This window comes from Hyla sarda, chromosome 2 (genome assembly GCF_029499605.1).
Source record: "Hyla sarda isolate aHylSar1 chromosome 2, aHylSar1.hap1, whole genome shotgun sequence".
NCBI lineage: Eukaryota > Metazoa > Chordata > Amphibia > Anura > Hylidae > Hyla > Hyla sarda.
In genome coordinates this window covers 288647307-288791485 of record NC_079190.1, presented here as the reverse complement: position 1 = coordinate 288791485, position 144179 = coordinate 288647307, and the positions used below count along the sequence as shown (strand labels likewise).

Genomic DNA, 144179 nt, shown 5'->3' with positions numbered 1-144179 from the left:
CATTAAAAGCGAAGCGTCAGGTCACTCCAGTGAGGTGTCTGTGTCCGGGCTGAGTGGGGCGGGTCACAGTGAGCGGACCGCACAACCAAGATGACAGCACTGACAGCCGGAGAACCCACTGAGCACCACCCCGGCCACAGCAAATCTTATATACGCCGCATAGCTCCACGCTGATTGGACGAGAGAGCTGTCAGTTATCTGCCCCTTTTCCGTAGTAAGCTGTGATTGGAGCAGAGACATAGTGTCGCTATATGCCCGCCCAGCCTGCCCTAAATCTGAAGCTCACTATAATTGGACAACTGCCAGCGACGCTTCGATCTCATTAGCTGACGCTCAAGCCCCTCCCTCTAGAAAGGAATCCTGCTTTTGATTGGTTGTAAAAAATGCCAATTCTTTTAAAGGGACTAGCGCTTGACATTTCAACCGGCGTGGTAGAGAACGAGCTCAGAGAAAGGAATGAAGTCCTGAGGGTGACTCCGCAGCCATGACAGCCAGACATCGGCCTGTATGATGGGCCCACCTAGAGGAAGACTTACCCATTCTGCCTCATTTTGTACCAGAATACTAGATACATACATACATTGGCCCAGATTTATCAAACATTGTTAGGGAAAAAGTGGAGAGATTTTTCCACAGCAACCAATCACAGTTCAGCTTTCACTTTACCAGAGCTAGTTAGCTGAGCTGTGATTGGTTGCTGTGGAAAAATCTCTCCACTTTTCCCCTCACAATGTTTGATAAATCTGGGCCATTCCATCTGATCTGTTATGTGTTTTGTCCAGGCATGCTGGGAGTTGTAGTTTTGCAACATCTGGAGGGCCACAGTTTGGAGACCACTGTTCTAAAGTACCAGAATTGAAGAGTGAAAATGTACCTCACCGTATGGTAATCAGCTACAAGTAGTCTTTGGGGTGTATGACATCTTCATATAGTCACAGAGCTAGAAGCTGTATACACTCCCACTCTGGTGTGACTGCTCTCATACTCACCGAAATCTCACTCCGGCTCAGAAGCCGCGCTATCCCTGGATTGTGCAGGGGCAGCAGACGTTGGCATTGCCGGGACTGTCAATCACACTTGTGTGATAGTGAATACAGTGGGGATCAAAAGTTTGGGCACCCCAGGTAAAAATTTGTATTAATGTGCATAAAGAAGCCAAGGAAAGATGGAAAAATCTCCAAAAGGCATCAAATTACAGATTAGACATTCTTATAATATGTCAACAAAAGTTAGATTTTATTTCCATCATTTACACTTTCAAAATAACAGAAAAACATAAAACAAAAAAATGGCATCAGCAAAAGTTTGGGCACCCTGCAGAGTTAATATCTTGTACTGCCCCCTTGGGCAAGTATCACAGCTTGTAAATTCTTTTTGTAGCCAGCCAAGAGTCTTTCACTTCTTGTTTGAGGTATCTTTGCCCATTCTTCCTTACAAAAGTCTTCCACTTCTTTGAGATTTCTGGGCTGTCTGTCACGCACTGCTTTTAAGGTCTATCCATAGATTTTCAATTATGTTGAGGTAGGAGATTGTGAAGGCCATGGCAAAACCTTCAGTTTACGCCTCTTGATGTAATCCCCCGTGGATTTGGAGGCGTGTTTAGGATCATTATCCATTTGTAGAAACCATCCTCTCTTTAACTTCAGCTTTTTCACAGATAGCATCAAGTTAGGATCCAAAATTTGCTGAAATTTTATTGAATCAATTTTTCCTTCTACTCGTGAGATGTTCCCTGTGCCACTGACTGCAATAAAACCCGAAAGCATGATTGATCCACCCCCATGCTTAACAGTTGGACAGAGGTTCTTTTCATTAAATTCTGTTCCCCTTCTCCAAACGTACCTTTCCTCATTCCAGCCAAAAAGTTAAATTTTAACCTCATCGGTCCACAGAACTTGTTTCCAAAATGCATCAGGCTTGTCTATATGTTCATTTGCAAAGTTCAAACACTGAGGTTTTCTTCTGATGACTCTTCCATGAAGACCATATTTGTACAAGTATCTTTTTTATAGTGGAATAGTGTACCACAACTCCAGTGTCTGCCAGATCTTTCTACAGGGATTGTTCAGTCAAACGTGGGATGTGAATAGTTTTTCTCACAATCCTGTGAGCTGTTCTGTCTGATATTTTTCTTGGTCTTCCAGATCTTGCTTTAACTTCCACTGTTCCTGATGACTGCCATTTCTTAATTACATTCCGAACAGAGGATATTGACATCTGAAAACATTTTGCTATCTTCTTATAGCCTTCTCCAGCTTTGAGCGTCAACTATTTTCAGTTTCAGATTTCTAGACAACTGCTTAGAAGAACCCATGGTGCTGATTGTTGGGGCAAGGTCAGATGAGTCAGGGCATTTAAAATCTTTGAGATTGACATCACCTGGTCTTCCCAGATGATGATTTAGAACAATCCATGACACTGGCAGGTCTCAGCTTTGCAAAGGGGGCAGTGCATGCTATAAATTCTGCAGGGTGCCCAAACGTTTGCAGGCGCCATTTTATTTATTTTCTGTTATTTTGAAAGTGTAAATGATGGAAATAAAATCTAACTTGTTGACATATTATAAGAATGTCTAAGCTGTAATTTGATGCCTTTTGTAGATTTTTCCATCTTTCCTTGGCTTTTTTATGCACATTAATGCAAATTTTTACCTGGGGTGCACAAACTTTTGATTCCCCCTGTACATGAAGATGTGGTATGCACCATTGACTACTTTATGGTCTATTCACATGTACAGTATTCTGCACAGATTGGATGCACAGGTTTTCTGGTGCAGATTTAAATGTAAACTGACTGAACATCGCTTCAAATGCTGTGCATTAAAGGGGTTCTCCCTTGTTTATACTGTTTTTTGTTATTAGGTTTGTGTGTTATGTGTGTATAAGTATGTGTTTTTTTATGTGTGTTGTGATTATGTATATATGTATTTTCTTACCTTTTGTGAAGATCCGTAAGCTGGCCCCTCTTTCTTCAAGCGGCTTGCTGTGTACCTCGGCCTCCGCCATGTTGTGTTCGGTAAGTGGGATGTCGGGGGGGGGGGGGGTGTTCTTGCTTCTGTCCTTCCTATCTTCTGATGTCAGAGGCAAATCTTTTCTTCCTGTTTCTTCCGTGGCTCAGCGACGAATCTGCAGCCTCTTCCGGCGCATGCGCAGGTAGTTTTTTATTTATTTAAAAAAAAAAATTTTTACCAATAGTTTTTTGTCTAATTGACAAACTGTCTGCGCATGCGCGAGTACGCAAGCGCTACGCTAACAGCGTAGCGTACGTTAGGTCTACGCTAATAGCGTAGCTTTGCGCAAGCGCAGACAGTTTAAAAAATAAAAACTACCTGCGCATGCGCCGGAAGAGGCCGCAGATTCGTCGCTGAGCCACGGAAGAAACAGGAAGAAAAGATTTGCCTCTGACATCAGAAGATAGGAAGGACAGAAGCAAGAACACCCCCCCCCCCCCCCCCCGACATCCCACTTACCGAACACAACATGGCGGAGGCCGAGGTACACAGCAAGCCACTGGAAGAAAAAGGGGCCAGCTTCCGGATCTTCACAAAAGGTAAGAAAATATATAATCACAACACACATAAAAAACACATACATATACACACATAAAATACAAACATAACAAAAAACAGTATAAACAAGGGAGAACCTCTTTAATGCACAGCATTTGAAGCGATGTTCAGTCATTTAGTTTACATTTAAATCTGCACCAGAAAACCCCTTTAAATCTGCGCAGAATCCTGTATGTATTAATAGACCCTTAAAATTCATTTTTGACGCTCAGGAGGACATTAGGACATTAGTATATCAGAAAACTGATATACTCTCTCTATGACATTTTGACAAAAGTTATATAGGGGGAGATTTATCAAAAACTGCAGAGGAAGAGTGGTGCAGTTGCCCATGGCAACCAATCAGATTGCTTCTTTCATTTTTAAAGAGATCTGTAAAAAAAAAATAAAATAAAAAAAAAAAAATTTGGCAGAACTACTGATAGAGGTTCCAAACACAGTCTCTGCTAGTATTGTGGACAGGTCCTTAGGCTAAGGTAAGGCGACCAATAGGTTGCACAAGGAACATGTCTAGCAAGATGCCTCAAATCCATCATATAGCGTGTCCCAGTTGGGGACACCGCCTGTCTGGTCTAGATTAATGCTAAGTAATAGTAAATCTGCCCACTATACAGTGAAATTTCTCCACCACTTTCAGAAGACCACCCCCTTATCCAGACCAGAATTCCAGTAGCAGATTTTCAAGTTGCATCATAGAGTATAAATACTGACTTCTTTTCTTTTAGAAGAGCACCCCCCCTAGAAGATCACTTCTTAAAGTAGTTTATTGTAAGGCTGAGAGCCGTGTAAGGTCTGCAGGGTCACTGTAAAGTTCAGTAAGTTTATTGGGTTCCCCACTTTTCTCCACATCAGTCTCCACATCAGTCTCTTTAGGCTGTTGGAGATCACACAAAAAAGCTGTATAGCCCCCAGGTTTTACACTGAAATCAAGGTAGTGACAGACTAGTCTATACTACATACTTGTGATATACAAGTATACCATAATACATTTTGGAAATTCAGTGAGTTTTTTTTTTTGGAGGATATCCACTTGCAGTTTCCCAGTACATTTATGTTTTGGCTTAATGTATGTCAACCTGATTCAAAACTGTATTGATACTATGCTTTCTAATAATGTTTCATTGCTATTTTATTGCTGTACCATGTGCTTGGCAGAAAGTGAAGAGTTAATTTCATGTACATAAAAGAGGGGGGGGGAATTATTAAAAATGTATACCTAAAAAAAAAAAAAAAAAAGGCAGGTTTTTCTGTAGGTTTTGGCGAAAAAAATTATCATACATTCTCCCATAGTATTGTTTTAGGTCTTCTCAGCTGCCATCTACTGGTGATAATGAGTAGAGTTCAAGAACACTGGAGACGTTTGTAGAATTTTCTAGCAAAAGGGAGGAATTGATGTAACTGGTCTTTAAATAACAGTTTTTCTGGAACATAATGGCCCAATCTGAATTTATCAATGTGACTGTAACCAAAACTGTCTAAACCATAACAACCAATCACAGATCAGAGTCGGTAACATCCAGAGCTAGGGTTAGACTAGGTTTCCATACAGGTTTTTTTCGGTCGTTTTTTTTTGGGGGGGGGGCACTGCCACTGCAGATTTTGAGCCAAAGCCAGAAATGTATTGAAAAGGAATGGGAGATATAAAGATAGGGCTTATACTTCTCCTTCTTACTGGATCCTTGTCTGACTTTGGCTCAAAAAATGCAGTGGCAGGGAAAAAAAAAGCACCAGAAAAAAAAAACCTGTGTAAAAACCTAGCCTTACAGAGATCTACTAGGACTTCAACTTCAGTCATTGTACACGCTTAACCCTGTAGGCTGAGAGTTGTAGTTGCTAAAGAAGGAGATCCTTTAGCCAGGGGTGAGGTGGCTTCTTGGACTTTTTTTCTTGCACTGAGAGAACAGCAGCCACTGCACCCCTGGCTAAAGGATCTCCTTATTTAGCAACTAGAACTCTCAACCTGTAGAGGTAAGTGTGTCCAAGGACCCCTTAGGTTTATGCTAGTACCTAAGTTGGCCTTTAGTCAGGAACAGTACTTCATAACTGTCAGACCACCTAAATGGAGTCGCCAGGAACCATCTGGGGGGGAATCATCCTTCAAAGTAGCATAGGATCAGGGATAACACTAGAATCGATACTACTATACTGCATTTGACATGGGTTAACACTGCCAGAAATAGTGCTGGGCGGTATGACCAAAAATGTGTATCGCCATATTTTTGTAAGTTACGGCGGTTCCACGATATTTAACGTTATCCCCCCCCCCCAATCATATGTGACCCGCGAGCGCTCCTTCTCCCCCTCCCCAATGAATTATCAGTCGATGCGCTGTACTGTACTTTGTATTCCTGCGCCTCCTTCTTACGTTCCCCCGTTGCTCCAGTACCGGCCTCACAGTCCTCCGCTGCGTACGGCCGGCTCCTTACATGACAGTGCACTCAGCCTATCACCGGCCGGGACATCGCTGTGGCCGGTGATAGGCTGACGGCTCTGTGATGTTCCCATCCCCAGAAAGAGCATGAGCCATTACCGGAGCAATGGGGGAACGTAGGTGAAGGTGAGTGAAAGTTTGTTTTTTAATATTTGCAGCCTGGGCACAGGAATACATAGTACAGTACAGTGGCTGATAATTATTTGGGGGAGGGGGAAAAGGAGCGCTCGTGGGTCACATATGATTGGGGGATAGAGAAGGAGCACTCGCGGGTCACATATGATGGGGGGGGGTAGAGAAGGAGCGCTCACGGGTTACAAATGATTAGTTCCCCGATGTGGGGACAGTGTGCTGCAGCTGATAATTCATTCATTCGAGCCCAACCGGTATTGCGGTATGGGAAAAATTTATATCGTGCAGGAAAAAAATTTGTGAACCGGTATACCGCCCAGCAATAGCCAGCAACAACTGGAAACTGCAATGACTTTGAGAACTGTTTAAGCCTCTGTTCCTCCATCATGTGGAAGAAGTATTTCTTGTTTAGTAAATTAACCCTCTTTGCAATGCGACCCCTCGTGTCCCGATGTCTTGGCTTTTTCTGCACCCTGCTAACATCAAGGACATCCTGAAATGATACCAGCCAGGATACCATCACCAAGGTGTGCCCCGGTGATATTTTTCTACCAACACCTGTGCGAAGATCCTGCATCGACCCAATGTTGCATAGGACTTAGCCCCGTCTACCACAGGTAGGTCTCACTAGCCAAGCTGACACTCTCCTCTCACTCTGCACACTGTCTATTTTCACTGACATCCGCATTAGAAATCCATTCACACTCAAAACCTTTGATGTGGATTTGCATGTGGCCTTATAAGCGCCATTAAAATCCTTGCTGTACAGCATGAATTCGGCAGGAATAATAACTATGCAGAATAGTGATTATATGCTGCTGTTATTTTTTCACAGAACATGTGAATGGGAAACAAAGACCCTCAGTCACATGCATTGCCAGTAGAGTTGCAGTTTCTTCTGTCTAGTACTAGACAAGTTTCAGAAAAGCATAATTTGGGCACATTTTTGCATTCATTACATGGTTGCAAGTCCTGACCTTGGTTTAATGTTCTGAACTTAATGCAACATAGCTGTGAGTCTGATGACCAGAACTGAAACATGCCTTTGATAGCCTAGGAGAGAGTGGGAGAGCTTGTGGAGAACTACTCTCCTCCTCATCACAAGTACCCACTGGGTCTCCAATCACACTCGCACTTTACCCCAGGACTGCTGCATGTGGATATTCTTAACCAAAAATCATTTCTTCTCAGAATTACTTTTTTACTTTTGGAGCCGTAGAGACTTAGGGGGATATTTATAAAAACCTGTGCAGAGGAAAAGTTGCACATAGCGACCAATCAGATAGCTTCTTTCATTTTGCAGAGGCCTTGTAAAAAAGAAAAGAAGTGATTTGATTGGTTGCTATAGGTCAACTTTTCCTCTGCACGGGTTTTGATATATCTCCTCCTTTATGTGCAACCTTACAGGTTCTTTGCACATGGCTCTGCCGTGTGCATAAGGTCTAAGAATTATGAAAATATATTGCCCTGAAGCTCCTTGATTCAGGAAACTTTTACACATAGCCCTCAGTCTGGCTCAGGCTCGCTCACTCATGGGAAATCCAGGAAACATACCCCATATCCCTAAGTGAATGAGCGCTGCTTTCAGCTGTATGTGCATACAGGTTATAGCTGCCTGTCAGTGTAAGCTGCAGGAAGTGTCGCACCTGAGGCTGACAGGAGATTGGGACCTGAGCCCCCAAGTAGTGTAGGTACAATGATGCCACTAATCGGCGTATGCACTGTGGAGGAAGAAGGACGTGGCATATTTTCTGATCAGTGTTGTCTTCTTTACTTTTTTTATTTTTTTCCATCTGGCTCTGACCACCATGACAACCTCTTCCAGCCAAAACGTAATCTCTTCGGCATCTGCAGGACAAACACCTTAGACTCCACCTTTTTCCAGTGCTGTCCCCTCATCTACACAATCTCCCCATCTATAAGCCCCCAAACTGTAATAATGCCCTCCTTAGTGTCCTGCACAGTAAAAGGGTAGGTAGCTAAGTAGTGAGGTATCCAGTTATTTGTTAGCAGAACACCTGGCAATGCTCCCGGGAACAGAATGCAATGTGTACTGCGGTCACTAGGTAATGCACTTTCACATTCGTCGGACACTTGGTGGTGCTCACGCTAGTAAAGTTCAATAAAACACATATCCAAAAAGGTAGAAAGAAGAAGTGGTTCACTCACCAATCCGTTGCTGTGCTCTTTATTGAATAGAGTAGTTACATTGGCAATATACAGTCAGGTGGAACAGCAGGGCAAGAGGAGTAGCAGAACCCCGTCCGAAGCGACGGCGCCATTTCACGCCCCCTGGGCGTTTCTTCAGGCCCCGAATTGACATAATGCCGCAGGTAATGCCTTCTTATATGGACTACTCGTGCAGGTGTAATAACAGTTAAAACAATACAAAATGCAGATACACTATATAAAAACTATAAAAGGCCGAACCTGGAACTTCATTGAAAGGCTGCAAATTCATTTCTTTCATTGAAACCCAATGCCCCTGTGGCATCTAGCTCTGTTATCCAGCGGGCTTCCCTCTGGAGCAGAGTTCTATGTCTGTCCCCTCCCCTTTCATTGGTTTCAATCCTCTCTAATCCAGCAAATTTCATACATTTGTAGTCTCCTGCGTGCGCCTCTTTTATGTGTGTAATTAATCTTGGTACCCCTTTACCAGTTACAATCGATTGTGCATGTTCTCGGATTCTTTCGAACAGCCTTCTCTTTGTGTTTCCAACATAGAAGTATCCACAGGGACACAACAGGCAATACACCACAAACGTGGTCTTGCATGCTATTAACGGCTTCACCTCTATGTATTTGGGTCCTAGTTTAAACGTACATTTGTTCAGATTCAATGTGCACATAGCCAACGGTTGTCCGGGCATGCTGGGAGTAGTAGTTTTGCAACAGCTGGAGGCACCTTGGTTGGGAAACTGGTTTATGTAGAGGACAGGAGCTTCTTCAGGGTTTACAGTACACACAGGCCCTCATTTACAAAGACTGGAGTGTCGGTTAGGTTTTTATTTTTTTCCGTGTACTCGTCTTTTTTTTCCTTGAGATTTACTAATCTGTCGCCCAATTTCCCTTTCTTTCCGTCGCAGGTTTTTTTTCTGTCGCACAAAATGTTTTCTGTGCGACAGAAAAAAGTCTCTGCAAATACTGACTACATTAGTGCTTGTATTACTACCCCCATGATGGAACAGGGTCTGTTCCATGTTGGGGGTAGTAGTACAGGGGCTGAGGGATTGATCGCACCGGGTCTCACTTCTGAGACCCGATCCGATCAGATGTTATTAAGCAGAGGACCGGCGGCATGTTCCGATCCCCTGCAATGTACTGTAAACTTTCATTTTTAAATTCCCCACCAGAAGCCCTGAATGGCAGGGACCGAGGAGCCAATCAGGGCACCTGGCAGGGTTTTAATATAGAAGCGCTGTGGTGGGCAAAGATGTATAGAATCGCGGGGGGGGGGGGGGGGGAGTATATATCTGGCCCCTCCAGCGTTTCTATATATATTTCCTCCTGCTGCGCTATATCAAACTTAGTGGCCGCTGTGCTTAAATAAATGTACTGCCCCCCCAGCGCTATTATATATCTATACTGACCCCCGCTGTGCATATTTATATATATATACTGCCTCCCCAAGCTGCGCATATTAATCTTCATCTTCTCCCTCCCCTGGCTGCCAATGAATGAAAACTCTATTAGCGGGGGAGCGGAGGGCTGCTGCCCGCTCTCGCTGCTAAGAGTTTGTCATTCATAGCGGGCAGCAGCTGCATATCATGCTGTGGGGGTCAGACATATGGATATATGTCTGACCCTCACAGCATACATATACAAATGCCGGCTCACCGCTATGAATGACAAGTAAGCTATTGGCAGCAGCAGCGCAAGCCCCTGCTCCCTGCACTGCTTTACTTGTCATTCATAGCGGTGAGCCGGCATTTGTATATGTATGCTTTGAGGGTCAGACATATATCCATATGTCTGACCCCCACAGCATTATATGCAGCTGCTGCCCGCTATGAATGGCATACTCTTAGCAGGGAGAGCGGGCAGCAGCCCTCCGCTCCCCCGCTAATAGAGTTTTCATTCATTGGCAGCCAGGGGAGGGAGAAGATGAAGATTAATATGCGCAGCTTGGGGGAGGCAGTATATATATAAATATGCGCAGCTTGGGGAGGCAGTATATATATAAATATGCGCAGCGGGGGGTCAGTATATGCGCAGCGGGGGTCAGTATAGATATATAATGCGCTGGGGGGCAGTACATTTTATTCAAGCGCAATGGGCACTAAGTTTGATATAGCGCAGCAGGGGGAAATATATATAGAAACGCTGGAGGGGCCAGATATATACCCCCCCCCCCCCCCCCAGCAATTTAGGGAAGAAGGAGGAGCGATTTAGGGAAGAAGGAGGCGCTGACTAGGGAAGAAGGAGGAGCTGACATTGGACAGGTCAGTGCTGGTAACACATCATGTAATGTACTGAACTGGCTTAATGTAGAGATGGTACAAGGTAAGTTAAGTGATATAAATGTAAGCAAATCCCCAGGGCCGGGTGGACTACACCCAAGAGTTCTTAGAGAGGTAAGTTCAGTAATATCTGTACCCCTGTTCATGATATTTAGAGATTCTCTGGTGTCTGGTATTGTGCCAAGGGACTGGCGCAAGGCTAATGTGGTACCAATCTTCAAAAAGGGCTCTAGGTCTTCCCCAGGAAACTATAGACCGGTAAGTTTAACGTGCATTGTGGGTAAATTGTTTGAAGGACTTATAAGGGATTACATACAGGAATACATAGGGGATAATTGTATTATAAGTGATAGCCAGCATGGGTTTACTAAGGATAGAAGTTGTCAAACCAATCTAATTTGCTTTTATGAAGAGGTGAGTAGAATCCTTGAAAGAGGAATGGCTGTGGATATAGTGTTTCTGGATTTTGCTAAAGCGTTTGATACTGTCCCTCACAGACGTCTGACAGGTAAGTTAAGGTCCTTGGGCTTGGAAACTTTAGTTTGTAACTGGATTGAACACTGGCTCATGGATCGTACCCAGAGAGTGGTGGTCAATGATTCGTACTCTGATTGGTCCCCGGTAATTAGTGGTGTACCCCAAGGTTCAGTACTGGGCCCGCTGTTGTTTAATTTATTTATCAATGATATAGAGGATGGTATTAACAGCTCTGTTTCTATCTTTGCAGATGACACCAAGCTTTGTAGCACGGTACAGTCTATAGAGGATGTGCATAAGTTACAAGATGACTTGGACAGACTAAGTGTCTGGGCATCCACTTGGCAAATGAGGTTCAATGTGGATAAATGTAAAGTTTTGCATCTGGGTACTAATAACCTGCATGAGTCGTATGTCTTAGGGGGGATTAAACTGGCAGAGTCACTGGTAGAGAAGGATCTGGGTGTACTTGTAGACCACAGACTACAGAATAGCATGCAATGTCCGGCTGCTGCTTCCAAAGCCGGCAGGATATTGTCATGTATCAAAAGAGGCATGGACTCAAGGGACAGGGACATAATACTCCCCCTTTATAAAGCATTGGTACGGCCTCACCTGGAATATGCTGTTCAGTTTTGGTCGCCTGTACATAAATGGGACACTGTGGAGCTGGAAAGGGTGCAGAGACGCGCGACTAAACTAATATGGGGCATGGAACATCTTAGCTATGAGGAGCGATTAAAGGAGTTACAATTGTTTAGTCTTGAGAAGAGACGTTTAAGGGGGGATATGATAAACGTATATAAGTATATTAATGTCCCATACAAAAAATATGGAGAAAAACTGTTCCAGGTTAACCCCCCCCCCCCCCCCAAAGGACGAGGGGGCACTTCCTCCGTCTGGAGAAGAAAAAGTTTAGTCTCAAGGGGCGACACGCCTTCTTTACCATGAGAACTGTGAATTTATGGAACAGTCTACCTCAGGAACTGGTCACAGCAGGAAAAATTAACAGCTTTAAAACAGGATTAGATACATTCCTGGAACAAAATAACATTAATGCTTATGAAGAAATATAAAATCCCATCCCTTCCCCAATATCGCGCAACACCCCTACCCTTTAATTCCCTGGTTGAACTTGATGGACATATGTCTTTTTTCGACCGTACTAACTATGTAACTATGTAACTATGATTCTATACATCATTGCCCACCACAGCGCTTCTATATTAAAACCCTGCCAGGAGCCCTGATTGGCTCCTCGGTGGGGAATTTAAAAATGAAAGTTTACTGTACATTGCAGGGGATCGGAACATGCCGTCCGCTCCCCTGCTTAATAACTTTTGATCGGATCGGGTCTCTGAAGTGAAACCTGGTGTGATCAATCCCTCAGCCCCTGTACTACTACTACCCCCAACATGGAACAGACCCTGTTCCATGCTGGGGGTAGCAGGATTCACTCCGTTTTGAGTAATTTCCTGACAGCTCAGAGCTGTCGGGTTTCTGTGAAGCAAAACTCACAGGTTTTCCTGTGAGTTTTCTTCACACTCGGAGGGTTTTTTCTTTTTGTTGGGAACACACTCCTTTTGTCGGGAAAAATGCCCCTTTTGTGGCTTTTTTTTTTTTTTTCGGGTTGTGCGCCAGATTCTGGCGCAAATTCTGGCACAAATTCTGGCGCAAAACCCGACAAAAAGTGTCGGGATCCTGTTAGTAAATGAGGGCCACAGTGTCCCAAATGGAGCCACCCTTACTTGGTGTCCAAAGGAGCAGCTATCCCTGGCACAGGTAAGTAGTACAGAACTTGTAGTTCCTCCCTGTACTGTAGGGGTGCTACCAGACAGCCGGTCAGTGCATGCACTTCAGTAATACAGGGGTTTTACCAGTAAAATGCCCATTCTGATTGGTCGGTTTCTCCAGTTGTGAAATGTCTCACAGATCTGGACTGTCCTTAGCATTGTATGTTGAGTTTGGTTTCAAGTTACAATGGTCCAGAAAAAAAAACTTTGTATGTTAAATCTGGTTTCAAGTTACAATGGTCCAGAAAGGACCATTGTATGTTGAAACTATTGTATGTTGAGGCCATTGTAAGTTGAGGGATCACTGTATATGCATATATGAAATTTGTTCTTATAGGTGTGTGCATAAGGTGCAGTTTTTTAAATATTTGTTTCAACACATTACAGCAATTCACAACGCATCTTACTATTCACATTAGATTCAATTGTTAGTAACGTAAGAAATTTTGTTTTTCTCCTTTCATTTTTTGTGTTCCTAGAAATCCAAGTTCTCCATTCACAATTTCACAGCGCACCTTAGGGTTAGCATATAGCGTGACTTGATGGCGTGCAACATATTGTTTTTCTCTATACATATTCAAACACCTAACGCTTGTTGTATTCACATTAAATGCATTTTTTTCTTTTTACAAATACTTCATGCACAATAATCCGCCCCTGTGTTTCTTGGTATCTGAGTCTTTACTGGTAAGTGTCATAGTAAAAACATATATCTTATAGGAGTAAAGGGTCTAGTATAGAAGGATCAGCATAGATTTTAATATTTATATAAGCTCATCTATAGTGCTGCACAAAATGTATATTTTGCATAAAGGAAGAATTTTAAAGGATGTTTTGTGTGGCACTGATAATCCGAGTGCTTGAGCACTATAGATGAGCCTATATAAATATTAAAATCTAGGCTGATCCTTCTGTACCAGCCACTTTACTCTAATGAAATAAATGTTTTTCCTATGACACATAATTTTTTAAAGTAGTAAAATAAAGCAACACCTAGACAAATTGAGTATTGTTGTAATCGTATGGAACTACTGAATAAAGATAAAGGCCGCCATTCATCATTGTAGGTGTAAATTTTGTGCGGGTCACATTTTCTGAAATTTCTCTGTTCACATACACTAAAAAGCTAAGTTAAAGGGGTACTCCAAAGGATAGGGGATAAGATGCCTGATCACGGGGCTCCCGCCGCTGGGGACCCCCGTGATCTTGCACGCAGCACCCCGTTACAATCAGTCCCCGGAGCATGTTCGCTCTGGGTCTGTTTACTGGCGATCACAGGGGCCGGAGCACAGCTGTCACGCCCTCTCCCATAGGCTTGCATTGAGGGGGCGGAGCGTGACGTCACACGGGGCGGGGCCGTGACATCACAATGCTCCGGCCCCCGTGATCGCCAGTAATCAGACCCGGAGCGAACATACTCCGGGGACTGAATATAACGGGGTGCTGCGTGCAAGATCACGGGAGTCCCCAGAGGCGGGAGCCCCGCTATCAGGCATCCTATCCTTTGGATAGGGGATAAGATGTCTTAGCACCGGAGAACCCCTTTAAGTCTGGGCTGGTCTAGGTTTAGAGACTTTTCAGTAGCTTTCCATATCATGTGTATTGCCAAAATCAGTGGATTGCAACTCAAAATCAGCAGAAATGTGTAAACCAAAAGGCGCAAATAAACTCTGCTTGCGCCTTTTTTTGCACCTTTTCTAGACACAAAAAACAGTCTAAAGATTTATGATAAATGTTGACCAACATGTTTTAGAACAAGTACACTGCATAGAAATTGAAGCCCCCCAAATTAGCAAAATTTCAGGGGGTTTTATCAATTTCGCCCCGCAAAATTTTTTTTTGTTTTATCGCAGATTTTTTTTCTCGTTAAAATTAGTAATGTTATTACAAAGTACAATGGGTAGCGCAAAAAAACAAGTCCTCATATGAGTCTGTAGGTGAAAAATTGAAAGCGTATTGGCTATTAGAAGGTGAGGAGGGAAAAAATTAATACACAAAAATAAAAATCCCTGTGTCCTTAAAGGGGTACTCCTGTGGAAATCAACCGGTGCCAGAAAGTTGAATAGATTTGTTAATTACTTAGATTTAAAAAAATCTTAATCATTCCAGTACTTATCAGCTGCGGTATTCTCTAGAGGAGATTGAGCTGTTCTTTTCTCTCTGACCACAGTGCTCTCTACTGACACCTCTGTCCAAGTCAGAAACTGTCCTGTGGGAGCAAATCCCCATAGGATCTCCTGCTCAGGACAGTTCTTGACATGGACAGAGGTGTCAGCAGAGAGCACTGTGGTCGGACAGAAAAGAACCACACAACTTCCTCTGTAGTATACAACAGCTGATAAGTACTGGAAGGATTATAATTTTTTAAATAGAAGTAATTTACAAATCTGTTAAACTTTCTAGCACCAGTTGATATGAAATTTTTTTTCCCACTGGAGTACCCTATTAAGGGGCTAAAAGTAAAATATAAAGAAAAAAAAAGTTAAATAAATACTATAAGACAACCAACAAACAAGCAGCTCAAACTATGCCCTAGCCCTGCTACCCTATATACACCCCCTATATATTTATTACCGTAATGGAAAGGGGACATCATTTACCCCAGATATATATATATAACAAAGAGAAAAAAAAACATAAAAACAACAGTAAAATAAAGCCTGATGTATCATGGAAAAAATAGCCCAATCATTTTTAATATAACCGAATAAAAGGAACCCTTCAAATCTGCATGTACTGGTCTGGAAGTGGTTAATGTCCATGGATTTGAAATGCATATGCTTTTGGGGTGTCCTTAAGTAATATAGTGTGCATATCCATATACAGTGCCTCCAGAAGTAAAACACAAAAATATTACTATGTTTAGGATACAGGCATATTTACCAGATCATCAGTATTACATACCTCACTAACGTTATGCATTTAATTGTGCTTTTTATTGCCATTTTGATAGATTTCCAAAAAGACTATGTTCCCATACTGTTTTGTGGACTTCTTTTGAGAAACAGCAATTTCCCCACTGAATACTATTGAATGGAAAAATGCCTGTTAATTCACACGTAATTATTACAAACATAAAATGAAGTGCAAAGGACTTCCTTTGGGTCATAATCATTTGGTCAGAATTCATTTTTGGGACATTGTGCACATTTATTTTGTTGATTTGAAAGTTGCATGTTAGCTTTTGCTAATGGCTGAAAAAACATGTTTAAAAATATGATTTGCCTGTAAAAACTGACAGAGCCTCAAAATACTGTGGGTCAGGGACGTACCTACCATAGAGGCAGAGTACGCCAGGGCTATGGGGTCCAAAGGGCAGGGAAAAACTGGCAGCGTCCCCCCCCAATCCACCTGAAGCGGCATGCTTGTCCCAGATCCCCAAGCTGGCAAATACCACTTCAAGCTGTGGCCTAAACCAGAAGAGGAGCCTGTTCTCTGCCCTGGACAGGCAGTGGCATCACTTGTCATCACCACCAGCACCAGGGTGGATGAGGAGGAAGCAGGGAGGCTGGCTGTTGTTCTGTGAAGGTGAGGAGGTACGGTAAGTATGGGGAGGAGGAGGTAAGTATGCCTACTGTGGAAGGGGCTTGTGATTTGTGAACTGTCCAACATCAGCTTTAGTCAATCCAGCTTCTTCATGCATTACCCAGATGCAAAATTTACATGTGCAGAGCTGCAGATTAAATCCATAGTCTATAAATTTCTGTCACAGAATTATCAATGATTTGTTATGGATTTTCCCCATAGAGTTTATGGGTGTTGTCACACGTACATGTAAACAGACCCTAAGGGTTTGTTCACACAGGCGGATTCAATTGGTACACAGCAGCGTATTTCCCCTTCCAAGTCTGAATAGGGGTGGGCTCTCTGCAGCAAATATCACGGCAACAAAATTTCCAATGTGGAAAATTTCTCGCAAACAAATCCACCCGTGTAAACGGGCACTAAGGGTTTATTTACACGTGCTTATATTTGCTACAGATGTGCTGCAGCAGATTTTGCTGCCCTTTGACATTAATGAGTAGCAAACTCTGCTGCAGCAAAAAATAAGGATGTGTAAGCTGACCCCAAGGGTCTTTTCCCATGTACAGTATTTTGCACATATTTGATGTGCAGGATTTGAAGCTGTGTTCAGTCAGTTTACACTGAAAGCTGCAGCATATAATCTTCAGCATCAAATATGTGCAGGATACTATACATCTGAATACACCCCTAGGGTAGCCATAGTTTGCTGTGTATTTGCTGCTGCATATTTTCATACCTATTGAAGTCAATGGGTAGCAAAATCATCTTCAGAAAATATGTAGCAAAATACAGCCCCTGTACATCAAATATATGCAGGATACTCTACTTGTGAACACCGCCTGCAATGAATCTCCAATAAAATTTATTGTTTTGGATTACCTGTAGATTCACAGCAGAATTGCCAGCTAAAGATTTCAAAACTGTTTTTTTTTTCTTGCCCAATTCAATGGGGATTTGTATTGTTTGCAGTCATGTGTTTCTCTCCTGACTTGTTCTAGCGATTGGTGGGGTCTGAACATTCAGACCCTGACCATTCAAAACTTAGGGGAATGGGATAATTTGATGTTTTTATTGGTTTCTTTAATCTTTTTGATCATTCTTTATTCTATTTTTAGGTGGACAGCAATTTTGGCATTTAAATTTTTATATGGCATCAATCATGTGGGTTAAAGAAGTATATGAGTACATAAGAAGAACTATCAACCCACATTGTATAACTTACAAATATAATGTTATCACAATATGTACTGGGTTTAGCATGCTTTTTCGTGATTCACTTCTTACAGGAAGTTATGTAGTTCTTTCACTTTCAATGTGGTGTTGTCTCCAACACGTCATCCTCACCTGTTGTATCAGGTGGTGTAACAGAATCTTGTCTCTAAGCTCCAGCCCCATTCCTCCTTAGTGATGTCACCACCTCCGACCACCCCCTACAGCCTACATCACCATCTCCCTGTCATATACATATATATATTTATTTAGGGAAGAATAAGTTGTGTTTACAGTATGTTGCCTTGTGCTGAACAATTCCACAGGCAGGGAATAAATAGAAACTGGTCAAAAATAAAATACAGCAGTTTTTTAATGATGTGTGAACATGTCCCTAGAGTTTATATAACACGCTGTGATACTTCTAAATTTTATCTTCTTATAGTGGACATAATAACCCACTGGTGCTGCAATTACACCACGGTGGGGGCAAAATGCTGTGACTAGATTTATCTCTGATTGATCAGGCTATTAGAGCTGGGGGGGGGGGGGGGGGGTTGGCTGTTTAATACAAGGACCAGTACCTTGTTGAATTCATGCTTCACAGAAGTCAGTACTAAAAGTGATAATACATTAAACCCCTACACTATGTGTATTCCACATAGTGTACACCACTATTATCTTCACACACACTCATTCTGTCAATACTCTGCCATTCCAGTATATTTGTATATAATATTCCAATTAACCTGTCCCTTTTTGAGCCACTACTGTTTAGTAGTTTCTTAAATGCATCTTCTCAACTTCCTCTCTCCCCCAGTAACAAGTCCGGCTCAATAGAAAGATTATCCCTAAAGTCGTGTTGATCTTCCTTACAGTGATACAGATCCTATTACTCCCCAAGGTCAACAACAGCTCTTCTCGATCTACCTGCTTACACACCGAATTCAGGACACTTAAGGAAAAAAAAGCATTTAACTGCATAAATAAAACTGTGTAATATACACAAAGGTGTCAGATGATTTAAAAAAGTAGCAGAAAAATCACTTTTAAATCTGAAAAGGGGGGTAGAAAATGGCAAAATTGTTGACCTTATGACCCAACCAAGAAAGGCCTATATTGCAGAAATGCATTACATACAGACCCCTCCACAACAGACCCCCTATATGTAGATCTAAACAAATACAGATCCCTAAATAAATATAGATTTATCCAGATTTCCTACATATATAATGCTCACACAGTTAACTCCTTAACTGTGTCTCCTTAACTCCTTAACTCCGTCCTGCGCCCGCTCCCCCTCTATGAGGTGTCTAATGCCGGACATCAATTGCCGCGATCAAAGTTGATTGCGGTATCTTAAATTAAAAAAGACAGAGTCCCGGCCGCTCAGCGGAGCTGATAGGGACCACCATAGTAAAACCGTGGTGTCTCAATTAGCTGAGACGACGGCGAGAGAGCCTTTAACTGCCTCCTCGCCGTCCGATCGGTGCTCTGAAGCTCTAGTCAGCCATGGGAGGCTGGAGCAGCAGAGCACCAAAAACACTGATCAATATGACATAGCATTGAACAGTGCATGCAATCCAAAGATTGCATGTAATAGTCCCCTAAAGGGGTTAAAAAAAATTGTATAAAAAAAAAATGCGCAAACTATAAAAATATAGTTAGTAGCAGGGGAGGTACAGTGGTCTGCACCAAGCCCCAGGAAAGACTAGACTACACACCTGCGAGGTAATTTGCAGAACACGATAGTGCATAAAGTTCGTTTTTTGAAACCGCCGGAAAACACTGTTATACCGGGTGCTGTACCAAACTAGAGAGGACAGTCAATGCATCAATTCCATGAAAGAAGAAGATGGCAGCACTCACCGAAACAGTTGAAGGATATTCTTCTTTTATTTTAAAGTGCAGAAGTGAACATCAAGTGCGGCCGGACACGAACGCCAAACCTCGATTAGCAGAATGGGGGACAGTAAAAATATAATATAATATAAAAATATAATGTTAATGAAACCGCATGGTCAATGGTGTATTTTTGGTCATTCTGTATACCCTAAAAAAATGTATAACAAGAGATCAAAAAGTCCCATCAAAACAAAAATGGTACCAATAAAAACTACAGATTACAGCGCAAAAAAGAGCCATCATACATTCCTGTATATGGAAAAATTAAAAAGTTATAGGGGTCAATTTTAAATGTACAAATTTTGGTGCAAAAAGTTATAAGTTGTCATTTTTGAAGAAAAGGGCACTGTGTAGAAATGGAAGCCGCCAAAGTTACAAAATGGTGTTTTATTTATTTTTTATTTTGTCCCACAAAAAAATTTTTTTTTGTTTCCCCGTAGATTTTGTGGTGAAATGATTGATGTTATTACAAAGTAAAATTGGTTGTGCATAAAATAAGCCCTCAGATAGCTCTGTAGGTGGAAAACTGAAAGCGTTATGATGTTTAGAAGGTGATGAGGAAAAAGTCCATAAAGGGGCACTCCGGTGGAAAACAATTTTTTTTAAATCAACTGGTGCCATAAAGTTACACAGATTTGTAAATTACTTCTATTTAAAAATCTTAATCCTTCCAGTACTTATCAGCTGCTGTATGCTCCACAGGAATTTTTTATTTATTTTTTTCAATTTCTTTTCTGTCTGACCACAGTGCTCTCTGCTGACACCTCTGCCCATGTCAGAAACTATCCAAAGCAGGAGAAAATCCCCATAGCAAACCTCTCCTGTGCTGGACAGTTACTGACACAAAGAGATGTGTCAGCAGAGAGCACTGTGGTCAGACAAAAAAGAAATTAAAAAAGAAAATAACTTCCTCTGGTATTCAGCAGCTGATAAGTCTTGGAAGGATTAATATTTTGAAATAGAAGTAATTTACAAATCTGTTTAACTTTCTGGCACCAGTTGATTTAAAACATTTTTTTTCCACTGGAGTACCCCTTAAACGGGTTAAAGTACAACTGCAGGGGCAAACTTCTGATGTAGGCATCATCTCTGTACCACAATGCATATACCGGAAGTAAAGAGAGGAGAAAACCTGTGGGAAACCAGAGCACCAAGATCACAAAGGGGAACAGTAAGGCAGATGAGTTTTTTTTTTTTCAACAACATGGTGGCACAAAGTGGCCTATCGATTACATAGGGGAACTGAGAGTCCTTATTACTATACAGGGGCCTTCTACATGGGGGCACATTGTGAGGTCCTAAATGCTATATGGGAAAGTGTGAGGGGGCTAACAACTATATGGGACACAGAAAGGGGGGGGGGTAACTAGTATTTGTGGACACAAAAGGACACAAATACTATATGTCCTACTGGCGACAAAGCATCAGGATCCCAAAGAGGAGCGACAGGGTAGCAGTGTGACAGGAGAGTTTTTTCCCCCATAGGGATAGTATAGGTACCTATCCACTACATGGTGGCACAGTGTGGACTATCCATTACATGGTGGCACAGAGAAGCCTTAATATTATATGGGAGCACAGAAAGGCCTAACTACTACATGGGAGCACAATGTGGGGTCCTAGCTATTATAGGGGGAACTGGGAGGGGTCTAACTACTGTGTGGGGCATATCTACTATATGGGGTACAGAATGGCATAATACTTTATGGGGCACAGAGGGGCTTGGCTTCAATGTGGTGGAGGGTTATAGAAGGGAAGATGCCGTAGACACTGCTTGAACAGTGATGCTTGCAGGTGCTCTTCCAGTCAGGGGTTAACAAAATTAACCGAAATCGGACCAAAAAAAAAAAAAGATTTATTTATATGAATGGACGACGCATTTCAAGGAGCAGGACCCCCTCCTCCTCAGGTCCACTGATCATGGGGGTACAGTGTGGGGGCATAGTTACTATATGGGGGCACAAAAGAGGAACAGACTAGTATTTGTGGGCACAGACGGGGCCCAGCTATTTATATACAGGGATTTGGAATTCCTATCGCCCGTTGTCCTGGACATGCAGTTCCAGGCACCAGGCAGGTAAATTTTTCTTCAGGCTTCAAGTGCGGCGGCGCTCAGCAGTCTGTATGGAGCAGGCTCCCAACTCCTGTCCGCTCCATACTCTGCAGCCCCCGGCTGATTTCAGTAGCCGGGGGCTGCCGCTAATAGCCAGCATACGGCGATCGCGGCAGTTGGCTATTAACCCTTCAGATTGCCGCTGTCAAAGCTGACAGCGGCGTCTAAAGGGACATGTGAATGCTCCCTGGTGGACTAGTGGGGTGGATTGCCCCTCAGCAGCACGATCGCGGGGGAGCGATCCACTATAGAGGTAGCCAGAGGGCTTACCTCTGTTCTCTGCTGTCCCGTGGCTCTGTCATTGATAGATCCTGGCTGGACTAGGCTCTATCAATGGATCACGGAGCACACACATCAATGGAGTTCAATAGAACTTTATTGAGCTGTATGAGGAATCTAATGATTCCTCCTAAAAGTCTAATAAAGCGTAAAAAAAAAAAAAAAAAAAGTTATAAGTTTAAAAGACATACATGTTAAAAATTCAAATTACCCCCTTTTCCTATATAAAAACATGTAAACATAATAATAATAAACATGTTCAGTATCGCTGGGTGCGCAATTGTACGAACTATTAAAATACATCATTATGTATCCCATACGGAATATGACGTAAATGTTAAAAAAAAAAACAAATCTGGTATTGCTGTAATCAGGCCAGCCTAAAGTATCAAAACAACAACATGTTAGCTCAACCACAAGGTTAAATGGTGTAGAAAAGAAAACCGTTAAATTATCTTTTACTATTTCAATTTCACTTAACCATAATATCTATCTATCTATCTATCTATCTATATAATTAATATTAATATATATATATATATATATATATATATTTTTTTTTTTTTTGTGTGTGTGTTTCGGAGAATAGGTTATTGAAAAATGTAAAGGTATCATTATAGTAGGTAGTTATGGCTATTATAGGGCAAGGAGGAAAAAACGAGAGCGTAAAAGCGAAAACTGGCCCGGACAAGTGGATCGTCATGAGGGACAAGTAGATTTTGCTCCGTTTTAGTCCTGTGGACAAGTAGTTTTTTAAATTAAATTTCCACACCCCTGATATATATATATATATATATATATATATATATATATATATATATATATATGTGTACTATATAGTTGCACAAAGAGGGCCTAACTGCTGCTATACGGACTAAATGGGGACACAGAAAGGCCTAACTGCTTTATGTACAGCCGCCGCCGCTGCTGAGGTCCGGGACGCTCGTCCCAGATCCCCAGCAGACAGCGCAACATTCTCCTGTATGCGCGATACACGCACATACAGGAGAAGGTGTCTCCTCTGTGTGAGCCGTATCTGCAGCGTACACAGAGGAGATGTGACCTCTGCCCCCACGCAGCACGCAGTACAAGCACCGGTGACGTCACTCATTGGCGCCTGTACTGTGGAGGGGAGAAGATGCGGGCCCCTGCTGAGGAGATTGCTGCGTGGGATATCAGGTGAGCATATCACTGCTCTGCATATACCTATAGGGAAGGGGGGGGGTGCTCTGCATATACCTATGGGGAAGACAGAGAGAGGGGGGGGTGTTCTGCATATACCTATAGGGAGAGGGGGGGTGCTCTGCATATACCTATAGGGAAGGGGGGGAGGGAAGGGGTGCTCTGCATATACCTATAGGGAAGAGGGGGGTGCTCTGCATATACCTATAGGGAAGGGGGGGAGAGGGGGGTGCTCTGCATATACCTATAGGGAAGGGGGGAGAGGGGGGGTGCTCTGCATATACGTATAGGGAAGGGGGGGGAGAGGGGGGTGCTCTGCATATACCTATGGGGAAGACAGGGAGAGGGGGGTGCTCTGCATATACCTATAGGGAGAGGGGGGTGCTCTGCATATACCTATAGGGAAGGGGGGGAGGGGTGCTCTGCATATACCTATAGGGAAGAGGGGGAAGAGGGGGGTGCTCTGCATATACCTATAGGGAAGGGGGGGAGAGGGGGGTGCTCTGTATATACGTATAGGGAAGGGGGGAGAGGGGGGTGCTCTGCATATACCTATGGGGAAGACAGGGAGAGGGGGGTGCTCTGCATGTACCTATAGGAAAGGGGGGAGGGGTGCTCTGCATATACCTATAGGGAAGAGGAGGGTGCTCTGCATATACCTATAGGGAAGGGGGGGGAGAGGGAGGGTGCTCTGCATATACCTATAGGGAAGGGGGGAGAAGGGGGGTGCTCTGCATATACCTATAGGGAAGGGGGGAGAGGGGGGGTGCTCTGCATATACCTATAGGGAAGGGGGGAGAGGGGGTGCTCTGCATATGCGTATAGGGAAGGGGGGAGAGGGGGGTGCTCTGCATATACCTATGGGGAAGACAGGGAGAGGGGGGTGCTCTGCATATACCTATAGGGAAGGGGGGGAGAGGGGGGTGCTCTGCATATACCTATAGGGAAGGAAGGGAGAGGGGGGGTGTAGCTCTGCATATACCTATGGGGAAGGGTGGGGTGTAGCTCGGCATATACCTATGGGAAAGGGGGGGGGGGGGTAACTCTGCATATACCTATGGGAAAGAGGGGGTGGGGGTGTAGCTCTGCATATACCTATGGGAAAGAGGGGGGGAGTGTAACTCTGCATATACCTATGGGAAAGAGGGGGGGGTAACTCTGCATATACCTATGGGAAAGAGGGGGGGTGAAACTCTGCATATACCTATGGGAAAGAGAGGGTGTGTGTAGCGTAGCTCTGCATATACCTATGGGAAAGAGAGGGGGGTGTAACTCTGCATATACCTATGGGAAAGAAGGGGTTACCTGGCTACCTACCTACCTGCCCTTTTACTGTGCAGGACACCAAGGAGGGCATTATTACAGTTTGTGGGCCTATAGATGGAAAGATTGTGTAGAGGAGGGCACTGAATATATGCAGAGTCTGACATGTTTTTCCTGCAGATGTTAAGAGATCCACATGGCGGTCTTATCCGGATGGAGAAGAAAAGGAAAGAGGATGCCGCTGATCAGAAAAGACGTAATTGTGAGTCCCAAAATGTAACTGTAGTCACTTATATGATGTACACATCCTGTGTACAGCTGATATATACCGCCATATGGTCCTGTATATAATCACTTACCGTATTTATCGGCATATAACGCACTATTTAGGCAAAATTTTTTAGCCTAAAGTCTGTGTGCGTGTTATACGCCGATACACCCCCAGGAAAGGCAGGGGGAGAGAGGCCGTCGCTGCCCGCTTCTCTCCCCCTGCCTTTTCTGGGGTCTAGAGCGCTGCTGTCGGCCCTTTTCACCCCCTGGTTATCGGCGCCGCTGCCCGTTCTGTCCGACAGCCAGGGGGAGAGAAGGGGCAGCGGCACCCATTGCCGGCGCCGCTGCCCCGTTGCCTCCCCCCATCCCCGGTGGCATAATTACCTGAGTCCGGTCCGCGCTGCTCCGCTGCTCCAGGCCTCCGTCGTGCGTCCCCGGCGTCATTGCTATGCGCTGAACGGCGCGGCGCATGACGTCAGAGCGCCGTGCATAGCAACGACGCTGGGGACGCACGACGGAGGCCTGGAGCAGCGCGGACCGGACTCAGGTAATTATGCCACCGGGGATGGGGGGAGGTAACGGGGCAGCGGCTCCGGCAATGGGTGCCGCTGCCCCTTCTCTTCCCCTGGCTGTCGGCGCCGCTTCTCTCCCCCTCGCTATCAGCGCCGGCACCGATAGTCAGGGGGACAGAACGGGCAGCGGCGCCGATAACCAGGGGGTGAGAAGGGCCGACAGCAGCGCTCTAGACCCCAGGAAAGGCAGGGGGAGAGAAGCGGGCAGCGACGGCCTCTCTCCCCCTGCCTTTCCTGGGGGTATATCGGGGTATACACGCGCACACATGCACCCTCATTTTTTCATGGATATTTGGGTAAAAAGCTTTTTTTACCCAAATATCCGTGGTAAAATGAGGGTGCGTGTTATAGGCCGGTGCGTGGTATACCCCGATAAATACGGTATATTGTATACAGATCCTGTATAGTATACTGGTCTGTATATAGTGGTTTTATTCAGTACAGTATGGCGGTATTATCCAGTTATTGTGTGGTGGTATATATTTACTCCTTGTATACCAGTATTATTGGTCATGGAAATTTATCTACGTTAAAGTGTTTCTTACATATATAAATTTTAATTTATTGTGTGTGGGATGTGGGTGGAATAGGAGCGTGGCAGAAGATTGCCGAGCTGCAGAGCCTAGCAGGGGCCCTTGCCTTTTTTTTTGGTCCGGGGGCCCCGAGTGTTGTCAGTCCGCCACTGGGGGGAGGGGAGGGAGGGAGGGGGTGTAATTAAGGGGGGTGCGTGTGAGTTTGTGTGTGTGTGGGGGGGGGTGTTGCCAAACAAAGGGTCCACCCCGGGTGCCAAATGCTCTAGGTACGCCCCTGCTGCTATTATATGAGTACACAGAGTAGGCACTGTTACTGTGTAGAGGCAATATAAATGGGGAGTTTTTATAGGGTTGAGGGGGTGCTAGAGCAAGGAGTCTAAAATGTTTGTATGACAGATTCTGTAGAAATAAGTCATGGCTGGAAGAGGTCTTTATGATGGTTTAGGCCAGATGGAAAAAGAATAGAAAAAGTAACTAAATGAGAGTAATTAAATGTATCTGCGCTATAATCACTTGTATGGTCTGCAGATCCTTTGTACAGCTGGTATATAATCCGACTAATTTGACAAAAATTGGGATGTATGGTCTACCAACAATTATATGATCTGGAAAATGTAGACTAAAACTTAACGTTTAATAGGTACAACTAAAACTGTCCTCAAAAACCTGGACAGAAAAACACCACGTGCAATAATACAAATTAATGGAGATTCTGCTCCAAATACAAATACAAAGCTTCAGCACATTAGCTGCACTCAGATATTAGATATTCTTTAACCATATAGTACCAGCCTAGCTGATTCTGTCCCTTTCCCCATGATTCGGGAGGGGTCTCAGGGTTGTCCCTTGTTTACTGGTAATATTGTCTTGGTATACTGAATTTAGTCAGTAACTGTATGATAACAATATATATGGTAATAATACTAAGCACTGTATACTGGTATTATTTGGTAGCTCTAGGACTGTTGCGCAAAATTTACGGCAAAATTTGCTGCATATTCCTTGCTCACTATACACACAGGGCTTTCCGGCGGCAGCCATACGTGTGTAGTGAGTTTTGGAGGCGGAGCCAGTGCGCAGCTCCGCCTCCAAAAACTCACTGCACACATAGGGCTGCCGCCGGAAAGCCCTGTGTGTATATTGAGCAAGAAATACGCAACGTATTTCCCGCTGCTGCTGTAAATTTTGCGCAGCATGAAATACGCTGCGTATACGCCAGGTGGGAACGCACCCTTAGAGAGCAGACTTTGCTGAATTGTTTTTTTTTTTTTTGTCTGAGCTTTAAGGTACCAGTACAGTAAAAGTATCCCATAGCACCCCACCCTAAGGGTACGTTCACACTGCGTAATTCCCCCGGAATTCTGCGGGCTGAATTACGCTAGCAGAATTACGTGCGGTGGACTTTTACATCAGTGTGAATGGGTTTCCGCGAGACCCATTCACACTGAGTAATTTCAGCTGCGGAATATTCCGCTGCTGAACTTGTTCATTCTTTGTGTGGAATTCCGCAAGCACTGCATAGTTAGTTGTTAATGGTGACGGCGCAGTACCGCGGGGTCCTACCGCCGACGGCGGCTGTCAGGCTACCTCTCCACTCGCTGAATTCCACAAGCGGAGATTCAGCGTTCATTTCATAGTGTGAACGCACCCTAAGGGTTTTGTGAGAAATTTGTTTTCCTTAAATATGTATATATTCAGTGCAGAATATAATGGGAGAAATATTTAAAAACAACTGTAATTTCTGTTACATCAATATCAATCGCATATGTTTTTTCTCCTCACATTTTCAAAGGCCCCTTGTGCTGCTTTGAGAATATGCAACAGTTTATTTTCGTGCCACTTTTACTTTTTTCACGCCAAAATTGCAAAGTGAGGTGCCGAAATTGTAAATCACAAAAAAATTCTGGTGGAAACAAGAATTGATCATGGTGTTAAAAGGGTTAAATGTAGATATCAGCATGATTGCTGATGTCCACCATTAATGGCCGGTCCCCAGCTGCTGATAGCGGCTGGGACACGCAGTCAATGAATCCAGTCCTGCAGTCATATAGTATAGATTTAATGGTTAGGGGGGTTTCTATATGCCTAAGGCCACATAGGGGGACATGTATCATTGCCTTTAGACCTGGGTCTGAGGTGCAGATCGCATCGGGTTATTCTGCAGAGACCCGCTGCGATCCGCAATTATTAACTTAATAAGCTGGCGGCACATGCGGCTTCACTGCGCTGCCTCCGACTCCTGTATACACTGTCATAATTTATAATCCCCGCCGCCGGGACACGGGAGCTCTGATTGGTCAATAGCTATCCACCAATCAGAGCTCCCCTCTCCCGGCGGGGATTATAAATTATGACAGCTGCATACAGGAGCCAGCGGCAGCGCAGTGGAGGGACAGTAGAGATCACTGAGTGGGGAGGCCTGGAACAACTGGGCAGGCAGGGACAGATAGACCAGGGGCTGCTGGGAACAGACGAGCGCCGCGCAGGCATGCATGTCTGCTTCAAGCCCCTGTCCCTGCCTGCGTCCAGGCTATACTCGGTTCAGTGGCACCTGGGGTGCACTGAAGAGGTTTCCTCCGCCCCCATCCTGGCTCAGGCATCTAGGATCGTGAGGTCCACTGCCTCTGACCCCGCTATATCCTGCACCCTGCCGCTGATATTCTGGAGGGTGAGTGGACGGCGAGGGGAAGGGGATGTGGGGGGGGGGGGGTTGAGTGATGGCGAGTGGGGGAGGGGTGTGGTGTTTACCTAGCCCAAAATTTATCAACTAAGGTGCCTCAAGTTGTTGCAAAACTACAGCTCTCAGCATGCCCGGAGGCACTTTGGTTGAGAAACAGATGTGTATATATCTATGTATGATGTTTATGTATGATGTGTATGTATCTATGTGGGATGTGTATGTATCTATGTGTGATATGTATGTATCTATGTATGATGTGTATCTATGTGTATGTATCTATGTGTAATGTGTATGTATGATGTGTATGTATCTATGTATGATGTTTAATTGTGTATCTATGTGTATGTATCTATGTATGATGTGTATGTATCTATGTATGATGTGTATGTATGATGTGTACATTCTGCAGTAGGGATTAGTAGTCCTAACAGTCCCAATAGAGTCCCGCAGCCGAGGGATGTGCAAGAGCCATCCCTCAGCACTGTAGTACTACAATTACTCCCATCATGGGACACAGAATGTCCCATGATGGGAGTAGTAGTCCAAGGGACAGATCGACAGAGGAACAGATCGCACTGGGTCTCATTCCTGAGACCCCCTGCGTCCTTTACTACTCTGCCCCCTAATGATGACATCATTAGGGGGCAGAGCTACAGTCCAGGCCTGAAGCCAGGGTGGTAAGTATGGCTCTGTTCTCATTATGCGTTTTATATAATGGGAACAGACCTGTGTAGAAGAAGAGTGGTGCAGTTGCCCATAGCAACCAATCAGATTGCTTCTTTCATTTTTAAAATGGCCTCTGAAAAATGAAAGAAGCAATCTAATTGGTCACTATGGGTAATTGCACTGCTCTTTCTCTACACAGGTTTCGATAAATCTCCCCCGGAACCTTTCTGGCAGTGTGTTACCAAACAGGGAGACTCCAGCTGTTGTTTAACTACAGCCCCCCATGATGGGAGTTGTAGTTTAGCAACAATTGGAGGCTCCCTGTTAAGGAACACACTGCATTATGTGTGCTCTCCCCAGGGGAGAGCGTAAAAAAAATACCAACCCATTTTTTGTGTTTTTCTTTTTTTCTCATTTCAGATACGTGAATGCGGAGGACTACGTCAGATTCGGTGGACCGCGACGATGATCAGAGTCATTAAACTGGTTAACGAGGGCTGTGGGGGAGTGTTTTTTAAAATAATATTTTCTTTTTCAATGTGTCGTGTTTTTTATCATAGAATTTTCAGGCTTAGTAGTGGAAGCCTTCTTGTAGACGGAATCCATTACTAAGCCCGGACATTGGGCATTAGCCCAAAAACAGCTGGTGCTAACCCCCAATTATTACCCCGGTACCCACCGCCACAGGGGTGCCGGGAAGAGCCGGTACCAACAGGCCCGGAGCGTCAAAAATGGCGCTCCTGGGCCTAGGCGGTAACAGGCTGGTGTTATTTAGGCTGGGGAGGGCCAGTAGCAATGGTCCTTGCCCACCCTGGTAACGTCAGGCTGTTGCTGCTTGGTTGGTATCTAGCTGAGAATGAAAATATGGGGAACCCTATGCGTTTTTTATTTATTTAAAAAAAAAATGCATAGGGTTCCCCATATTTTCAGTATCAGCCAGATACCAAACAAGCAGCAACAGCAGAAGACAGTGAAAAAAATCACCACAGGGTAAAAAAAATCTATTGTTTCCGCACACCAGCAAAAATAAAAGAAAAAACGCAAGATAAAGCTGTGACAGTTTTTCTGGCATTTTTGCTGGTGGACAAAAAACATCAATGGAATCTGAGCCTCAAAGCAATAGAACAAAATCCCTGTGTCCACTTTTCCTGTGAGGTGTAGATCCGGTGTACAAATAGAACTGTGTAAACTTAGAACTTTGCATGAAATTTATCATGTGTCTTGCACAAGTACGGTAAATTTGGTGCAATTGCACCACATTTAGACCAGACAAAGTGATCTAAAAAAGACGTCTACCTACACCAACACTGATATATGTCCCCCCTCCCCCCCCCCCCCCCCCCCCCCCAGTGTATACTGGTTTCTGGAAAAACAATATGGCTGCCATTACAGGTTACCTGGCTCTCCACCACTCTTCCTATCTTTACATAGCAAATTGATCTCAAAAGGTCGGGAGCCATAATAGTGGCTTATTTATGGCCTTTGTTTTTCCCCTAAAATAACATATTGGCCCAGATTTATCAAACTGTGTGACAGAAAAAGTGGAGGGATTTTCCCACAGCTACCAATCACAGCTCAGCTTTCACTTTACCTCAGCTCATTAGCTGAGCTGTGATTGGTTGCTGTGGGAAAATCACTCCACTTTTTCTCTCACACAGTTTGATAAATCTGGGCCATTATGGCGGTAAAATATATTATTTCATTTTTCAGCATATCTGCTTCCACCCTGCACTTCAGGGCACAGCACTGCCTTAATATCAAGCTTTTCCGTTGCAGGTCCTGATATCGGTCACGCTCACGGACCTGTGTGTCTAGGTTGCATTTTGTATATCCTGGTGCTAAAGCTTACTTATGCAAAATATAGAAATATAATACTAAACACACAACTGGCAACTGCTAAAGGAAGCAACAAACCTGCACTTATATAAAAATCACAAAGTATTACATGCAAATACACAGCTCATTCTAGTTATAGAGATATTTCCATGATAGGTAACGACAGGATTGCATCTCTTGATGATATGAAAAAGGTTATTGATTTATTTTATATTCCTGAAACTTAGATAAAAGAAAACAAATGCCTTATTCACACCAGTATTTAAAGGGGTTATCCAGGATTAGAAAAACAGCTGATTTCTTCCAACACCAGCACCACATCTGTCTTCAGGTTGGGTGTGGTTCTGCAGCTCAGTTTGAAGTGAATGGAGCCAAGTTGTAATACCACACCGAACCGGAGGACAGGGTTGGTTCTGTTTTTGGAAGAAATTAGTTCTGTTTTTCTCTTCCTAGATTACATATTTAATCAGTATTTTTATTATGTTTTTAAGTCATGATCAGTGGTAAAATAGAGAATAAATATAAAACTTTCCAGTGCATTTTACTGTTTAGCATTCATTCCAGATTATGGCTTTAAAATAAATAAATAAATACTTAAGTGTGATTGCAACCTTAGGCTATATTCACATCAGCTTTAGGAAAATCCTTTATGATAGATCCCTTATTGTCACATAATGGACTTAAAGGGGTACTCCGGCACTAAGACAGCTTATCCCCTATCCAAAGGATAGGGGATAAGATGCCTGATCGCGGGGGTCCCACCCCTGGGGACCCCTGTGATTTTTCATGCAGCACCCCGTTACCATCAGCCCCCGGAGCATGTTCGCTCAGGGTCTGATGACTGCGGATAACAGGGTCGGAGTATTGTGACATCACAGCCCCGCCCCTGTTTGATGTCATGCTCCACCCCCTCAAGGCAAGCCTATGGGAGGGGGCATGACAGTTGTCACGCCCCCCTCCCATAGGCTTGCATTGAGGGGGCAGAGCGTGACATCACACGGGGGCCGGGGCCGTGATGTCACAAAACTCCGGCCCCGTGATCGTCAGTCATCAGACTGAACATTCTCTGGGGGCTGATGGTAACGGGGTGCTGCATGAAAGATCACGGGGGTTCCCAGTGGTGAGACCCCCGCGATCAGCCATCTTATCCCCTATCCTTTGGATATGGGATAAGATGTCTTAGTGCCGGAGTACCCCTTTAATTCTTCATGGATATAAAATTGATGTTACTGGATGTCACCAGTCCATTATTTGACACATATTTAACGCCAAGACACCCGTTTTCGGAGGAGCATGTCACCAGAGAAACACCTCATGGTTACCCTAAGGTATGTATTTATTTTGCACCGGACTAAAAGTTTACCCTTGACAAATTTTATGGCAAATTTGAAAACCTTTTTATTACTGTTGAATATTTCTGGCTACCATAGAGAGCTTTACTTCCCTGCACTTCCAGTTATGGCTTGGAAAGTCTACAATCTCAGGCATTGTGTGGGACACTTGCAATGGCTTGTGGCATTGTCTTTTGTGAGGAGCTTAATCCACAACTTTCTACGTAACAGTGGATTGATATAATTGGAAACCTTAGCACTTGCCTAATCTTGTCTAACTGTGTTGATGCAGTGGATGGGAAGCACATTCTTATCCAGAAGCCTTCAAACACCATCTTGGAGTTTATCAACTACAAGAAGAACTTCTCCATTATCCTAATGGTCATTACTGATTCCCAGTACAAGTATATGAAACAAAAATAGAGAAAAAGAAACACAGCCGCACATCCACCATTTGTAATTTGATCTACGTGCTTCTCAGCATAATTTCAAAAACTAACAGGTTGTTAGTATACATTTTGATCAAAAAGTACAAGCCCACTCGCCATGTCAAGGCCACCTAGTCAGAGTAGGTCCCTAACCTAACACTGGCGTAACGCCAGGCGGTGACCACTGCCTCTGAGACACCAATCCTACAGGGGGAATGACCCAGTGGCCAGGCAGCCCCACCCCACCGACAAATCATCACAGAAACAATGCTCTGTGGCGGCCATTGTTTCTGTGATGCTTTGTCTGCGGGGTGGTGTGGCATGGAGCCAGGGACTTGGTCGGGCAGCAGTGGGGCTGCCTGGCCACTGGGTCATTCCCCCTGTAGGATTGGTGTCTCAGAGGCAGTGGTCACTGCCCGACACTACGCCAGTGTTAGGGACCCACTCTGACTAGCTGGCCTTGGCGTGACGAGTGGTCTTGTACTTTTTCATCAAAATGTATACTAATAACCTGTTAGTTTTTGAAATTATGCTGAGAAGCAAGTAAATCAAAATACAAATGGGGATGTGTGGCTATGTTTCTCTATTTTGGTTGTACCAGTACAAGTTTATCACTGTGGATGTTGGGACGAACCAACAACTTCTGAGTCTTTGAGAACTCTGCCATTGGGAGGAGGCTTTATTCAGGTGACTCTGGACTTTCTGCTGCAAGTCCCTTTTCTGGAACTCTGATGCCTTTTGTTGTTGTTAGTGATGAGGCCTTCTAGATGTGCAGCAACTTGTTGAAGCTGTACTCAAGCAGTGAACAGAACTGCCAATTACAGACTGACCCGTGGCAGACACCTTTGGCATCATGACTTTAAGATGGCGTCCAATCTAACTGTCTCCAGCAGTGGTCGATGAGGCGGTCAAAGCTACAGTTATACTCCACAACTTTGTATTGTCAAAGGAGCCTTGTCCGTGGAACCAGGAAATGGAGTGACCTTTTCCCTCAGTTTAAGAATTTTCACGTTGAACAACTGTGGCTGTTTCATGCATAAGTGACCAGTTTGCTGAATTTATTCTGCCAGAACATGGATGGCTGGATTGAACGATTTGAATGAACTGTGTTTTTAATATATTTCCCGCTACTTTATGTTGGTTCTTATTTCCTTATTTTTAGCTGGGTGTTGTAGTTTTGTAACAGCCAGAGGCATACTAGTAATACTGCTCTATATGCATATATTGTGAATAAAAGGTGCTATACTATCCATCGCAATCCTATGAAAGACACATCTTGCTTTTAGTAAAAAAAAATTGTATTCTATATCCTCTAACTTTATCATTGAAAAGTCTCCCTGCACACCTTTCATATTTAAATGTATTTGGGAATATACAGTATAATCATGTTAATATAATATTTGTGTTATTAATTATGTTCCCCATACTTTATCATTCTAGATATTCTAGAGCAGTGGTGTGTATAGAAGAAAGGAGGCCCTATAGGAAATATCGAAATGGACCTCCTGTTATGGCATCTGACCAGAAAAGTCTGTTGATTATTTCCCCTTGCTTTCCATGAACCCCTCTTTCCAAGGGTCCCATAGCAGCTGTATGGTCTACCACTATGGTTCCAATGCCATTGTAATATATATATATATATATATATATATATATATCTATATATATTCCCCATTCTCTTATGTTTACGTTGTTCTGAATCCATACACAGAGATATTGATGATAATACAACCCCCAAGGTAACACTGCAGGTCCTTGTGTTTATTTTGTTTAATAATCCATTGCTTTTGCTCAACTGACAAGGAAATGGACTTATGCAATAACCACCAACACTTCCTCCTCAGGAATAATTGGAGCTACCTCAAGAGGACTCATGATGAGTATTAAAGTTCAAATTATTTATTAAAAAGCACAACGCGTTTCAAAGCCATGCTGGCTTCTTTCTCAAGTGCACCCAGAGTAATACAGGGAATGGGAGGACTACAGTACCCAGAAAGATTATCAAAATTAGGGTTAGTTAATTTAAATAAGACAGTTTAGGAAAGACCTAATAACTATGTATAAATATATCAGGGGGCAGTACAGAGATCTCTCCCATGATCTATTTATACCCAGAACTGTATCTATAACAAGGGGGCATGCTCTACATCTAGAGGAAAGAAGGTTTCTACACCAGCACAGACAGGGGTTCTTTACTGTAAGAGCAGTGAGACTATGGAGCTTCTTGCCAAAAAAAAAGGTGCTCATGGTGAACTCAATAAAATAGTTCAAAAGGGGCCTGGATACACTTGAGAGTAATAACAGGTTATAGATACTAGATTTATAGAGAGAGAACATTGATCCTGGGATATATTCAGATTGCCATATTTGGAGTTGAAGATGATGATGTAGGCTGTAGTTTTTGATCAGAGGTGGTGACATCACTCAGGAAGAGGGGCTAGAGCTCAGACACAAAATCCAGCCAAGCCTCCTGAGACAGCAGAGGATGATGCGTTGTCTTGGGAGAGAGGTAGGAGACAGGGAGCTGCTGAGACAACATCACATTGACTGCAATTATGGCAAGAATTATTCCCTTTCAGGCATCACATAGAGTTTTGTTCTTCCTATACACAATAAGTGGTTTTCTCTCTGCAGTGTTTTCACATCTTGATCTCCTTCTATAATATACCAGTTTTTCCTCACTGCTTTCTCTATTATTTTTGCAACAGCTGTAAGCACCCTGGTTAGAAAACACTGGTCTTTTGAATGGAATGCAGCTCATTTGTGTTTCAATGGGTGGGGTGGATGATGTGTGGGAGAAAGGAAAGTGACCTAACACTTACAAACAAGGAACTATGGGATGTGCAGGTTGAAGGAACGAACTTTAACAGGAAACAACCAGTTCACAAAAATAAATAAATAAATAAGCCACAGCGTTATGGTAATCTCACAACACAGCCATTTAGCCCCAAGACAAGCACAAATTCTTGCTAAGCATTTCCATTAATGTCTGGCAGGTACATACAAAAATTATGGTGGATAACCCCTTTAAGTCATTAGCTTGCATTTTATACATCTAATTTTTGCTGTTGATTCTTTTAAGTCTGACAAACTGTCCATATGGGATAACTTTTTTAACATGCATCGGATGTGAGCTGTCAAAGTGGTGTAACGAGTTGTGTGCAATTTCCTTCCTATAGCCTTCATTTAATAAATCTTTATCCTCTACTCTGAATATGACATCCAGAAATGCAATGCTTTTTTGGGAAAAGTTTGAAGTGAAACACATATTCACAGTATTACAGATATTAAGATATGTGACAAATTCATGGAATTGCAATTCAGTGTCTGCCCAGATGATCAGCACGTCCTCCATGATTCGAAGGTATAACTTGATAAACTGTGAGCATGGGTTCTCCGTTGTAAATATATGTGGTCTCTAGAATACAATTTGTGATAATATATTAGTAAGTTGTCTTGGGGTGATAGTCTTATTTAAATAAAAATTTCTGATGCCAGAATACCATTTTTAAACCTGTGTATGACTGTATACTGTTTTGCAATCTGATGAGAAGGGATTTAACCTCAAAACGTGTTATTGCTGCTTTTATTCAAATAAATATGTGAGCATTTGGGCAGTGCTGAGCTGGAACCATTTTTACATTGTAGTCTGGCCGGTTTACCCACTGCCAGCAGGCTGCTCATCTCCAGCATCACATTACCTTGGACTGGGTTATTTGACTTCATCATTATTTCATCAGGTAAGAGTCCAACTATACTGGGGCACCTCACCAGGAGGGTTCTAACCTCAAATCCCACTGGGTTACAAGAAGTGTGGCCCTCCTTTTTTGGTTTTGGTATCAGACAGACTGATAAATGTGGGCGATTATGGATATTGCTGCATCTGTAATGACTGTTATATTATCTGGTATGATGAACCATTGTGATGTGTTTCATACCCACAGATTGAAAAATTTTTTTTTATTTTTTTTACATATAAAAACTTAAAGGATGTTTCAGAAAAATGACGAGTAAATTCCAAACCCCATTCATTGACAAAATTTTGAGCTTGTTCATGAGTACCCAACTAGACGAAAAACGAGTCTATAAAATTCCTGTAATAGTTGTAATGTGTGTTTTACTGGTGATCTCTACACTTTGGAGTGCTTTCTTTGTGTTTTTCAGACAAATATTGTCATTGGTAAATGAAAAAAAGTAAAGACAAATGTGACACTGGAAAGACAAAAAAAAAAAAATAACTTGGTTTTATGGACATAAGGCCACCCAAGGGGTATTACGGAGAATTAAAAAAAATTGATATGCTGCTGGTCATGATAAGAAAACAATGAAAAGGTCATACTTACCTAATTTGGTCCCTCACAGACAGTGAATGGCTGATCTGGCAGGTCCTGCTCCAATTCCCGATCTAGAAATGATCAGAAACCGTAAATAGTAGGGAAACAAAAATGCACAGAACAGGAGCTGCGGGGGGCATAGCTGGGTAAGTATAACCTGTTTGTTTTTTTCTGATGCCCAGCAACATATCCCTTTAACGCAGCAGTATATTTATTATAACTAGGAGGCTAAAAAACATGTAAGACACAAATCTTCCATTATAAATTTTCTTTGTGTTTGTAGCACTCCTCATTTTGGCTTACATATACTGGCGTGTGAAAGTGATCTAAAGCTTATTTATTCTGTATATTGAAATATATAACACATCTCAGAGATAATATCTCTGACTGCTGCTCTTAAAATCATTCTTATTTGAAACCAGAGGCTAAATTCTGGCCTGGACCTCTGTTCTCCCACTTGCTGTAGCTTATTGTATTCTTAATGGATTATGGCTCTTTTGGCTAGCTGTTTGTACTTTCCTTATATCCTTACCCATTATTTTTGCTTTCTGTATCCCTCCCCTATCCCATTTCTTTTATACTTTCAAGAACATTTTTGAATGCGGAAAGAAACAAGAGGCTGAAAATGTTTTCTAAATGTAAAATAATGTCAAAGTTAACCAACATGGAAGGTTACACATTGTATCAATATGAAAGAAAGTCTAGTGAAAGACAGAACTATACTGCCACCTATGGGCTATATGGATTTTTGACACAGCTGTAATCTCTGTTATTTGAGTTTGTGCATAAACTATAATCTAAATCTTGTATTCACTTTGAAAATATATATAGATTTTTTTCGATAAGCGACAAAAGTCACAGTAATGTTACAGACATAAGATGTCCTGTAGCCACAGCAGTGTATATGCTGCCTTTGCTGATAGCTACCACTTCTGAACCTTCTATAAAGATCTGTAGGAATAGAAAGATAAAAGACAGACGGACGATGCTTAGTGATCTGAGGAAGGGAGGGCTCCTCCTGAAACGTGTAATCCTGTCATTTCATTATTTTTTTTTATTAATAAACTGTCCTGCTGACTACTTTTTTAATACTTCTGACATCCGCTTCATCCATCTTTAAGAGTCTGCAGCCCCGAATTCCAAGGGTTTTTTCTTTGCTTCTATATATTCTATAAAGATGCATGTTTTTATTCTTTGTTTCCATTGATACTGTAGCATGTGTCGATTGATGCCATATTTTGGATTATATTCAGTGACTCAGAGAGTAGTCCTATGTTTAGCAAGCAACAGGTTCCATGTTGAATACATTATCTACCTAGTTACAAGTATGAACTCTAATGTGCATAGCCACTTAATCAGTTTCTGGAATCATAGCAAAGGAGTAACAAAATATAAATGTATGTAAGGTGTAGGGGAGGCAGATTTTTTATTTATTTTTTAAACTGAGGTACGTGCTCTCAATTCACCCAAGCGCAAGTAAAAAAAAAGTGCAAGTGATCACACAAAAAACAGTGCTCAAGGATGCGGTCCATCGCAACAGGAAAGACCCCTCCCAACAAACCAAACCATTCTCCTCCGGGCCAAAAGGCACATGCAACGCTCCAGGTACAATGCATTTTTTCACTGAAACTACTCAGGGACCGGAAAGTGCTCCTGGTGAACAGTTAGGCGTTAACCCAGTTGCCGCAGAGGAACCAGTAAAACTGGTTCAGCATCCCTGCCAAAGCAAGAATGCCCGGGGTATGGCAGGGAGGTGAGGAACCAAATGGCCACACACACCTACCCTAGACCATCAGTAGGGACACCCATAAGGGCTACCGCACCCTGACCAAATCCTAGTGACACATAAAACAACACAAACGTGAGCACAGTGACAAAACAAAGAATAAATAAGTGGATGTGCACAGTGTGATAATGCCCGGACGTCAGGCCGGATCTATTAAAATTCCTCTGCTGATCAACAGCCAGAAGGCCGGAACACTAGAAGTGAGGCTCAGAAGAGTGAAAGATAAAGCACGTGCTACAATGCCAGTCAAGAGGGGTCGCTACTCCCAATTGAATTCCGGCACCCTGGGGTCACCACTTCCAGGACAATTTTGCACCTCGGCTCTTACCCTACCCGAACCTTAGGGCAAGATCCAGAAGATCCAGGTCACTTCAGGGCCCACTGTCCCTGGTACACCTGCACCATTCTGTGTGGTTCTTGTGTCCTGCTTTGGTGGTCTTCCACACCACCAACAGGAAGGTACTACACTTGATTTTAGCCAAAAGACCGAGAAGCGGTGGAGGGGAGGCAGATGGGTAATCTGCATACCATGGGTGCAATTCTATGAGGTCTTATGTTTCCGGAGTATTCTTACTGTGAGAGAAACATTGCATTGCACTGTGGTGGGAGAGGTGTTAGTGACAGTATGTCGCAAGTGCCTATGTCTGACTGGCTGTGCTCTGCAGCTACAGCATAAGAGCCCTATTACATAAGGTGACTGTTGGCCGAATAGGCTGATATTTCCCTGTGTAATAAGCCCAGTGATCAGCTGCTGAACAAGAAAATGCTTTGACAAGTTTAAAAACTATTTTTTGTTGGCTGCACATGGCCCTGTGTAATAGATCATGTGTCGCCAACAAATGATAGACGTAAAGGGCCCCATGATCATTCTTGTGACCCTGACTGCCTGATACCGAGCCATGTAATAAGCTATGCAGTGCAGATCTTAGATAAAGTTACAGCCCAGATGCCTATCTTCTAGAATTGTTGGGTCATTATTAAATGTATGCCGCCCTATAGGAAGAGTTAGAAGAACCAGCTATGGACATGACAGGCAGTGGTGTAGCTATAGAGGTCGCAAGGGTCGCCATGGCCCATAGCCTGCCACTGAACTATATGCTGCGAATATTTTTTTGTACGGGGCCGGGTGTATGTATGGGAACCACACACATCATGTCAGTGTTTTCCTACCAGTCTTCCTCCAGCTGTTGCAAAATGACAACTCCCATCATGCCCTGACAGCATTTGCAACAGCTGGAAGCACACGCATTGGGAAACACTGTCCTTGCCTATTCAGCATATCAAAAACAAAGAACAGTGTTTCCCAACCAGGGTGTCTCCGACCTTATCAACACTACAACTCCCAGCATGCCCGGACAGTGTTTGGCTGTCCGGGCATGCTAGGAGTTGTGATTTTGCAACAGTTGGAGGCACCCTGGTTGAGAAACATTGTATTACCAATGCTTCTTTCTGAGAGTTTTATTCTGCCTCCTGCAGCCTACCTACCTTACTGTATTCCCACCTATGTATCTACCTGTCTTACTGCCTACAAACCTTACTGTCTTCCTGCCTAGCTACCTACCCAATTCCCACCTACATATCTACATAACTGTCTTCCTGCCTACCTACCTTGCTGTCTTTCTACTTAGCTACCTACCTACCTGGCAACCTAGCTACCAACTGACTACCTACCTACCTACCTACATGTCTTCATAACAACCTGGCTACCTACCTGGCTATACCTACTTACCTGGTTGTTTTCATACCTGGTTACCTACCTGGCTGTCTTCCTACCTAACTGGCTAGCAATCTACCTAGCTACTTAACGACCTGGCTATCTAATTACTTGGCTAGCTACCTACCTACCTATCTTGCGACCTACATGACTATCTACCTAGCTGTGTATAATGCAACTCACCTTCACCTTGCTGTCCTTGCACAGATCTGCACTCTTCTGCACACTTGCATGAACAAAGAAATCGATGATCCCGCAGTATGACAATGAATTCCAGCTTTATTGAACACACAGCATAATACAGGTACAGCACACCTTTAGCAGCACATCAGATGCGTTTCTGGCACATGAGCGCCCTTCATCACTGAGGAAGGGTGCCACTAGAGTTAAGTCTGTTATATCATTGCGTATTCTTCTGACTGTTTCCCATCAGTGCTATAGTCACTGATATCTTTGTGCATCTGAGGTCAGGGGAAGGGAGGGGGGGGGGGGGGGGGGGGGTCATCCGGGTTGGTGGGAGGTGGTCCAGGGGCGTAGGGGGGCCTAGCGCAAATTTTTTGCATCGGGGCCCTGTGGTTTCAAGCTATGCCTCTGAGGACAGGTTACAAGTAAAGTCGCCTGGGAGTCCTCTTGCAGGGTGTTGCCTGACCCCTTCACCCTGTCTCCCCAAGCTAATTCCTCCTCACATGCAAATTATGTCCCTGTACATTCGGTATGCTTGGTATAGACCTTCCCTCCAGCTATGTAGTACATAAACAAATTTTCATCATACTCTTCCATAGGACAACCTTCAAGACAATAACCTAGAAAAGCATTTAGTCCTTAAAGAAATATTTCAGGTTTGTAAGCTCCTTATAATTCACTGACACTTTAGGTTATGGCTGACTGCCTTACAAAAAAATTAAACACAGACATAACTTTCAAGAGATTCTATGTTGGTTATAATCTTGAGGATAGAATTTACCTAGGTAATAGCATTATGAAAAATATGGGCCAAATAATTCGTTCCACCCAATATTGCATTAGTATTTTTGTTTTCTGTGCTGCTCATTGCTTTTTCTTGGTTTTATCTTGCTGTGGTGTCTGCCTGTGTCGTGCGTATTTTACTTTTGTTCTTTTTCTTGTGGAGTGCATGTTGCGTTCGTGTCCTCTTCTGTTTTCGCCAAGGCTGTAAACTACGTTTCCCAAGGGTCTTTGCTTTTTTTTTTTTTTTCTATTTTGGGTCTGGTCATATGCCACTCTTTTGCCTCTAGTGTCCGCCCTGCTTCCGCCTCCTTTTCTGTGATGTTCCGCCCTGCTAATTTGATTAGTCAACACCCCCTGTGCTTTGCATTCCCGCCCTGCTAGCGAACTTAGAGTGTTTGTGTGAAATCATATGTCACTCCCTAGGAGACCTCACACAGACACCACGCATGCGCTGTACAAGAAGTCTTTCATACACACTACTGCTGGCCGGAGAATCAAGTATGCAGGCGCACAGAGCTTATTACAATTGGAGACGCAGCAACTGTGTCACACAGCCGAAAACAAACAAACATGCATGTGTGTGCAGCTACAATGACGACTGGTGCAGAGGCCAAATGACAGGTACAGAGCTGGCTGGCGGGCAGCTGAATCAAAGCAGAGCATAAAAAAAGGAAATTAATATTCATTACCAGGACGGGGAAACAAGCGAGTGCAAGAGGAGGGAGACAGCCGCCAGAAACGCCCACCAAACAGACGTCTTTGTCCACAAGGAGCAACACACAGGGCAGGCTAATTGGACAATAGTCACAGGAAGGGTTAAAAACTATAGAACTTCCGGAGCATTAAAGAGGTGAGTTAAAAAAAAACACATGCTAGAGAAAATTGTAATACATGTAAATTACAAACTAACAAATTGCATTAACATAGCAAAAGACAAAAGGAAAACCTGGGAGCGGAATACCCCTTTAAGTAAGGAGTGCATTGCATAAGTCTTGGGAAAGCCTTTTTACAAATCACATGGGCAGAGACTATGAGATGAAGGATTGTATACGGCCCATGATAACATCGCTCTGCAAAAACATTACGGTTACAAGCGCCAACATCTTGAGTCAAACAGAAAATGACTGCTTTATGAGAGTCAAGTGTTACCTGTTAAACCTCAGTTATGTCAGATACAGCAGGGATTGTGACATTGCAGGCCACAAACAGTTCTGCCTTTTGTCTGTAAGTGACTTGGTGGTCAAGACAAAGACTGACCAACTAGTACTAATGGGAAAGTAGTGAAAAACGACCTTGAATGCAGGCACTCAGATCTGGAATTAAACACCGAAAGACATGGAGGTGTGCAAAAAAAAAAAAAAATATATAGAATGCGTTTTATTCAATGGCACTAATGCGTTTCAGGGTTAAAGGGGTACTCCACCCCTAAACATCTTATCCCCTATCCAAAGGATAGGGGATAAGATGTCTGATTGCGGGGGTCCTGCCGCTGGGGACCACTGCAATATAGAATGTGGCACCCACCTGTTTCTGCTCCGGAAGCGCTGGAGGGTCTGGGTCCCGACCACCGGAACGGAAGTCAGTGACATCACGCCCCGTCCCCTCAATGCAAGTCTATAGACTTGCATTGAGGGGAAGGGCGTGATGTCACACGGGGGCAGAGTTGTGACGTCACAGACTTCCGTTCCGGTGGTCGGGACCCAGACCCTCCAGCGCTTCCGGAGCAGAAACAGGTGGGTGCCACATTCTATATTGCAGGGGTCCCCAGCGGCAGGACCCCCGCAATCAGACATCTTATCCCCTATCCTTTGGATAGGGGATAAGATGTCTAGGGGTGGAGTACCCCTTTAAGACACCTTCAGATTGGCAATGTATGAATTTTTGAGCAAAAAAAAAAAAAAAAAAATCCCTTTTCCGATTTATGCAGAAAGAAAATATGTATATACTTAGTTCACATTCACACTCGGAAATTCTGATGCAGCAGTCTCCTTTTGTTTTCAACAGGATTCTGCTGCATCCTGCTGCATCATTCACACTACAGAATTTCCTTAATGGATATTCCGGAATCCCGACTCCGCTGAAGGAATGAATCTGCCTAGAATTCCATTGAATTCCAATGAAAGTCCTAATAAGGCTTTTCATTTGTTAATGTTAATTCTTGAAGCAGAAATTTGATCCTTGTCAGGACTTCCTATTGGAGTAAATCAGACTTTGATTTCAGGCAGATTCTGTGTGGAAATCTGCCTCAAATTATTTACTGGCCTTCTCACCTGTTACATTGATACCTGTGTAGATATTTGTATATCATATACATTCTTCGTGCACTCCCATAAGCCTGTATGTATATATATATATCTATATATATATATATCTATATCTATCTCTATATGTGCAACACAAAGAAACACAGCCGCACATCCACCATTTGTAATTTGATCTACTTGCTTCTCAGCATAATTTCAAAAACTAACAGGTTGTTAGTATACATTTTGATCAAAAAGTACAAGCCCACTCGCCACATCAAGGCCACCTAGTAAGAGTGGGTCCCTAACCTGACACTGGCATAGCGCCCGGCAGCGACCACTGCCTCCGAGACTCCATGCCCAATGGGGGGAGCGACCCAGTGGCGAGGCAGCCCCACTACTGCCCGACCAAGCCCCTGGCTCTGGGCCACTCCACCCCACAGACAAAGCATCACAGAAACAATGGCCGCCACAGAGAACCACACCAGTATGAAACCTACCATGTGCTCATTGCCAGAGGGCTGGGAGAATGGTAGGAGGAAACCCTTATGCAGTTTCCTGCTAATTAAAAACTCCTGGGCCAAATGGGTGGAGCGGAGTGCTGGCCATGGAAAAAGGGAGAGACTACAAATGTGCAACACAAAAAGAGAAACACAGCCGCACATCCACCATTTGTAATTTGATCTACTTGCTTCTCAGCATAATTTCAAAAACTAACAGGTTGTTAGTATACATTTTGATCAAAAAGTACAAGCCCAATCGCCACGTCAAGGCCACCTCGTTAGAGTGGGTCCCTAACCTGTCACTGGCATAGCCCCCGGTGGCGACCACTGCCTCGGAGACCCCATGCCCAACGGGGAGAGTGACCCAGTGACCAGGCAGCCCCACTACTGCCCGAACAAGCCCCTGGCTCTGGGCCACTCCACCCCACAGACAAAGCATCACAGAAACAATGGCCGCCACAGACAACCCCAGTGGATGTGCGGCTGTGTTTCTCTCTTTGTGTTGCACATTTGAAGTCTCTCCCTTCTTCGATGGCCAGCACTCCGCTCCACCCATTTGGCCCAGGCGTTTTTAATTAGCAGGAAACTGCATAAGGGTTTCCTCCTACCATTCTCCCAGCCCTCTGTGATGCTTTGATTGTTTCTGTGATGCTTTGTCTGTGGGGTGGAGTGGCCCAGAGCCAGGGGCTTGGTCGGGCACAAGTGGGGCTGCCTGGCAACTAGGTCGCTCCCCCCCGTTGGGCATGGGGTTTCGGAGGCAGTGGTCGCCACTGGTCGCTACGCCAGTGTCAGGTTAGGGACCCACTCTAACGAAGTGGCCTTGACGTGGCGAGTGGGCTTTTACTTTTTGATCAAAATGTATACTAACAACCTGTTAGTTTTTGAAATTATGCTGAGAAGCAAGTAGATGAAATTACAAATGGTGGATGTGCGGCTGTGTTTCTCTCTTTGTGATATAGAGATATATATATATATATATATATATATATATATATATATATATATATATATATATATATATATATTGCTGTGGGATCTAATTTTCCAGCATTTTCTACTTTAAATGGGTACTGTCAGACACAAAATGTTTTTATATGTTGCACATATTGGCAAAACATTAACCTTTCTAATATACTTCATAAGGAAATTTTTTTTCCTTTTTATAGAAATCATGGCTTATAAAATCATGGCTTTGTCCAAGCTGAAGCACAGGCATGGCCAAACTCCAGTAAGTGAGGGTGGGCTAGTACTTCTCTGTGTCTCTCTCCTGTCTGACCGTACTAGTTTGTGCCCTCTCATGTCCTATCAAACAGGGGAGAGCATAGAGGAATGCTAGCGAACCCTCACTTACTGGACTTTGTGACATACTGAAGCAGAGGATGACCCCCCTCCCTTCAGAGACTGGTCAGCAGGGCAGTATTCCAATGATGACAAACACACCTCAAATGACCACTGCCTTGCTAAAGAAGCTGAGGGTAAAGGTGATGGATTGGCCAAGCATATCAGACCCAAACCCCATTAGGCACTTGTGGGGCATCCTTAAATGGAAGGTGGGGGAGCGCAAGGTCTCGATCATCCACCAGCTCTGTGAAATCGCAATAGAGGTGTGGAGGAGGACTTAAGTGGCAACCTTTAAAGGGGTATTCCGGACAAAAACATCTTAGCCCCTTATTGAAAGGATAGGGGATAAGATGTCTGATCACGGGGGGCCCGCCACTGGGACCCCCACGATCTCCCTGCAGCAGCCCGCATTCTATGCGTAGCTGTGTCTTAAATTTCGGAAACCGCCAGGCTCCCGAGACGGGGACGTGACACCACGCCCCCTCCATTAATTTCTATAAGAGGGGGTGTAACGGCCGCAACGCCCCCTCCCATAGACATGAATGGAGGGGGGCGCTGGCGTGACGTCACGTCCCCGTCTCGGAAGCCCGGAGGTTTCCGAAACTTCAGACACAGCTGCGCATAGAATGCGGGCTGCTGCAGGGAGATCGTGGGGGTCCCAGCGATCAGACATCTTATCCCCTATCCTTTCAATAGGGGATAAGATGTTTTTGCCCGGAATACCCATTTAAGGTTATGGTGAACTTTATGCCCAAGAGGTTTAAGGCAGTGCTGAAAAATAATGGGGGCCAGATTAAATATTAACACTTTGGGCTCAATTTCAACATTTTTACTTAGAGGTGTACTCATTTTTGTTGCCAAAGTTTGGACAATTATGGCTTTGTGTTGAGTTTTGTTGAGAGGATGCAACACAAAAGATGTTGCAAGATAATGTACCTGTATGGCTGCTTGTAAAAATAAGCTGTTTGATTAAACATTTGTTATAGGTAGCTTTACAAACTCTTATAGCCAACGTACAAGCGGCATTTCAAACAATGTGGTGCAGGTACCACATCTAAAGACTATGATATAACTCATTATTGTTTCCTTTAAAACAAAGCAAAGTAGGAGGCAATGTGAATGGACACTTTTGTTTTGACTTATTTTAATTCGGTTTGACTCAAGGGTAATATTCAGCACGGTTTTTCTTGTGTGAACAAGGCCTTACTGAAATAACCCTTATAACTGTAGTGTAAAAATTGGGGATCCCCAGATATTGCAAAACTACAACTCCCAGCATGCCTGGACAGCCAAAAAATAAAGGGTTATGCTGACCCATGCATCTTTTGGCTAGGGATCGACAGATATTGATTTTTTTTTTAGAGCCGATAACCTCTGAACTTTCAGGCCGATAACCTATACCAATATTCCCCCCTTGTAGACAGCAGGCCCCATCCCCTTGTAGACAGCAGCCCCCCCTATAGACAGCTCACCTGCAGCTGTCCTCGGGTGTTGCCGCTCCGCTGTCCCGTTCTACAGATCGCATCATGGCGTCCTATGGAGGAGCATGGGACATACACGTCACTCTGCTTCCTCCGTAGCGTTACACTGGGCGCAGGTGAGGAGGAGTGACGTGTATGTCACATGCTCCTCCATAGGACGCCATGATGCGATCAGGAGAGTGGGACAGCGGAGCGGGGCCGCACAGTAGCAGGTATCGGGTGAGCTGGGCCGCACAGCAGCAGGTATCGGGTGAGCAGGGCATGGTATTGGGGCCACAAAGTAGCAGGTATTGGGTGAGCGGGGCCGCACAGCAGCAGGTATCGGGTGAGCGGGGCCGCACAGGACAGGGTATTGGGGGTGCACGCGCTGGACACATTATCGCCAAGGTTAGATGCCAATACCGATAACTTTAAAAATCGTGAATTTCGGCCAAACCGATAATCGGTCGATCCCTACTTTTGACCACTTGCATCAAGTGAATGAAAGCCTAAGGCTTAGTTTGGGAGCTTTCCTGGTTCCAACATATTAACTTGACATTACCAGTTGCTCATTATGAATGGTTAATGTAGACAAAAAAAAGCATGGTTTCTGGCTATAACTATCAGCAAGGCAACATTTACATGCAAACTATTATTTTACATGAGCAGTCACTGAAACCAGGCAAATTATGTTGTTTTTCTGATCCATTAATGCACAAGAAAAACATGAAATGAAGAAAACACACATTAAAAAAATCATACATTTATTTACTAAAAGAAATGTCTTCCATAGTCCTCATACAGACACCACAAAAACTATTCACCTTTATACAGTAGGCTGTAAAAACCACCGTGTGGGAGAACTGTGCATGCAGAGGCATCTCTGCACAGCAGTGAATGTACACACTTCTCCCCTGCTCACCTTTGACACATTCTTCTATGTGCAGAGCAAAGGCACATGATGCATGCGGGTATCTCCTTTACACTAGTGTTCACAAACATTATTGCACAATCATCTGTCCTCAACTGTAGAATCAGTGCTGCTTAGGAGGTGCTTGTTCCCTAAAGGTGACTGCACACTAACTGGCATTTTTATGAGAGACCCATGGTCCATCTAGTTAGCTTATAATTCACATCTATTGACAGTGACAAAATGCCAAGCACATGTTCCAATACACCCATAGGTAAATTAAATGTTCCACTCTAGTAATGTGACTTGTACCCTATGAAAGGGGTAGGGAAGGGAAGCATTTTCAACACTGGCCATAAAGCTGGAGTACCTTGATGGTTTACATGTTTACTGCTGGTATGTGTGTGTGTGTGTGGGGGAGGAGATTATCAGGGTTACATTAGTGTGCATGTGTATTGGAGTATTCATACATTCACATGAACAGAATAGGCAGCTATAAGGCAAGCTTAAAGTTTTTCACGTCGATATTTTGATATGACTGATATTTTTCATAAACCTCAGTGCTTGGATCTGTTTTTAGCAAATGATTATTGGCATAACACCAGCATAAGACCCATCACCACGTATATAAAAAGAGAGCAATAAAATAAACTATATAAGAAACCAAATATAGAGCAATTTAAATTTCTTTGGTTAGAAATATAAAATAACAAAATATAAAAATATGGCAATAAAGGCAAAAAAAAAAAAAAAACAACATAATAAATAGGTGATAAATTCTGGAATTTAAGGCCTGCCATGGGAACAATTACAGGCCCCTAAACTGCCACCATGCCACTACACGAGAAGCTAATGGGGTTTTAAAGATGCCCTTATACAAAGTGTTTGTTGCAGTATAAGTTATACAATGGAGTTATAAAGTAGCATGTGCCATAGCAGTGAAGAGACATGGAGTGGAGCCACTCTAATGGAAAGAAACACTGTCTGTCTCCCTCCTAAGCGAACGTCTCACTGGCTGGAATATGCCATAGCAAGAATTTCTGGCAGCATCTGGCACAAGTGCAAAATAAGCCGCAGGTAGTATTGCTTGCTTCACTGTGCTCCCGGAGCTGGCTTGAAATGATTTACCCATCCTGAGGGATGTCAGTCAAGCCAGCAAGAGCATATTTAAGGACTGGCCAGGATGGCTTTTCAGAAGAGTGGAACCCCCCTACGACTCTTTAACACAATCTGTTGTGTTCCATGTTCAAACAAGATATTGCAGCAAACAACAATATTGATGAGGATGCGTTTAAAAGCCTCGATCCCTACTGTATAAGGTATTGGTTGCGGTTTAGTGGTGGAAAATAGTATTTCCCCCTGAAAGAACGAATTAGAAAGCATAAATGCAAGCACATTGGGAGGGAAAGCACGAAGAGGGTGAATGACTATTGCCTGTGTCATCTGTTTCAGTCCAGTTACATAATGATCACTTTGCCTTAGGGAGAAAAGGCTGGTTTTCTTCAGGATGGGGTCCAGGATCACTCAGACATCTTTGCAAGCGTTGTGTGTTTGGGCTTTCGCTGGGATCAAACACATCATCTGCCCCAGGTGAAGGGGGCTCTCTGGCAACCATAGTGATCCCACCATCATTATCACCTTCCTCTTGTGTCTCATCAATAAGATCCACAGACTCAGGGGAAGCTGGGTCAATGGTGATTACTGGAAGATTCTCAGAATCTGACTTTGGTTCATAAGCGACAGGATCTAAGTATAAGAACAAAGAAGTAAAAAAAAACATTTAAAGAGGAAACAAATGGGAACCTGAAGCAAATTTCACTTCTTCCTTGTTAAGTAAAATAACTAGAAGCCACTATGTTAAAGCATAGAGTGTTCAACTTTAGTTTGTGGATACCACTGTGAATATATATTCTCTATCTATCACTCTATCTATAGCTATATCTCTATATATATCTCTCTATATATATCTATCTCTCTATCTCTCTCTATCTCTCTATCTCTCTATCTCTCTATCTCTATATCTATCTATCTCTATATCTATCTATCTCTATATCTATCTATCTATCTATCTATCTATATCTATATCTATATCTATATCTATATATATATATACATATATATACATACACACACACACACACACACACACACACACACACACACACACACATATATATATAAACAGGTTCAACGTTAAGCTAGGTCTGCATGTAGTGTTTTGGGTAGTATGTTTAGCCAAATCCAGAAGTGGACCTGAAACACAGAAAAAGCAGGAAGTCGTTCTAGTATAGTTTTTTCTCTGTCTCAGTTTCACTACTGTTATGTTGCTAAAAAAAAACATACTGACCAAAATACTACTTGCAACCCAGCCATAAAGACGGACCCAATGTTGACAGGGGAATATTTAAACAGTAAGCTCGAGCTTAGGGTGCATTCTTACAATGTTTTGAGTATATGGAAGAATTTAAAAACTGGCCTCTGCTATATCCCCTTCATTTCAATGAGCCGTATGGAGTCAGCTAGTGACTCCGGTCAGCTCATTTTTGGACCATATCTTTGTTTTGTTGCTGGACGGAAAATCGTGGTCTGTTGCAGTTTTCAGTCTGGTAACAAAACTGATGCAGTTCAAAAATAGGTTGACGGAGTCACTAGCTGCCTGCATCCGGCTCATTGAAGAGAATGGTGCGGGTCTGCTGGGGATACGACAGTGGACAGTTTTTAAGTTCTCCCGCTGGATCCACCTGCCATATAGCCAAAACAGGAATGTTCTCTGATTCTAACTTATGATCCAAACCCCTCAACATATGTTCACATGATGTATTTTTTATAGGGGAATATGCTGCAAAAATACATTGCAGAAAATTCAACGGGTCACATTTTTAGATACAGATCAGCTCAGTTACAACAGAGCTAACATGCGTATTGCATTTCCATAGCGGATTTCTAATCAAAATGAAAAGTCATTTATTCAGTAATTTTTAAAATGTAAGCTTAAAAAAAAAAAAAAAAACTATTTAAAAAAAAAACATATTACCATCAAATACTATGGGCATGGACTGCACACGTTCAACAAAAAAAAACTGTTAACATAACCTTAGACTATGGCTCCATGTAACACAGCAGCCTTGATTTTGCTTTAGGTTTTACAACAATGTATGGATCGCTTCACTGTTCCCCTATGGTAAAAACTTGCACAGGACCTTGAATTTGATGGTGTCTGATTTGGTGTTTGTTTTCTTTTAGGCAGCTTGCAACATTTTTCCCCCAAGGTAAACACTAAACCTAAAAAAATTATAAATAAAAAAATGCTCCCCACAGCAATGATTATACCTTACTAAAGGAGACATGGTAGTGGAGCCTCCGCAAGTGGGAGATTTTTTTTACCTTAGAGGCATATTTTTAAATGAGTTGTCAGATTTTATAAACATATCTATATCCCCAGAATACCGGCATTAAGGGGGTACTAAGATGGAAACATCTTATCCCCTATCCAAAGGATAGAGGATAAGATGTTAGATCGTGGAGGTTCTGCCGCTGGGGACCCCCATGATCTACGGCGCGGCACCCCTGTCATTTGGTCTGACGATCCAAGGTGCCACGCCCACTATGTTCACATCTATGGGAGGAGCCGTGACAGCTATGTACTAGCAGTCACACCCCCTCCCATAGACCTGAATGGACGCCACTGCTGCCAGCCCGGAGATCGCGAGGGTCCCCAGTGGTGGGATTTCCGCAATCCAACATCTTATCCCCTATCCTTTGGGTAGGGAATAAAATGTTTCCAATGGAGTACGCCTTTTAAACAATAAACCTTGACTTACAATAAACTGAACAGAATTTTTCCAGGTGTTGTCACATATGCCCAAGTCTCTATGGATAATGTACAGTGCAAACACAATGTGAACACACCCTTATATTTGCACATATTAATTTTATTTTCTATGAAAATGCCCTTGCTTACCTGAACCAACACGTGCTCTGGAAAGAGTGGGCGAATCCAACTTGTGCGCAGGAACAGTTAAATAATTTGCAGCCTGGAACACACGCAGGTAAACAATTGACTTATTGATTTACTTAAACTGTGGTCTTTATTGACCTCTACTTTCATCTTTAGCTACAACTCTACCTATTAAAAGGGGGTTATCAACTGAAAAATGTATTTCAGCAATGTGCCAAGGCTGCATAAGAAAACAAAGCTTCTATTCACCTCCCTCATAGCCTCCAGTACTGCCACTCTGTCTCAGCTGCTGCTGCAAAGCTGTAGATGTCACATCACTGCTCTGCCTCATTGACTGGGGCAGGACATGGCAGGGGTCACTGATTGGATGAGCAGCAATGTGACATGGTGTCTGCACTTCCGTGAAAAGCAGCCGCTGCTGTGACCGAACTCAGATACAAGAGGCTCTAAGGGCACAGGTAAGTAGAAACTTATTTTTATATGCAGCCTGGGCACACTGGTTAAATAAATATTTTCAGTGAATAACCTCTTTAAGTACATTAAGTTTACTATGGCTATGATTAATAAAAGAACATTTATAGCTTATGTATTTAAGATTTATGTACAGTCCTGGATATGCAGTTTATCATTAGTTTGGAATTATACTGAATGAACCATGATTTTATAACCCTATGCTACATCTTTGTAAAAATGGGTTAAGAAAATTGGGTCCAATGTTTTAAAAATGCTAACTACAAATAAAAGATGCAAAAAGGAGAGAACTGAATTTGTGCACTTTTGTTTTTTCCTCCTTCAGTTTTCCACCTTGAGACCTACATGAGGGATTGTTTTTTGTGTCACCAATTTTACTTTGTAGCAAAATCAAATCATTTCACCACAAAATTTATGGCGAAATAATAAATAAATATTTGTAGGGCAAAATTTAAACCCCCTCCCACGATTTTTAATCTTTTGGGGGCTCTCGCTTATACACAGTGCATGCACGTTTTGGTAAAAATGACACCTTATCTATTCTGTAGGTCCATGCAATTAAAATGGTACCTAATTTATATAGGATATTTTACTTTTAAAACGTAAAATTTTTTGTAGGAAAATTAGTATATTTAAAAAAATTGCCCTCTTCTGACCCCTATAACTTATTTTTCTGTACACGGGAATGTGTGAGGACTCATTTTGATTTGTAGTATTTACTGCTACCATTTTTATTTTGATGGGACTTTTTTAATTGCTTTTTATACATTTTTTAGGGTATACAAAGAGACCAAAAATATGCAATTCTGGACTGGTATTTTTATTACGTATACGCCTTCACACACACGGTTATAACCAGATGTTTATTTAAATTTTTTTTATGGGAAAAAACTTTATTAAGGAAGGGGTTAAAGCGCAACTGTCATTTTTTAGCCCCCCAGACTACTACAATGTTGTTACAGATGTCCTTAACGTGAGTGTAACCATACCTTTATCGCTTTTCCTCCTTTGATAACTTATACAATACATTTATCCAGCAGTCAGGCACAGTCGGATAGGGGTGGCTTGGGGTTCGTAAAGCCCCGCAGCCGCCACGCTTCATATCCTCTCCTTTCAGCGCTGGGATCGCTGTGTAGTAGGACACAGCGCATCCACCCCTCCTGATGTGTGCGCGACACTGCCCTTCATTGACAGTGCTCGCTGCACAGGTGCAGTACTAGAGGAAGGGAGGGGCGCATGCGCTGCGTCTTACTACACAGCGCCCCTAGCGCTGAAAAGAGAGGATAGGTGTGGTGGCGATGGGGCTTTGCGAACCCCAAGCCACGCCTATCCGACTGTGCCCATCTGCTGGATAAATGTATTTTATAAGTTATAAAAGAAGGAGGAAAAGCGATAAAGGTATGGTTACACTCACGTTAAGGACATCTGTAACAACATTGTAGTAGTCGGGGGGCTAAAAACTCATGACAGTTACGCATTAAATCACATTTAAGATTTTTTTTTTTTAAATTAAGATTCATTTTTGACACTTTTTTAGTCCCCATAGGGAAACTATTACATGTAATCATTAGATTGCATACACTAAACAATGCTATGCCACAGCATATCAGAGAGAAAGAATGATGTCCAGCGCAAAATCCTGTTCCAGCGATGCAATTTTATTAATATTCACCTCAGGTACATAGAGAGTGTGAATGAGTTATTACTTCTGCCAAATGGAGAAATGATCAGGGCCCACAGGAATTGTTCTGCGAACTCTGACTTTGAGATAGAGGTGGCAAAAATAGTGCAGCGTTTACATTCTTACGGGTATCCCTAGTGGGATATTGCTAGATGGAAAGAAATTGCCTTCCTAAAAAACTGCTGTACACTCATCAAATCCGAAAAAACACCCCCTGGTTTTTAAACTCCGTTTAGCAATGAATTTAAAAACATCTGTAACATATTACATAAATACATGCCTTTAAAGGGGTACTCCACCCCTGGCATCTTATCCCCTATCCAAAGATGTTAGATCGCCGCGGCCCCGCTGCTGGGGATCCCGGGGATCGCCGCTGCGGCACCCCGCCATCATTACTGCACAGAGCGAGTTCGCTCTGTGCGTAATGACGGGCGATACAGGGGCCGGAGCAGCGTGACGTCATGGCCCGTCCCCTTAATGCAAGTCTATGGCAGGGGGCATGATGACCGCCACGCCCCCTTCCCACAGACTTGCATTGGCGGGGCGGGCCGTGACATCACGAGGGGCGGAGCGGTGATGTAACGATGCTCCGGCCCCTGTATTGCCTGTCATTACGTGCAGAGCGAACTCGCTCTGCGCAGTAATGATAGCGGGGTGCCGCAGCAGCAATCCCCGGGGTCCCCAGCAGCGGGACCCTGGCGATCTGACATCTTATCCCCTATCCTTTGGATAGGGGATAAGATGTCTAGGGGCGGAGTACCCCTTTAATTACGAGTGATCCAGCATTTAGGGATGTGTTCACACATGGTTATAAATGTATTTCAAAAAGGGCCCCGACTATTGGCCAGTAAATTTCCCCTAGTTTGTTTGTGGAACGAGTCCGTAATCAAAAACCTACTTGGCTGCGCCATTTAGGGTCTTTTAATTGTGGACACACGAAATGCATGTGTTGCAATGTAATGTTCAATTCTAAATTTGTGAAATCCTCATCAAATGGGGAGGTTCACAAAATCAAGCAGTACATAAACTGTAATATATAGCTTATGTATTTACGTGCCACGAGTGTGAACTGCAGTATGTCCGGTGTACTTCGAACCCCTTGAAGGTTCGTGTAAGAAAACATTTATCTGACATACTGCACTTCAACTCAAAACACATATCTATGGTGTCCAAACACTGTGCAGAGAAGCATGCGGGTAGTACCGCATCTCTCATGTTACAGGGACTGGAGAGGGTCATAACCCCTGTTAGAGGGGGAAATATGACACAGAAATTATTAGACCGTGAAGTCTATTGCAGCCTCAAACTTGAAAGCCGTGTACTATGGGGTCTAAACAAAAGACTGGATACCATGCTACAATATTAAATGAGTAAATACTTACCGATAGCTTCCCTGGTGCTGTTATTCATTTCCTACACTTACTAGCAGTGTTATTTTTATTTGTACTCATTTTCTGTGTAGTTATGCGAATTTCCTCTGGCTCTATATACTGAATATATACACTTTTTTTTTTACAATATTTTATTGGGATTTTCATAAAGGAAAACATACAATATGTCAACCAGGACAATCACCTGGCAGGAGAGCACAGAAGAGAGTACAGAAAACATGAGACAGAGAACAATGCACCTGTCGGACGCACACTCGCAACCAACAGGGTAAAACATATGGCACATAACAAGCACAACCCCAAGAACCCTCCCTCCACTCCCAAAACAAAAAGGCCAACATGTTGCCATCACGTAGTCATGAGTGAGAACTGGTCTAAGTCTAATATTAAATATAGCAGTATTCAAAATCGTGCAATAGAAAAGCGGTAGGACAAACGTAGCTTGATTCCACTAAACTCTACAAATAGAAATAAAATCCCCAGGTTCTTAGGTATGTGCAACTCGCAGCCTCCCTAGAGATCCTGCTAGAGACCTGGTCAGATACCACGTGGTATCCTGGAAGGGACACATAATCCTATCAATTTCTGCATCAGAGCAAAAAGGACACTAGGAAGGTCCTCCATTTCTTAAAGAAAGATCTGGCCGACTTTTCTTTAGTACGGGCAATGTCAGTAAGGTCCATGAACAGATTTTTTTCATCTGAAAGAGCACCTCAGATACAGAAGGCACAGAAGGTTGTAGCCAGTGTGCCAAAAGACATCTCTTCGCCACTAGGAGAAAGGTATGTAACAGTAGGACCATCCTCCTATCCCCAGGGGCAATATGGAGAACCAGTAGGGCGGGGTCCATCGGGAGGGATATCCACAGTCGGTCGTTCAGGAGCTAACCGAGGGAAGCCCAAAAGCCATGAGAAGAGGGGCAAGTGCCCAAACCGTGCAGCAGGTCAGTATGGTGTTGAGCACATTTCAGGCAATCCTCGATATGGTCCGGCGATCGGGGGGTGCGGGGGACTGTAAAGCCATAAGTGGCGTGGTGCATAATCTTAAAATGAGTCTCCCCCCACCCGTCCAAGATGGGGACAGTCAGATCTACCTTCTCCAATTTTCCTTCCCAGTACTGGAACAGAGAGCAGAGTGTCCCCTCCGCACCCCTACGCTGAAGATGTCGGTATAACCTCGAAAGAGAATGTATGCTCTCCGTCGAGGAGACAAAGTGATCGAACGAAGTGCGAGTATGTTCCCTTGAGAGATCCCGAAGAAGGGGTCTCAAAAAGGCCATAACCTGTTGGGTAAGGGAGGACGTGTTCTAGACCTAAAGCATATGTCGAAGAGACCTCCAAAAAGGAGAGGTAACGCGAATCAGACGGGAATAGGAGGTGTTGTACAGTTCGAATGCCCACAGATTTCCAGTGGCGATACATAGCGTTTTCCCTGCCCTGATGAAATTCAGGGAGAGACCACCGGAACATATGTTTGCTAAGGGTATAGGGCAAGGGCATAAGAGCCCTACCAGTTTTCCACGCCGCTACTGTGTCTTGTACAATACAGGAACCCCTGAGAGTATGTGGGATGGCCCCTAGCTTAGTATGTAGAAGACCCATCAATGCCCATGGTTTAACCAACTCGGATTCTAAAGCTGTGTTAGAAAACGTCTCCTCACCATGCACCCAGTCTATACAGTGTCTATAGTGGCAGGCTAAGTTGTAATTTTTGATATCAGGGAAATTCACCCCCCTCCCTTTGTCTCTGGGGATCATAAGCTTTAGTAGGGCAATGCGATTTGTTAGCCCAGAGGAATTTAGTGAAGGCAGAAGTAAGGGTAGCTATGTCAGCACGTTTCATCAGGACCGGGATAGTTTGCAGAGGGTATAGCATTTTGAAAAAACTAAGCATCTTTATCAAATGACATTGCGCCAATAATGGAAGAGGAAGGGAGATCCACCTCTTCAATTCAGCAACTACCTTGCAGATCAATGGAGGGAAATTGAGGGAGTACAGGGACTGAGCCGTTCTGCCCACCTCTATCCCCAAGTACCGGATAGAAGATCTAGTCAAAGCGATTGTTTGGGACAGATCCGCCCCCGTCAACCTACCTCCCCTCGGGGAAAGATCTTGAAGTACACTCTTGCCCACATTCACCCTGTAACCGGATGCCATCCCAAAGTCAGTCAAGAGGTTGAATACCGCAGACATGTCACGGGCTGGGTCAGCTAGAAAGACCAAAAGATCGTCTGCGAACAGAGCACGAGTAATGGAGCCCCCACCCACTGACACACCCTCGACATTGCCTGCGGTAGACAACAGCCTGGAGAGATGTTCAATAGCTAGGTTAAAAAGCAATGGCGACAGGGGGCAGTCCTGTCGCGTGCCCTTTTGGGGAGTGAACGGGGCAGAGCATAAACCAGGTGTAGAGATGCGGGCCAGGGGGGTGGTATACAGTTCCGGAAGAAATGTCAGGAAGGGACCCATAAAGCCCATAGAGCGAAGCATCTTTCACAGCCATCCACAGCGCACATTATCGAAAGCTTTTTCAGCGATCGATCGACAATATGGTAGGAGATTGGTGAAGAGACGGGCGAAGCTGGATCTCATCCAGTACTGTGATCACGCTTCTAATATTGGTAACAGCAGAGCGTCCCTTAACAAAACCCACCTGCAGAGGGGAGATCAGTCTCGGCAAAAAATTTGCCAGGCGATCTGCCAGTATCTTAGAAACTAATTTTAGGTCAATGTTGATGAGTGAAATAGGAGGAAAGCCATCTGGAGACGAAACATCCTTCCCAGGCTTGGGCAAGACTTTGATACCCCTGCAGGTAAGAATTGAACAGACACAGTAAGGTCGGTGAGAAATGTTCCCTCAGTATTTTGTAGAACCCCCCGAAAACCCATCCGGCCTCGGCGTCTTATTGGGCACAAACGATCTGATTACTCTATTAAGTTCCTTTCCAGCTATCGAATCTGGCAAGGAGTCGACCCGCCTTCCCTCCATAACGAAACAGAGTAGTTTCAAATTGGTTATGCCTGTAATTATCCATGTGTTTGACGCATGCCTCATAGTCCGCCTTAGCCACAGCCCATGCTGCTTTAGATGATGCTGAAGGGGAATCCTGAAAATGGGTGTATGCCTGCCTCAATACCTGGCTCAGAGAGGACAGGCCGCCGTGTACCCCATAATACGACCCCTCAGACGGCCTTGGCGGTGTCCCTGTGGAGCTGGGGCACTTCAACGGGCTGGGCGTTAGACTGGACATATTCCATCCACCACCCTTTGAGCAGCGTATGAAACTGTTCATCACGCTCCAGCCCCACCGGGAACAGCTAGAGGAAATCAGTGCCCCGCGGCATCACATCAGCTATGTGAAGTAGGATGGGGAATGATCAGAGATAACTAAAGGCTCTATGGACACACACTGCACCCTAGGAAGCAAAGACCGGGAGGAAAAGAAATAATCAAGTCTCGACCACGAGTCATGTGCGTGGGAATAGTGGGTATAATCTTGCGCCTTGGGTTGCAGCGTGCGCGCCAAAGGTCTATCAGTCCAGTGTGAGACGCCCAACTAGGTAACAAAAGGTCATAGGGCCTCGCGGGTAAGTGTCTAGACCTATTACTCCTATCCTCAGCTGAACACATTACCGCATTAAAGTCCCCGCCCACCAGGATATGGCCCCCTGGACTCCCCACCACTCGTTGGGCCAAACCCTCGAAAAAAGAGCCATCATTGCCATTCGGGCCATACGTATTAAAGATAGTAAACTCCCCAGAAGCAGTGGAAATTTATACCTGGCAAAGCCTCCCATCCTCATCTTTATGGACCTGCAAAATATCATAAATAAAGGATTTATGAAACAAAATCAACACCCACACCTTACGATTAACCGCCAGGGAACCCGCAACTCCTCCCACCCACCATTTCGCATACGGAATAAATCCATCTCCTCCAGATGCGTTTCCCTTTAACAGAGCCACATCTGGAGATAGACCCTTAAGATGGCGCAGAATCAAGCTACGTTTGCCAGGGGACCGCAACCCCTTAACGTTCCAGGAAACGGCCTTCATAAAACAATAAAAGGGGAGAAAGTGTTAGCTCAGTATGAGAAATATCAGACCAGTGTTCAGAGATAAGACGTAACATCAAGGAACAGAAATGCCCCAAACAATAACCAACGTCCCCCCCCCCCCCCCCCACACACAGAGCAACACCCCTCCCAACTGAGATAACTGAGGCAGAACCCATCTATTCCCCACTGACATTGGGATTCTAACAGCCTTAGGGACTTCCGTCTTCCCAAGCTAAGGACGTATACCAGCAAGAAGGAGGCTCCCCTCCCTCACCCTGTCATATTTCACAGCAAAATAGGAGTCGGCAAAGCAACAGACAAGATGGCCCCCATGACCCTGAGCATCCCCTTTAGGTGACATTTGGAGTCCCTGAGCCCCATGCAGTAGATAAACAGTAAGATAACAACAACAGGTTAGGTGGCTTCCCCCCCACCCCAGTACATGTGCCCCTAAAAATGAACCCATAACTGAACCAAGATTGACAATGACTTGGCGTGGCATGTTGAGATGCTCCAGCCCCGGGGGTGCAGATTTATATACCACCGAGCGCAGGTCGGGGCCTAGTCTATGCACCCACTCTACCTTGCAGGGACGGGGAAGGCTCAAAGCCTGGGGCAACAGGGACTCACAGATATAGTGTAGGTCCTTACCCGGGACAGATTCCGGTAGGCCCACAATCCTCTGGTTGCTGCCCGGGACAGATTCTCCAGATCTTTGACCTTGTCCCATAGTCGGCGGTATTCCGATCCCAAGGATGTCACCTTTGAGTCAGAGCCTTCCCCCCGGTCCTCCAGGGAGCTCAGTCTGGTTTCGGCCTCAGAGAGGCGGGAGCCATAGACAGCTGTGGTTTGCTGTAGTTGCTGCAGTGTGTCTTGCATCGCGGCCACCACCGCCTCTAGCACACGCGGGACTATAACTTTCGCTACCTCCACCGCCAGTTTAGCATAGTCCAGGGATGGTATATCAGAGGAATCAAAGTGCAGAAAAGCAGGTCGATAAGGCAGTTCTGGAGAAGCAGCCCTGTTGGAGGCCGGTGAGTATGCCATATTGGCCACGCCACCTCGGCGACTCGAGGTGCGGCCCGCGTTCCTACTGTTAGATTTGCTGCCCGTTCGGAGGAGATACCGGTCCATACAGCGACCCACCTCTGTCTAGATATTCTGGGGGGGACAATTGTGAGGCAGCTATTGCAGGTAGATTTCGCCGGAGAATGCGAGCGGGTGAGGAGCTCAGCTGGCACATGCCTCTACAGCATGGCGTGAGAACCAGAAGTTGCTGTATATACTTTTTAAGTTATTCACATTTTATTGTGGCATTTGGGATCGGATGTGATGTACATACAAGTATATTATGGCTGATTGTTGCCCTTTTATGTTTACACCACATTCAGCCCCAAAAGGACAGAGTTTTTAGAATCGTGTTTGCACAATATATTGGATACCCGCATTACATCCTGCATTACATCAATTTGCGTTTTTTCTAGTTGATGGAGGGGTTTGAGATCAGTTTACTCTGCAAGTATTTACTCTACTATATCTGGTCTTAATATGCAAATGTTTTGTATTTTTTATGTACCTTTTTGTTTGTTTGTGAATACAATGAAATTGTAAAAGTCTCGGTGTTGCAGGAGGGCCAGGCATAATTAATGGCTCTGGCTCACCTGCATGGGGAGGCTTGGAAAAGGTGAATCATGATTACACCGTCCTAATGGAAGGAGACATTGTTTCACCTTTCCTATAAAAGATTAATTTGTACTGTCACAACTTGTATGACTAAGGCCCATTTGTGCGGCCGAAACCCGTCACCTGCGTTCACACTGTATGTACCTGAGGTGAATATTAATAAAATTGCATAGTTTAAATGGGAGTTCGCACTGAACATCATTCTTTGTCTCCGATATCTGCACCAGTCCGTGCGCAACGGGACACGGGGGTGAGCTGAATATACACACACTGACTTTCTATAATATGCAACAGCATAGCATTGATTAGTGTTATCGGTTCTCCAAGGCTCCACTCAGCCTAGGCAGGCTGGAGCCTTGGAGAACCATTTGGACAGTGAGGAGGCAGGTAAGGGTCTTCCCGCCAGCCTCTCAGTTGATCAGGACATCGAGATTTCACTGGGATGGTCGCGATCAGCTCCACTGAGCTGCTGGGAATGTTTTTATTTTTTATTTTATTTTAGATGCTGTCATCAACTTTGATTGCAGCGTCTTGGTGGTTATTGGCGAGCATCACCTGGAGTGATTATGTCCGCCATTACACTCGGTGGAGCAGGAGTTGAGTGCGCATCACAGAAGAGGAGTGGGCACAAGGCGTACATGTACTCCCTGCATCCTTAAGGTGTTAAAACAGCAATGAGCTGGATCAACATGGGCTGTCTACATAGCAAAGCTACATAATTCAGAGTATATTGCAAGCCGTTTTATATTTTAAACTATGAATTCATTGCACACTTACCCGGTGATCTACTTGATGCATTTTTTGTCTTCTAAGTAACATCTGGTTCCAAGCTTCTTCGTATGGATCAGCAACCAATGTATGCCGGTTATAAGAGCGTAGCTAGGTGTGGATTAACACAATAGTTTTTTTATGCAAAAAAGGAGAGGAAACACACAAAACAACATGGCAAGGGCCAAATGAATACTTGACACTATAAAAAAGCATCTTACCCTTTGTCGTGTTTTTTGAAGATTGTTGCGTAGGATCTTGCGGATCTCCTCCTCTTTTACTTTTGAAAGTGATGGAATTACTCTAACTAATGGCTTAGGCTTTGGCTGAATATTCCTGCAGAGAAAGATCTGAAAATATCAACTCATACACACACACTTTCTACCTGAAGACTAATTTCAGTAAACAAGATTTAACCTCATATCCTGATAAACTCAAATTGATACATTGGTAACATACATAAATTTGCATGGAACAATATCTAATCAGCACTTACTGCATGGATACAGTAGATACAGCAGATGGGATCTTCCCAATGCCACCACTCTCTACCAATTCGATTGCATGCTTCATCTCCATTTTATGATAAAAGGCAATAAGCTGTGGCTCGGTGGACCTCTCTCCTGCAATAAGGCACTTCTTCACATAAGTTTTGTTAAAGCGGTTCAATCTGCATTGAGAGAAAGATTTTGTTTATTAATATTCAGTGACGTAATGACTTATTTGCATAAAACTGACAATGAAGAGAAAAATATAATTTGTATTAAAACGTATGTTACATAGCCAAACATATACAGTAGTTTAAAATGTATCATAACCAGTCAAGTTCATTGCAGTTTACTGTACTCCTATTCACACTGCCTCCTAGTAGGAATACTCACCTACCTGGGTCCCCCTTAGCTTCAGCTGTGATGTCTTCTGGTCCCCAGTTGTCATTTTGCTTGCTACATCTGATATGCATTTGTCAATCAGTGGCTGCAGTGGTGCCCTGCCCAAGTCAGTGAGTGAGCAGTCCCTACTAAGACGAATGCCTCAGAATTAGCAAGCAGAAAAAGAGCGGTGGGACTTGAAGATGTCCCAGTAGGAAATGCAGAAGTCCCAGGAAGCCGAGTGAAACATTTTTTAAAATTTAGGCATGAAGCAGAATATATATTTATCTGTGCAAAATCGCAGTAAAATACTTGGAAAAACATAGTAAAATAAGGGGCAGAAAGCGAACAATAACCTCAGATGTCTTTTGCTGAACATATTTCCATGTGTATGGCACTAAACATGCCGAGAAAGTGCAGGTACTGCGGAAAACTTAACAGTGACAGAGATAGATAAAGTGACTTACTTGTCCTTCCAGTGATGATGGCCAAAGTGACCACATATGTCTTCAATTCCAGTCAGAAGATGGTCAAGGAACTAAAGAAAAACAAATTTGGGGTCATATTTTGTTAAAACCATGTCCACATTCAAGCAAATTTATGTTTTATGTTTCAAAACTGTTTTAGGGTACGGTCTGACGTAGCGCGTATACAGCGCATTTCTTGTTGCCCAAAATCTACTGTGCATCGGAAAATACGCTGTGTATTCTCCGATGAACATATACCTAGGGCTTCCCTGCCGCAGTCCTGAGTACGCACTAAGGTTTGAAGGCGGGTCCGTGCACCAGCGTGACACATGGCCCTGCCTCCAAACCTCACGGCTCACAGGGCTGTGGTGGGGAAGCCCTGTGTGTATGCTCATCGGAGAATACACAGTGCATTTCCTGCTGAGCAGCAAATTGAGCGCAGCCACCTATTTAGAGTGGGTCCCTAACCCAACATTAGCGTAGCGCCGGGCGGTGGCCACCACCACTGCAACACCATGCCCACAGGGGGAGCAACCCAGTGGCCAGGCAACCCCACTGCTGCCCGACTAAGCCCCTGGCTCCGGGCCACACCACCCCACAGACAAAGCAACACAGTAACAATGACCGCCGCAGTGCAACCACACCAATGTGAACACCTACCAAGTGTTCCCTGCCAGAGGGCTGGGAGAATGCTAGGAGGAAACCCTTATGCAGTCTCCTGCTAATTAAAAATGCCTGGGCCGAATGGGTGGAGCAGAGTGCTGGCCAAGAAAGAAGGGACTGACTACAATTGTAAAACAAAAATAGAGAAAAAGTAACAGTCGCACATCCATAATTTGTATTTTGTTCTACTTGCTTCTCAGCATAAATTCAAACACTAACAGGTTGTTAGTATATATTGTAGTCTGTCCCTTCTTTCATGGCCAGCACTCCACTCCACTCCACCCATTCGTCCCAGGCGTTATTAATTAGCAGCGGGATTTTTGGGTAAAATAATTGATGTCATTTCAAAGTAGAATTGGTGGCGCAAAAAAATAAGCTATCATATGGATTTTTAGGTGCAAAACTGAAAGGGTTAAGATTTTTAAAATGTAAGGAGGAAAACACGAAAGTGCAAAAAACGGAAAAACACTGTCCTTAAGGGGTTAAACAGTCTCATACCTTGTCCAAGAAGAAGCACAGTAACATCTTGCACAGTGGTATAACACCAGTTATCTAATAAGCCTCAGAAAAGTGAACTAAAGCAGTCATTTACACATATCCATAGACTCTTTATACAGAAGAGACAGAGAAGGCAAGAAAGGAGGAGGAGTGGCCCTGTATGTGAAAGATAGCATACAGTGGGGATCAAAAGTTTGGGCACCCCAGGTAAAAATTAGTATTAATGTGCATAAAGAAGCCAAGGAAAGATGGAAAAATTTCCAAAAGGCATCAAATTACAGATTAGACATTCTTATAATATGTCAACAAAAGTTAGATTTTATTTCCATCATTTACACTTTCAAAATACCAGAAAAACAAAAAAATGGTGTGCATCCCACGCCTTCAGCCACATGGAGCAACGAATCGCAACCAAGTTACCTGAGGCAAAGGCCATACATCGTGCGGATTCCAAAGCAGCCGAACAGAGGAAGTCCCTGCCCTGAAAGAGTTGACGAGACGGCCTTGGATACCCAGGCGGAAGCAAAGGTAGGTAACAAGGACAAACCTGCCGCTTCAAAGGCAAACTTCGCCAAGTTCTCGATCTTCTTGTCTGCCAGATCCTTAAAGGACGCTGCATCCGCCAGAGGCAGAGTAGTCAACTTGGACAGACGCGAAACCAGAGGATCAACTGCCGGTGGCGGCATCCACTTGGAAACCAGATCCGGAGGGAAACGGAGCTTGAATCTTCTTTGTTCCCTGGAATCGTTTGTCCAGATGCTTCAAACCCGCATCCAGCAAGGTGTCAAATTCAGCTTGAGAACTGAAAGCCTTGGGGGAACACAGAGTGGCGAAAAGAAACTTCTGGATCAGGATCCGAAGTTCTTGGGTCCTCCAGATGAAAAGTGTCCCAGATGGCTGACACCAAGCTGTCCACCATATCAGACACGGCAGAGTGGTCCTCATGTTCCGAGATGGATTCCGACCAGTCATCCGCTACTTCTCCTGGAGAGTGGGAGCGTGCGGTGGTAGCCTTAGACTGAGGCCTGTTAGACCTAGAACGAGGGGTCGGGGACCTGGGATGGTCGCTGGGGCAGCAGCCCCTAGAGTGGGGGCCCTGCCGGTGAGCTGGGGAAGAGGAGCGTGATCTATGGGAAGAATGTCTGTCCCGATTACACGACTCTGAAGAGCCTGAAGGAAGCACTTTAGGGTGTTTGTGAGAGCGCTGGAAGTGGGGGTCAGGAGAGACTGAGCGGGACTTACTGGAGGTTGTGCGCAGGGAAGACTGCTCCAAGGCCGAAGCCACTGATCTGGAAACCCTAGAAAGGTTAGAGATCGACTGGGAAAGTAAAGAAACCCAGTCTGGGGGAGGGGCGGATACCGCGCATTCCAAAGGGACATCCTGAGAAGCATGCACAAGAGGGATGGTGTCGTGGTGGAGCAGGCAGAACAGGTGGATTCAGTGGAACTACCTAGCATTTTGGTCTTGCAGCCCACGCAAGAGTAGTAAGTGACTAAGGCTGCGGCCGCCTATCTGGGGGGAGGTTCGGGTCTGGGGTCGGACATAGATGCTAGTAAGAAAGTAGTCAGCAATAAAATGGAACAAGCTCACCCAGGTCCTGTGTCCCGCAGCTGGAGCTGAGAAGCAGGCTGAAGCTGTCCTGTGACCGGAGATGAAGCGTGCAGCAGCTGAAACGATATGGGAGGAAGCTGCACTGACCAGAGGGAGTGGCCACCACCAGAATGGACCCCATTGGAGGAAGAGTACAGAAGATGAAACCCAAAGCGCGCTAGGAGTATCAGTGACCCATGGTGCGCACGCAGGAAAACTATTGGCTGGCTGCAGGAGGAGCAAGGGAGCCCCGCCAGCACGCCCGAAAACAGGGAGGGAAGGAGCTTAGTACTGGACTAGGCTGCAGTCGCGGCCTTAACTAATTGCCTGCCTTCCGCGCAGCCCATCCGAGAATCGGGCGAAAGCTAAAATAAAACAGAAGACATGCGCTGCGCTGATAGGCGCTGCAGTCGGCGCACCAGAGAACAGACAGGCTGCTCCCCAGATGTAAGCAATGTCAGGGAGGGAGAAGGGGAGGAAAAAGGGGAGGGGGATGGAGCTGCCCCACAATCCCCGGAGCCCCGACAATGCTGCAATAAAAACCTGAGCCCCCATCCCTGCCACCTATAATAAAGAAATCCCCCTGAATGAAGATGAGGGAAAAATCTCCCTGAGGTCCCAGTTATAAGGAGGGCCCCCCTAAAGGCAGAGAAACATGAGAAGGGAAAGGAAAGGGGGCGGGGGAGAATACTCACCCTGTGTCCTGCACACTCACCCAAGACTTCTTCGGCCAGCTATGGTCACCTGCGTCATGTCAGGCTGAGACAGCGGGACAAGCAGGGAAGGTAGGGGAACCCGGACCCAAGGTGCAACCCCAGGCACTGGCCGTTGGCAGGAAGGGGTTAACTGTGCATACTCTATACCCCATGCCCCTTAGCCGCATATGGGGGAACAGGTAGCGCCATGCTCCTGAACCCCAGCCTAAAAAAGAAAAAAGAAAAAGAATGAACCAACCTAAATACATGCCCTAGCTAGAAAATAAAAATGAAGACCAGGTCTGGAGAACTGCATCTGCCTCCTAATGACACTAAGCTAAAATTGATTACCTCAGAGTCAGTAGACAGGGTATATCCTGCCAGGAGGGGCCGACTTTTTTGTATGCCTAGTGTCAGCCTCCTAGTGGCAGCAAGATATACCACGGTCTCTGTGTCCCCAAATTGAGCCCAATAGACCTTAATTAGTGAGGAAGACCAATGAATCGTTTGATGCATGTGTCTTTACAGAGGAAGAGGTTCTACGTTTGCTGCCTAAAGTTAAGACAAATATGATGAGATACACCGAAAATTATTAAAAGAGCTTAGTGGTGAACTAGCAAAACCGTTAACAGATTTATTTAACCAATCATTGGTAACAGGAGTCGTCCCGGAAGATTGGAAAATGGCAAATGTTGTGCCCATTCACAAGAAAGGTAGTAGGCAGTAATCAAGCAACTATAGGCCAGTAAGTCTGACATCAATAGTTGGAAAATTTATGGAAACCCTACTAAAGGATAGGATTGTGGAACATCTAAAATCCCATGGATTGCAACATGAAAAACAACATGGGTTTACTTCAAAGAGATGTTAAACAAATCTTATAGATTTTTTTGATTGGGTGACTAAAAATAACAGATGGCGGATGGGCAGTAAACATCGCATATCTAGATTTTAGTAAGGCTTTTGACACTGTCCCACATAGAAGACTTATCAATAAACTGCAGTCATTGAGCTTGGACTCCCATATTGAGTGGAGTAGGCAGTGGCTGAGTGACAGACAACAGAGGGTTGTAGTCAATGGGAAATATTCAGAGCAAGTTCTTGTTACCAGTGGGGTGCATAAGGGATCTGTACTGGGACCAATTTTGTTTAATATCTTCATTAGTGATATTACAGAAGGTCTCGATTGTAAGGTGTGTCTTTTTGCTGATGACGCAAAGATATGTAACAGGGTTGATGTTACTGGAGGGATCCGCCAAATGGAAAATAATTTAGGAAAACTAGAAGAATGGTCAGAACTCTAGCAACTGAAATTTTATGTGGATAAGTGCAAGATAATGCACCTGGGGCATAAAAACCATCAGGCAGAATATAGAATATTTGCCACAGTCCTGACCTCTGAGGAAAGGGATTTAGGAGTTGTTATTTCAGAAGACTTAAAAGGTAGGCAGACAATGTAATAGAGCAGCAGGAAACGCTAGCAGAATGCTTGGATGTATAGGGAGAGGTATAAGCAGTAGAAAGAGAGGTGAGGCCTCACTTGGAGTATTGTGCGCAGTACTGGAGGCCGTATCTCCAGAAGGATATAGATGCTCTAGAGAGAGTTCAGAGAAGAGCTACTAAACTAGTACACGGGTTGCAGGATAAAACTTACCAGGAAAGGTTAAAGGACCTTAACATGTATAGCTTGGAAGAAACAAGAGACTGAGGGGATATGATAGAGACTTTAGAGGGAATCCACATGGTAAAGGAGGAGAGCATATTTAAAAGAAGAAAAAAGTACCACAAGAGGACGTAATTTTAACCCCTTAAGGACGCAGCTCATTTTCACCTTAAAGGGGTACTCCGCCCCTAGACATCTTATCCCCTATCCAAAGGATAGGGGATAAGATGTCAGATCGCCACGGTCCCGCTGCTGGGGAGCCCCGGGATCCCCGCTGCAGCACTGCGCCATCATTACAGCACAGAGAGAGTTCGCTCTGCACGTAATGATGGGCAATACAGGGGCCGGAGCATCGTTACGTCATGGCCCCGCCCCTTGTTACATCACGGCCCGGCCCTTTCAATAAAAGTCTATGGGAGGGGTCGTGGTGGTCGTCACGCCCCCTCCCATATACTTGCATTAAGGGGAGGGGCCGTGATGTCACGAGAGCGGAGCCATGACGTCACGCTGCTCCGTCCCCTGTATTGCCCGTCATTACGCACAGAGCAAACTCGCTCTGTGATATAATGATAGCGGGGTGCCGCAGCGGGGATCCCGGGGCTCACCAGCAGCGGGACCGCGGCGATCTGACATCTTATCCCCTATCCTTTTGATAGGGGATAAGATGTCTAGGGGCGGAGTACCCCTTTAAGGACGCAGGCCTTTTTTGCAAATCTGACCACTGTCACTTTAAGCATTAATAACTCTGGGTTGCTTTTACTTTTCATTCTGATTTCGAAACTGTTTTTTCGTGACATATGGTACTTTATGTTAGTGGTAAAATTTTGTCGATACTTGCATAATTTCTTGGTGAAAAATTCCCAAATTTGATGAAAAGTTTTTAAATTTTGCATTTTTTTTACTTTGAAACTCTCTGCTTATAAGGAAAATGGACATCCCAAATAAATTTTATATTGATTCTCATGTACAATATGTCTACTTTATGATTGCATCATAAAGTTGACATGTTTTTACTTTTGGAAGACATCAGAGGGCTTCAAAATATAGCAGCAATTTTCCACAAAATTTTTGAAAATCAGAATTTTTCAGGGACCAGTTCAGTTTTGAAGTGGATTTGAGGGGCCTTCATATTAGAAATACCCCACAAATGACCCATTAAAGAAACTGCACCCCTCAAAGTATTCAAAATGGCATTCAGTAAGTGTGTTAACCCTTTAGGTGAAGGAGAAAATTAAAAATCTTCATTTTTTACACTCGCATGTTCTTGTAGACCCAGTTTTTGAATTTTTACAAGGGGTAAAAGGAGAAAAATCTTCCTAAAATTTGTATCCCAATTTCTCTCGAGTAAGGAAATACCAGACCACTGTTCCAAAAATCTGTCAAACACCTGTGGGGCGTAAATGCTCACTGCACCCCTTATTACATTCCGTGAGGGGTGTAGTTTCCAAAATGGGGTCACATGTGGGTATTTATTTTTTTGCATTTATGTCAGAACCGCTGTAAAATCAGCCACCCCTGTGCAAATCACCAATTTAGGCCTCAAATGTACATGGTGCGCTCTCACTCCTGAGCCTTGTTGTGCGCCCACAGAGCATTTTACGCCCACATATGGGGTATTTCCGTACTCAGGAGAAATTGCGTTACAAATTTTGGGGGTCTTTTTTTCCTTTTACCTCTTGTGAAAATAAAAAGTAAAGGACAACACCAGCGTAAAAGTGTAAAAATTTTTTTTTTTTTTTTTTTTTTTTTTTTAACACTAACAGGCTGGTGTAGACCCCAACTTTTCCTTTTCATAATGGGTGAAAGGAGAAAAAGCCCCCCAAAATTTGTAGTGCAATTTCTCCCTAGTACGGAAATACCCCATATGTGGACCTCAACTGTTTCCTTGAAATACGACAGGGCTCTGAAGTGAGAGAGCGCCATGCGCATTTGAGGACTAAATTAGGGATTGCATAGGGGTGGACATAGGGGTATTCTACGCCAGTGATTCCCAAACAGGGATTTGCACTTTTGCAAAATCTGCAGGGCCACAGTTCAGAGACCACTGCAGTGTGATCTCCAAACTGTGCCCCTCCAGATGTTGCAAAACTACAAATCACAGCATGCCCAGACAGCAAACTGCTGTGTGGGCATGCTGGGAGTTGTAGTTTTGCAAGATCTGGAGGACTACAGTTTATAGATCACTGCAAAGTCATCTCCAAACTGCAGCCCTCTAAATCTTGCAAAACTAAAAATCCCAGCATGCCCAAACGGAGCCACGGGGGAGCCGCACATCATCGCCGCCCGCCGATCAGGTAAGGGACCTTCACCGTCGCCGGTCACGCTACAGTTCCCCCGTTCTGCCTGGAGTACTGTCGGTGGGCCCGAACTTTAACCCCCCTGCCCCCGATCTGCTATTGGTCGTCACGTCTTGCCGACCAATAGCAGGGATAGGAGGGGTGGCACCCCTGCCACCTAACTCCTATCCCTTCAGGGGGACCGGGGGTGTCTTGGACACCCCCAATCCCCCTGATTTTCCGGGTCACCGGACGCCGGTATGACCCGGATCCACCGAAAATCGTCGGTCTGACCCCCCCCTGGGCATATGCACGGGATGCCTGCTGATAGATATCAGCAGTCATCCCGGTCCGGTCCCCAAACGGCTAGCGGCGGGGACCGGAATTCCCACGGGCGTATGCATACGCCCTATGGATTTGGGATGCAGGGCGTATGCATACGCCCTACGTCCTTAAGAGGTTAAATTAGAGGGGCAAAGGTTTAAAAGTAATATCAGGAAGTATTACTTTACTGAGAGAGTAGTGGATGCATGGAATAGCCTTCCTGCAGAAGTGGTTGCTGCAAATACAGAGAAGGAACAACAAAAAACGTGGTCAAATGGCTGGAGGTGCTCAACCCCAAATGCAGTTGTGCATTTATACTGGGGGAGCAGATCCTGCCCTTGTAGTCTGTTGCTAGGGGCGATCCCCAGCATAAAAATGCATACAATGGAGGATGCCTGCAGCGGACTACAAGTGCCACAATAGAATCCTACACCAGATAAACGGTGTGGATGTGTAACAATTAGAATACAATACAGGAATATGGGTGCACTACTGTGGTAGATGTATACAATGACATTGGCTATCCCTCAACACTGATGATAAAATTGAGACATTGGCCAGTGTATCCTTATATGAAGGACACACCAGAGCCCGCACACCAACGCCAAGGTTTCTCAAGATGGTGCGAGACCTACGCTAATCCTACCTGTGCTTGATAAGCAAAACAGGGGCCAGTGGGCAATTACGGCAGCATTCGGTTGACTCACAACTTCCTCCCAGATACCCTCCAGCGTGACTGAGCACACATGCAATGGGAGGAGGGAGGCAAGCTCCAGCCATTTGAGACCACGTTTTTTGTTGTTTGTTTAAATTTTATACTTGGAGGTGTGTAAACTCCAAAATTAATACGCCTTGAATACCTTCAAGGCAGCATTAAGGTAGCACCTGTGAGGCCAGGCACCCATATTAGCCAACTCAGGTGGGGCTTGCAGCTTGCCTCCCTCCTCCCATTGCATGTGTGCTCAGTCACGCTGGAGGGTATCTGGGAGGAAGTTGTGAGTCAACCGAATGCTGCCGTAATTGCCCACTGGCCCCTGTTTTGCTTATCAAGCACAGGTAGGATTAGCGTAGGTCTCGCACCATCTTGAGAAACCTTGGCGTTGGTGTGCGGGCTCTGGTGTGTCCTTCATATAAGGATACACTGGCCAATGTCTTAATTTTAACATCAGTGTTGAGGGATAGCCAATGTCATTGTATACATCTACCACAGTAGTGCACCCATATTCCTGTATTGTAAATACAGAGAAGGAGTTTAAACATGCATGGGATAAGCATAAGGCTATCCTTCATATAAGAAAGGGCCAGGGATTATTAATAGGATTCAGATTATTGGGCAGACTAGATGGGCCAAATAGTTCTTATCTGCTGAAAGATTCTATGTGTCTACTATGTTAATCTCGCTGGAAATCAAAAGTTGTATCCTTTAGGGTTGGATAAAAATTAAATCTAGAAGTAACATTTAACAATATTAAAGAACTATAAAAAGAAAGCAATGAATCAAATGCACACCACTGTGTGAAAAGGAGAACTGCTGCATCTAAGAAGAGGGAAGAAAACAGAATCATGGGATGCATTGCTGCAAATCTGTCTAGCATTTGTGTGCTCAAGTTATTACAAACGCTCATGTGATGAAGATGACCTGAGTTGTTTAACTGTAAACACAAATCAAAAAGATTGGTTTAAAGAGGCACTGTCATTATGAAAAACTTTTTATATTTTGTAGTACTATTGATAAGATGACTTCTTAAAATATTCATTTAATTAAAAAAAGTTAATTTTACTAAAAAAATAAAAAAAATATAAAAAATAGCCGCCATCTACCTTTATGCAGACAGACTACTCCGTATTTTACAGCATACTAAATACCGGCCGTAAAGTGTGTTGGTATCCAGTATAGGAGATCACAACTCTACCACTATAGCCTTCAGCTGGTTTATAACTACAATTCCCATGATGGGAGTTGTAGCTTTGCAACAGCTGGGGTACAATCTTTGTAAAACTCTGTTTCAGAGCTGTGTATTTTCCAGCTGTGTGCCTCCAGCTGTTGCAAAACTACAAAGGATGTGTGGGCATACTGGGAGTTGTAGTTTTGCAACAGCTAAAAAGGCAACACTGCTCTAAAACAGTGCTTTACAAACACTGCAGCTCCAGCTGTTGCAAAACCACCACTCCCAGCATGCTTGAACAGCCAAAGCTTCCTCTGACTCCTGAATGACAAAGAAGCTGATCAGACATTCAAGAGTCTGTGAAAGCTGAATGACACACATAGTGACAGCTATGTTGAATAGCATCCAGCTTTACTAGGAACAAATAGAAAATGTATGCATAAAAACTACTGTGCAGTGATTTGCAGACTGCCAGGCTGCTCCCAGACTCAGAAAAGATGAGTCATCCAGTGAGGGAGAGAGATGGACACGCCCCCCCTCCACAAGGTAAGAACACAAAGCAATCGAGCAACATATAAATGCTATTTGTTAGGGATGGCTATGTCCTAGACATATAAAAATGATATTTACATGATCAGAATTAGGTACTGAGTAACACATCACTTCTTTTTGGCACTATGACAGGTACGCTTTAACCCTTTGAGGACCAAGGGACGTATTTGTCCCATGTTTTTAATAGCCTGATACAGGACAAATACGTCCCTTGGTCCTCAAAGGGTTAAAGGGGAGGGGGGATTTGAACTCAAACATGTTTATTGACATAGCAGATCACAAAATAGTCAACAGAATTTACTATATATTGTAATGTATGGTGAATTTACATACCTTTTTATGATAAATGCACCTTATTTAGAAAGTGAAAGCACATCTTTGGCAAGTTAAGAGAAATCTCATAATACAACCACCTTTACATATTACAAATATTACCTATTAAAGCATATGAACAACATAGGGTGGTGCCCCATTTAAGACCGCCCCTCTAATAGGCCTCAGTGTTTCTGTATTACACAGATCTTCCTTCATAGGGCACCAGTATGTAATGCTACATTTCCCCTGTTACAGGATGCAGTATGAAAGTCAGAAGCACATGAAGGATGAGCATTTTCCTCAGGGAAATCTAAGTTAATTACAATATAAGCTGTTATTTCTTGACTTTATACTACTAGGACACCTAAGGTGTTGCCAATGTTTCTTTTACCTGAGTATGAATCTCTTCATTTATTGAACGCTTGGTCTCCTGCTTCTTTTTAACAGCTAAAAGTTCCACCAGAGGTCGAATTGTCATTCCCTTTATTCAAACACAAAAAAGAAAACTAAGCAAAAGAACACGGTAATATATCAGGACAGTTAGTAAGAATCAAACGGGTGTCACTTAAGAAATCACAAATGGATGGTGCATATAGTCTCAATAATACAGCAGTAACTGCTAAATGCTTGGTAGCATGTCAAAAACTGTTCCTCTGAGGGTTACACTGGTTCCCATATGGCTACAGGCACCATGAGCACCCCAGGTAATATATATTATTGATGTTATTTACACTTTATTATAGATTTTTTGCACTTTGCCTTAGTTGTTACCTGGCTTACTGTGGGCTTTAGAATTACCATCTACAGACTGGATTTGGTGTATATGTAATTTTAGGGGTTCGGGGGTATCTTTTGTTCTTGTCTGTAGTGTAAATTGTGTAATGCTATTTTTGCATTCTATATTGGTTTAGGATTGCCTTTTTTATGGTTGTTTTGAAAAAGAAAAGACAGAAATAGACCAATGCGCATCTAAGCGCAATTATCTTTTTTAGGAGATGGTATATGCAATATAGGAAAAGGTTTGCTCACCTACTGGTGTTATGCTAGGAGCACAACACCATAGAAGACTTATTACCACTGACTGATGCAGAGGAGGAGTGCAGCCGGCACCGGTCCCGTTCTCATCTGGCAGAGGACGGTCTTGAATAGTAGCCGATGGGGGGGGGGGCTATTCTCCCCCAAAAAAGGTGTCTTCTATTGCGCTCTCCTTCAGAAGGTCTGTGTCTAGATACAAGTAATTAACCGACCATATCGGACTTCTAAAATAAAAAATATTTATTGTGAGCATGCAGATGAAATGACGTGTTTCAAGGGGTGGGACCCCCTCTTAGTCAGGTTTTCTCATGTCATGTCCAACTTCCAATCAGAAAACCTGACGAAGAGGGGGTCCCGCCCCTCGAAACGCGTTGTTTCATCTGCATGCTCACAATAAATATTTTTTATTTTATAAGTCCGCATTTGGTCGGTTACTTATATCTAGACACAGACCTTCTGAAGGAGAGCACCATAGAAGACCCCTTTTTTGGGGAGAATCTCTCTCCCCCATCGGCTACTTTTTTTTAATGGTTGGCACTTATAGGTTTGTGATTAGACTTGTCACCATATATATGATTTGGTTTCCCATAGAAGAGTTTAGGTTATAATAACCCCTTTAATTAGGATTGTCTCTCTCTTTCTGCTACTTAGATTAGGGATCTCCAAACTTTAGAGCATGAGGGACACAATGTATATTTAATTTTTTTTAATGACAATTAGGTTCAACAGCAGACAGAAAAACATACCATGAATACTCTTACCATCATCTTTGCCCCCCACTATCATCTCTTTCTTAACATTTTAGTTGTACATTCATATGGAATAACTCAACTACATTTAAGTCTCTCTTTTTTTTTTTTTTTTTTTTTTTTTTAGCCCTTCACACTTCCGCTCACCTCTTGTCCAGAACATGGAGTCCTATAGAGGAGCATGTGGAAGATACACCTTACTCTGCCTCTCCAGCGCATTAAAAGAGGCAGACTGACATTTATCATCACATGGCTCCTCCATAGGACTCCATTTTATGGATGGGAAGCACACAGCAGGGTAGTGATATGCCAATGGGTGCCGTCTGTAGAAATGGGGACTTGGCACCACTAGATCAGTGGCACCCAGGGTGGACCGCCCCCATAATGTAAGTGCTTCTGGGCAAAAAGCTGCAGGCCGGGAGAAAGCATGTGGATGGTTGGATGTGGCAGCAGGCCATAGTTTGGAGACCCCTGGCTTTAATAATTTGAATGGTTCTTTACTTACCTGTACAAACACTGTGAAGAATATGACTGTTATTATTGCAGTGAGGAACATCAGTCTGTTTGGACTATGCAATAAATATCCCAGAGAGAACGCAATGGCACCTCGCAAGCCACCGTATGCAATAATAAACTGGTCTTTGGTTGTCAATTTGACTATGCGGAACCTGTTAATAAACCAAGTCAAGCTCATAACACCTGCAAGAAAACAAGCAACATTACGGTTAGCTTCCATCTTACTTTGTGGAATGCTATAAAAGCCTTTTTACATATTTACACAAGATATTAAAGGAGAACTCCAGAATATAAAAATTGTCCCCCATACTGCCGGCAGTAAAAAAAAAAAAAAAAAAAAAAAGATGTGCATACCTTCCTCCGCTCCCCTGGTAACCGTCTCCGGTCTCCGCCGCGATCCTCTTCCTGGTTGCTGGTGGTCGGCGAGTCATACTGTGCTCAGCCAATCACCGGCTGCAGTGAAGTCCAGACTCCGCCGGCGACAGGCTGAGCAGCAGTGTGAGAACGCTTCAGGACACAAAATTCTTCACTACACAGGCACCTGCTGCCGGGGCCGAAAACGTCACACTCCCGCTCAGCCCATCACCGGTCGAGCCGGGACTTCACTGCGGCCGGTGATTGGCTGAGTGCAGTATGACTCGCCGACCACCAGCAACCAGGAAGAGGATCGTGGCGGAGACTGGAGCCGGTTACCGGAGGCCCCGGGGGAGCGGAGGAAGGTAGGTACATCATTTTTTTTTTTTTTTTTTACTGCCAGCAGTATGGGGGGACAAATTTTTATATTCTGGAGTTCTCCTTTAAAGGGGTTATCCAGAAAAAAAAAAAAAAAATGTTTTTTATATTTCAACTAGCTCCAGAAAGTTAAGGGGTATTCCAGGAAAAAAATTTTTTTTATATATCAACTGGCTCCAGAAAGTTAAACAGGTTTGTAAATTACTTCTGTTAAAAAAATCTTAATCCTTTCAGTACTTATGAGCTTCTGAAGTTAAGGTTGTTCTTTTCTGTCTAAGTGCTCTCTGATGACATGTGTCTCGGGAAACGCCCAGTTTAGAAGAGGTTTGCTATGGGGATTTGCTTCTAAACTGGGCGTTTCCCGAGACACGTGTCATCAGAGAGCACTTAGACAGAAAAGAACAACCTTAACTTCAGAAGCTCATAAGTACTGAAAGGATTAAGATTTTTTAATAGAAGTAATTTACAAATCTGTTTAACTTTTCTGGAGCCAGTTGATTATATATATAAAAAAAAGTTTTTTCCTGGATAACCCCTTTAAACAGATTTGTAAATTACTTCTATTAAAAAAATCTTAATCCTTTCAGTACTTATGAGCTGCTGAAGTTGAGTTGTTCTTTTCTGTCTAAGTGCTCTCTGATGACACGTCTCGGGAACCGCCCAGTTTAGAAGCAAATCCCCATAGCAAACCTCTACTACTCTGTGCAGTTCCAGAGACAAGCAGAGATGTCAGCAGAGAGCACCCTGCCAGACAGAAAACAACAGCTCAACTTCAGCAGCTGATAATTTTTGAAAGGATTAGGATTTTTTAATAGAAGTAATTTACAAATCTGGTTAACTTTCTGGAGCCAGTTGATATATAAAAAAAAGTTTTTTCCTGGAATACCCCTTTAATGTGCCTTATGTATTATAATGCTAAGTTCACACGGCCGTTGCGCTCTGGTAAAGGGAACTCTGTTGCTTAGTATGTCGGAAGGACAGTAGTTAAGCGGGGGGAAAGAAAATAGTGCATGTCCAGTCTTTTTGTCTACTCAACTCCCTTGAAATACTTGACACTCCATATTTTAGAAAGCCAAACGAACCCTCAATGGGATAGAGCACAACGGCCATCTGGACTTAGCCATATTATGTATTGAACTATAGTAAAGGCCCCAAGCACAATACTGAATTTCAGCAGCTGAGCTTTGTGTGACTATAATTCCGTTGGAGAGAACACAAGTGTTAAATCTTTGATCAAAATATTGGAGGAGGAGATTTATCAAAAGCAGCCTTTCAAATAATTAGAAAGTCCCTTAGCTTTGACACATTCATTTTGTCCATATTTGTTATGGCTGTAAAATTATCAGACCCTTTTTTTCATACACATGCCAAAATATGGCCGTAATTTGTCTTGTACAGTGGGACAAAAAAGAATTTAGTCAGCCACCAATTGTGCAAGTTCTCCCACTTCAAAAGACGAGAGGCCTGTAATTTTCATCATAGGTATACCTCAACTATGAGAGACATAATGAGAAAAAAAATCCATGAAGAATTTTAAGATTTTTAAAGAATTTACTTGCAAATTATGGTGGAAAATAAGTATTTGGTCACCTACAAACAAGCAAGATTTCTGGCTCTCACAGACCTGTAACTTCTTCTTTAAGAGTCTCCTCTGTCCTCAACTCGTTACCTGTATTAATGGCAACTGTTTAAACTTGTTATCAGTATAAAAGACACCTGTCCACAACCTCAAACAGTCACACTCCAAACTCCACTATGGCCAAGACCAAAGAGCTGTCGAAGGACACCAGAAACAAAATTGTAGACCTGCACCAGGCTGGGAAGACTGAATCTGCAATAAACAAGCAGCTTGGTGTGAAGAAATCAACTGTGGGAGCAATTATTAGAAAATGGAAGACATACAAGACCACTGATAATCTCCCATTATCTGGGGCTCCATGCAAGATCTCACCCTGTGGTGTCAAAATGATCACAAGAACGGTGAGCAAAAATCCCAGAACCACATGGGGGGGACCAAGTGAATGACCTGCAGAGAGCTGGGACCAAAGTAACAAAGGCTACCATCAGTAACACACTACGCCGCCAGGGACTCAAATCATGCAGTGCCAGACGTGTCCCCTCTTTAAAAATCAGACAATGTAATTTTATGGATTTTTTTTCTCATTATGTCTCGCATAGTTGAGTTATACCTATGATGAAAATTACAGGCCTCTCCCATATTTTTAAGTGGGAGAACTTCCACAATTGGTGGTTGACTAAATACTTTTTTTGCCCCACAATCCATCCTCAAAAACAAAATTTTACAATGAAAATCTCTCTCTCTCTTTGACAACACTTAAGAAAGTACACTCTGCTACAATTTAAAATAGTGAGTACACAGCCTGTATAAGTGTTTAATGTTGCTGTCCCCTCAAAATAACACAAACAGCCATTAATGTCTAAACCTTGGCAACAAAAATGAGTACACCCAAGTGGATATGTCCAAATTGGGGGCAAAAAGTGTCAATATTTTGTATGGTCACCATTATTTTCCAGCTCTGCCTTGAGCCTCTTGCGCATGGAGTTCATCAGAGCTTCAGAGGTTGCCACGTGACTCCTCTTACACGCTTTCATGATGACATCACAGAGCTGGTGGATGTTAGAGATCTTTCGCTCCCTTGCGTTCAAATTGAGGATGCCCCAGAGATGCTCAATAGGGTTTAGGTCTGGAGACATACTTGGCCAGTCCATCACTTTTACCTCAGCTTCCATAGCAAGGCAGTTTTAGGGTCTTAGCAAGAGTTCTTTGCCATGGATTCTACCATGAAGCACCCACCTGTAACAGCTTCCGGAACCGCTGAAGGCCCTCCGGCTAATACCATCCCGACCACGCGGACTGAAGATCGGGATGTCACCACTCCGCCCCCGTGTGACATCCCACCCAGCCCCCTCAATGCAAGTCTATGGAAGGGGGCGTGACAGCTGTCACGCCCCCTCCCATAGACTTGCAGTGAGGGGGCGGGGTGCGACTTCACACAGGGACGGAGTCGTGACGTCACGATCTTCAGTCCACGTGGTCGGGATGGTATTTGCCTGAGGGCCTCCAGCGGTTCCGGAAGCTGTTACAGGTGGGTGCTGCATGGTAGAATGCGGGGGTCCCCAGCGGCGGGACGCTCGCGATCAGACATCTTATCCCCTATGCTTTGGATAGGGGATAAGATGTCTAGGGGCAGAGTACCCCTTTAATGGATGCATGTTGAGTTATTTTGAGGAGACAACATTAAACACTGTTATACAGGCTGTGAACTCACTACTTTACATTGTAGCAGAGTGTAATTTCTTTAGTGTTGTCACATGAAAAGATATAATAAAATATTTACAAAACGTGAGGGGTGTACTCACTTATGTGAGATACGGGATGCTGTAAAAACATATATACAGTAAGAATGGGATACTTATGCATCCACATATAGATGGTTTTACTTGGACCCTAAAGCCTAGTTTGCTGCAATTTAGGGTCCAAGTAAAACCAGCTATCTGTGAATTAATACAGCAGAAACCCATTTTTTCAGGATGCTGATATATCTGTGTCTCGAAAGGCACTAAATCAAAATGAACCTACCATAATGGGATGCATAATTTTAAAAAATTACGTAATTAAAAGAGAATTTTTGCAATTAAAAAATCGTTTTCCAAAGACTGACTGTCCAAATAAATAAATCCTTACTGTCCTGTCTACACAGACAATTTAAAAAGGGCATTGTGTCGCAAGTATGGTAGGCCCGAGGGCTGAATGCTATACATACACACACCAAACAAATTAAGAAACTAAGTCAGTACCTAGTACACGTGCTACCAGACAGAATATTAGCGTACTGATTACATAAATCCAATTCCAAGAGTGGGGTCCAGCCACAGTGGAGACCCCTAGGAAGATGAAGATTAAGGTCTCACTGACACTGCTCCACATCTTCAGGAAATATTTGATTGTAGTATGAGACTTGTGGGAAATGTTAGCCTCAACATAAGGTCGCATTACTACTCCTGAGGCAATAAGACTGCAATATAAAATACAGAGGATGTCAGTTTAATGCTACATGAAATACAGCAATACACAAGTAGGTATAAATAAAACTAACTAAAAAAAACTTACGACATAATTCCGGAGAGATGGAAGAGTTCTGCAGACATGTAAGCCATATAACTATAGAGAAAAACAAACAACGGCTCAATAACTCTGATGTGGGATGTGAAGCGGGAAGTGAAGGCTGCGATTAGGCCGTATACAAGTCCTACAAACAGCCCTCCAAGGGAGACAACAAAGAAACTCAGGAACCCAAGGGCGATATCACGGAATGCCACTTGATCCAAGCTAGAAAACTCTTCGAAGAGATGGTACAAAACCTAAGGGAGAGATATTTATGAATTAGGGCAAAGAAACCCCCCCACAAGACTGCAAAGATACAGTAAATTCAGAAACTGAACATTAGAACTAGAGATGAGCGAACTTACAGTAAATTCGATTCGTCACAAACTTCTCGGCTCGGCAGTTGATGACTTTTCCTGCATAAATTAGTTCAGCTTTCAGGTGCTCCGGTGGGCTGGAAAAGGTGGATACAGTCCTAGGAGACTCTTTCCTAGGACTGTATCCACCTTTTCCAGCCCACCGGAGCACCTGAAAGCTGAACTAATTTACGCAGGATAAGTCATCAACTGCCGAGCCGAGAAGTTCGTGACAAATCAAATTTACTGTAAGTTCGCTCATCTCTAATTAGCACTAAAAGCCCAGTATGTCAAACAATGCTTAAAAGGGTACTCCGGTGGAAAACTATTTTTTTAATATTAACTGGTCTCAGAAAGTTAAACTGCTTTGTAAATTACTTCTATTAAAAAATCGTAATCCTTCCAGTATTCATCAGCTGCTGTATGCTACAGAGAAATTTGTGAAGTTATTGCCAGTCTGACCACAGTGCTCTCTGCTGACACCTCTGTCCATATCAAGAACTGTTCGGAGTAGAAGCGAACCTCTCCTGCTCTGGACAGTTCCTGACACGGACAGAGGTGTCAGCAGAGAGCACTGTGGTCAGACTGAAAAAAAACAACTCGACTTTTTCTGTAGTATACAGCAGCTGATAATTAGTGGAAGGATTAAGATTTTTTTTAATAGAAGTAATTTACAAATCTGTTTAACTTGTTGATTTGAAAAAAATTGTTTTCCACCGGAGTACCCCTTTTAAAAGGTATAACTCGCTTTATCGTGTATAATTTTTAAAGCAAGGAGCATTGTCCCTGGCTTCACTGACAATGTGCACATGCCTAAAAACATTGGACGTGCTGGCTAAGCTAATAATAAGTAAATATTAATAAATGGAAGAACACAGAAATGAGCAGAACAGTGTGAGTCAGCACAATTGCAAGAATACTCAATGTATATAGTTTTACTATGTTTTACTATTTAAAAACAAATAAAAAAAAATATTCGTTTTTAATGGCACCACTTTGAAGTCGATGGAATGTTTTATTTGCTCTTATACTTTTTTTAGTATCCCGCTCCTTATGCCAGACTTTTTTCAAATGCCCGATACTTTTATCAATGGGAAATAAACTTTTTTTTTTAAATCAACTGTTGCCGGAAAGTTGGAGTGCGCAGGTGAAAAACCCCATAGCAAACCTCTCCTGCTCTGGAAAGTTCCTGACATGGACAGAATTGTCAGCAGAGAGCACTGTGGTCAAACAGAAAATTAATTAAAGAGAAAAAAGACCTTCCTCTAGAGCATACAGCAGCTGATAAGTACTGGAAGGATTAAGATTTTTTTTAATAGAAGTAATTTACAAATCTGTTTAACTTGTTGATTTGAAAAAAATTGTTTTCCACCGGAGTACCCCTTTTAAAAGGTATAACTCGCTTTATCGTGTATAATTTTTAAAGCAAGGAGCATTGTCCCTGGCTTCACTGACAATGTGCACATGCCTAAAAACATTGGACGTGCTGGCTAAGCTAATAATAAGTAAATATTAATAAATGGAAGAACACAGAAATGAGCAGAACAGTGTGAGTCAGCACAATTGCAAGAATACTCAATGTATATAGTTTTACTATGTTTTACTATTTAAAAACAAATAAAAAAAAATATTCGTTTTTAATGGCACCACTTTGAAGTCGATGGAATGTTTTATTTGCTCTTATACTTTTTTTAGTATCCCGCTCCTTATGCCAGACTTTTTTCAAATGCCCGATACTTTTATCAATGGGAAATAAACTTTTTTTTTTAAATCAACTGTTGCCGGAAAGTTGGAGTGCGCAGGTGAAAAACCCCATAGCAAACCTCTCCTGCTCTGGAAAGTTCCTGACATGGACAGAATTGTCAGCAGAGAGCACTGTGGTCAAACAGAAAATTAATTAAAGAGAAAAAAGACCTTCCTCTAGAGCATACAGCAGCTGATAAGTACTGGAAGGATTAAGATTTTTAAATAGAAGTAATTTACAAATCTATTTAACTTTCTGTCACCAGTTGATTTAAAAAAAATAAAAAAATAAAAAGTTTTCTACTGGGGTACCCTTTTAATCCCTCTTTTCCATTTAAGACTGGAAGAAAAAAAAAATTGAAGGAGCGGACACACCTTTCCCCACAGCAGCTACAAACAGAAAATTTGTAAGTTGATCCACTTCATAAAATGAACTTCGGCTCCCCTCGGTGAAGTAAGTGGATCGACTCACTAATTTTCTGTGTTTGTAGTTGCTGTGGGGAAAGTTGTGTACGCTCCTCCAATTCTTTCTTTCTTCCAGTCTTGTCCGTTTTCGGATGGAAATTCTTCCTCCAGAGAGGAGTGTAGCGGCAACAGCTGTCACGCCCCCTCCCATAGGCTTGCATTGAGGGTGGCTGAGCATGACGTCACACGGGGCGGAGCCTTGATGTCACAACGATCCACCCCTGTGATCGACAGTTATCAGACCTGGAGCGAACACGCTCCGCGGACTGATTTTAACGGGGTGCGGCGTGCAAGATCACGCCGGTCCCCAGCGGCCGGACCCCCGCGATCAGGCATCTTATCCCCTATCCTTTGGATAGGGGATAAGATGTCCAAGCGCCGGAGTACCCCTTTAAAACATATGAGCACCAGCAGGAAGGGAGCCACCAGCAGACACTTCAACCATAGCTGCTGGGCTGACTGCCAGGGTTAAAAAATATGGGGAAGAACCTGTCCAGAGGAAAAGTTGCTGATTTCCAAATAGCAACCAGATTGCTTCTTTCATTTTTGAAAAATAGAAGAAGCAATCTGATTTGCAACTCAGCAACTTTACCTCTGAACAGGTTTTAATAAATCTCCCCCCCCCCCTCCCCCTATGTACTTTCTAAAATGCAGTTGTGCTTTTAAGTTAAACATGACTGACTAGGAGATTTGGACCTGTCACCTTGTCATGCTGTCTGCGGGATAGGATTCATTATCTTCCTCACATGTGAAAGGCATAGGTCCGCTCTAGCCTAAACTCAACTAATGCTACTATGAGGGTGTTCACATTGCAAACTGCCTGTGCAGAATTCCCCCGGAGTAATCGGCACTGACATTTTGCTGCAGCAGATTTCAATGGGATTCTGCTGCACTGTGCACACGGTGGAAATCCCCATTCTGGCTACCACAAAAGGAATAGACTTGTCTATTCTTTCTGCGGATTTCGCTCGGAAATGCATTGTCGTCCATGAGAGGGGTCCTGGTGCCCGCTGGACTTTTCAAATGTGTGGAATGTCCACCTGTGTTTTCCGGATAAACCTTCAGCACATTTTACACCGTGTGAACATGGCTTTATAGCTAAGCCCTTTTGCCACTTTAGGACCATGTCATTCAGTTGTTCTCTCCTATATGTAGACCCTATTGGGAAATATTTTAAAGATTTTTCACATTTTATACAGACATAATAAAATCAAAGAAAACTTTACCCTGGCACAAGTATGGCAGCTTCCACAAGTAGCTAGTTTGCTTCCTATGCCCAAACACTTACCACAGTGACGGCATCATTAAGTAAGGACTCTCCAAACACCAAGATGTGGAGTAACTCGTTGATGTGGATTTCTTCAAATACAGCCAAGACAGCAACAGGATCAACAGCCGAAATGATACTACCGAACAGCAAGTTATCCAAGAGTCCTACATCTTTTAGTGCTGCCCCACTGATCTGGCACACACCATACAACAGAGAGCCTATGAAGAAAGCATTCCAGAGTGTACCCACCACCGCAAATATTAGAATTGTTCCTACATTTTCTGAGAAGGATCGCAGTGGAAGGAAATACCCAGCATCTAAGATGATAGGTGGCAAAAGGTAAAGAAAAAAGACATTTGACTTCAAGACTGGAGGAGTTTCACCAACAGCCTTAATAAGGCCTCCAACCAGGAGGCCAACAACAATCAGCAGACAGCTCTCCGGGACAACATTGGACAAAGTAGGGATCACATGGAAACCTGCAAAAAAAAAAAAAAAAAACATTACTTATTACGTACTACTATATTATTTACATGCTATTGATGACAACAAACAAATGAAAAAATTATCTAGTTTTGTCATACATTTCCACAAAATTCCACATGTCCACTGGCTAAGCAGTGAGCACATTTAACCCCTTAAGGACCAGACCAATTTTATTTTTGCATTTTCGCTTTTTCCTCCTCGCCTTCAAAAAATCATAACTCTCTTATATTTCCATCCACAGACCCATATGAGGGCTTGTTTTTTTTGTACTTTGTAATTACATCACTTATTTTACCATAAAATGTACGGCGCAACCAAACAATTATTATTTATGTGGGAAAATTGAAAGGAAAACCGCAATTTAGCAAATTTTGGAAGGTTTTGTTTTCACGCTGTACACTTTCCGGTAAAAATTACATGTTTTCTTTATTCTGTGGGTCAATACGATTAAAATGATTGCCATGTTATATGCTTTTCTATAATTGTACCGCTTAAAAGAAATCTCAAACCATTTTAACAACATTAGTATGTCTTGAAATTGCCCTATTTTGACCACCTATAACTTTCTAATTTTTCCGTATATGGGGCGATATGAGGGCTCATTTTTTGCGCCATGACCTGTAGTTTTTATCAGTACCATTTTTGCTTAGGTTTTACTTAATTTTTTTAATACTTTTTTTTTTTTTTTTTTTTTACACTTTATGTCCCCATAGGGGACTATTCACAGCAATCATTTGATTGCTAATACTGTTCAGTGCTATGTATAGAACATAAAACTGATTAGTATTCTCAGTGATCTTCTGCTCTGGTCTGCTCAATCTCAGACCAGAGCAGAAGACCCCGGGAGACAGCCGGAGCAAGGTGAGGGGACCTCATGATCGGATCCCCGGGGCAGCGCTGCGGGCGATCCGATCATCCATTCAAAGTAACACACTGCCGCAGATGCCGTGATCTGTATTGATCACGGCAGCTGAGTGGTTAATGGCTGACATCCGCGCAATCGCGGATGTCCGCCATTACCGGCGGGTCCCTGGCTGCTGATAGCAGCCGGGAACCGCCGCGCATGACCGGAGCGGTGCTCGCGATAATGTCGGCGCGTAAATGTACGTCACCATGACGTACATTTACGTCCATTGTCGTTAAGGGGTTAAAAAGGTCAGAACTCTGGACCTTTGCTACAGTCATGGCCTTGAATGTTGGCACCCCTGAAATTTTTCTAGAAAATGAAGTATTTCTCACAGAAAAGGATTGCAGTAACACATGTTTTGCTATACACATTTATTCCCTTTGTGTGTATTGGAACTAAACCAAAAAAAGGGAGGAAAAAAAGCAAATTGGACATAATGTCACACCAAACTCCAAAAGTGGACTGGACAAAATTATTGGCACCCTTTCAAAATTGTGGAAAAATAAGATTGTTCCAAGCATGTGATGCTCCTTTAAACTCACATGGGGCAAGTAACAGGTGTGTGCAATATAAAATTCACACCTGAAAGCAGATAAAAATGAGAGAAGTTCACTTAGTCTTTGCATTGTGTCTGTGTGTGCCACACTAAGCATGGACAACAGAAAGAGGAGAAGAGATCTGTCTGAGGACTTGAGAACCAAAATTGTGGAAAAATATCAACATTCTTAAGGTTACAAGTCCATCCCCAGAGATCTAGATTTGCCTTTGTCCACAGTGCGCAACATTATAAAGAAGTTTGCAACCCAAGGCACTGTAGCTAAACTCCCTGGGGGTGGACAGAAGAGAAAAATTGATGAAAGGTGTCAACGCAGGATAGTCCAGATGGTGGAAAAGCAGCCCCAAACAAATTCCAAAGATATTCAAGCTGTCCTGCAGGCTCAGGGAGACATCAGTGTCAGCGTGAACTATCCATTGACATTTAAAGGAAATGAAACGCTGTGGCTAGAGACGCAGGAGGACCCCACTGCTGACACAGAGACATAAAGCAAGACTACATTTTGCCAAAATCCTTCTGGGAAAACATCTTCTGTGAAATCGTGGACAGATGAGACCAAGATTGGGGTTTTTTGGTAAAGCATATCATTCTACTGTTTACCTTAAATGGAATGAGGCCTACAAAAGAAAAGAACACAGTACCTACAGTGAAATATGGTGGATGTTCAATGATGTTTTGGGTTTGTTTTGCTGCCTCTGACTGGGTGCCTTGAATGTGTGCAGAAAGCTGGGTTTGCGTCCCAGATCTTGGGTCTTCCAGCAGGACAATGATCCCAAACATATGTCAAAAAGCACCCAGAAATGGATGGCAACAAAGCGCTGGAGAGTTCTTAAGTGGCCAGCAATGAGTCCAGATCTAAATCCCATTGAACACCTGTGGAGAGATCTTAAAATGTCAACCAAATATTAAGTTAAGGGTGCCAATAATTTTGTCCAGACCATTTTTGGAATTTGATGTGACATGTCAAATTTGCTTTTATCCTCCTTTTTTGGTTTAGTTCCAATACACACAGAGAATACACGTGTATAGCAAAACGTGTTACTGCAATCCTGTTCTGTGAGAAATACTTAGCCTGCTAATGGTTTCAAACATTAAAAGTTGTTTTACCCTTAACAAAACTTAACTGAAAGGTCTATTTTCAAAATAAATAAATAAAATTAGTTCTTACCATCTTTGACACCACCACCCATAATAATGTGTTTAAAGGTAAAAGAGGTTAAAAGGCCCTTCACCAGACCACCCCTCAGTATTTTAAATAACTATAAAGACAAAAAAAGAACACCAATAAGTGAGGGAATTATAGGGGCTATTCAGACAAATATAATTTCCTTAAATGATGCCCGTTTTATTTGGGTTGTACTGCAGTAGTCTGGGTACAGGGAGATACGATTGCAGTTGTATGTTAATTCCTTTGCTTTCCTTGCTCCCCTCAGGATCCCATCACCATCTGCTGATCGCTCGGAGCCCTCCGGCACACCAACCACCCTGATATTGCACCTACGGGAGCGATCCTCCAAGTCAGGTAATTTACGCTTTTGGTCCTCATTGTCTCTCTTGAGATCCAACAGTTCTCTCTTCAGCTGGCCGATTTTGCCCTGTACATCAGGGATCTGCTGCTCGACCATTAGGAGCCGGGCTCTGGTGTTAGAGTCTTCTCTTACGGTGCGTTCACATGGAGTAATTCAAGAGGAATTTACTTGAGTAATTCCTCTTGAATTCTCCGCTCCAAATGAATGCACATCTCCTCTGCCCATTGACTTTAATATTTTTTTCCGCTGTCCTGTTCACACTGCGGAAATTCTGCTAGCGGAATTCCGATGCTGAATTCCATTCCGCTTGAAGAAAGAGCATGTTCATTCTTCAAGCGGAGTCCGCTAGCAGAAATCAATAGATGTCCATGGTAAAAAAAAATTCTCCCGACATCGCGAAATTTGCACGAAATTTGCGAGGAAATGGCTGAAAAACCCTTCACTTCTTTCTCCCCCATTTCCGCAGGCAAATTTCGAGCAAATATAAAATTATTTTTTCCACCCGTAAATTTTTTGTCGTGAATACCTCTTGATTTGTTCAGTGTGAACGCACCCCATTAGAGAGATGTCTGTGGTCAGATGACTGACATGAGGGGGTTGATCTCGGACAGTACTCTGTTACATGTTTTGATTTCTGCAAGTATATCTACCAGCATCTGGTTATGGAGTGCCTCCTCCACTGCCTCTCTCTCCTACCCTCTTGTGAGGTCACAGTGGTGCCCAATTCATCCAAGACGGGTTTACGCCTCTCTTTCTCCTGCTTATCCTTTTATTTAGCTTTCAACACAGGTGATTGCATAAATTTGTCAATTTTCCCAGCTGATTTCTTCTGTTGGTGAGGCCACTGTGGCTTCGTTCTTTTGGTGTGTTTTAGGAGCCAATTGAGCTGAAGATAGGAAAATAAGAGTCCATTTAATCTGCCACCTGGAGATCAACTACTAAACCAAGGATGTGGACGACTTAACCAGGGTCCATACAACTACTACTACAAAAAAAAAAAAAAAAAAAATGCATTGCATACAGCGAAGACACTTACACCCTGTAAAAGACCTGCAAATCTTTTAACATAAGACATAGCTATAAGGGAGAAAGCATGGGGAGTGGAAGTCCAAGTCCAATTTTCCAGGGCATATGTCCAGGGCATATGTATGCCAGTTAGCATGCCCTAGTCTAATTGTCCAGACAAATGACTGTAATCCAGTGAAGGGAAAACCTCCTCCTGGAAGCCTGATCGACCACATAATACATTTCCTTTTAACTCAGGGAGACCGATATTATGCTTAGCCCAGAGAGAGGACAGTATATATATGGGGTATATTACTACTATCCCAGACCATAACCGACAGAAAGGTGGCCCATATTCCAAATTAAAACAGTGCAGGCAACCATAAGTCCTTCTCCACAAATAAGTCTTGCAATTACACCGCAGGGTGGTCCCCCGAGCCCCCAGCAGCATTACTCATTTATGTGTGAGAAGGTTCAACATAGCCAAGCCCGAAGGGGAGCCGGTGAAAGCACAGAATTAGGTCTTACCACATCCAGTAAGGGCAAACTTGCCACAAACAGCACCGTGGGCAGAGCCCCTAACTCTGGGAGCGCAGCTCCCACACCAGTGTCTCCAGTGCGTCGCATTCAAACCATGTGCACACGTGAGGTCTTGTAGCCGACTGTGACGTAGGAGGAAGGGCGGAAGGATACGTCCATCAGAGAGACCCGCAACCCACTGCCTATCGGGTGCACAGGGCGGCATCTCTGATTCCGGACAGTCTCCAAGGATGAGTGGCGACAAGCCCGGGTTCGGGGGCAGAAGAACTCCATCGGGAGAGCAGGTCAGAGGGCAGAGAGCAGGAGGGAGGAGAAGGCGAAGAGAGACACTACGTCATGCTGTCAAGGCATCCCTAAATTACTTCATTCTTGTGACTTTAAAAAAAGAAAAATACATCACGGGATGTCCTCTTTAAAGCATTTAACTAATTTTGAGCAGAATTTCTATAAATAATGTAGGAGATCTCCTTTTTCTTTAAATAGAATATATTAGTCACCGCATACAGCTCACTTTCTGAAGCAGTTGGTCTGCATGATTCCTTACATCCAGTTGCCGTTCCAAGGTCACCGCTACATTAGTCATTTTCAGACAGAAAACCTCTGACAACTCAATGCAGAAAGCCAGCAGTAATATGCCACGGGCTAGAGCTGACTTATTCTACGTAGCACTGCATCAGCTCACAGACAGCTAATCATAGGTCCTACTATATACTTACAGAATCACTGTATACTACAGCCTCAGAAGAGTATACCATACGTGTATTGGTGAAAGCAAGGTAAATGTCCCAAATTACTGCTTCATAATCATTAAAGGGGTTATCCAGGAAAAAACTATATATATATATATATCTCAACTGGCTCCAGAAAGTGAAACAGATTTGTAAATTACTTCTATTAAAAAATCTCAATCCTTTTAGTACTTATGAGCTTCTGAAGTTAAGGTTGTTCTTTTCTGTCTAAGTGCTCTCTGAAGACATGCGTCTCGGGAACTGCCCAGTTTAGAAGCAAATTCCCATAGCAAACCTCTTCTAAACTGGGCAGTTCCCGAGACACGTGTCATCAGAGAGCACTTAGAAAAGAACAACCTTAAATTCAGAAGCTCATAAGTACTGAAAGGATTGAGATTTTTTTTTTTAATAGAAGTAATTTACAAATCTGTTTAACTTTCTGGAGCCAGTTGATATATAAAACAAAAGTTTTTTCCTGGATAACCCCTTTAAGAGTATATTCACACAGGGTAGATAAACTGAGGATTTTTTGTCACAGACCTTTGTGGAAAAATTCCACAATGTTTTATAGTAGCGGTAAAACCAATGACATTTATAGAAATATCTGTATTAAGAAAACGCATTTAAATTAGTCTGCATCAACTGGGGAAGGGGTATACAAAATCCATACATAAATTGATCTGAAGTATGGATGAAACCGCAGCATCTCAGTTTATGTTGCAGGTTTAGTGCGGATTTTAACCATTGACATCATTCAGCATTTAGAAATGTTGTTGTGGGAATGTTGTGACTGCAAGCCACCACAATGTACAGCCCTTATTAAAACCAGAAACATCTGCTTAGCAACTAACAATTTCTACACTATTAATTATAAATCGCTCACTTCTGCACAAAAGCAATGAGGCAGACAAGCCCAGCGTCATATATAATTTATTCTGGGCAAGGTTTCTAAGAGCCCAGCATTTGGTACTATTGAAATAACTGGACTCAACATTTCTAACAAAGACAAGCTTTGTATACACACAGTATATACACTGTAGGGATCGACCGATTAGCGGTTTGGCCGATATTCACGATTTTGGGCGTTATCAGTATTGGCAATTACCTTGCCGATAATACAATAATGCCCTGCCCCCATTGCTTCCCCCATCCCCGGTTTTATAATTACCTGTTCCCGGGGGCCACACTACTTCTGGCTCCTGCTGCATCTTGCGTTAAGCTGTGCGCAATGACGAGTGACGTCCTCAACGCAATGTCACCGTCAGTGCGCCTATAGCACCGCGAAAGCAGCTGCAGTTCATTTATTTAAAGCGCCCGCTCTAAATCAATCATCTGCAGCGGTGGATAAGGAAACACTTATAACTCCAAGTCAATCACACTTCACTTCTGTGAAATCACACTGTCCACTAATGAAGCAACACTGATTGACAATTACTGTATTTATCGGGGTATACCACGCACCGGCCTATAACACGCACCCTCATTTTACCAAGGATATTTGGGTAAAAAAAGTTTTTTACCCAAATATCCATGTTAAAATGAGGGTGCGTGTGTGTGCGTGTATACCCCGATACATCCCCAGGAAAGGCAGGGGGAGAGAGGCCGTCGCTGCCCGCTTCTCTCCCCCTGCCTTTCCTGGGGACTAGAGCCCTGCTGCCGGCCCTTCTCTCCCCCTGGCTATCGGCGCCGCTGCCCGTTCTGTCCCCCTGACTATCGGTGCCGGCGCCCCATTGCCGGCGCCGATAGCCAGGGGGAGAGAAGCGGCACCGACAGCCAGGGGGAGAGAAGGGGCAGCGGCACCCATTGCCGGCGCCGCTGCCCCTTTGCCTCCCCCCATCTCCGGGGGCATAATTACCTGGGTCGGGTCCGCGCTGCTGCAGGCCTCCGACTCAGGTAATTATGCCACCGGGGATGGGTGGAGGCAACGGGGCAGCGGCGCCGGCAATGGGTGCCGCTGCCCCTTCTCTCCCCCTGGCTATCGGCGCCGGTACAGATAGTCAGGGGGTCAGAACGGGCAGCGGCGCCAATAGCCAGGGGGTGAGAAGGGCCGGCAGCAGGGCTCTAGACCCCAGGGAAGGCAGGGGGGAGAGAAGCGGGCAGCAACGGCCTCTCTCCCCCTGCCTTTCCTGGGGCGGTATCGGCGTATAACACGCACATAGACTTTAGGCTAAAAATTTTAGCCTAAAAAGTGCGTGTTATACGCCGATAAATACGGTAATTTCACATGCTGTTGTGCAAATGGAAAAGACAACAGGTGGAAATTATAGGCAATTAGCAAGATACCCCCAATAAAGAAGTGGTTCTGCAGGTGGTGACCACAGACCACTTCTAAGTTCCTATGCTTCCTGGCTGATGTTTTTGTCACTTTTGAATGCTGGCGGTGCTTTCACTCTAGTGGTAGCATGAGACAGAGTCTAGAATCCACACAAGTGGCTCAGGTAGTGCAGCTCATCCAGGATGGCACATCAACGCGAGCTGTAGCAAGAAGGTTTGCTGTAGTAGAACACACATGTAGTGCAATACAATGCTAATAGCGCGCCAACTACATACTCTTCATAAAGTGAGTGACTTCAAAAGACATAACTCACGTTTTCAAATGGAAAACAGGTTTGCTGTCTCTGTCAGCGTAGTGTCCAGAGTATGGAGGTGCGACCAGGAGACAGGCCAGTACATCAGGAGACGTGGAGGAGGCTAACAACCCGGCAGCAGGACCGCTACCTCTGCCTTTGTGCAAGGAGGAGACGAAGGAGCACTGCCAGAGCCCTGCATTATGACCTCCAGCAGGCCACAAATGTGCATGTGTCCACTCAAACGGTCAAAAACATGTGGGTGGTATGAGGGCCCGAAGTCCACAGGTGGGGTTGTGCTTACAGCCCAACACTATGCAGGACGTTTGGCATTTGCCAGAAACCACCAAGCTTGGCAAATTTGCCACTTGTACTCTGTGCTCATCACAGATGAAAGCAGGTTTACACTGAGCACGTGTGACAGACGTGACCGAGTCTGGAGACGCAGTGGAGAACGTTCTGCTGCCTGCAACATCCTTCAGCATGACCGCTTTGGCAGTGGGTCAGTAATGCTGTAGGGTGTCATTTCTTTGGGGGGGGGGGGGGGCGCACACCCCTCCATGTACTTGCCATAGGTAGCCTGACTGCCATTAGGTACCAAGATGAAATCCTCAGACCTCTTGTGAGACTATATGCTGGTGCGGTTGGCCCTGGGTTCCTCCTAATGCAAGACAATGCTAGACCTCATGTGGCTGGAGTGTGTCAGCAGTTCCTGCAAGAGGAAGGCATTGATGCTATAGACTGGCCCGCTTGTTCCCCAGACCTGAATCCGACTGAGCACAACTGGGATACCATGTCTCGCTCCATCCACCAATGCCACGTTGCACCACAGACTGTCCAAGAGTTGGCGGATGCTTTAGTCCAGGTCTGGGAGGACATCCCTCAGGAGACTATCCTCCACCTCATCAGGAGCATGCCCAGGTGTTGTAGGGAGGTTACATCAAAGTTGGATCAGCCTGTAGTGTGGTTTTCCACTTTGATTTTGAGTACGACTCCATATCCAGACCTCCATGGGTTGATAAATTTGATTTCCATTGATAATTTTTGTGTGATTTTGTTGTCAGCACATTCAACTATGTAAATACGAAAGTATTTCATACGATTAGTTCATTCATTCAGATCTAGGATGTGTTATCTCAGTGTTCCCTTTATTTTTTTGAGCAGTGTATTATATTCAGGTTGTGTAGAGAAAGACAACGCTTCTGATAATTGTTATCATTGCATAATTTTGTACCTCAGAGGGGAAAAAAACAAAACAAAAAACCCACCCTGTATCAATGTTGCCAAGAGTTCCAAAAATTAACAGATTTCTTACTGATGTTGGCAATGTATTGGCCCATCTACAGCCAACTTTAGTAAGCAATGAATATGTAGGGTAGTTTGTAGCCTAGGGAAATCAAGAAGATTTAGTACAGCCACTATTTAAAATTTGGAAGTTCCCTGAATATTAGGATAAATATGGACGATCTAACACATCTTACGTTTTCACACAAGGATCTCTTACATCCAGCACTACTGGCCGCAGCTAGAGCAGATGGTTGTGATATGTACATGGCACCTAGACTTGCCAATTTGAACAGTGGCGACTCGGAAATTCCGCGGTGTGCACAGCGCAGCAGAATTCCACACGAAAACTCTGACGTGTGAACATAGCTTTACTGTTTAGGGCTCATCCACATTACAGTCAGCCAGCCAGCAAAAATATTAAGAGCAAAACAATTTGATCGATATCCCATGTGAAATTTTAGTCACCAACTGGAGCCCAGCATCATCACACAAAGCTGGAAGCGATTCCATTTGTATTATTTCTGCCCTGTTAGACATCTCTTGCACTATTCTCATAGGGTTAAATGATCTCTGTTGGGAATCTCTCACTGCTGCAAATTTCCCACAGCAATGGAAAAATGCAGACATGGATACTATTATAATACCCACATTCTATGCAAGTTAATAGCAACCTTAAAAAGCAAACAAGTAAATCAGCTTAAAAACCAACAGGATGCTGTAATATTGTTGCACTGTTAACCACAATAAAAGCAGAAAATTTGGCCACCTTAAAAACAGGAAGCCTATCCTGCTGCACATCTCCATTTCTGCATTACGAAAAACAATCAATCTGGATCTTGCTTATTTTTTTGCGGTACTTTTATTGATACCATTTTTGCGAAAAATCCTATCTTTTGATCGTCATTCCACGTTTTGGACCAAAATTAACTTAGTGCATTTATTTATTATTATTATTTTTTTTTACAGCGTTCAACATGCAGAATAAGCATTATTATTTTATTGTACAAATCATTACGAATAAGGCAATGCCTACACCTAAGTATAGGTTATGGCGGCATAAATTTAAAAAAAAAATTTGGGGGTGATAATACAGGGTTTTATTGGGAAAGGGGCATTTATTTATTTTTACACTATTAATTTATTGCAGAACATTTTTATATTTTTCACTTTTTACCTGTTATACTATGCTGCAGTACATCTGTACTGCCGCATAGTGTAACTGTCAGTACTACACTGGCATACAGCCCGTGCGATCCAGCCTATGGCTGGACCCCATAGGCTGCCGTACTAGGCAGTCAGGAGGCCATGAGCTGACCACCTGCTGGACCCCACCAACCAACCAACTGGATCCCACGACCGCACCGTGGGATTGCTGATGGTGAACTGGGAGATCCCCCTCCCCCTGAAAATCTCATAGATGCTGTGATCAGGTCTGATCACGGCATATATGGGGTTAATGTTGCCGAGACTGGCGCAATCCCGGTCGTGGCAGCTGCGGAGGGACCCCGGCTGTGATTGACAGTGTGGTACCGCTGGCGATCTCCTGCAATGCATCGCTGCAGCAGAGTCCCATTCATTTCAATGGGATTCTGCTGCACTGTGCACACAGCAGAACATATGCTGCGGAAATCCCGATTTCCAGCATCTGCAGAAAGAATAGACATGGCTGTTCTTTCTGCTGATTCTGCTTGGAAATGCACTTCCATCTATGAGACGGCACATTTCTGAGGGGAGAATGCCTGTCCATGTTGTCCGGGTGGACATTCCACACTTTCACTACTGTGTGAACATACCCCGAAATAGAAAATTCCTCTCCCATGGAGCTCACACCACCAGTACTTATTTTAATAAAAATTATTTTAAAAATAATCTTGTGTCTTGTTTTGGCCACAGAGTAACTACACCCAACATGTTGCATTAGTGGCGTCTTTGGCATATTTGGTGCTCCTCTGCCAGAGTAGAAAACGCTTTACATTATAGAGAATTTATTCTCTACTATCCATTTGCCTTTAATAGTCATAACACAAGAAATGTCTCCAGATGGTAGGATCCGGCTGATATGAAATTAATGTGTTCCTGGCAGGTGACCCTCTATGCAGGCACAACTGTACCTACCTACAACTTTCACACTTGTCATGTGACCCTGGAGCAAGATTAGTCAGCTTCCCCTGTAAAGCTTCGTTGCACTTCTACATAGTGGAATAACTTTTTATTTTGTATTCTAGATTAAAAATCTTTTTTTCAGCCAATACAGCTGTATAAGGCCTTTCATACATGCTTTATTTTCCATTCATACCATTTTAATTATGAGAAATTCTAGACTCTCTCCGTGGTACATGGAGGCTTCCTCCCTTGTACAGTCACATAGAGGCTGCCAGAATCAGTCTTCTCCCATACACACAACTGCAGCATCAGAGATGAGTATGACAGCTCCACTCCCAATACTCCTCATGACTCACAGGTAGGTCACAGAGTGCAGCAAATGACATCCACCCATGCTATACCCTCCCATTATAAAGGCAACAAGATTCACAAAAGTTTTTGCATCCTAATTAAATTTTTCTTTTTCGTACTAGGTCTGTCATTAACCCCTTAATGACAATGGACGTAAATGTACGCCATGGTGCCGTGGTACTTAACGCACCATGACGTACATTTACACGCCACTATGACCGCAAGCACCGGACCCATGCTCGTGTCATGCGCGGCAGGTCCCGGCTGCGATCAGAAGCCAGGAAGCCGCCGGTAATGGCGGACATCCGCAATCGCGCAGATGTCCGCCATTAACCCCTCAGATGCCGTGATCAATACAGATCATGGCATCTGCGGCAGTGCGGCACTTTGAATGCACACAGTGCTGACGTGGCGATCCGATCATCCAGCATGGCAGACGGAGGTCCCCTCACCTGGCTCCGACCGTCTCCCGTGGTCTTCTGCACTGGTCTGAGATCGAGCAGACCAGAGCAGAAGATCACCAATAATACTGATCAGTGCTATGTCCTATGCATAGCACTGAACAGTATTAGCAATTGAATGATTGCTATAAATAGTCCCCATAGGGAACAATTAAAGTGTAAAGTAAAAAAAAAAAAAAAAAAAGAAAAAAAAACTTTAAAAATCCCCTTCCCCAATAAAAAAGTAAAACGTCAGTTTTTCCCATTTTACCCCCCAAAAAGTTTTTAAAAAATGTATACACATATTTGGTATCGCCGCGTGCATAAAAGTCTCTAGGTGAGGAGTGAGTGACATCTACCGGCAGACTGCATGCGCTCCAATCATTTCTATGGGATCGGACCCCCGCGATCAGCTTATACCCTATGCTGTTTATATGGGATAAGTTTATTATTGCTGGATTTCTCCTTTAAACTTCTGAAGGCCGCAAGGCTGGGTTCACAGTCATGGCCGTAAGTGTTGGCACCCCTGAAAATAAAGTATCTCTCACATAAAAGGATTGCAGTAACACATGTTTATTCCCTTTGTGGGTATTAGAACTAAACCAAAAAAAGGAAGAAAAAAAAGCAAATTGGACATAATGTCACACCAAACTCCAAAAATGGTCTGGACATAATTATTGGCACCCTTTCAAAATTATGGAAAAATAAGATTGTTTCAAGCATCTGATGCTCCTTTAAACTCAACTGGGGCAAGTAACAGGTGTGGGCAATATAAAAAAATCACACCTGAAAGCAGATGAAAAGGAGAGAAGTTCACTTAGTCTTTGCATTGTGTGTCTGTGTGTGCCACACTAAGCATGAACAAGAAGAGAAGATAACTGAGGACTTGAGAACCAAAATTGGGGAAAAATAAACAATCTCAAGGTTACAAGTCCATCTCCAGAGATCTAGTTTTGCCTTTGTCCACAGAGAGCAACATTAAGTTTACAACCCATGGCACTGTAGCTAATCTCCCTGGGCATGGATGGAAGAGAAAATTTTATGAAAAAAAGTGTCAACGCAGGATAGTCTGGATGGTGGATAAGCAGCCCCAAACAAGTTCCAAAGATATTCAAGCTGTCCTACAGACTCAGGGATCATCAGTGTCAGCGTGAACTATCTGATCCAGGAGGACCCCCCTGTTGACACAGAGACATAAAGCAAGACTACGTTTTGCCAAAAATGAACTTGAGTAAACCAAAATCCTTCTGGGAAAACATCTTGTGGACAGATCAAGAGAGCTTTTTGGTAAAGCACATCATTCTACTGTTCACCGAAAACAGAATGAGGCCTACAAAGAAAAGAACACAGTACCTACAGTGAAATATGATGGAGATTCAATGATGTTTTAGGGTTGTTTTGCTGCCTCTGGCACTGGGTGCTTTGAATGTGTGCAAGGCATCATGAAATCTGAGGATTACCAACGGATTTTGGGTCGCACTGTACAGCCGAGTGTCAGGAAGCTGGGTTTGTGTCCGAGATCTTGGGTCTTCCAGACGGACAGTGACCCCAAACATACGTTAAAAAGCACCCAGGAATGGATGGCATCAAAGCACTGGAGAGTTCTGAAGAGGCCAGCAATGAGTCCAGATCTAAATCCCATTGAACACCTGTGGAGAGATCTTAAAATTGCTGTTGGGAAAAGGCGGCTTCCAATAAGAGAGACCTGGAGCAGTTTGCATAGAAAGAGTGGTCCAACATTCCGGCTGAGAGGTGTAAGAAGCTTATTGATGGTTATAGGAAGCGACTGATTTCAGTTATTTTTTCCAAAGGGTGTGTAACCAAATAAGTTAAGGGTGCCAATAATTGTGTCCAGACCATTTTTGGAGTTTGGTGTGACATTATGTCCAATTTGCTTTTTTTTCCCTCCCTTTTTTGGTTTAGTTCCAATACACACAAAGGGAATAAACATGTGTATAGCAAAATATGTGTTACTGCAATCCTTTTCTGTGAGAAATACCTCATTTTCTTGAAAAATTTCAGGGGTGCCAACATTTACGGCCATGACTATGTCCAGCAGCCGGCATAGGTGAACTCAGCCTAGATCTTGACGCAACTGATGCCATGACTGATGACAACATGCATCAGTTGTATGGCATCCGGCATACATTGTTTCTGGACACCGGACAGGGGTACGCAGCTGGATGATTGTGAACTGTCTTATTCAAATAAATGGGATCATTTCTAGCATTGATTTCCCTCCGTTACACGCCGGGGGGAAACTATGCCAGATGCCTAATATATGTGAACCCAGCCTAAGCTGTAAATAATGGAAGCATGGTACAAGGCATCAATATTTCTTCTAGAATTAAAAACTTTTACAGCATCACTATTAGGCCTGGTTCTCAAGGTCATTGTGTTCTAACCTGTTCAGGGTTCATACAGCTCCTTTGTATGCACCGAACGGACGATGAATGTGTCAGAGCACGACTGACAGCGCCAGGTTCCAACATATCCCACTGACTTGTGTGTCCAGTATTTTGGGTGCGTTAAAGGGGTACTCCACTGGAAAAAAAATAAAAAAATGTTTCTTTATCAACTGGTGCCAGAAAGCTAAACAGATTTGTAAATCACTTCTAATAAAAAAAAATCTCCATCCTTCCAGTACCTATCAGCTGCTGTTATGTTCCACAGGAAGTTCTTTTCTTTTTGAATTTCCTTTATACCTGATCACAGTGCTCTCTGCTGACACCTCTGTCCATTTTAGGAACTGTCCAGAGCAGGATAGGTTTTCTATGGAGCTTTGCTCCTGCTCTGGACAGTTCCTAAAATAGACAGAGGTGTCAGCAGAAAGCAGTGATCAGACAGAAAGAAAATTCTAAAAGAAAACAACTTCCTGTGGAGAATACAGCAGCTGATAAGTACTGGAAGGATGAAGATTTTTTTATAGAAGTAATTCACAAATCTGTTCAACTTTCTGGCACCAGTTTTTTTTTCCAGTGGAGTACCCCTTTAAGTGGAGAAAAAAAATTAAATACAAATAGGACATGCAGTATTGTCTTATCCGCCAAACTCCAATCCTTCTAGGGAATGGCCTACGGAGCTTACTTTCAGAGCACAACGGCCCTTTGAACAAGCTCTAACATCAGTGCAACATGTGACCGATTTTCTCAAGAGAACGGGTAGACCACAACTTCTGCCACATGAGCCCTGTTATGTATCCTTGGAATGCATTTACAAACTCGCAATATGTAGTCATATGACAGAAAGCTCCCATTTTTCACTGAATTTTCAAGCGCAGATTAAAATTTTACTGTGAGAACGAACATGTGAATCTTTCCAGGAATTCCGTACAGAACCATCCTATTGACTCTGGAATTCTGCTGTAAATCCACTTTGATCCCATTCAGATCTGCCATGTTTTAAAGAGGGTTTTCCTATTAAGGGTGCGTTCACACTGAGGAATTCACCAGGAATCATTTCAGTCAAAAAATTGTTGCCTTCTGTCATTTTATCCATCATGTGGAAATGAAGAGGAATGAAGGAGGAGGTTATTTAATTCAACTTTTCTGAAATCCGCTTGAATTCTGCTCGAAAACTATGTCGGGCAGAATTTTTTTTACCATTGACGTCTATTGGATTCTGCTCGCGGATTCCTCTTGAAGAAGAACATGTTCTTTCTTCAAGCGGAAAATAATTCAGCATTAGAATTCTGCTAGCGGAATTTCCACAGCATGAACAGGACAGCGGAAAAAACATTAAAGTCAATGGGCAGAGCAGATGTGGAGAGGAGAATTCAAGAGGAATTACTCAGTGCAGGGCCGGATCATCATCGGCGCTTATGGAGTGCCTGCTCCAGGCCCCATGCCTGCAGTGGGCCCCCGTCACATTCAGGACATCCCTGTGTCCCGAAAAATCTCTGCGGCCCCGCGTTAAAGGGGTATTCCAGGCCAAAACTTTTTATATATATCTCAACTGGCTCCGGAAAGTTAAACAGATTTGTAAATTACTTCTTAAAAAATCTTAATCCTTCCAATAGTTATTAGCTTCTGAAGTTGAGTTGTTGTTTTCTGTCTAACTGCTCTCTGATGACTCACGTCCCGGGAGCTGTGCAGTTCCTATGGGGATATTCTCCCATCATGCACAGCTCCCGGGACGTGACATCATCATTGATCAGTTAGACAGAAAATTTAAGAAGCTAATAACTATTGGAAGGATTAAGATTTTGTAATAGAAGTAATTTACAAATCTGTTTAACTTTCCGGAGCCAGTTGATATATATTTAAAAAAAAGGTTTTGCCTAGAATACCCCTTTAACTTTAAAAACGCAGGGCCGCTGGGAGGAAGCGCACGCAGGGACGTCACTGATGTCCCGTGCATGTGCCCATAGAAGAGCAGAGCGGACGACGCATGCGTGGTAAGTCACCACTCACCAGCACGTCCTCTTCAGTGTTCTGACCACCGCTCCTCTCCGGTCCCGGGACCTACTGCTATGGACCATAGGCCATAGCAGTAGATCGTGACCCCGGACCAGAGGAGCGGTGATCGGAACACTGGGGCAGTAAGTAGGCATACAGCCTCCAGCCATACACTGTATATGGCTGAAGGCTGTATGTCTGTGGGGGAACTGTACTGCGCCCCTAATGTGCAGGGAACTGTACTGCGCCCCTAATGTGCAGGGAACTGTACTGCGCCCCTAATGTGCAGGGAACTGTACTGCGCCCCTAATGTGCAGGGAACTGTACTGCGCCCCTACTCAGTGTGAACAGGCCCTTAATCTGCTTAAAACTTTAGGCTTTGTTCACACTGGGTAAATTGATTCAATCTCCTTTCCCTAAAAAAGTGTAGCTAGCTCAGTGTTTCCCAAGCAGCCTATGGCTGTCCAGGCATGCTGGGAGTTGTAGTTTTGCAACAGCTGGAGGCACCCTGCTTGGGAAACATTGAGCTAGATAATCGGTCCTTTCCAAAAGATCTACTTTCAGAAGGCCACCCAGGCCAAATTTTGTCCCCGAGATTTTCAGCCTGCCATACATTTTGCATAGTGGCCCTTACATCTGATAAGACCACCCCCAATAAACGACCACTTAATTTTGGATGTTCCTTTTAAACAGGTTTCACTACTTCTCGTGACATCACAAACCATCATGGGGAACCCGGATGCTCCATGGAAAGCTAGAAGATGACTAGTAACCCAGACATGCAGGGAGGATGGTGCCAGGCACTGGCTGTCACTTACCCAGCTTCATCAGACAGGCCAGCAGGATCCACAAGGCGATCTCAAAGGGCTCTCTAATGTAGTCGTAATCCATGCCCACCACCGGGAACAGCTTGCGGTGTCTATGGCTACTGGTGACATTGCCGGTGCCGTGTGGCTTATCGGTGACCCCATGATGTTCATGCCCGTTGAAGTTGGGCTCCTGCGGCGCCAGGTCCGGAGAACTGGCATCAATAGGGCGATCGAGTACCAGGACCAGGACGAGGAGCGCACACACTGCCCATCTAGACCCGGGCATCATGTCTTCAAGCCCCAGCAGTCGGATCTGCACGGAAGACGCAGCCTCATAGACTAGACGGACTCATAGACGCGCTTATGTCCGCATACCGGGTCACACTGGAGTGTGTACACGGGGCTATGGAATGGACGCGCTTCATACCAGGACGCTCCTTCCCTAGTGTATGTGTCACACAAGATCACAGGAGGTGCATGACCTACACTTCTCTCTGCACATCCGCACTGGGACAGCGGCTATCTCCAGTGAGTGCATATGTGCCCGGCAGATAAGAGACCAGCTGATCACAAGGCGGGTCTAGAGAGTGCCGCTCCCAGCGTGCATACCCCCCGGACGGGCACCCTGCTGCCCTCTCTGCCCGCACCCTTCACTTCAGAACCTAAACTCCTACTCTGTTTCCACTGCTAGAAAGCCCGGGAACAGTGGGCGCTTCCACTGAAAGATTAGGGCGGAGCCGGTGCATGGAGCGACCTCTGCTGGACTGGAGGTCCATGACAAGGAGTAGAGCGCTAGATAATGGGGTGAATACTGCGGTTGTGTTTCTGTCACAGGTAGGGTTGCCACCTTTCCCTCAGAAAAATACCGGTCATGGGTGTGGCTATGTGGGGGTGGAGCTACAAAAGGGGAGGGGCCAGATTGCACAGGGGCTGAGGGATCAGGGGTTTAAGAAATGGCATGGGGGATGGGAGGGGGGTTTAAGAAATGGCATAGGGGATTGGAGGGATACAATATATATGCGGGGGGGATTTTCCTATATCGCACAAAAAAATTTACATTTAGAGAATACCTACCAAAACCCTATTTATGCCAGCGGCGGCGGTAGTGGTGGTGCGCGACAGCAACGCTGGCTCTCTCTGATGACGAGTGACGTCCCCCTGCGCAACGTCAGATAAACAGGCTAATCAGACAGTATCACACATGACAGGATTAGATGCACAGGATCAGCAGATAGTATCCCACATGACAGATTTGGATATACAGGCTCAGCAGACAGTATCGCACATGACAGGATTAGATACACAGGCTCAGCAGACAGTATCGCACATGACAGGATTAGATACACAGGCTCAGCAGACAGTATCACACATGACAGATTTAGATGCACAGGCTCAGCAGACAGTATCACACATGACAGGATTAGATACACAGGCTCAGCTCACAGTATCACACATGACAGATTTAGATGCACAGGATCAGCAGATAGTATCCCACATGACAGATTTAGATGCACAGGCTCAGCAGACAGTATCCCACATGACAGATTTGGATATACAGGCTCAGCAGACAGTATCCCACATGACAGGATTAGATACACAGGCTCATATCCCACATGACAGATTTGGATATACAGGCTCAGCTCACAGTATCACACATGACAGAATTAGATACACAGGCTCAGCAGACAGTATCACACATGACAGGATTAGATACAGAGCGCAGCAGATAGTTTCACACATTAAAACATTAAATCAGTGTTTTCCAACCAGGGTGCCTCCAGCTATTGCAAAACTACAACTCCCAGCATGCCCGGACAGCCAAAGGCTGTCTGGGCATGCTGGGAGTAATAGTTTTGCAACAGCTGGAGGCACCCTGGTTGGGAAACACTGCATTAAATACACAATTTTGCAGAGAGGTCTCACCAGTCTCTTGTCTTCACTTTCTCCTTTCCCCGGGCGGCTCCAGGTTAAGGAATGTCCAGGGGTTGAGGAGGAATGGGGGGGGGGGCAATTATTTATCCCATGGGGCCACATGAGAAACTAAAAATATTGTGGAGGGCCGGGTAGTTTTTCCCCAGATTAGGCAGCATAGTTGTCCCCCAGGTTAGGAGCATAGTTGTCCCCCAGATTAGGAGCATAGTTGTCCCCCAGATTAGGAGCATAGTTGTCCCCCAGATTAGGAGCATAGTTGTCCCCCAGATTAGGAGCATAGTTGTCCCCCAGATTAGGAGCATAGTTGTCCCCCAGTTGTCCCCCAGATTAGGCAGCATAGTTGTCCCCCAGATTAGGCAGCATAGTTGTCCCCCAGATTAGGCAGCATAGTTGTCCCCCAGATTAGGAGCATAGTTGTCCCCCAGATTAGGAGCATAGTTGTCCCCCAGATTAGGAGCATAGTTGTCCCCCAGATTAGGAGCATAGTTGTCCCCCAGATTAGGCAGCATAGTTGTCCCCCAGATTAGGCAGCATAGTTGTCCCCCAGATTAGGCAGCATAGTTGTCCCCCAGATTAGGCAGCATAGTTGTCCCCCAGATTAGGAGCATAGTTGTCCCCCAGATTAGGAGCATAGTTGTCCCCCAGTTGTCCCCCAGATTAGGCAGCATAGTTGTCCCCCAGATTAGGAGCATAGTTGTCCCCCAGATTAGGCAGCATAGTTGTCCCCCAGATTAGGAGCATAGTTGTCCCCCAGATTAGGAGCATAGTTGTCCCCCAGATTAGGAGCATAGTTGTCCCCCAGATTAGGCAGCATAGTTGTCCCCCAGATTAGGAGCATAGTTGTCCCCCAGATTAGGAGCATAGTTGTCCCCCAGATTAGGAGCATAGTTGTCCCCCAGATTAGGAGCATAGTTGTTACCCAGATCAGGCAGCATAGTTGTCCCCCAGATTAGGAGCATAGTTGTCCCCCAGATTAGGCAGCATAGTTGTCCCCCAGATTAGGCAGCATAGTTGTCCCCCAGATCAGGCAGCATAGTTGTCCCCCAGATCAGGCAGCATAGTTGTCCCCCAGATCAGGCAGCATAGTTGTCCCCCAGATTAGGCAGCATAGTTGTCCCCCAGATTAGGCAGCATAGTTGTCCCCCAGATTAGGCAGCATAGTTGTCCCCCAGATTAGGCAGCATAGTTGTCCCCCAGATTAGGCAGCATAGTTGTCCCCCAGATTAGGAGCATAGTTGTCCCCCAGATCAGGCAGCATAGTTGTCCCCCAGATTAGGCAGCATAGTTGTCCCCCAGATTAGGCAGCATAGTTGTCCCCCAGATTAGGCAGCATAGTTGTCCCCCAGATTAGGAGCATAGTTGTCCCCCAGATTAGGAGCATAGTTGTCCCCCAGATTAGGCAGCATAGTTGTCCCCCAGATTAGGCAGCATAGTTGTCCCCCAGATTAGGCAGCATAGTTGTCCCCCAGATTAGGCAGCATAGTTGTCCCCCAGATTAGGAGCATAGTTGTCCCCCAGATTAGGAGCATAGTTGTCCCCCAGTTGTCCCCCAGATTAGGCAGCATAGTTGTCCCCCAGATTAGGAGCATAGTTGTCCCCCAGATTAGGCAGCATAGTTGTCCCCCAGATTAGGAGCATAGTTGTCCCCCAGATTAGGAGCATAGTTGTCCCCCAGATTAGGAGCATAGTTGTCCCCCAGATTAGGCAGCATAGTTGTCCCCCAGATTAGGAACATAGTTGTCCCCCAGATTAGGAGCATAGTTGTCCCCCAGATTAGGAGCATAGTTGTCCCCCAGATTAGGAGCATAGTTGTCCCCCAGATTAGGAGCATAGTTGTCCCCCAGATCAGGCAGCATAGTTGTCCCCCAGATTAGGAGCATAGTTGTCCCCCAGATTAGGCAGCATAGTTGTCCCCCAGATTAGGCAGCATAGTTGTCCCCCAGATTAGGCAGCATAGTTGTCCCCCAGATCAGGCAGCATAGTTGTCCCCCAGATCAGGCAGCATAGTTGTCCCCCAGATCAGGCAGCATAGTTGTCCCCCAGATTAGGAGCATAGTTGTCCCCCAGATTAGGCAGCATAGTTGTCCCCCAGATTAGGCAGCATAGTTGTCCCCCAGATTAGGCAGCATAGTTGTCCCCCAGATTAGGCAGCATAGTTGTCCCCCAGATTAGGCAGCATAGTTGTCCCCCAGATCAGGCAGCATAGTTGTCCCCCAGATCAGGCAGCATAGTTGTCCCCCAGATTAGGCAGTTTACCCCCCCCCCCCCCCCCTACACACACACACACACATATATATATACACAGACACATAGAGACACATACACAGACACATGTATACAGACACATATAATCACATACAGACACATATATACACAGACACATGTATACAGACACATATAATCACATACAGACACATATATACACAGACACATGTATACAGACACATATAATCACATACAGACACATATATACACAGACACTCACCCACCCTGCGCTGCAGATGGAGACAGGATACATGGCCTCTTCTCCTCTCCCCTCCCTGCTCTGCCTATGGAGGGTTGTAAGACTGCACGGCAGAGAGAAGGAGGGGGAGGGGGAGAGAGGAGACAGGAGGTCACGCCCCCTCCCCAGCACTGTACAATCTCTTCCTGTCATCGCACAGAGCTCTCCCTGTCACAGGCTGGTGGTGTCAGACCTGGGCATTGTACGGCCGGTCATGAAAGAAGTGCTGTTCTGGGGATGCTGCTCTGTCCGCCCCTGTCAGTGAATGAAAAATACCGGCCATTGCATGGCCGGTATTTTTCATCCAAACTTACCGGCACAGCCCGGAATGTAGATGAAAATACCAGCTGTGCCGGTAAAATACCGGCAGGGTGGCAACCCTAGTCACAGGTAACCGCCGGTGTGAGGTGAAAAATTAGGGCGGTCCGATTTTTTCACGGGTTTGAATTTTACATGATGTCAACATGTGTAATGGAGGGCAGTGGATGCCATTTATTTCAAGGGCCTGACGTAGTCACCTAGGGGGAGATTTATCAAAACGTGTACTGGAAAAGTTTACCAGTTGCCCATAGGATCCAAACAGATCGCTTCTTTTATTTTTTTGAAGGCCCTTTTTAAAATGAAAGAAGCGATCTGATTGGTTGCTATGGGTTGACTTTTCCTCTATACAGGTGTTGATAAATCTACCCCTTTGAGCCAGAGGTATGCGCTATTTTAGACTACAGTGATCCTCGACCTACGATGGCCCCGACATACGATAATTTCAACATACGATGGCCTCTCAGAGGCCATTGCATGTTGAAGGCAGCATCAACATACGATGCTTTTTTATGTCAGGGCCATCACATAAAAGGCAGTCCGGCAACGTAGACTGCTTCAGCTGCCACCGGATAGCCATTTAATGTGCCCCGTGTGGTCCGGTGAGTGTCACTCACCTGTCCCCAACATTCCGGACTATCCACTTCGGGCTCTGCTGCATGGCCATCGCTCTCCGTCGTCATTATCATGTCGTCGCACGTGCTGTCCTATCATCCAATAGGAGCGGCGATGGAGAGCGACGATCCAGGGCAGCGATGACGGTCCGGAGCAGCGAGGACACCCCCGGGACGTGATGACAGCGACGATCCAGGGCAGCGATGACGGTCCGGAGCAGCGAGGACACCCCCGGGGACGTGATGACAGCGACGATCCAGGGCAGCGGTGACGGTCTGGAGTGGCAGGGACACTTGAGTATAACTTTCTATGCTGTACTGTATTACTATAGCACGGATCCCTCAACATACGATGGATTCAAGTAACGATGGTTCATTTGGAACTAATTACCATCGTATGTTGAGGGACCACTGTGTATACATACCAACATTGTGCTCCATTCTGGAGCTTTTGCACAACGGACATTGATGGGTCCCCACAGATCCCATTATCCAAGCTACCCAATTGAAACCTATACCCACGGTGTCTACAAAAAAGCCAAAATAGTGAAAAATTTGTCAATGAGTCCCGTTATAATTTATCCTAATCTTCGGGTTCCGTGATCTCTCATATGCATATAGAGGTACTGCAGAGAAAAAACAATGGAATCCAAATCTACTGTGCTATTGTTATCCAAATATAGTAAGTTCAATATGTCACAAGTTTATGACTCCCTGGTCCAGGAGTAGAAGATGCAGGGGAACCTCTATCAGGATTCTACCCTGATAATAATGCCGTAATAGCTGATATCGTTAGCCGATCACATGAGCAGGTTAAAGTGTACCTTATAGTAAGTGTTGGTCTTTATCCACGTCCCGGCTCTCTTAGCAAGAGAGAGCGCTGCTGGAGACTCGGCCGTCTCCCCAGATTTCAGTGCCGATGATAGTGGGCTCCGGTTTAGTGGACTGCAACCCTTCTCCTTCACTGGTGGCTAGACATACTGGAGGCATCCTCGTGTTGCGGCAGCGCGCGCTGTCAGAGGTTTGATTGACAGACCGGGTAATACTGATGTATTAGGCAGATGTGGTCCAAGATTAGGATATATGGCAGCAATAAATCAAGGTTAGTGGTGGTCACAGAATATGGTTATTATTCAGCTGGACGCGTTTCAGGACCCCCATAGGTCCTTTCCTCAGCAGCTTAACATATATGTTTTTGGGGGTCAGTCTCTCAGACATATAAAGGGTATAGGGTCAAATAGTGTATTTCTTAATTATGTATTTTAATTCTGTATTTTAATTCCGTTTTTTGTTCATTTATTTATTTTCATTAATCAATATTTTTTTGTCTTATACTGTACTCTTACTGTATAATTATTTTATGAGATGTCTATAGGATATACATTTTATGCATAATATCTTAATATTTTGTGATTATTGGATTTTATATACATATGTGTGATTTATATTCATGCATATCTTATCTATATATTTATAATTTTGTCTAGTAGCAAATAGGCAGCAGCAACTCCATAAAGTGCAAAAAAAGTGGATTTTATTCACACAACGTGAGGCGACGTTTCGGTTTGCTCACCAAACCATTTTCAAGCCGGTTTGGTGAGCAAACCGAAACGTCGCCTCACGTTGTGTTAATAAAATCCACTTTTTTTGCACTTTATGGAGTTGCTGCTGCCTATTTGCTACTATTCTATGGATCCCTGAACCTGGGCCCTATGCTGACGGCACCCGTGCACCTTATATTGGGGATGTGCTGCTCTCCTTCTGTTTTTATAATTTTGTCTATCTACAGGGTGGGCCATTTATATGGATACACCTTAATAAAATGGGAATGGTTGGTGATATAAAATTCCTGTTTGTGGCACATTAGTATATGTGAGGGGGGAAACTTTTCAAGATGGGTGGTGACCATGGTGGCCATTTTGAAGTCGGCCATTTTGAATCCAACTTTTGTTTTTTCAATAGGAAGAGGGTCATGTGACACATCAAACTTATTGGGAATTTCACAAGAAAAACAATGATGTCCTTGGTTTTAACTTTACTCTTTAACTTTATTCTTTCATGAGTTATTTACAAGTTTCTGACCACTTATAAAATGTGTTCAATGTGCTGCCCATTGTGTTGGATTGTCAATGCAACCCTCTTCTCCCACTCTTCACACACTGATAGCAACACTGCAGGAGAAATGCTAGCCAACACAATGGGCAGCACATTGAACACATTTTATAAGTGGTCAGAAACTTGTAAATAACTCATGAAAGAATTAAGTTACGTTAAAACCAAGCACATCATTGTTTTTCTTGTGAAATTCCCAATAAGTTTGATGTGTCACATGACCCTCTTCCAATTGAAAAAACAAAAGTTGGATTCAAAATGGCCGACTTCAAAATGGCCACCATGGTCACCACCCATCTTGAAAAGTTTCCCCCCTCACATATACTAATGTGCCACAAACAGGAAGTTAATATCACCAACCATTCCCATTTTATTAAGGTGTATCCATATAAATGGCCCACCCTGTATATCTCTAAGAACAACTAACCATATGTCCAATTTTTGTTAATATCAACTCACAACAACATAAGAATAAGATTCTGGTACCATTCCCAACAATTATATCGCTAATTTACTAATCCGGAGTGGATGTGATGTCATCTTCAAAGAGGAGGGGTTTCAAAGAGGAGAGACTGACCCCAAAAAAACATATATGTTAAGCTGCTGAGGAAAGGACCTATGGGGGGGTCCTGAAATGCGTCCAGCGGAATAATAACCTTTATTCATTGCTGCCATACATCCTAATCTTGGACCACATCTGCCTAGTACATCGGTATTACCCGGTCTGCCAATCAAACCTCTGACAGCGCGCGCTGCCACAACACGAGGGCGCTGCCTGTATCTCTAGCCACCAGTGCAGGAGAAGTGCTGCAGTCCGCTAAACCGGAGCCCACTATCGGTGCTGCGATCTGGGGAGACGGCCGAGTCTCCAGCAGCGCTCTCTCTTGCTAAGAGAGCCGGGACGGGGATAAAGAGCAACACTTACTATAAGGTACACTTTAACCTGCTCATATGATCCGCTAACGATATCAGCTATTACGGCATTATTATCAGGGTAGAATCCTGATAAAGGTTCCCCTGCATCTTCTACTCCTGGACCAGGGAGTCATAAACTTGTGACATATTGAACTTACTATATTTGGATAACAATAGCACAGTATTTCTCTGCAGTACCTCTATATGCGTTTGAGTGATCATGGAACCTGAAGATTAAGATAAATTGTAATAGGACTCAAAAGCGCAATGTGCAGCTGACAGAAGTGGGCTTAGGCAAGGTATATACTGCATTAAAGGGCTCGGCCAACTTTATAGCATTTTTTTAATAGATCACTGCTGTGATTATAAAGATAATACTTAAACCATGAGGTTTCCCTACAGCCCCGTTCTCTTACATCACCTAGCTCTGCTCCCACTTGGTCTTCGGTCCCTGCCGGCAGTCGCATGGCTTATCATTCATACATGGCTGCTTATGAAGGAGCATGTGGCCATACACGTTACTGTGCTCCTCCATAGGTAGCCATGTATGGCGATAAGCCGACCAACTGCAGTCAGGGAGGAAGAATCAAACAGGACGTAGGCGGGTGAAACCTTATGGTGTTAGTATTATCTTCATAATCACCGCAATGATTTATTAAAGGGGTAGTCCTGTTTTGGAAAACCCATCCCTTATGCAAAGGATACGAAATAAGTGATCGCAGGAGGAGGTCTTTTTCACTCCTGGTTTTAACTATTAATACTGACTAAAATAAGGGTGAAACACTGATCGAAATACGGGCCCAGAAAAAAAGTGGCGCATTGCTCCAATTTAGCATTTTCATTTTTTCTTCTTTGCCTTCTAAGAGCCATAACTCCTTCATCTTTCCACCTACAGACCCATATGAGGGCTTGTTTTATGTGTGACCAATTGTACTTTGTAAGGACATAACTCCTTTTACTGCAAATTTTACAGCAAAGCATTTTTCTACACAGTGCATTTTTCGGTAAAATTTATATATTTAAAGAAATGTTGTTTTTTTTTGGGGGGGGGGATTTAGCAAATTTGGGGGGGGGGTTTCATATCTACACAGTGCACTTTTTGGTAAAAATGACATATATGGGGAGATTTTTTCTTTAATTTTTAAAACGTCCTCTGACAATTAAAATAAACAATCTGATTGGTTGCACTGGACATCTGGTGAACTTTTCCTTTGTATGGGTTTTGATAAAAATCCACAATTATCTCTAATGTGTATATCTTGCTGTGGATCTGTCATATTTCTGCTGCAAATCTGTAAGGCTGCTTTGACACTGCCGTTGCTCCCCTTTGAGAACGGCCGTCAAAGTCACTTATTTTTTCTGACTTTAACGGCCATTCTCTTAATGGGGAGCAACAGCAAACAACGGGTCCCGGCAGCTCCCATTTACTATTATGGGGTCTGCCAGGTGCCATTATGAGTAGCGGGAGAAAAAGACGGCAATTGCTGTAATTTTTCTCTTGCTATTCTGCAGCGGCCGTCACACTGCCGGGCACCAATGGCAGTGTGAAAGAGGCCCAACACTAGCAATGTAAAGGGCTACTCTGGATAGGGGATGAGTTGTACTAAACATCTTATCCCCTATCCACAGGTCTTCCCCGTTGGTGACATTGCGCTTGCAGGAATTCCTGTGAGCAGCATGTAGCATCTCGCAGGGTCTTCCTGTGACATCCTCGTATCAGTCGGCAGCAGTGCTTTCAGACGGTGGTGTCAGGCACAGGACATTAGGTGGGATCACAGTGTTGCTGCTACTTGTCAGAGTCAGAGTGGGTACTGTAAGGGTACATTGGTGTTGCGACTACTATGGGGACAGCACGGCAGGTGATCGCTATAAGGGGCACACATACGGTTTCTGGTTCGGTAGGAGTTTGTATAGGCAAATAACATATGTTAAGGGGTGGCGGGGGCATCCCCACGGCATAATGCCATGTCATTCATGTGGGTTTGTGATCCTTGTTTAGCAGGTGCAGGTCAGAGTGTCGTGAGCCACAGCAAGTCACATTTGGAATGCTACATATATCACAGGTACGTGAGGTATCTTCAAGTCTGGTAATTGTAAGAGTGAAAAAAAAAAGTTTTATACAGATAACTGTGTGTATGATCAGTCATATATATGGGCGGCATCATGTTAAAAAGTATAGTTATTTTGCTCTGACAGGTTCAAGTGGTCATATCCTTGTTAGACCAAGAGTGGTATTTGGGCATATATTGCATCTTTATTCATATTGGTTGTTATGTGTGTATTGCTGTGTGTATAATAATTTAATAATAACAGAATTACTGTTGTGTCTGTTAATATCACTTTTCCATGTTTATTGTCTGGATCGACGTAGTTGTCTGCTAGGATCCAGGTTAATTACATTCCATCGTCTCCACATACAAGAATTGTTGGGTAATGTTTTCCAGTCTTTGTGGGCAGGTGAGACTCGGTAATGAGTTAACAGCTATCATTTAGCAGATAACAGTATTTAAGTAGTTATGGTATCTCATATCACGATATATAGTAACATGTATGAACAATCTCTCTTCTAGGTATTTAAATGACCATAGGCTTAGGGGCAAGCTCCAATTTTACTTGTTAAAAACACAGGGTTGACTAAATTGACTCTCATAATTTCAGGCTTGGATAGTCACAGAAGATCTGACACAACTACAGGCACAATCAGGCAGGCAATACATTTTAAACCATAGGCATAATGTCATCCAAAGACCTGTCACAGCTACAGATATGATGGCTCCTCTTATACCTCTCACGACTACAGGTGTAATGTGCTACGCTAACCGGTCACGATTACAGGCATAGTATTGTTCTGGGACCTGTCACGACTACAGGTACAGGCTTACGTAAGATCTGTCATGACTACAGGCACAAGGGTATGCATAGACCAGTCACAACTACAGGCATGATGAGGTACATAAAATTGTCCTGACTACAGGCACGGTGTTACTTAAAGACCTGTCACGACCACAGGCAAGGTGGTTATTAAAAGACCTGTCAGTCATGACCACAGGCATGATAGTTTACACAAGACCTGTCACAATTATAGGCACAATGATTACTCTAAGACGTGTCACGGCTACAGTCACAAGACCTGTCATGACCACAGGCATGACAGGTACACCTAAACCAGGACAACGCTAGGCACGTGGGTATGCAAGACTTGTCGGCTACAGACAGTGGCAGGTTCGGGTATGCTAGTGATGTAACTCAGGCACACTCAGAGGATTGATAATAGTGAAATGTTCTGTCACCGCTATAGGTATGGTGGATATGCAAAGACTGTATGGATTTAGGCAAGGGCATGTTAATCTGGTTGAGGGTAGTCTTCAGTGTCAGGCAGAATCTTTCACGCTACTGGCACAGTATTTAGTCGGCATAATGGGATATTAATTGTCTTAAGGGTGTTAGTTCATTATGTTATAATTAGGTTTCTAATTTAGATTTGCCAAAGGGTGCAGGGTCCTATTCCCAATCCTGTGGAGGAAGGTTTTTTTTTTTCACATTCACTTTACATTTTACCTTTTTTGGTGGGTGGGTAATTCGGGCATGCATCACAATGTAAGTTTGAGTAGTGCTGGGCGGTATACTGGTTCATACCGAATACCGGTGTGTTTTTTCTTTATGATTAATTTACGATTAATTTTTCACATGCCGCTACACCGTTTCCATAGCATCCAACTCTAATGTGTGATGGTGTAGAGAAACGTCTGGCTGCAGAGCGTCTCTGGGAATTGTAGTCTGAGCCGCACTGAAACTGAACGACTACCTGACACTATACTGAGGACCCCCTTTCTAAGTTGTGTCCCGATTTCTTTTTTCTAAGTCAGCTGGATGCAACGAGGACAGTGTCTCCCATTGAATAAAAAAGAACACCCATTGACGCAGGACAGACTGCCTCTGATCACCTGACTTGTGATGTTAGGTCTTGACGCACTGCAACCTGGTAAATCCCGAGACATGATTAATTTTGTATGCTGTTAAAAATAAATATTGGGGCGATAATCACAGAAGAATTGTGAGAAAACCGTCACACACAGGTACAGACACTATATTGTGAACTACCCTAATTTTACAGCTGCTGTAGCATAGTCAAATAAAAAAAGATTCTGGAATACCCCTTTAACCCCTTAAGGACCAAGCCCATTTTGGCCTTAAGGACCAGAGCGTTTTTTGCACATCTGACCACTGTCACTTTAAACATTAATAACTCTGAATTCTGATTCCGAGATTTTTTTTTGTGACATATTCTACTTTAACATAGTAGTAAATTTTTGTGGTAACTTGCATCCTTTCTTGGGGAAAAATCCCAAAATTTGATGAAAAATTCGAAAATTTAGCATTTTTCTAACTTTGAAGCTTTCTGCTTGTAAGGAAAATGTATATTACAAAAAAAAACCAGAGGGCTTCAAAGTTCAGCAGCAATTTTCCAATTTTTCACAAAATTTTCAAACTCGATATTTTTCAGGGACCAGTTCAGTTTTGAAGTGGATTTGAAGGGTCTTCATATTAGAAATACCCCATAAATGACCCCATTATAAAAACTGCACCCCCCAAAGTATTCAAAATGACATTCAGTCAGCGTTTTAACCCTTTAGGTGTTTCACAGGAATAGCAGCAAAGTGAAGGAGAAAATTCTAAATCTTCATTTTTTACACTCGCATGTTCTTGTAGACCCAATTTTTGAATTTTTGCAGCCCAATTTCTCTCGAGTAAGCACATACCTCATATGTCTATGTAACGTGTTTGGCGGGCGCAGTAGAGGGCTCAGAAGCGAAGGAGCGACAAGGGGATTTTGGAGAGAACATTTTTCTGAAATGGTTTTTGGGGGGCATGTCACCTTTAGGAAGCCCCTAGGGTGTCAAAACAGCAAAAAAAAAAAAAAAAAACATGGCATACCATTTTGGAAACTAGACTCCTCGGGGAACGTAACATGGGATAAAGTGAGCCTTAATACCCCACAGGTGTTTCATGAATTTTGTAAATGTAAAAAAAAAAAATAAATGTTACCTAAAATGCTTGTTTTCCCAAAAATTTTACATTTTTAAAAAGGGTAATAGCAGAAAATACCCCCCAAAATTTGAAGTCCAATTTCTCCCGATTCAGAAAACACCCCATATGGGGGTGAAAAGTGCTCTGCTGGCGCACTACAGGTCTCAGAAGAGGAGTAGTTACATTTGGCTTTTTGGAAGCAAATTTTGCTCTGGGGGCATGCTGCATTTAGGAAGCCCCTATGGTGCCAGGACAGCAAAAACACCCCACATGGCATACCATTTTGGAAACTAGACCCCTCGGGGAACGTAACAAGGGGTTAAGTGAACCTTTATACCCCACAGGTGTTTGCCGACTTTTGCATATGTACCATTTTTACCTAAAATGCTTGTTTTCCCAAAAATTTAACATTTTTAAAAAGGGTAAAAGCAGAAAATACCCCCCAAAATTTGTAACACAATTTCTCCCGAGTACGGCGATACCCCATATGGGACCCTAAACTGTTGCCTTGAAATACGACAGGGCTCCAAAGTGAGAGCGCCATACGCATTTGAGTCCTAAATTAGGGACTTGCATAGGGGTGGACATAGGGGTATTCTACGCCAGCGATTCCCAAACAGGGTGCCTCCAGCTGTTGTAAAACTCACAGCATGCCTGGACAGTCAGCGGCTGTCTGGTAATACTGGGTGTAGTTGTTTTGCAACAGCTGGAGGCTCCATTTTGGAAACAGTGGCGTACCAGACGTTTTTCATTTTTATTGGGGAGGGGAGGGGGGCTGTGTAGGGGTATGTGTATATGTAGTGTTTTTTACTTTTTATTTTGTGTTAGTGTAGTGTAGTGTTTTTAGGGTACAGTCGCACGGGCGGGAGTTCACAGTAGTTTCTCGCTGACAATTTGAGCTGCGGCAGAAAATTTGCTGCAGCTCAAACTTGCAGCCGGATACTTACTATAATCCTCCGCCCATGTGAGTGTACCCTGTACGTTCACATTGGGAAGGGGGAGCACATCCAGCTGTTGCAAAACTACAACTCCCAGCATGCGCTGACAGACTGTACATGCTCAGTTTTAGTTTTGCAACAGCTGTAGGCACACTGGTTATGTATCACTGAGTTTGTGACCTAACTCAGTGTTTCACAACCAGTGTGCCTCCAGCTGTTGCAAAACTACAACTCCCAGCATGTACGGTGCATGCTGGGAGTTGTAGTTTGCAACAGCTGGAGGCACACCAGTCGTGAAACACTGAGTTAGGTAAAAAAAAAAACTGAGTTTCACAACCAGTGTGCCTTCAGCTGTTTCAAAACTACAACTCTCAGCAGTCACCGACAGCCAATGGGCATGCTGGGAGTTGTAGTTATGCAACCAGCAGATGCACCACTACAACTCCCAGCATGCATTTTAGCTGTTTGTGCAAGCTGGGGGTTGTAGTTATACAACAGCTGAAGGTACACTTTTCCATCGAAAAAATGTGCCTCGAGCTGTTGCAAAACTATAAGTCCCAGCATGCCCATAAGGGAATGCTGGGAGTTGTGGTGGTCTGCCTCCTGCTGTTGCATAACTACAGCTCCCAACATGGCCTTTTTGCATGCTGGGAGCTGTTGCTAAGCAACAGCAGGAGGCTGTCACTCACCTCCAACTGTTGCTCCACGCCGCCGCACACAGGTCAGTCCCTCGTCGTCGCCACCGCTCCTGAGGCCCCGATTCCCAACAGGGACACCGGGGATCGGGGTCCCCAGCTGGCGGGGTAAACTTCCCGCACCCGCTCACGTCCTCCGGAAGAGGGGCGGAGCGGGTTGCGGGAGTGACACCCGCAGCAGGTGCCCTGATTGGTCGGCCGGTAAGGTGAGGTGCCACCTCACCCCTGCTGGCTATGGCTGTTCAGGGCCGTCAGGGACTGCCCCGAACAGCCTGTAATTCTGGGTCACTGGAGACCCGATTGACCCGGAATCGCCGCAGATCGCTGGACTGAATTGTCCAGCGATCTGCGGCCATCGCTGACATGGGGGGGCATAATGACCCCCCTGGGCAATATGCCGCGATGCCTGCTGAACGATATTGGAAATGGAAGTCGACACAGTATTAATCATGGCATTTAACCTCTTCAGGACACAATGGATACGCCCTGCATTCCGAGTCCTTAAGGACCGAGGGCGTATCCATACGCCCGTTGGAATTCCGGTCCCCACCGCTAGCCGGTTGGGGACCGGAGCCGGATGCCTGCTGAAATCGTTAAGCAGGCATCCCGGCATATCGCCCAGGGGGGTCATTATGCCCCCCCATGTCGGCGATCGCCGGAGATCGCTGGACAATTCAGTCCAGCGATCTGCGGCGATTCCGGGTCAATCGGGTCTCCAGTGACCCGATGACCCGGAATTACTGGCTGATCGGGGCCATCAGAGACGGCCCCGATCAGCCAGAGCCTGCAGGGGTGAGGTGGCACTGGTGCCACCTCACGATCGCCCTGATTCGTCGGCCGGATTACCGGCCGACCAATCAGGGCGCCTGCTGCGGGTGTCACTCCCGCAACCCGCTCCGCCCCTCTTCCAGAGGACGTGAGCGGGTGCGGGACGTGCACCCCGGGTGCTGGGGACCCAGGAGAAGCGGCGGCGGCGGAGACGACGAGGGACTGACCTGTGCGGCGAGGATCGTTGGAGGTGAGTGACAGCCTCCTGCTGTTGCTTAACAACAGCTCCCAGCATGCGAAAAGGGCATGCTGGGAGCTGTAGTTATGCAACAGCAGGAGGCAGACCACCACAACTCCCAGCATTCCCTTATGGGCATGCTGGGACTTATGGTTTTGCAACAGCTGGAGGCACATTTTTTCTATGGAAAAGTGTACCTTCAGCTGTTGTATAACTACAACTCCCAGCTTGCACAAACAGCTAAAGTGCATGCTGGGAGTTGTAGTGGTGCATCTACTGGTTGCATAACTACAACTCCCAGCATGCCCGTTGGCTGTCGGTGACTGCTGAGAGTTGTAGTTTTGCAACAGCTGAAGGCACACTGGTTGTGAAACTTAGAGTTTTTTTTTTTTACCTAACTCAGTGTTTCACGACCGGTGTGCCTCCAGCTGTTGCAAACTCCAACTCTCAGCAGTCAATGTACACCATCCACCGTACATGCTGGGAGTTGTAGTTTTGCAACAGCTGGAGGCACACTGGTTGTGAAACACTGAGTTAGGTCACAAATTCAGTGATACATAACCAGTGTGCCTACAGTTGCTGCAAAACTACAACTCTCAGCAGTCACCGACAGCCAACGGGCATGCTGGGAGTTGTAGTTATGCAACAGCTGGATGTCCCCCCCCCCAATGTGAACGTACAGGGTACACTCACATGGGGGGAGGATTACAGTAAGTATCTGGCTGCAAGTTTGAGCTGCCGCAAACTTTCTGCTGCAGTTCAAACTGCCAGCGAGAAACTACTGTACACTACACTACACTAACAAAAAATAAAATAAAAAGTAAAAAACACTACATATACACATACCCCTACACAGCCCCCCTCCCCAATAAAAATGAAAAACGTCTGGTACGCCACTGTTTCCAGAACGGAGCCTCCAGCTGTTGCAAAACAACAACTCCCAGTATTGTCGGACAGCCGTTGACTGTCCAGACATGCTGGGAGTTTTGCAACAGCTGGAGGCACCCTGTTTGGGAATCACTGGCGTAGAATTCCCCTATGTCCACCCCTATGCAAGTCCCTAATTTAGGCCTCAAATGCACATGGCGCTCTCACTTTGGAGCCCTGTTGTATTTCAAGGCAACAGTTTAGGGCCACATATGGGGTATCGCCGTACTCGGGAGAAATTGTGTTACAAATTTTGGGGGGTATTTTCTGCTTTTACCCTTTTTAAAAATGTAAAATTTTGGGGAAAACAAGCATTTTAGGTAAAAAAAAAAATTTTTTTTACATATGCAAAAGTCGTGAAACACCTGTGGGGTAGAAAGGTTCACTTAACCCCTTGTTACGTTCCCCGAGGGGTCTAGTTTCCAAAATGGTATGCCATGTGTTTTTTTTTTTGCTGTCCTGGCACCATAGGGGCTTCCTAAATGCGGCATGCCCCCAGAGAAAAATTTGCGTTCAAAAAGCCAAATGTGACTCCTTCTCTTCCGAGACCCGTAGTGCGCCAGCAGAGCACTTTTCACCCCCATATGGGGTGTTTTCTGAATCGGGAGAAATTGGGCTTCAAATTTTTAGGGATATTTTCTGCTATTACCCTTTTTAAAAATAAAACATTTTTGGGAAAACAAGCATTTTAGGTAAAATTATAATTTTTTTTTTTTACATTTGCAAAAGTCGTGAAACACCTGTGGGGTATTAAGGTTCACTTTATCCCATGTTACATTCCCCGAGGGGTCTAGTTTCCAAAATGGTATGCCATGTGTTTTTTTTTTGCTGTTCTGGCACCATAAGGGCTTCCTAAAGGTAACATGCCCCCCAAAAACCATTTCAGAAAAACGTACTCTCCAAAATCCCCTTGTCGCTCCTTCCCTTCTGAGCCCTCTACTGCGCCCGCCGAACACTTTACATAGACATATGAGGTATGTCCTTACTCGAGAGAAATTGGGCTACAAACACAAGTAAAAATTTTGTCCTTTTACCCCTTGTAAAAATTCAAAAATTGGGTCTACAAGAACATGTGAGTGTAAAAAATGAAGATTGTGAATTTTCTCCTTCACTTTGCTGCTATTCGTGTGAAACACCTAAAGGGTTAAAACGCTGACTGAATGTCATTTTGAATACTTTGGGGGGTGTAGTTTTTATAATGGGGTCATTTATGGGGTATTTCTAATATGAAGACCCTTCAAATCCACTTCAAACCTGAACTGGTCCCTGAAAAATACTGAGTTTGAAAATTTTGTGAAAAATCGGAAAATTGCTGCTGACCGTTGAAGCCCTCTGGTGTCTTCCAAAAGTAAAAACACGTCAATTTTATGATGCAAACATAAAGTGGACATATTGTATATGTGAACCAAAAAAAAATGTATTCGTAATATCCATTTTCCTTACAAGCAGAGAGCTTCAAAGTTAGAAAAATGCAAAATTTTCAAATTTTTCATCAAATTTACGGATTTTTCACCAAGAAATGATGCAAGTATCGACAAAAATTTACCACTATGTTAAAGTAGAATATGTCACGAAAAAACAATCTCGGAATCAGAATGATAACTAAAAGCATTCCAGAGTTATTAATGTTTAAAGTGACAGTGGTCAGATGTGCAAAAAACGCTCCGGTCCTTAAGGCCAAAATGGGCTCCGTCCTGAAGGGGTTAAGTGCAAAATTGAAAGAGTTATGATTTTTTAAATGTAAGGAGGAAAAAACTAAAGTGCAGAAACAGAAGAACGCTTGGTCCTTAAGGGGTTAAGTAGATCCCAGATATATAATACATATATAATAATTACAACTATACTGCCTGCTATTATAATCAATGCTGGCTTTTGCATTTATGTTCGTTCTGTTTCAGGGCTCACCCCAGAGTGACTTGCCCACAAAGATTATGTAATTCAGCATGACTAAGCATAGTTGTCAATGGGTTACTGGCTAGATACCGTATATGCAGGGTCACCCATACCCATTGTTTGTCCAATTCCTGTTTAACAGCTTCATTGAGGGGTCCCATAGAGGCTTAGTGTCATAACCACAATCAACTTTGGAACATAGGAATCTGCTCTTATTGATAAGGGATCCAGACACCGTGAGCAATCTGATTCAGATAGAATTAAATAAGGGTTTTCTGATTGGGCCTTTTTCTCAACCCCCTTTTGACATGTGGAGAGTTAAACCCAAAGGTGTGGTGTCGAGGAAGTTTTCAAATAAAAAGAGATTCCTTTACGGCATCTCAGTGCCTCATTCTTTACATGTGCCCAGTTTAAACTCATAAATTCCATCCAAGGAGTTTTATAATGACGTATTCCTCTACTGATGACGCCATTTAGATCATATCTGATGCTTTTAAATTACTTCCCATTAGGCCTCAGCTTTGGCAGTGGTATGGCATCAAGTGGAAGGGGCAGTATTATTTTGCTAGGATACTGACCTTCGGCTCCAAAAGTAGTCCCTGGTAGTCGAATTAATTTGCACAGGTTTTACACTGGATTTTGTTTGACAGGTTTTATTGTAGGCATCTTAATTACTACCTCAATTACTTTTTGTCAATAGGACAGCCAGGGCATCTTTCTTAGGATCTTCTCAGGATCTGAGGGAGAGCTAGTCTCTCTCAAAACAAGTGGACTAGAATCACAAATGCAATGCAAAAGCTAGTGATTTCACAGCTATTCACTAAGGCAGAATTACAATCACATCTTGGCATGTTGAATTTCGCCATGCGTATAATTCCTTTGGGCAAGAAATTCACTTCTAGATTGTTGAGCTTGCTTCCATCAGCTCCCGAACAAGATAGCACATTCCGTTTAGCTTAGCAAGCCATGTGGCGTTTGCAATGTGGGATACATTTCTTATGTAGTGGAACGGTATTCACCTTTATTTGAGTTATACCCAATAGTGGCAGGCCTGGGGAAAAGAATGGTCGAATTCCACAATGGTGTTCAATGTAGAGGTCCTCATGAAGGATAGATCCAGCTGTAGTCAAATTAAGTCTTTTTGCAAAAAGGTTGGTGTAGTTGTCTTTGTAGTATGGATTTCATTTACATGTTCTCATATTAACAGTATGAACTGTTTCCAGTTTGAACTTTTAGCTCTTATTCCATGTTTTCCCAGAAGCAACACCTACACCTCATTACAGTCTTCTTACCATGGATTAGTTGAACAGCTCGCCATGTTTAGTTCTTATTATTTATTTCAAAATCTTGTTCCAGAAATACAGAAAGGACATATACTGAAGAACAGCATGGAATATTTTTTATAATTTTCAAAAAACAGCCAGGGAATTTGTCTTGTAGGTCGGGGCATATCACTTACCTATAAGCATTTATTGCTTTTTGCCACTCACATTTAAAACTGGTACAAAGTACCATCAAGTAATACCTCTAGGGTATCCAACATTTCCATTCTTAAGAAAACCCAGATTTTCCATCATTATTCCTAGCACATCCAATCAAGGCCATTCTGAAAGACATTCAAAAAGGTTATAGTGTTGGGGAACCCCATCAGGGTGCCAGTGTCGGGGGGTAGATTTTCTTAGCATACAGGTTTGGCACCCGATGTGTTCTTCTGAGGGCACCCAATGTGGTCTTCTGCTGCTGTAGCCCATCTGCTTAAAGGTTTAATGTCTCCAGAGATGGTATTCTTCATACCTTGGTTGTAACAAGTGGTTATTTGAGTTACTGTTGCCTCTCATCTCAAGCAAGTCTGCCTATTCTCTTCTGACTTCAACAAGGCTTTTTTTGTCTGAAAAACTGCCACTAACTAGATATTTTCTCTTTTTCAGACCACTCTCTGTAAACCCTTGAGATGGTTGTGCGTGAAAATACCAGTTGCTGCCATGTGATTGGCTGGTTACCTATTTGTGTTAACAAGAAAATAAACAGATGTACATAATGAAGTGGCCTGTGAATTAATTCAGTGGTCCCTCAACTTACAATGGCCTCAACATACAATATTTGTAACATACAATGGTCTTTTCTGGACCATTGTAACCTGAAACCAGACTCAACATACAATGTACAGACAGTCCAGATCTGTGAAACGTGTCAGAATGGGCATTTTACTGGTTAAACACCTGTATTCCTAAATTGCATGCTCTGACTGGCTGTCTGGTGGTGCCCCCTACAGTACAGGGAGGTACAACATGTTCTGTACTACTCTTAACCTGTGCCAGGGATAGCTGCTCCAGGTGAGGGCAGCTCAATTTTACTTTTTTTTGGGACACAGTGTGTTCTGTACAGGACCCTGAAGAAGCTCCTGTCCTCTACATAGACAGTGATTTACAACTCCCAGCAGCTCTTTCTTACTTTTATATGTAAGAACTTGCTTTATCTGTTTGAGTTATCTACTTATTTTTGCTTAATCCTCACTTTTTCCTATTTTTGGATTACATTTTGGTGGCTTCAGAAACAATTACCAGGTTTCATTTAGATAGGGGTAAGATAGTTTTCAATGGTCAACCCCTTTAAACAGTTTGACAAAGGGAGGTAATTCTGAGGGACACGCCCCCCCCCCCCCCCTAGTTGATCAAGTGGGGGCTGAAACATTCATGTTGTTGAGGCCTAGGCGACTGACCTTTAAATCACCTCAAATCTCCAAGCATTGCAAGTGCTGGGCTGAATTGTTATCTTATTCTTAGTTTTATGGCCTGTTTTTTTCTGAGTGGGCTAGAGACCTCTTGTTTCAGGCCCTGGCTCAAAAAGGTTAACCCCTTAAGGACCAAGCCCATTTTCACCTTAAGGACCAGGCCAATTTAATGTTTTAGTTTTTCCCTCCTCGCCTTCTAAAATCCATAACTCTTTTATATTTCCATCTACAGACACATATAAGGGCTTGTTTTTTGCGTGACCAATTGTACTTTGTAATGAAACCTCATTTTACCATAAAATGTACAGCGAACCCAAAAAAATATTTTTTTAGGGAGGAAATTTAAATGAAAACCACACTTTTGCACATTTTGGAGGGTTTCGTTTTCACACTGTACACTTTACGGTAAAAATGACGTGTTCTTTATTCTGTGGATCAATACGATTAAAATGATACCTATGGCTAGATACTTTTATATTTTTGTACCGCTTAAAAAAAGTCAAAATCTTTTTGTACAAAATCAGTAATCTAAAATCGCCCTATTTTGACCACCTATAACTTTTTCATTTTTCCGTATATAGGGCGGTATGAGGGCTCATTTTTTGTGCCGTCATCTGTACTTTTTTATAGATACCACATTTGCATATATAAAACTTTTCGATAATTTTTTATTAAAATTTTTTGGAATGAAATGTGACAAAAAAGCGGCCGTTTTTTTTTTTTTTTTAACGTTTACGTCGTTCGCCGTACGGGATAATTAACATTATATTTTGATAGTCCGGACATTTATGCACACGGCGATACCAAATATGTTTATTAAAAAATTTTTTACGCTTTTTGGGGATAAAATGGGAAAAACAGACAATTTTCATTTGTATTGGGGGAGGGGATTTTTCACTTTTTTTTACTTTTTTACATTTCACACACATACACTAAAGAAGGCTGTGATATAAAAAAAAAATGAAAAAGAAAGCCTTTTTTCTAGAGCTTTGCTTGAGTTGGTGTAGACGCAATTTTTTGTGTGCTTTTGCGCAAAATAGCACATGTGAAACAAATAAGCAAAAAATATACACCAAAATAAAGTCCAAAGCCAATGAAAAATTCCCCACTTTGTCTTTCGCCCGATCTGAAGCTCAGTAATTACCTAGGATGATGATATGGGACTCGTTTTCCTCTTCAATCTCTTTCTCTCTTCCCATCTCCCCGAGGTACCTGGTGATTGCCAGATTAATTATTTTTTTTTTTTTTACAGGAACTGAAACAACCCTAAACAGTCCTGGGGAGGCTAACTCTTCACAATAACTGCTCCTTGAGAGGCTTGACACCTCCACTAGTCTTCTCTGTACAACCTTCCTCAATAAGAGGCTGCACTGAACAGAACACATTGGCCCTGATTTACTTTTGTACTTACTGTTAACCATATTTTTAAAGAATTAGTGGTGACTTTTTTCAATTTTCTATTTTGCTTTCTATACTTTCTAATAAACCTGAAATCTTGCATTTTCCATTCTGGCCACTAGATCTATAACTTAGCTGAGACTTCCGGCTCTGTACAGATCATTTCCCAGTAGTGTAATCCAAACAAGACAAACAGACCGCACACTATTATAGAGAGCACACCACTAGTTTATAAGAATTCCATAATTTTATTAAGTACGAAAAAGGAAAAAAGGCACATGTAAATTTAATACATGTACAAAATAGTGAACAAAGCTCTAAAACCAATTAAAAAGGCTCATTGGAAGTCACAACACAGTCCTAGCCAGGGGCCATGAACCCCCTAAGCTAGTAAACCACCGTCCTGAAATATACAGTAAACATATGACATATACCATCCGTGTCACAATGAATAAACAGCACTATGTGCAGGTAGGAAAGTATGATGCAATAGTATAGTCTAGCAGAATCAATTCATAAATGCCGACTGAATATATGCACAAATAGAAAACCTTGACCATACAAACATCCTACCAGTGTATACAACCTGTGTGTAGACATGTAGAGGTGACCGGCATGGAAAAGATCAGACAAATAGAACAAGACGGTGCCACGGAGCCCCACGCGTTCCGTCGCTACTCGGCGACTTCCTCGGGGGTACTGTGTCACAAGCTTGTCCAACCTAATATAGCACTACTAATCAATAAATCAATACCTTGCAGATGCGAGGGGATGACCTCCATAGAGTAGCGCCATGGTCCGGCGCACACTTCCGGTGACAAGATGCATGTAGTCCAATGTGAGGCATGGAACGCAGCACATGACCAGTGGAACGCACCATCAGTCATGATGCGCGTCACCTCACTGGCCATGAAGATGCTGCAACCACTTATCGCATGCGCCACAGTGAGGCAGATCCAGGCGCAAGGTCTGCGTCCAGATCAGCCACACTGCAGCACAGCACACAGCGTAAGTCCCGGCCACGATCCATAACGTATGCTCAAACAAAATACACATTAGTAATGTCTATCCATTGCGCATGCTCAGACAAAATGCACAGTGATACATGTCTATTTAGCTGCAGTATATGAATATATATCCCAATGGTATACGCATGCGCAATTAATGATAATCACAACTTCATTCATTCATGGCATCGCTAAGCGCTTTTATTATGACTTGCTTTGTGCTCTGTTCAATATTTTTTTAGTAGTTGTATGTAAACAGACCTTATTGTATAATATATTAAATTAACAGTAACAACACATAAAAATAGTAATGTGATCCCTCTCCCATCTGCAAGGAAAAAAAATGCCTTTCTCTAGTTGTTGCATGAACTGGTACAAATACAATAATATTTGTCTCAATCTTGAAGCAGATTGAAAAGTGAGTCCGTTATCACTCCCCACTATCCGAGTCCCAGCATCAAGTCTCCAGAATCAACTGAACCAAAAGGTCAGTATCTATAGACAAGAGTCCATATCCAAAAGAGAGGAAAAGAAATGAGTGATGCCAAATGTTTCCAACTAAAGGGAGAGGGGGGTCATTTGGTATAGATGTACCACATAATGTAAGTCCATAAGTTCCACAAGTAGGGTCCATCAGCTCCCAGTTCAGAAACAGTCCCCTGTCAAACAGTCAGCTATCAAAATGTAGTTCATCGACTCCACATCGAATTTCTTGTATATTCTGCAGTATCCATCTTTCCAACGAATTCTCAAGGAGTGTTATCATTTCTTGGCATTATCCCTCCATATCATGCTACAAACTGCCCTTCTGACCAATAAGATAAGGTAAGTAGATGTATCGAACCCTAATCCACAATTCTAGATGAAAATAGAGGGGACCATTAGTTGCATAATGACCATATGTTATTTATAAATGATGGTGTTAACAAGAGAGGATCTAAGAAAAATAAGATGAGAAAAAGATCCAAAGAAAGAAAGAAGGAAAAGAAGAAGAAAGAAGAAGAAAGAAGTAGTGCGAAAATAAAGAGAAAAAGAATAAATTAGTAAGGAGAAAATGGTAAATAATAAAAATAATAAAATATAAAGATGAGAATGAATGTAAAAACTCAAATAGAGTGAAAGTAAAAATAAAAATGGTGTGATAAAGAAACATGTGAGACAAGAGACATGTGGAGAAAATGAAGAAGTATAGTGCGAGTGATAAGCTATAAAATGGGTGTAAAGCTACATGTGCATGTAAATATTGTGTTGTATGCAAACATGGTGTGTGTGCATAGTGAATCTATGTGAATCGGCACCATATAAAATGTACAAGTAAAGGACAAGAACGACAATACAGTGAATGTGCACTATGTGATATAAGTGTGTGCTAATATAAGGGTGCCTGAAAAGTGTATTTAAACTATGGGAGGCGTGTGAAAAAATGGGACATGAAAAATGTGAAGGCTGTGTGTAAGAATGAGGACGTGAATAGGAGATGTGGTTGTGTGGTCGCCCCACCGCTGGAATACACATGGCGCAGCCACACAATCCACATGTGTGTGTGGTGTGAGGTGATGTGAACTAGCACTGCAAGAATAAGTGACACTCCAAAACAAACCTGTGTGTGAGTCGATCCAATCTGTCCACTGTAACGAAATCCAAGGACCATTGTCACCAAATAATCCTATATACGGGGAACAGAAAAAACCCATACATAGCAACAGTAATGAGTCCCCTAAATGAACGATAAACTAGAGCCCCCAGAAAAGATGTAGATGTCTAAAGTAACAAAAATTTATACATAATATACATAAAGGATGGCCACTGAAAAGACCATCAAAACTGATAAAAATTATTAGAGAACTAGAGCACCTCTACCAAATAATGTGGACGAAGAAGTCCACTACCGCCAGACCAAAATGGCCCAGGAATACAACCAATTAAATCATATGGTTCAAAAAGGATAAATAAACATCTCTATTGGAGCAAAAAAAAGAGGGGAAATCTATAGAAAATAAAGAGATGTGTATAACACTCACTACTCACCTAAAAATCCTGAAAAGAGCAAATCCTCATTCAGTCCATCCGGTGAAACCGTTTGCAAATTATAAATCCATGTTGATTCCGCCTGCAACAATCGATTAGTGATAAGACCGCCCCTAATGTTATTCGAAACTCGTTCCAGACCAATTACTTCGACACCCCTCGGACAACCGTTGTGGAATTCAAGAAAATGCTCAGCAACTGATGTTAACAATTTCCCATTTTTCTTATCTCTCTTAGCCAATCCAGTAGTTGATAAATGCTTCTGTAGGCGTTCCTATATATACTTTTCTGCATGGGCAAATTATGGCATATATGACTTGTGTACTCTTACAGTTAACATACTTTTTGAGTTTATATTCCCTGCCGTCCAAAGGATTCAAGAAAGTCCGGGTAGGTGTCATGTATTGGCAAATATTACAATTTCCACAAGGAAATGATCCCACATATCTGGTGCCTGTTCCAGTCTGTCGAGTTGGTTTCTGGAAGTGGCTTCTGGTAAATAAGTCCTTCAAATTAGGGGCACGTCTAGAGACCAATAAGGGTCTTTCCGGAATGACTGCTCGTACTCTGGCATCTGAAAGCAAAATGTTCCAGTTATCTGTTAGAATGTCCTTGATCCTTCCCCATTGGTTATTATAGGTGGAGACAAATCTTAATGTTTCATCAACTTTTGGTTTAGTATTGGAGTTGGGAAGCAATAGATTCTTCCTATCTGTAGTCTGTGCCCTTCGATATGCTCTGGATATGATCTTCTTGGGATACCCCTTTTGATTGAATCTACTGGTGAGCTCATTACACTGCTCTCTGAAATCCTGATTGTTGCTGCAGTTTCGTTTCACCCTAAGGAACTGTCCTGTCGGTATCCCACTCAATGTATGTGATGGGTGAAAGGAAGTAAAATGCAGCAAACTGTTGGTCGCAGTGAGTTTGCGAAAGAGTTTAGTCTCCAATCGTCCATCAGCAACCGTCAATTGTATATCCAGGAACTCAACTGAAACTGAGGAGATATTGGTGGTCAGATGGATATTGAGATCATTGTTATTAAGAAAAGAAATAAACTCAAGACATTCTTCTCTAGATCCTTGCCACAGAAAGAAAACGTCGTCAATGAACCTAAACCAACGTAAGACCTTATTGAAGTACGGCGATGGATACACGTGTGCCCCCTCCCACCAACCCAAAAATAGATTGGCATAGGAGGGGGCACAACGCGCACCCATCTTCGTACCCGAAACCTGCAAATAATATCGTCCATCAAATGTAAAAAAATTGTGTTTCAAAACAAAATCCAGAAGTCTTAACAGAAAAACATCAAATTCCCTATCCCTACTCACCTGCTGCTGAAAAAAATTATCCACCGCCTTCACACCATCCTTGTGGGATATGTTAGAGTATAGCGATTCAACATCACAAGTTACTAGTAGGGTTTGTTCTGGCAATATCAGATCTTGTGTCATCTGTATCGGAGGCATGGAATCGCGAATATATGAGAGCAGAGAAGTGACCAGAGGCTATAACGAAAAATCTATGAAAACACAGGCTCTTTCACACATATTGCCAATGCCATATATTATCGGCCGTCCTGGCGGGTCTATGATGCTCTTGTGCACTTTTGGCAACATGTAAAATGTGGCTGTCCTGGGTTCTCTTACCTGTAGAAATGATTGTTCCTTTTTGCTAATGATTCCAAATTCAAACGCTGTATCCAGAATATGGAAATATTTTCTCTGGAAATATTCCGTAGGATCAGAAGGTAAATGCTGGTAGTATCTAGAATTGTTCAGTTGTCTCATGGCTTCCTTTATATACATTGCAGTGGGCCACAGCACCACATTACCACCTTCATCAGCTTCCTTTATTAGGAATTCATCATTCTTTTGCAATTTATAGATGGCTTGCGTCTCCTGTCTCGTAAGATTGGATCCTGAAAAGGAATTAGATGGAAGTCTGTGAATAGCCATTTTTACCGTTTGAAAGAACACTTGAACCACTGGAAACAAGGACAGTGGTGGGGCTGTCTTAGAAGGAATTCTACATGGGCAGCGATCACCAGGCATCCTACCTGTCTCATTTTCCTCCAAAAGGTCAACTAGGTCCCGCATTATCTGCTCATCATTATGTTCCATATTGTCCAATACTGATGGTTGTGAATGTAATAGCTTCAGAACAAGTTTCCTGCAAAATAAATATGTATCTTTAGTTAAATCAAACCTATCCACTGAATTCATAGGGGAAAAGGATAATCCTCTAGCCAATACTGACTTTTCAGTTTCTGTTAAAATATATGAAGAAAGATTTATAATCTGTAGTTGGTTTTCTGGTAAATCAACCGGAGCCGTGTCCGAGGGGTGCACTTCTCCTTCCATTATCTGTATTTCTTCCGGTATACTGGTGGAGGTCCCCGATGTCTGGCCTCTCGTTTTTTTGGATTTGCGTTTGCCCCTTCTTGTCCTCCGTCTGTGTCGCTTGTTGATAAAAAAATCACTACTGCTGACATTAGAGCTACCAGGTTGTGCAGGGGGAGTCACACTATTGTTTGTCTGACCCTTTTTCCAATACCGGCGATTGCCTCTATGTCTCCACCTATACACCTCATGGCGATCGTAATCTCGATCTCTATTGAATTTCGTCTTTTTACCCTCCATGATCTCCTTTTCATATTTGTCCATCATGTCCTTTAATTTAACCTGGAAGGGCCCTACCAGTTTTTCTTTATCAAAAACCAACAATTGAGTTTCCAAATCCTGTAATTTACTCTTGCAATTTACCAACAAATCTTTATCATGAGCCACAAGCATATCCAGTAATATCACTGAGCACTTAGCTAGGCCTGTCTCCCACACTTCCTTAAACTCTGTGGTAACCTCCAAGGCTGGAAAGATCTGGACTCTAAGTCCTCTGGGGAATATACCTAGCCTGGCATACTCCTCAAGGCTTTTTATGTTCCACCATACTTGAGTGATCTGTCTTTGCACTTCAATGATTTCTTTGGTCAGTTGCGTAAAATCTTTGTCAACTGGAACATTAGTATCTGTACTGAAAACTGTACCAACTTGGCTAGACCACATAGCCTCTCTGGCCTCCATAATGAAATGAATAGGTTGTTCACCCGGAACCAAACAACACAGAAGCAATATAAAAACAACCTCTCAAAAATGCTGAGTCTCTTAATGCAGGGAATGATTCTGAACCATCTAACATCCGCAATATAATCAGAGAGCGCTACCCCTGACAGCTGAGGAGAATGAGCCAGGGAGAGGCTAAAATCCTCAGTAACAACTCTAGAAACAATGGATGGTGGGGGGCTCAATCTATCCAATACATGACATGGGTGCTCTACAAGTATGCAAAAAAGCAATGTAATCCAAACAAGACAAACAGACCGCACACTATTATAGAGAGCACACCAATAGTTTATAAGAATTCCATAATTTTATTAAGTACAAACATTTTCTATAGATTTCCCCTTTTTTTCTGCTCCAATAGAGATGTTTATTTATCCTTTTTGAACCATATGATTTAATTGGTTGTATTCCTGGGCCATTTTGGTCTGGCGGTAGTGGACTTCTTCGTCCACATTATTTGGTAGAGGTGCTCTAGTTCTCTAATAATTTTTATCAGTTTTGATGGTCTTTTCAGTGGCCATCCTTTATGTATATTATGTATTAATTTTTGTTACTTTAGACATCTACATCTTTTTCTGGGGGGCTCTAGTTTATCGTTTAGGGGACTCATTACTGTTGCTATGTATGGGTTTTTTCTGTTCCCCGTATATAGGATTATTTGGTGACAATGGTCCTTGGATTTCGTTACAGTGGACAGATTGGATCGACTCACACACAGGTTTGTTTTGGAGTGTCACTTATTCTTGCAGTGCTAGTTCACATCACCTCACACCACACACACATGTGGATTGTGTGGCTGCGCCATGTGTATTCCAGCAGTGGGGCGACCACACAACCACATCTCCTAATCACGTCCTCATTCTTACACACAGCCTTCACATTTTTCATGTCCCATTTTTTTCACACGCCTCCCATAGTTTAAATACACTTTTCAGGCACCCTTATATTAGCACACACTTATATCACATAGTGCACATTCACTGTATTGTCGTTCTTGTCCTTTACTTGTACATTTTATATGGTGCCGATTCACATAGATTCACTATGCACACACACCATGTTTGCATACAACACAATATTCACATGCACATGTAGCTTTACACCCATTTTATAGCTTATAATTCGCACTATACTTCTTCATTTTCTCCACATGTCTCTTGTCTCACATGTTTCTTTATCACACCATTTTTATTTTTACTTTCACTCTATTTGCGTTTTTACATCCATTCTCATCTTTATATTTTATTATTTTTATTATTTACCATTTTCTCCTTACTAATTTCTTCTTTTTCTCTTTATTTTCGCACTACTTCTTTCTTCTTCTTTCTTCTTCTTTTCCTTCTTTCTTTCTTTGGATCTTTTTCTCATCTTCTTTTTCTTAGATCCTCTCTTGTTAACACCATCATTTATAAATAACATATGGTCATTATGCAACTAATGGTCCCCTCTATTTTCATCTAGAATTATGGATTAGGGTTCGATACATCTACTTACCTTATCTTATTGGTCAGAAGGGCAGTTTGGAGCATGATATGGAGGGATAATGCCAAGAGATGATAACACTCCTTGAGAATTCGTTGGAAAGATGGATACTGCAGAATATACAAGAAATTTGATGTGGAGTCGATGAACTACATTTTGATAGCTGACTGTTTGACAGGGGACTGTTTCTGAACTGGGAGCTGATGGACCCTACTTGTGGAACTTATGGACTTACATTATGTGGTACATCTATACCAAATGACCCCCCTCTCTCTTTAGTTGGAAACATTTGGCATCACTCATTTATTTTCCTCTCTTTTGGATATGGACTCTTGTCTATAGATACTGACCTTTTGGTTCAGTTGATTCTGGAGACTTGATGCTGGGACTCGGATAGCGGGGAGTGATAACGGACTCACTTTTCAATCTGCTTCAAGATTGAGACAAATATTATTGTATTTGTGATATTTTTGTATCAGTTCATGCAACAACTAGAGAAAGGCATTTTTTTTCCTTGCAGATGGGAGAGGGATCACATTACTATTTTTATGCGTCATTACTGTTAATTTAATATATTATACAATAAGGTCTGTTTACATACAACTACTAAAAAAATATTGAACAGAGCGCAAAGCAAGTCATAATAAAAGCGCTTAGCGATGCCATGAATGAATGAAGTTGTGATTATCATTAATTGCGCATGCGTATACCATTGGGATATATATTCATATACTGCAGCTAAATAGACATGTATCACTGTGCATTTTGTCTGAGCATGCGCAATGGATAGACATTACTAATGTGTATTTTGTTTGAGCATACGTTATGGATCGTGGCCGGGACTTACGCTGTGTGCTGTGCTGCAGTGTGGCTGATCTGGACGCAGACCTTGCGCCTGGATCTGCCTCACCGTGGCGCATGCGCTAACTGGTTGCAGCATCTTCATGACCAGTGAGGTGACGCGCATCATGACTGATGGTGCGTTCCACTGGTCATGTGCTGCGTTCCATGCCTCACATTGGACTACATGCATCTTGTCACCGGAAGTGTACGCCGGTCCATGGCGTTACTCTATGAAGGTGATCCCCTCGCATCTGCAAGGTATTGATTTGTTGATTAGTAGTGCTATATTAGGTTGGACAAGCTTGTGACACAGTACCCCTGAGGAAGTCGCGGAGTAGCGACGGAACGCGTGGGGCTCCGTGGCACCGTCCTGTTCTATTTGTCTGATCTTTTCGATGCCGGTCACCTCTACATGTCTACACACAGGTTGTATACACTGGTAGGATGTTTGTATGGTCAGGGTTTTCTATTTGTGCATATATTCAGTCGGCATTTATGAATTGATTCTGCTAGACTATACTATTGCATCATACTTTCCTACCTGCACATAGTGCTGTTTATTCATTGTGACACGAATGGTATATGTCATATGTTTACTGTATATTTTAGGACGGTGGTTTACTAGCTTAGGGGGTTCATGGCCCCTGGCTAGGACTGTGTTGTGGCTCCCAATGAGCCTTTTTAATTGGTTTTAGAGCTTTGTTCACTATTTTGTACATGTATTAAATTTATATGTGCCTTTTTTCCTTTTTTGTACTTAATAAAATTATGGAATTCTTATAAACTATTGGTGTGCTCTCTATAATAGTGTGCGGTCTGTTTGTCTTGTTTTTTGCATACTTGTAGAGCACCCATGTCATGTATTGGATAGATTGAGCCCCCCACCATTCATTGTTTCATTTCCCAGTAGTGCCTTTTTTTCTGTACAGACATGAGTACAGTGAAAGGTGACACTAGTAGATAGATAAGACATCATTAACAATAGCTGAAGTTCAGCATTGCCCTCCCTGTAGAATGACTTCTGAAAAGGTCACAGAGAATGCACAGTAGCATAAAAAATTCATATGAATGGGACAAGTCCTGTGTATTGTTGCCTATGTCCATGGTTCCTTTAATCAGGATAGAAGGGGAAAAAAACTCTGGATCCTCGGCGCCACCCGTTGCAATAAACTTCAGAAGTCACTGGTACAATTAGAATATTCTTTATTCACCTATGTCAGACGCGTTTCGAGGTTTAGGATACCTCTTTCTCAATGACCTTGGTGCTCATAAGCACCAAGGTCATTGAGAAAGAGGTATCCTAAACCTCGAAACGCGTCTGACATAGGTGAATAAAGAATATTCTAATTGTACCAGTGACTTCTGAAGTTTATTGCAACGGGTGGCGCCGAGGATCCAGAATTTTTTTCCCCTTCTATCCTGATTATCTACTATCGAGTGAGGCTACCACCTCCTCGACATCTCTGGACGGCTGCACCGTTACCACACCGAGACAATCCAGGTTGCTGCATGCCTAATGCAACCAGGCAAGGTGAGTGGTTATTGCATATACCGCTCACTCTAAATATTTACATCTGATCAAACGTACTGCCCTATGAGAGCTCTGTCTTTTTTTCATTCTTATACAGTACATGGTTCCTTTAGTAAAGTGTATAACTAAATGCTGTTAAAAATCTCAGGCAAGATGGCCCCCATCATAATGTAAAAAAATTGGAAAAAAATTGCTATAAGACAACAGAAACAGGTAAAAAAGAACGTGTCAGTATATGACTGTAATCAGGAAAAAAAATCTAGAGGATATATTCCGTTTAAAGACGAGCAGATTGTTGAATATAATAGAAAATCCGGTTGATCTGCTTTCCTGTGTTAACCATGCACTTATCTTAAACTCTACAGCACAGAACAAAGAGTAGCAACGCCCTAGGTAGATAAACAAGGTATAAAAAGCTTCCTTAGATTTATGAGAAAGTGTGTAACCATAGCCAATAACTTTGTCCAACTGACCAGTAGAGGTAGCGAAGGTCAAATGGCCATATATTGGCAATATATGCATTTATGTTTTATATTTCTTTGCCAATCTTTTAATAACATTTTTAATACTTCTACTTTCTGCCTGGTGCCTTGGATCTCTGGGCAATCACCACCTTCTCTGGATGCAGATGCAGTTGAATACCATGGTGGAACATAAGCTGCAGATACTTAAAGGGGTACTCCGCCCCTAGCATCTTATCCCCTATCCAAAGGATAGTGGATAAAATGTCAGATCGCCGGGGTCCCGCTTCTGGGGATCCCTGGGATCTCTTCTGCGGCACCCCGCTATCATTACTGCACAGAGCAAACTCGCTCTGTGCATAATTATGGGCAATACAGGGGCCCGCCCCCTCAATACAAGTCTATGGGGGGGGGGCGTGGCGGCCCCTCCCATAGACTTTCATTAAGGCGGCGTGTCATGCCGTCACGAGGGGATGGAGCGAATGTGCTCTGTGCAGTAATGATAGCGGGGTGCCGCAGCGGAGATCCCGGCGGGATCCGGGCGATCTGACATCTTATCCCCTATACTTTGGATAGGGGATAAGATGCTAGGGGCGGAGTACCCCTTTAAAGGGATTGACCCATTAAAAATATGTATATTTTTTAATTGAAGAATTATGGGAAATAAATCATATTTTAAATGTCCAAGTATTTCGGAAAATGTCCTGCTTCAGAGATATAGACTTACCAATTCCCCAAGTGCCTGCCTTACTTTAATAACAGTTGCCCTAGGTTATGACCCACTACAGACCCACTAAAGTAGGTATCAAATGCTCAGTTCAACTGTTATTTCCTGAAGGTAATGGCAGTAGGCCTCCACTGCGCATATAAGCAAAGCTAATTGTGGGAAAGTGTGCTACCCTGCACTAGGAAGAGACAGAGAGAGGATGCAATATACTCGTTGCAGGGTTTATATCGTTGGTGTTTAATTTTAGGGGTGATCTTTAGGTAGTGTGCTTAACCCCCTTGGGCATTTATACCCCTCAGGTGTTATTGGTAATATATTTCTGAATTCACTTGAGATTTACTGGGACTTTTTGTGCATTTATGAATGTTGATTGGTCCAACTTCTCTGCCCTACCTTAAGTCCTGGGGGTATCTGGCAACCATTGTTAGGACCCAGGAAATGTGACTACTGAGATGAAGCCTGGTACTACAGTCTTGCAACTCATCAGAATAGTAACAGTAGTCATACTGTTACTGAGGAAGAAATATTTACTGTAGAGTAGGGGGAATATAGGAGGTGACAGTACAGAGTAGGGCACAAATGAAGAGGGGAAGGGGTAACTACTACTATTGGGGACTTTAAGGAGTCACTATTTTAGTATTTTAGCACTAAGGCGAACAAAATGACCAGGTGATACACTAAAGCGAACACTAAACTCTACATATATAGGTGTTACTCGGGAAAACTTGTAATGGCAGTCTGAGCTGGATGGAGAGACAAGGAAAATTATTAGGTTTACAATGGGATTTTGACCAGCAGACTGACAATGCATTACTGGTATGTGACCACTATATAGGCACTGTATAGTGGCCTTATTGATTATATTGGTATGTGTGTTAAATATATGTGGTCACCATGTAGAGGGATTATTTGGTCTTTTGTATAGTGGTACTATTTGGTTATTAAGCAATTCCGAGATGTGTCGTTATATACACATACACATTATTGTTTATAACTATGCAAAAATAGAAAAATAGTTTTTGCGCTCACCATGAACTCTTCTTCTTAAATATCTCCGGCTCCCGGCATTGGAGGAAAAAATGAACCGCATAGCAAAGGCTGAGCGGAGTGATGGCAACAAGCCCTTTTTCGCGGTCTTCCCACTTCCTCTGGTCTCACTGTTCGGATGCTCCCGGAAGTCTTATACAGGAAATCCAGGATCGCTAACCGGAAGGAGGATTAATCCAACAAATATTTCTCTTGTGCAAAAAAAACATATATTGCTAAATTGTGTGAAGATATAGTCTTTTGGTTAAAAACAATGTGAAGTAAAAATCATAAAAATACGGTTAATTCATTCCTATCATTGAGACCTAGGATTCCAAGCGCCTCAGTGCGCAGAATCCACCAGCATTCCCGTTGTCTCAATGTGCGCTCCCGTTCCGGACTTTCGGCTGTCACTTTCCCCAGGCCACAAAAGGTAAGTTTACTACTGTCACTGTTGTGCTTTTCTTTCATGTGATCTATGAGCCTTGCTGATCCTACTCCTGTTATCAGGGAGTGCTTATGCTCCCTGAAACGGGAAAGGAGGAACCCAGGCTTAAAGAAAGCGAAAATTTTGTAACTAAGAGCAACAAGTCAAAAAACGAGAAGGCAGCCCCACCCAAAAGCGTATTCAGAGGGGCAGAAGAAGGAAAAAATCTAAGGCCAAGGAAACAAGTAACCTGGAGGAACAAAAAATTGATCCGATGGCTGTTATTAATCTATCAGAGGTGGCTTTAAGAGAAGATTGTATTTCAGTTTTATCTAAAGGTCTGAATTTTTGCATGCCTAAATTTTTTTTATCCTGCTGCCTTTGATATTGATCTTCTTAAAGGCATAAGAAAAATACATTTGCATAAGTTTTTTGAAACCAATAAAAGCATAGAAAAGAAAAAAAAAGAAAATGAGGAAAAAGAAGGAGAAATACCTGCATCCATTGGCCCATTGGGGTTCTTCGCCCCATCAAATCTTTCTGCAAGAGACCAACAATGTTTGTTGGATTTAGCAGGTGTAGAGGAAGTTGGCTCAGACGAGTTTTTGGAAGTAAAAACCTTTACAGGTGGGAATCTATCTACTTTCACCCCCCCAAGTACAACCAGGGAGTAGTCTGGATATTTTTGTGGCCCTATTCACCAGAGAGGTGAAGTCTTTACCGTAACCCCCCCCCCCCCTCTCCAAATAACCTCACTCAAAAAGAACAAAGAGCATTAAAATGGTTAAAATCACAGAGTGACCTCGTGATAAAAAAAGCCGATAAAGGAGGGAGTGTGGTAGTAATGCCAAAAATATACAGTACTATGCCACAGAAGTGTTAAGGCAGCTGAATAACACTGATGTCTGTACACCTTTAGCATCTGACCCCACTGTGAAAATGGTCTCCAAATTAAAGGGGTACTCCGGTGAAAACCTTTTTTCTTTTAAATCAACTGGTGGCAGAAAGTTAAACATATTTGTAAATTACTTCTATTAAAAAATCTTAATCCTTCCAGTACTTATTAGCTGCTGAATGCTACAGAGGAAATTCCTTTCTTTTTGGAACACTGATGACATCACGAGCACAGTTCTCTCTGCTGACGTTATTATAATAATAATAACGCTTTATTTATTGTTGTCCTTAGTGGGATTTGAACCCAAGTCCCCAGCACTGCAAGGCAGAAGTGCTAACCACTGAACACCATGCTGCCCTTAGCATACATCTGCTATGCATGGTTACTAAAATGGACAGAGATGTCAGCAGAGAGCACTGTGCTCGTGATGTCATCAGTGTTCCAAAAAGAAAGGAATTTCCTCTGTAGCATTCAGCAGCTAATAAGTACTGGAAGGATTAAGATTTTTTAATAGAAGTAATTTACAAATATGTTTAACTTTCTGCCACCAGTTGATTTAAAAGAAAAAAGGTTTTCACCGGAGTACCCCTTTAACCCCTTAAGGACACATGACGTTCTCATACGTCTCCATTCCCGAGTCCTTAAGGACACATGACGTATGAGAACGTCATGTGTTTTACCGGCCCCCCGCAACCATCTGGAGCGGAGCCGGTCCCCGATGCCTGCTGAAATCGTTCAGCAGGCATCGGGGCATATCGCCCAGGGGGGTCATTATGACCCCCCATGTCGGCGATGGCCGCAGATCGCTGGACAATTCAGTCCAGCGATCTGCGGCGGATTCCGGGTCAATCGGGTCTCCAGTGACCCGATGACCCGGAATTACTGGCTGATCGGGGCCGTCAGAGACGGCCCCGAACAGCCAGAGCCAGCAGGGGTGAGGTGGCACTGGTGCCACTTCACGATCGCCCTGATTCGTCGGCCGGATTACCGGCCGACCAATCAGGTCGCCTGCTGCGGGTGTCAGTCCCGCAACCCGCTCCGCCCCTCTTCCGGAGGACGTGAGCGGGTGCGGGACGTGCACCCCGGGTGCTGGGGACCCCGATCCCCGGCGCCCCTGTTGGGATCGGGGCCCCAGGAGCAGCGGCGGCGGCGGAGACGACGAGGGACTGACCTGGTGCAGTGAGGATCGTTGGAGGTGAGTGACAGCCTCCTGCTGTTGCTTAGCAACAGCTCCCAGCATGCAAAAAGGGCATGCTGGGAGCTGTAGTTATGCAACAGCAGGAGGCAGACCACCACAACTCCCAGCATGCCCTTATGGGCATGCTGAGACTTGTAGTTTTGCAACAGCTGGAGGCACATTCTTTCTATGGAAAAGTGTACCTTCAGCTGTTGTGTAACTACAACTCCCAGCTTGCACAATCAGCTAAAGTGCATGCTGGGAGTTGTAGTGGTGCATCTGGTGGTTGCATAACTACAACTCCCAGCATGCCCGTTGGCTGTCGGTGACTGCTGAGAGTTGTAGTTTTGCAACAGCTGAAGGCACACTGAGTTAAGTAGCAAACCAGTGTGTCTCCAGCTGTTGCATAACTACAATCCCCAGCATCCCCAGCCAAAGTAGTATGCCTCCAGCTGTTGCATAACTACAACACCCAGCATGCCCTTCCGCTGTCCGTACATGCTGGGGGTTGTAGCTTTTGCAACAGCTGAAGGCACACTGGTTGCAAAACACTGAGTTTGTTACCAAACTCAGTGTTTCACAACCAGTGTGCCTCCAGCTGTTGCAAAACTACAACTCCCAGCATGCACTGATAGACCGTACATGCTGGCAGTTGTAGTTTTGCAACAGCTGGATGTTCCCCCCCCAATGTGAACGTACAGGGTACACTCACATGGGCGGAGGATTACAGTAAGTATCCGGCTGCAAGTTTGAGGTGCGGCAAAATTTCTGCCGCAGCTCAAACTGCCAGCGAGAAACTACTGTGAACCCCCCGCCCGTGTGACTGTACCCTAAAAACACTACACTAACACAAAATAAAATAAAAAGTAAAAAACACTACATATACACATACCCCTACACAGCCCCCCTCCCCTCCCCAATAAAAATGAAAAACGTCTGGTACGCCACTGTTTCCAAAACGGAGCCTCCAGCGGTTGCAAAACTACAACTCCCAGCATGCACTGATAGACCGTACATGCTGGGAGTTGTAGTTTTGCAACAGCTGGATTTCCCCCCCCCCCCAAAAGTGAACGTACAGGGTACACTCACATGGGCGGAGGATTACAGTAAGTATCCGGCTGCAAGTTTGAGCTGCGTCAAATTTTCTGGCGTAGCTCAAACTGCCAGCGAGAAACTACTGTGAACCCCCGCCCATGCGACTGTACCCTAAAAACACTACACTACACTAACACAAAATAAAATAAAAAGTAAAAAACACTACATATACACATACCCCTATACAACCCCCCTCCCCAATAAAAATGAAAAACGTCTGGTACGCCACTGTTTCCAAAACGGAGCCTCCAGCTGTTGCAAAACAACTACTCCCAGTATTGCCAGATAGCCGTTGACTGTCCAGGCATGCTGGGAGTTTTACAACAGCTGGAGGCACACTGTTTGGGAATCACTGGCGTAGAATACCCCTATGTCCACCCCTATGCAAATCCCTAATTTAGGCCTCAAATGCGCATGGCGCTCTCACTTTGGAGCCCTGTCGTATTTCAAGGCAACAGTTTAGGGCCACATATGGGGTATCGCAGTACTCGGGAGAAATTGGGCTTCAAATTTTGGGGGGTATTTTCTGCTATTACCCTTTTAAAAAATGTAAAATTTTTGGGAAAACAAGCATTTTAGGTAAAAAAAATATATATTTTTTTACATATGCAAAAGTCGTGAAACACCTGTAGGGTATTAAGGTTCAAATTACCCCTTGTTACGTTCCCCGAGGGGTCTAGTTTCAAAAATGGTATGCCATGTGTTTTTTTTTTGCTGTCCTGGCACCATAGGGGCTTCCTAAATGCGGCATGCCCCCAGAGCAAAATTCGCTTTCAAAAAGCCAAATGTGACTCCTTCTCTTCTGAGACCTGTAGTGCGCCAGCAGAGCACTTTTCACACCCATATGGGGTGTTTTCTGAATCGGGAGAAATTGGGCTTCAAATTTTGGGGGGTATTTTCTGCTATTACCCTTTTTAAAATTGTAAAAATTTTGGGAAACCAAGCATTTTAGGTAAAAAAAATAATATATTTTTTTACATATGCAAAAGTCGTGAAACACCTGTAGGGTATTAAGGTTCACATTACCCCTTGTTACGTTCCCCGAGGGGTCTAGTTTCCAAAATGGTATGCCATGTTTTTTTTTTTGCTGTTCTGGCACCATAGGGGCTTCCTAAATGCGGCATGCCCCCAGAGCAAAATTTGCTTTCAAAAAGCCAAATGTTACTCCTTCTCTTCTGAGACCTGTAGTGCGCCAGCAGAGCACTTTTCACCCCCATATGGGGTGTTTTCTGAATCGGGAGAAATTGGGCTTCAAATTTTGGGGGGTATTTTCCGCTATTACTCTTTTAAAAAATGTAAACATTTTGGGAGAACAAGCATTTTAGGTAAAAAAAAAATTTTTTTTTTTACATATGCAAAAGTCGTGAAACACCTGTAGGGCATTAAGGTTCACGTTACCCCTTGTTACGTTCCCCGAGGGGTCTAGTTTCCAAAATGGTATGCCATGTGGTTTTTTTTTGCTGTTCTGGCACCATAGGGGCTTCCTAAATGCGGCATGCCCCCAGAGCAAAATTTGCTTTCAAAAAGCCAAATGTGACTCCTTCTCTTCTGAGACCTGTAGTGCGCCAGCAGAGCACTTTTCACCCCCATGCGAGGTGTTTTCTGTATCGGGAGAAATTGGGCTTCAAATTGTGGGGGGTATTTTCTGCTATTACCCTTTTTAAAAATGTAAAATTTTTGGGAAACCAAGCATTTTAGGTAAAAAAAATATATATTTTTTTTACATATGCAAAAGTCGTGAATCACCTGTAGGGTATTAAGGTTCACTTTACCCCTTGTTACGTTCCCTGAGGGGTCTAGTTTCCAAAATGGTATGCCATGTGTTTTTTTTGCTGTCCTAGCACCATAGAGGCTTCCTAAATGCGGCATGCCCCCCAAAAACCATTTGTCGCTCCTTCCCTTCTGAGCCCTCTACTGCGCCCGCCGAACAATTAACATAGACATATGAGGTATGTGCTTACTCGGGAGAAATTGGGTTTCAAATACAAGTAAAAATTTTCTCCTTTTTATCCCTTGCAAAAATGCAAAAATTGGGTCTACAAGAACATGCGAGTGTAAAAAATGAAGATTTTGAATTTTCTCCTTCACTTTGCTGCTATTCCTGTGAAACACCTAAAGGGTTAATACACTTACTGAATGTTTTTTTGAATACTTTAGGGGGTGTAGTTTTTATAATGGGGTCTTTTATGGGGTATTTCTAATATGAAGACCCTTCAAATCCACTTCAAAACTGAACTGGTCCCTGAAAAATAGTGAGTTTGAAAATTTTGTGAAAAATTTCAAAATTGCTGCTGAACTTTGAAGCCCTCTGGTGTCTTCCAAAAGTAAAAACTCATAAATTTTATGATGCAAACATAAAGTAGACATATTGTATATGTGAACCCAAAAAAAATATATTTTGAATATCCATTTTCCTTACAAGCAGAAAGCTTCAAAGTTAGAAAAATGCAAAATTTTCATTTTTTTCATCAAATTTTGGGATTTTTCACCAAGAAAGGATGCAAGTTACCATAAAATTTTACCACTAAGTTAAAGTAGAATATGTCACGAAAAAACAATCTCGGAATCAGAATGATAACTAAAAGCATTCCAGAGTTATAAATGTTTAAAGTGACAGTGGTCAGAATTGCAAAAAACGCTCCGGTCCTTAAGGTATAAAATGGCCTGGTCCTTAAGGGGTTAAGGACATTTCTGCATAAAAATGTAGAAATAGGCATCCTCAGTAAAAGTAAAGCAAAAAAATGTATACCTAACAGGACAAAAAGAAAGCACAATGGTATTTTTTACCAAAAATGCATAAAAGACTGATAGGGGCAGGTATTGGATCACCATTAGAACATCTATCTAAGTATTTAGATTGGCTATTAAGACCTCTTTTATTGAGTATGCCATTGTATCTAAAAGATACAGATAATTTTCTGCAGTTAC

The 144179-nt window shown here is 43.5% G+C and overlaps 3 protein-coding genes and 1 long non-coding RNA gene across 6 annotated transcripts in view; 1 reads left to right on the top strand and 3 right to left on the bottom strand.

The window, feature by feature from the left end:
- TENT5B (terminal nucleotidyltransferase 5B) overlaps positions 1-645 on the bottom strand; it is a 17548-nt gene extending 16903 nt beyond the window's left edge. Inside the window, exon 1 of the mRNA XM_056557399.1 lies at positions 1-645. This exon is cut by the window's left edge and continues 353 nt beyond it. The gene's annotated coding sequence lies outside the window, so the exon portion shown is untranslated.
- A 47105-nt stretch (positions 646-47750) lies between these two features.
- On the bottom strand, positions 47751-103101 carry SLC9A1 (solute carrier family 9 member A1). Its single transcript, XM_056557397.1, has 12 exons — positions 102427-103101; positions 84731-85191; positions 80885-81135; positions 80572-80789; positions 76010-76203; positions 74112-74201; positions 63258-63328; positions 62418-62591; positions 62143-62257; positions 61931-62032; positions 51872-51944; positions 47751-49656 (listed from the first exon to the last, which is right to left on the bottom strand). The coding sequence occupies exons 1-12, from the start codon at positions 102704-102706 to the stop codon at positions 49379-49381; spliced, it is 2307 nt and encodes a 768-aa protein (XP_056413372.1). The 5' UTR covers positions 102707-103101; the 3' UTR covers positions 47751-49378.
- Positions 103102-103114: 13 nt separating this feature from the next.
- Positions 103115-124625, top strand: LOC130356214 (uncharacterized). Of its 2 annotated transcripts, none has more exons than XR_008888814.1 (4): positions 103115-103251; positions 112811-112874; positions 114678-114793; positions 123227-124625. It is a non-coding gene; the product is annotated as an uncharacterized LOC130356214 (long non-coding RNA). The 2 variants fall into 2 exon arrangements; XR_008888815.1 differs by having other exon boundaries at positions 114674-114793.
- Positions 124626-126895: 2270 nt separating this feature from the next.
- Positions 126896-131679, bottom strand: LOC130356211 (uncharacterized). Of its 2 annotated transcripts, XM_056557396.1 has the most exons (5): positions 130525-131679; positions 130115-130386; positions 128463-129973; positions 128035-128100; positions 126896-127292 (listed from the first exon to the last, which is right to left on the bottom strand). In XM_056557396.1, the coding sequence occupies exons 1-3, from the start codon at positions 131546-131548 to the stop codon at positions 128696-128698; spliced, it is 2574 nt and encodes an 857-aa protein (XP_056413371.1). In that variant the 5' UTR covers positions 131549-131679; the 3' UTR covers positions 126896-127292; positions 128035-128100; positions 128463-128695. The 2 variants fall into 2 exon arrangements, with proteins under 2 accessions (XP_056413371.1, XP_056413370.1); XM_056557395.1 differs by having other exon boundaries at positions 128463-129919; positions 130115-131679.
- Positions 131680-144179: the final 12500 nt, after the last annotated feature.

Coding starts and splice junctions, on each gene's coding strand:
- SLC9A1 (XM_056557397.1), bottom strand. CDS start 102,706: ATGATGCCCGGGTCTAGATGGGCAGTGTGTGCGCTCCTCGTCCTGGTC. Junction 51,945..61,930: donor TGCATCAAGTAGATCACCGG/GTAAGTGTGCAA, acceptor CGTGTGTTCCAG/GCTGCAAATTATTTAACTGT. Junction 49,657..51,871: donor CAGAGCACGTGTTGGTTCAG/GTAAGCAAGGGC, acceptor TCTTATACTTAG/ATCCTGTCGCTTATGAACCA.
- LOC130356211 (XM_056557395.1), bottom strand. CDS start 131,548: ATGGAGGCCAGAGAGGCTATGTGGTCTAGCCAAGTTGGTACAGTTTTC. Junction 129,920..130,114: donor AGGAACAATCATTTCTACAG/GTAAGAGAACCC, acceptor CCTCCGATACAG/ATGACACAAGATCTGATATT.